The sequence below is a fragment of the Mesoplodon mirus genome, assembly GCF_964341445.2.
Source record: "Mesoplodon mirus genome assembly, contig: HAP1_SCAFFOLD_759, whole genome shotgun sequence".
Lineage (NCBI taxonomy): Eukaryota > Metazoa > Chordata > Mammalia > Artiodactyla > Ziphiidae > Mesoplodon > Mesoplodon mirus.
Genome location: NW_028295273.1, coordinates 37,718 through 181,896, shown reverse-complemented (window position 1 = coordinate 181,896; position 144,179 = coordinate 37,718). Strand labels below are relative to the sequence as shown.

General features: G+C 45.8%; 1 protein-coding gene and 1 long non-coding RNA gene across 2 annotated transcripts; both read left to right on the top strand.

Annotated features, from left to right (window-relative positions):
• Positions 1-10,342: 10,342 nt before the first annotated feature.
• LOC309797586 lies at positions 10,343-16,489 on the top strand. Its single transcript, XR_014292719.1, has 3 exons — positions 10,343-10,401; positions 14,034-14,164; positions 16,419-16,489. It is a non-coding gene; the product is annotated as an uncharacterized lncRNA (long non-coding RNA).
• A 31,455-nt stretch (positions 16,490-47,944) lies between these two features.
• Positions 47,945-135,903, top strand: LOC309797585 (forkhead-associated domain-containing protein 1-like; the record flags this gene model as incomplete). Its single annotated transcript, XM_082646078.1, has 16 exons — positions 47,945-48,037; positions 67,645-67,851; positions 83,967-84,237; positions 93,366-93,475; positions 96,558-96,794; positions 109,267-109,375; positions 113,040-113,170; positions 115,414-115,503; positions 116,531-116,635; positions 120,403-120,504; positions 122,392-122,515; positions 123,201-123,325; positions 126,250-126,345; positions 126,769-126,989; positions 127,526-127,691; positions 135,787-135,903. 16 exons carry the CDS (start codon positions 47,945-47,947, stop codon positions 135,901-135,903), a joined length of 2,304 nt encoding a protein of 767 aa, XP_082502204.1.
• Between the last annotated feature and the right edge of the window lie 8,276 nt (positions 135,904-144,179).

Below are 144,179 nucleotides of genomic sequence, written 5' to 3'. Positions count from 1 at the left end.
AGACCCACCCATCAGCAGACAAGCAGATTAAAGTTTTACTGAGCTCTGCCTACCAATGCCACAGCCAGCTCTACCCACCACCAGTCCCTCCTATCAGGAAACTTCCACAAGCCTCTTAGATAGCCTCATCCACCAGAGGGCAGACAGCAGCAACAAGAAGAACTACAATCCTGCAGCTTGTGGAACAAAAACAATATTCACAGAAAGACAGAAAAGATGAAAAGGCAGAGGGCTATGTAACAGATGAAAGAACAAGGTAAAACCCCAGAAAACAACTAAATGAAATGGAGATAGGCAACCTTCCAGAAAAAGAATTCAGAATAATGATAGTGAAGATGATGCTGGACCTCAGAAAAAGAATGGAGGCAAAGATCGAGAAGATGCAAGAAATGTTTAACAAAGATCTAGAAGAATTCAAGAACAAACAAACAGAGATGAACAATACAATAACTGAAAAAAAAAAAAACCACACTAGAAGGAATCAATAGAATAACTGAGGCAAAAGAACGGATAAGTGACCTGGAAGACAGAATGGTGGAATTCACTGCTGCGGAACAGAATAAAGATAAAAGAATGAAAAGAAATGAAGACAGCTTAAGAGACCTCTGGGACAACATTAAACACAACAACGTTCACATTATACGGGTCCCAGAAGGAGAAGAGAGAGAGAAAGGACCCGAGAAGATATTGAAGAGATTATAGTCAAAAACTTCCCTAACATCGGAAAGGAAATAGCCACCCAAGTCCAGGAAGCACAGAGAGTCCCATACAGGAGAAACCCAAGGAGAAACACACCGAGACACATAGTAATCAACTTGGCAAAAATTAAAGAAAAATTATTGACAGCAGCAAGGGAAAAATGACAAATAACATACAAGGGAACTCCCAGAAGGTTAACAGCTGATTTCTCAGCAGAAACTCTACCAACCAGAAGGGAGTGGCATGATATACTTAAAGTGATGAAAGGGAAGAACGTACAACCAAGATTACTCTACCCAGCAAGGATCTCATTGAGATTCGATGGAGAAATCAAAAGCTTGACAGACAAGCAAAAGCTAAGAGAATTGAGCACCACCAAACCAGCTCTACAACAAATGTTAAAGGAACTTCTCTAAGTGGGAAACACAAGAGAAGAAAAGGACCTACAAAAACAAACCCAAAACAATTAAGAAAATGGTCATAGAAACATACATATCGATAATTACCTTAAATGTGAATGGATCAAATGCTCTAACCAAAAGACACAGGGTTGCTGAAAGGATACAAAAACAAGACCCATCTATATGCTGTCTCCAGGCGACCCACTTCAGACCTAGGGACACATACAGACTGAAAGTGAGGGGATGGAAAAAGATATTCCATGCAAATGGAAATCAAAGGAAAGCTGGAGTAGCAATACTCATATCAGGTAAAATACACTTTAAAATAAAGAATGTTACAAGAGACAAGGAAGGACACTACGTAATGATCAAGGGATCAATCCAAGAGGAAGATATAACAATTATAAATATATATGCACCCAACATAGGAACACCTCAATACAAAAGGCAATTGCTAACAGCTCTAAAAGAGGAAATCAACAGTAACACAATAATAGTGGGGGACTTGAACACCTCACTTACACCAATGGACAGATCATCCAAAGAGAAAATTAATAAGGAAACACAAGCTTTAAATGACACAATAGACCAGATAGATTTAATTGATATTTGTAGGACATTCCATCCTAAAACAGCAGATTACACTTTCTTCTCAAGTGCGCATGGAACATTTTCCAGGATAGATCACGTTTTGGGTCACAAATCAAGCCTCAGGAAATTTAAGAAAATTAAAATCATATCAAGCATCTTTTCTGACCACAACGCTATGAGATTAGAAATGAATTACAGGGAAAAACCTGTAAAAAACACAAACACATAGAGGATAAACATTACGTTACTAAATAACCAAGAGATCACTGAAGAAATCAAAGAGGAAATCAAAAAATACCTTGAGACAAATGACAATGAAAACATGACGATCCAAAACCTATGGGATGCAGCAAAAGCATCCCATAGTTCTAAGAGGGAAGTTCATAGCTATACAAGCCTACCTCAAGAAACAAGAAAAATCTCAAATAAACAATCTAACGTTACACCTAAAGGAACTAGAGAAAGAAGAACAAACAAAACCCAAAGTTAGCAGAAGGCAAGAAATCATAAAGATCAGAGCAGAAATAAATGAAATAGAAACAAAGAAACCAATAGCAAAGATCAATAAAAGTAAAAGCTGGTTCTTTGAGAAGTTAAACAAAATTGATAAACCATTAGCCAGACTCATCAAGAAAAAGAGGGAGAGGACTCAAATCAATAAAATTAGAAAGGAAAAAGAAGTTACAACAGACACCGCAGAAATACAAAGCATCCTAAGAGACAACTACAAGCAACTCTATGCCAATAAAATGGACAACCTGGAAGACATGAACAAATTCTTAGAAAGTTATAACCTTTCAAGTCTGAACCAGGAAGAAATAGAAAATATGAACAGACCAATCACAAGTAATGAAATTGAAACTGTGATTAAAAATCTTCCAATAAACAGAAGTCCAGGACCAGATGGCTTCACAGGTGAATGCTATCAAACATTTAGAGACGAGCTAACACCCATCTTTCTCAAACTCTTCCAAAAAATTGCAGAGGAAGGAACACTCCCAAACTCATTCTCTGAGGCCACCATCACCCTGATACCAAAACCAGACAAAGATACTACAAAAAAAGAAAATTACAGACCAATATCACTGATGAATATAGATGCAAAAATCCTCAACAAAATACTAGCAAACAGAATCCAACAACACATGAAAAGGATCATACACCATGATCAAGTGGGATTTATCCCAAAGAGGCAAGGATTCTTCAATATATGCAAATCAATCAATGTGATACACCATATTAACAAATTGAAAAAGAAAAACCATATGATCATCTCAATGGATGCAGAAAAAGCTTTTGACAAAATTCAACTCTGATTTATGATAAAAACTCTCCAGAAAGTGGGCATAGAGGGAACCTACTTCACCATAGTAAAGGCCATATATGACAAAGGCACAGCAAACATCATTCTCAATGGTGAAAAACTGAAAGCATTTCCTCTAAGATCAGGAACAAGACAAGGATGTCCACTCTCACTACTATTCTTCAACATAGTTTTGGAAGTCCTAGCCACAGCAATCAGTGAAGAAAAAGCAATAAAAGGTATCCAAATTGAAAAAGAAGAAGTAAAACTGTCACTGTTTGCAGATGACAGGATACTCTACAGAGAGAATCCTAAAGATGCCACCAGAAATCTACTAGAGCTAATCAATGAACTTGGTCAAGTTGCAGGACACAAAATGAATGCACAGAAATCTCTTGCATTCCTATACACTAATGATGAAAAATCTGAAAGAGAAATTAAGGAAACACTCTCATGTACCACTGCAACCAAAAAATACAATACCTAGGAATAAACCTACCTAGGGAGACAAAGACCTGTATGCAGAAAACTGTAAGACACTGATGAAAGCAATTAAAGATGATAGCAACAGATGGAGAGATATACCATGTTCTTGGATTGGAAGCATCAATATTGTGAAAATGACTCTACTACCCAAAGCAATCTACAGATTCAATGCAATCCCTATCAAATTACCAATGGCATTTTTTAGAGAACTAGAATAGAAAAGCTTAAAATTTGTGTGGAGACACAAAAGACCCCGAATAGCCAAAGCAGTCTTGAGGGAAAAAAACGGAGCTGGAGGAATCAGACTCCCTAACTTCAGCCTATACTACAAAGCCACAGTAATCAAGACAATGTGGTACTGGCACAAAAACAGAAATATAGGTCAATGGAACAGAATAGAAAGCCCAGAGATAAACCCACACACCTATGGTCAACTAATCTATGACAAAGGAGTCAAGGATATACAGTGGAGAAAAGACAGTCTCTTCAATAAGTGGTGCTGGGAAAACTGGACAGCTACATGTAAAAGAATGAAATTAGAACACTCCCTAACGCCATACACAAAAATAAACTCAAAACGGATTAGAGACCTAAATGTAAGACCAGACACTCTAAAATTCTTAGAGGAAAACATAGGAAGAACACTCTTTGACATAAATCACAGCAAGATATTTTTTGATCCACTTCCTAGAGTAATGGAGATAAATACAAAAATAAACAAATGGGACCTAATGAAACTTCAAAGCTTTTGCACAGCAAAGGAAACCATAAACAGGATGAAAAGACAACCCTCAGACTGGGGGAAAATATTTGCAAAGGAAGCAACTGACAAATGATTAATATCCAAAATATATAAAGAGCTCATGCAGCTCAATATTAAAAAAACAAACAACCCAATCCAAAAATGTGCAGAATACCTAAATAGACGTTTCTCCAAAGAAGATATACCGCTGGCCAAGAAGCACATGAAAAGCTGCTCAACATCATTAATTATTAGAGAAATGCAAATCAAAACTGCAATGAGGTATCACCTCACACCAGTTAGAATGGGCATCATCAGAAAATCTACAAACAACAAATGCTGGAGAAGGTGTGGAGAAAAGGGGACCGTCTTGCACTGTTGGTGGGAATGTAAATTGATAGAGCCACTATGGAGAACAGTATGGAAGTTCCTTAAAAAACTAAAAATAGAATTACCATAGGACCCAGCAATCCCACTACTGGGCATATACCTAGAGAAAACCATAATTCAAAAAGCCACATGCACCCCAATGTTCATTGCAGTACTATTTACAATAGCCAGATCATGGAAGCAACCTAAATGCCCATCGACGGACGAATGGTTAAAGAGGAAGTGGTACATATATACAATGGAATATTACTCAGCCATAAAAAGGAACAAAATTGGGTCATTTGTAGAGACGTGGATGCATCTAGAGACTGCCATACAGAGTGAAGTAAGTCAGAAAGAGAAGAACAAATATCCTATATTAACGCATATATGTGGAACCTAGAAAAATGGTAAAGATGAACCAGTTTGCAGAGCAGAAATGGAGACACACATGTAGAGAACGAACGTATGGACACCAAGGGGGGAAAGCGGCAGGGGGTGGGGGTGGTGGTATGATGAATTGAGAGATTGGGATTTACATGTATACACTGATGTGTATAAAATGGGTGACTAATAAGAAAAATATAAATAAATAAATAAACATTTTTTAAAAAGAGAGAGAAAAAAAAAAACGTAGTCAGTGCTTGGGGGCCCTTGTTCTCTTGTTCTCTGTTTACTGTCTTTCCCTCTGTAACCGATTCTAGGTACACAGTTTCAATCCTAGAAATGGTGCTGTAGAAAGGACACAGATTGTGTATGGTGAACCTAGGAGATTCTAGCAGGAAACTGTAAGCTCCATGAAGGCAAAGGTTGGGCCCAGTAACCTTCTAGAACTCTGTTAGGACCGTGTCTGTTTGTCTGTTCTTTATTCATCCATCCACCCATCCGTCCATTAATCCAAAGAAATATTTTGGGGGGCCTATCCCGTGCCATGCTCTCTTCCAGGCTCTGAGAATTCAGCAGAGAACAAGACAGACATGATCCTTCCCCCTGTTATGCTCTAGTGAGGGAGACAGAAAAAACAAGTCAACAAATACATGCTCTAATATTTAAATGAACTCATGACTCTCCTTCAAACCTGGTTTTGAAAAAACAATGAAAGTAACAGGTCCTGTAGGAATTATTAGTGCAAACAGCTACCTTGACATGTAGCTGACACATTAATGAGCATCTTTTTCTTGAACTGAACCCAATTTTGCTGAAATATTCCTTTCAGTTATTCTCCCATTTCAGAGGTTTCCTGAGAAAATGACATGTCTTTTTCAGGTACATGGATGAGGCTGAATTATTCCCACATACCTTTTTTATTTTTGGCCATACCACGCGGCTTGCAGGATCTTAGTTCCCTGACCAGGGATCAAACCCAGGCCTCCAGCAGTGGAAGCACAGAGTCCTAACCACTGGACTGCCAGGGAATTCCCCACATACCATTTTTTAAATAATTGAAATATATTTGACATAGAATATTATATAATTTCCACATATCTTTGAATATCAGCCGGTCCCAATTTGAGTATTATTTAAAGTGGCTGCCGATATCTTGGGGAAAAAATGTTTTTTTACAAAGAAATTATCTAGAAATAATTACACTGATGAATCATGCTCTTGCCTCCCCTACCCCTGGAGCTTCACTTATAACTGAAGAAGAATATTTTATAGCAAGGCATATATGAACCAGAGGCTCCATCGGTTTGAACTCAAATCGAGTTTCAACCACTGACATTTTAGTTTCTTAACTATTCTACTGCCTGCAGAGCATTCCACCAGAAGTGTAAGCCACATGGCAGGTTGATTTATGGTTCTGATTACTTTATGTGTTTTCCCTGGTCCCCGAAGGTGTGTGCATAATGATTTGCTCTCAGAGATCTTCGATCTGCTACAGTATCACTAGAAAATTCTTACCTCCATGTGCTCTTATACGCCTGTGCTAATTAGAAACCAAATTATCATCCTGAAACAATCACTCCTCCTAGCACTCTTAACTTTCTTATGATTCAGTGCCCATTTTATTACACAGCTTAACAGACATTAAACATCTTGGAATTTATGCCATTACAAACAATATGGATATTTACTTTGATAGTAAAAGTATCAAAGAGGTTTGAAGACTCTTTGGAGTTTTCCAGCAATCCGAAATCCTAAAACTCTGACACTCAGATTGAAATATTTTCAATCTGTCAAAACCACTGGAGTCTTAGAGGGGAACGTATGTTTTCCCTTCTGGAAGTTTGTCTCTGTGTGTTCTATCTCTGGTATCATGCAAATAAAAGCATTAAGCTGAGAAGAGCTTACAAACACTTTCAGTGTTCCAAGGACCTTTTATGGAAAAGTTGTATTTACCCCCAACAGAGAAAAGTAAGATGTGAAAGAATTTTTTCACTCAAAGTTTCCAAAGCACAAACATGCAAAAGTATAGCCTTGGGGAGAGTGGGGGTCAGAGTGGCCTGTGTCCCCGCAACTTCTAGCATAGACCACCCCAATAATGTCTCAGGTGCCCCAGGGAAAAAGTAAGTGTAACTGCCCCAAATGTCCTAGACTCTGAACCATGATGGTGTATGAAACGAGTCAGAAAACTTGTGAGACATTGACGGTTCTGTTAATTCTACCAGAGTAATAATGACAAGATTTCCAAGGATACAAACCAAGACCAAAGGCTGTGAGCGCCATCTGGTGGCCATATCAGCACGCCCGAACTCCATTACCTGGGCATGCCCACCACCTCCCCCCAATCTTTTTTTTTTTTTTTTTTTTTTAGCGTGATGCCCGCAACCTGGTCTGATTGTAAACAGGGAATTTCCTGTATTTCTTCTTTTGGAGGGATTATTTTTATTTAAGACACTGAGTCTCTATTTACTCTTATAACAGTTATTTTTAATTTAATGCACGTTTTTAAGTTTAAAAAGGGAGCTGCTTCTACGAAAAACGCTAAGATATTATAGTGGGACTAGCCAAGAGACATGGGAAAAATAGTGAAAGTGGTATATGAATGACTGAAGTTTAGGAACTCTCTTCGGGTGGGGTTGCCAGATAAAGTAAGGACACCCAGTTAAATTTGAATTTTAGAATTTCGTTGTAGTGTGTGTCCCAAATATTGCATGGGACACATTTGCACTGAAATATTATTCATTATCTGAAATCCTATTTTAAGTGAACATCCTTTTTTCCTCCCCTAAATCTGGCAACCTTACCTTAGGAGAACAAAGAAATTGCACCCAGGACTTCCCTGGTGGCACAGGGGCTAGGGATCTGCCTGCCAGTGCAGGGGACACGGGCTCGAGCCCTGGTCCGGGAAGATCCCACCTGCCGTGGAGCATGTAAGCCTGTGCGCCACAACTACTGAGCGCTCGTGCCACAACTACTGAAGCCCGTGTGCTTAGAGCCCAGGCTCCGCAACAAGAGAAGGTGCCGCAATAAGCCTATGCACCGCAACAAAGACCCAACGCAGCCAAAAATAAATTAATAAATAAATAAAATTTATTTTTAAAAAAGGAAAAGAAATTGCATCCTTCTCCTTGTCACTTCCATTTTGATCTATCAAAACAAGCTAGTGGGGCTTCCCTGGTGGTGCAGTGGTTGACAGTCCGCCTGCCGATGCAGGGGACACAGGTTCGTGCCCCGGTCTGGGAAGATCCCACATGCTGCGGAGCGGCTGGGCCCGTGGGCCATGGCCACTGAGCCTGCGCATCCGGAGCCTGTGCTCCACAACGGGAGAGGCCACAACAGTGAGAAGCCCGCGTACAGCAAAAAAAAAAAAACAAAAAACAAAACAAGCTAGCTCTTGTCCTGTCTACGGATTGCTTGACATTTATGCCCCAATAAACGTGTCCCTGTGGGAGTACTGAGGCCTGACATCTGAAAAATCACAGGGCAAAGGCCCACAGTGCACCTTGAGGTGGGAATGTCCGGGCCACTCAGAACAAGCAGTCTGGCCACATCAGACCGAGAGGGAGGGGGTTCTGGGCCCAGCTCTCTTTCCCGGCCTCTCGGGTACCTGCTCTGTGGAGGCCGAGGCCTGGCAGCTACTTTCGGGCCCTTACCAACGTTGCATTTGATGGAGAGCCTTCCGCACCCCACGTGTAGACCTAGACTCCTGGAGGGGGGCCCGCCCTTGAGGGGGCTCTGAGCCATGGACTTAGAGGGTGCTCACAGCAGCCATAGATAGAGCCGGCCTGTGGTGCTCCCACCCACGATTCCTGTATTTCCTTTATTTTTTTATTGTTTTTTTTTTTTGCGGTACGCGGGCCTCTCACTGTTGTGGCCTCTCCCATTGCGGAGCACAGGCTCCGGATGCGCAGGCTCGGCGGCCATGGCCCACAGACCCAGCCGCACCGCGGCATGTGGGATCTTCCCGGACTGGGTCACGAACCCGCGTCACCTGCATCGGCAGGCGGACTGTCACCCACCTCGTCACCAGGGAAGCCCCTGTATTTCCTCTTAATAACAACCACACTGGCGTTTAAGTGAGCCTGGCAAGGCTTACAAATGCACACATAAAGATTACCAACTACCTTCCCCAGAGACGGACGAGGGAAGTTGAAGCTAAAACACACCGTGAGGGCTTCCCTGGTGGCGCAGTGGTCGAGAGTCCACCTGCCGATGCAGGGGACACGGGTTCGTGCCCCGGTCCGGAAAGATACCACATGCCGCGGAGTGGCTGGGCCCCTGAGCCATGGTCGCTGAGCCTGCGCGACCGGAGCCTGTGCTCTGCAATGGGAGAGGCCACAACTGTGAGAGGCCGGCATACAGCAAAAAAAAACCAAAATAAACCCAAAACAAAAGAAAGAAAACACCCCGTGGGTAGTCAGAGGAGAGGACCGTCATAGCTCATCCCCCTGTGCCGTGTGCCAGGCTTGATCTGAGCACCTGTACACATGTTAACTTATTAAAATACTTCTAACAATCCTATCAGGTTGGGACTACCATCACCCCGCGTGCAGACTGAACAAAAGGAAACAGAATATGGTGTCCTCCTTGTGTTCACAAAGCCCGTTAACTGGCAGAGACAGGACTTGAAGGCCACAGTCCGGCTCCCGAGTCCATGCCATGCTTTACAGCCTCCAACTTCTCACGCTCATTCCTAGAGCCACCTGGGAAGGAGGAACCAGGCAACTAAAGACTGGGTTTGAATCAGACTCCACGTCTGACCAGCCGCGTGATCCCGAGCAGGGGGCCTCGCCTCTCTGAGTCTCAACCTGGCTCCCTTGCAAAATGGGCACATTAATGGGAACGTCAGCCTTCAGCAACGCTGTGACGAGTATCAGTGTAGCATGTGTGAACGGGCTCTGTAAACTCTGGAGTGTTCTGTGAGGTATAAACTACCCTCTATTCTCATTAGAGGGAATTCCTTTCATAACCTGCTCCCGGCTCTTGAACTTTGCTGTGCATCCAGTCAGTGCTGGATGATCTGGAACCAACAGCTGGTCTATTTATGGCTGAAAACCCACAGGTCATAGGAAGACAGCAGCACCGGAGCCCCTGGGTGGCCACAAAGATAAGGTTCGTGTCTTGAGGACCGATGACATGGTGGTCACTGAAGGAACAGGCCCCTCCTGCCCCTTCCACTAGTGACAACTGAAAACCTTGGTTTCCCCAACACCCCGATCCAAGATCAGCCCGACTCTTTGCCCAACGTTGGAGAAGTACCGGCGTGTCCTGCAGGCCTGGCTGACCCCCTCTGACTGTGTGTTGCCTCCTTCCACAGATCAGTGCCCTACAGCAAGGCTACAACCAGGTGCTGAGCCAGACCCTGGAAATCACCTCCCTGAAGCACGAGGCCGAGAACTTAAGGAGGGAGACCGCCATCACGTCAGGTGAGGCCCTTCTGCATTCAGGCCCCAGAGCTTCTGCCCTCCCCCTGCAGACATCACCAGTCAACCAGCGCACCTGTGCCCGTGACATGGGTGCAGCCTCAGGGATCACCCGTGTCGGTGCATTAGAGTTCTCCCTCAGTGGAGGTTTCTTGCCACCCAGTTCCGAGGGCAGGGCCTGGTAAATATTTGAGAGAATGGTATCTCTTGGCTACAAGGTCTCCTGAGCACTGGCCCCACCAGGGAGAACACAGGTCGCCTTGTGGCTTGGGTGGTTCCACAAAGCAGCCTGAGTGCAAACTAGAGCATGGACAAAATGGGGTCACTCCTTTAAGGCACCCATAGTCTCACCCATTTCAGCCGAGTGCACTTGGGCCCAAAGGAAACCATTTTCTAATTTGATCAGAGGTGGTTCCCTGATAAAGGGCTTGGGTTGGGAGAGGGGCAGCCAATGCACAGCTGTGACTGAGCTTTGATTCCCTGGATTCCTTCATTGCTTCCACATGTTTCTTGAGCTCCTACTAGGTGTCAGGCCCCGTTCCAGGCTCCGGGGAGGGAGAGCCAAGCAAGACAGTCAGATTCCTGTACTCACAGATTTGGGAGGGGGTGACAGACAATAAAAGTAAACGGATGAATAAACAAGCCCACTTCAGAGAGCAGTGGTGCTGTGGAGAAAATAAACTGTGTCGTGGTGGCCAGCGCTTCAAGGGGGGAGGCCAAGGGGGACCAGCTTAGTGGGTGTGCAACCATGGAACTCAGGTGGGACTTGAACCCGTGGGCTGGGACTCGAACCCAGTCAGAACCCACTATCTTTTAATCGAGATCATGCATCTGGTCTCGGGACTTACTAAAGCTCAGGTTCTTTATGTCTCATCGCAGAAAGAATTCAGTGAGAGACAAAGTAAGAAGTGGATTTCTTTAGAGAGAAACACACTCCACAGACAGAGTGTGGGCCATCTCAGAAGGCTAGAGGCCCCCAAATATGGGGCGGTTAGTTTTTATGGGCTGGGTAATTTTATAGGCTAATATTTTGGGGAAGAGGCGGGGATTTCCAGGAATTGGGCCAACACCCACTTTTTTTTTTTTTTTTTCTGTACGCGGGCCTCTCGCTGTTGTGGTCTCTCCCGTTGCGGAGCACAGGCTCTGGACACGCAGGCTCAGTGGCCATGGCTCACGGGCCCATCCGCTCCACGGCATGTGGGATCTTCCCGGACCGGGGCACGAACCCATGTCCCCTGCATCGGCAGGCGGACTGTCAACCACCGCGCCACCAGGGAAGCCCCACCACCCACTTTTTGACCTTTATGGTCAGCCTCGGAACAGTCCTGGTGCTGGTGCGTGTGTCATTTTGCTCATGTATTACAATGAGCCTGTAATGGGGCTCCAGTTCCCCTGGAAGTCGAATCTTACGCCCCCTTGGACCTAGCCGATTCTAACCAGTTTATGCTGTATCCTCCACGGCTATGTCCTTCTTTTAGAGAGGACCTGTTTCAGGTGGGCAAGGACAAGCCAAGGGCAAGCGAGGCTGCGTGGAGTGAACAGAGGATTGTGGGGCTGGGCAGGGTCGGGGGGTCTGGGTTTTTATTCCAAGGGTGTTGGGAATCCAGTGGAGTTTTTTAAGCATAAACTGACATGCCTAGAGACCTGAAGAGGATGGGACCACTCACAGACGAGGGGAGGGAGAGAAGCAGGTGACAGGGAGGAGGCAGTGAGCCTCAGAGGGGCACATCACTCTGAAGGCAGCCAGCGCGTAGCAGGAAACATGCCCACAGCTGTAGAAGCCAGGCACAGCATTGAGTCGCACGTGAATCCCCATCTCTGTATGAATCTGTGCTTTTCTTCTGCCTCACTCTGCAACTTAATCACACCCAGCCCCACCCCCTGCTGCCCCCAGGTCTCTGCTTATTCTCCTCCCTCACTTGGGATGTCCTCAGATATTTTCTGAGCACCTCCCCCAGGCTAGGTGCTGTTCTGGGCACCAGGAATGGAAGGATGAACTCGCTGGTCCTCACCTTCCTCCCGTATGTCGGCCAGTGAAACCTCATCCAAGCATCAAGCCTGTCTCAGATCCCACCTTCTCCGATCAGGGAGTCGGACAGACCTGGGTTGGGATAATGCTTGAGATGGGCTGGACCCACTCAAAGTGTGGCAAGCCCCAGAGGGATTTCCAAGTAACTGAACTGTGTCCTGGAGGCAAAGCTCATTCTTAAAATGAAATTCTGGAGCATTTTGTGCTTTATTTCATAGACATTCTTGATTGAAACCTACCACTAAAACTGGGCCTGATGTTCTTTCAAGAAAAGAACCGTATGAGATAACCCAATACCACTGCATTTATGCACCCTTCTTCCCACTTTTATTCAAAATGATACTACAATGCAAGAGGGAAGAGATATGGGGAGATATGTATATGCATAACTGATTCACTTGGTTATAAAGCAGAAACTAACACACCATTGTAAAGCAATTATACTCCAATAAAGATGTTAAAAAAATGATACTACAGTAATGGAGTAGTTATCTATTGCTGCATAACAAGTTACCCCAAAATGTAATGGATAAAACCCCAACCAATATTTATTATCTCCCCCAGTTTCTGTAGTTCAGGAATTTGAGCGGGGGGTGACTTAGTTCTCATGAGTTGCAGTCAAGATGTCGGCTGGGGCATCAGTCATGTCATCTAAAGCCTCGGGGGGAGCTGGAGGATCCCCCTTCAGAATGGCTGCTCATGTGGCTATTGGCCGGAGACCTTAGTCCCTGAGCACACATGCTTCTCTCTAGGGCTGCTTGAGTTTCCTCAACACAGCAGTTGGCTTCCCCCAGAGTGAGTAATTCGAGAGAGAGCAAAGAGGAGGCCACAGTGTGTTTTATGACCCAGCCTGAGAGGAAACAGTCCGTCATTTCCAGAGTATCATATTGGTTACCCATGGCAGCCCTATTCAGGGTGGGAGGGGCTACACAAGGCATGAATTCTAGGTGGTAGGGATCATTGGGCCCATTTTGGAAGCTGGCTGCCGAGAAAAATCATAGGCGCCATGGAACAAACATAATTTAGCCACTTTGTGTTCTTGGGACATACCACATCATTTGACCCTTACAATAACTCTGTGTGGGACAGACAGTGGGAGGTGAAATAGCTTGTCCAAGACCACCAAGCTAATAAGTGGTAGAGAGGGGTCCAAACTCAGAGGAGTGTGAAACCAACCACCCACCCCATCAATAGTGTCCAGCAGTTCCCTCTGCCACACGCCCGTCTCCTGGCCTCTGGAGAAGAATTCCCGGACCTTCCCTGTGCTGGGCCTTTGTTCCCCAGGCCCATGGTGTGGCCTCTCCTCCCGGCTTTGCCTGGCCTGTGCCCACAAGGGGCCCCCAAAGGCTTCTCCTCTCGCTGGTGCTGACTGCCCCTCATTCTCACTGAAGCCTCAAACCCTGTTCCGTGGACTTTGCTCTCATTCCCATTCCTGCTCTGGGACCCTTGCAAAAAGCCCCCCAGTTCTAGGCGGGCACCGGTGGTGGCCCGGGTTTTGAACGTCTTGTCCGAACGTTGGCTGAGAGCCATGGTGTTGCCAAGAATCCTTCTTGCTTCTTTGACCTCCATGAGTCTTTTGTTTTGGTTTGGTTTGGTTCTTTTACAGAGATGGTGTCATCTTTGCAAAGAGACGTGTTAGTAAAGGATGGTCAAGTTCAACAACTACAACAGGAGGTGAATCAACTGAAAAGTGAGAACAAAGAAAAGGATCACCAGCTCGAAGCCCTCAGCTCCAGCGTGAGTGTCGGGTCATCAGCAAATTGTAGCTGCGAAAAGCAGACACAGTGGAGTCACATGACACACGGTGGTGAGATGAGGCCAGTGCCCAAGGACACAGGGAGGGTAGCTGCTGGGCAGGTGGCCAACTTCTCTGAAGCCTTTCAAAGGACAGCGTGTATGTGGCTCAGAAGAAGCATAATAGATTTTCAAATCCAGCAAACATTTTCTAACCCCTATTATAAATGAGTTTGTTTAATCCCAGCAACAAACACACCTATGAGCATATACTGCCAGTACAAAGTTTAACATTAAACAGAATACGATCTCTCTGTGAGCAAGGATGACCACACGGCTGCATCGTGGTCCCAGCACCGCTGGTTCTCATAACTGTCTTCAAAGCAGAACGTCTGAAGATCCAGATGCAAACACGCAGACGCTCATTTCTTCCTTAGACTCTAGTGTGTGGAATGTCTCTATGGAAGATGAACGTGGTAGGCAAGCAAAGAGCTTTTTACATGTAACTTTGACCCTTTGCAAATCTTGCCTTCAATGCTAACTTTAGAATCCTGCCCCTATAGGATAAGATTTCTCAGTATTTGCATGATGTGCCTGTTTCTGTGAGTCAAGGTAAAACCTCAAAGCTTTCATCTCAGGTGGCAACTCAGAGATTCCCAGAGGCTACCCGATAGCTAGGTCTGCATGGGGCTGGGGTGAGAACAGATCTTGAGGTTCCAAGGAAAAGGCACAGTAAGTAATACCTGGAACGTAGTACCATACCCAGTTTGGAGCTGGTGAAAGGCACTGCACGAGCTTTGGGATCAGACAGACCAGGGTCCCATCCCAGAGCTTTCTTTTATTGTAACTTATTTGGCCTCCATTTCCCCATGTGTGAAATGGGGATGACAAAATCGTTTTCCAAGAAGTGGGAGGCTGGTTTTCGTTGTGCTCTTCTGCCTCTGCCCTGGGTTGGCTGCCTGGCCAAGCCCTCTGCATTCGTTTCTCCCAAGCAGAGTGTCTTCCCAGGCATGTGCTATAGCTGTTTAATGTGGTGTGTGTGTGTGTGTGTGTGTGTGTGTGTGTGTGTGTGTTGGGGACGGGAAGGGGATGCAGAGCTGGTGCTAAGTAGAAGGAATCTGCAAAGACAGCACCTGCTTGGCTCTTCTACCTCCTGAAGTGCATTTGGATGATTTATGTCCCCGTTTCCCCTTCCTCGTTGACCTTGGAATGAGGTCCCTTCTCCTCTAGACTGTGCTGGCCAATAGCAGAAGGGCTCGTCATCACCAAGGGTACTGCTCTTGTGAACATTTGAGATGCCTTTTTTTTAATGACATACATCATGTGTGTTAATTTTAGAAAAATAAGTAGATGACATTGAGAACAAAAAATAAAAAGAGAGGAGAGGAAATGCTACCTTGAGAAATCAGTGTTAATATTTTCATGTATGTTCTTCCAGTCTTATTTCTATATACTGCCTAGAAATCAATCAATCAATCATTTTATAGTTAATTTATACTATGCACATTTTTTAAATTTTTAAATGCTTACTATTTTCCCGTGCTAATAAATCAACGCTCTTATCATTCGTCTTAAAAGCTACATACTTTCTCCTGGATGTATCCAGTGTTATAAAGTGGTCTGCTGTTATAAACAACACTTGGGTTGTTTCCTCTTTTTTTTTTTTCTTCCACTGTTACTGACAATTCTGTGAAGAGCGTCCTTGAAACTACAGATTTACTTATTTCTCCAGTCATTGTCCTTAAGGTACATTCCTAAAGTGGGAATTGCTGGGTCAAAAGAAGGCACATCCATCCTTATGCCCTTAATGCCTGTTGCCAAGCCGCCCTCGGGCAAGACAGCTCCGTTTACCCCTCCACACCAGTCGGGGCAGTTGTTTCTTTGAGATGCAACCTGCACAAAAGCCCTAAGATGGACCTGAGCTCACTGGCTCAGCCCCCTCCGCCCTCACTGGTCACAGCGTGAAAACATCCCAATTCCTGCACCCTAAGTCCCCAGACTCTACAAAGCTGGATTTCCCCTGCAGTGAAGTTTGCTGGCTTTTGAAGAGGAACTTAGATGCTCTATTCCTCAGAACTCAGGAGAGGGGTGAACTGGGAAGGACTGCAGGATCCCATGCTCCCATCACACAAATGGTCTCGCCTCTCAGAATTCAGAGGTGTGATTGGGTTATACAACAGGAAACACTCCTGGGCATGAACACAGGTACTTGGGACCCCCAGCCAAGCCCCCGTGGCCTTGTCCTTTTTCTCCACAGTGCTCAGTGCTGAAAGAAGAGTTACAGAAGGAAGATGCCCAGAAGGAGAAGTGGGAAGCCCAAGAGAAAGAGTTAAAACTCTGCAAAACCGTGCGTTGAACCTCCTGACCCCTAGGTGTCCACTGAAAGCCTAGATTGTGGCCTTGAGGGTTTTGGAGGGGTTCCTTGGCCCATTAGCTAGCACAAGCTCTGGGGCTTTCTGGGTGTTTGTCTGTTAATGTAGTCTCCTAATTCTTTGATTTGCTGGCCTCAAAGAGATGGGTGAAAAGACCATGGAAAACACACTCTCCCCAGATTTTCTGGGCAGTTGGCTCAAGGCCCCTCATCAGGTTTCCCCTGGGGAAAGGGATGGGAGGTGGCCACCATATGCTGCTAGAAATTCACCATGGTCCCTACCCCTGGACTTGTGATGCCCAGACTTTCATGATCCACTGTCACAAGTTTTATCACGGCCCTGAGCACTGTTATTAACACAACTCTTCTTGAAGTATTTTTACTTAAATACATTCAATTTTACAACAATTCATAAAAACAAAATAAAAAGCAAATGTATCACTGGCCTTGTATGGAAGGTGAACATAAAAATGAATACAATGAAAAGATGACCACTCAATGTAAATGTTCACCCCCTGTACCGGCCCGAACCTTCGTGCACATCACCAGGCATACGTTTTCCATCCGTTGGGAAGGACGGTGCCTGGGACGGGAGCAGGAGACGTGTGTTCTTCTCTCTGTCAGGAGCACACTTCTCTGCCTCAAATGAGAAAAAAGAAAAATGTCATTGTTCTTTTCTTCCAAACTGTGCCCATTGTGTCTTCCAAACAGCCCTTATTTAGATTGAACTCAAAAATGTGCCCCAAGGAAAGAGACTCTAATGAGTGGATAGGTATCTTGTACTGTTTAATCCAGGATCCATGCTGATCTTCAAAAGAAACTCAAATTTTCCCTCACCCAGCCCTTTCATTGCATCCGTTGAAAGAAAGTCTACTTTGCCTCAAATACGTGGAATTGTCCCCCAAGGGAAGGAGTTAAGCGAATCCCAGACTAGGTTTCTGCCTTAATGAACCGGATGAAATGAGTTGTGAAGTTGACTTCCCTGTTGTTGGAACTCTTTCAGCAAATCCATGACATGGAAAAAGAAATGAGGAAGCTCAGGGTGGAGCTGAAAATGAGCAGTACCGAGCAGAGCCTGATCTCTATGACGCTGTGGGAAAAGAGCAAGGTATGGCAGGGACAGGTCGGCCTGGGAACCACTCTGGGGCCAGCACTCCACCTGCATCATCTCTGTTCATCCTCACAATGACCCCATGCGGTCTATACTGGTATTAACCCCACTTTACAGTCGGGAAAACTGGGGCTCACAGAGGTGAAGGAAGTTATCCAAGTTCACTTGCATAAAGTAGTTGTGGCAGAACTTGAATCCAGGTCTGCCTGACTCCAAAGCTCCTGTGTGTAACCACAACCCTAGACTGCCTTCAGATCTTAATTGTGAAATTATCTAAGAAAGAATTGATCCATTAAATCAAGTTTGCCAATGATGTTGATCCAACTTAAATTCTCATATTGATTTTTTTTTGTCTTTTTGTTCCATCATTGAGAATGTTTTTAAAAATCTCAACATGTTTGTCATTTGTGTGTTTCTTCTTTTAATATGAACGATGTTTGCTTTATATATTTTGAGGCTGTGTTACTAGGTGCATATAAATTTAGAATCCTAATACTTCCTGTAGAGCAAAACTTTAGATCATCATGAAATATCCCTTTTCATCTCTAGTAGTGTTTCTCCCTTAATGTCTCCTTTGTCATTTAGCTTCACCACTGGCTTTCTGTTGGTTAGAGTTTTCATACCATATCTTTTTCATATGTTCTCTGTCAATTTTTGTCTTAAGGTTTAGACATATGCCTTCAGATAGCATATCATTTTTACAAAATCCAGTTTGACAATCTTTGACTTTTAGTCCATTTATATTATGTAATTACTCGTGTACTGGGGTTTAAATCTACCTTCTTGCTCAATACCAGATGTACCATCTGTGGTATGTTCCTTTTTCTCTCCTTTCTTGCCTCCTTCTGAGTGGATGGTTTTCTCTTATTCCACTTTCCCCCTCTATTAGCTTGGAAATATTTGACTTTTTTACTATTCTCTTAGTAATAGTAAGACAATAGCATTCATCCTTGACTCACCAAAATCACACATTAATTAAGTTTTTCACTCTTCTACTATTCTCTTAGTAGTCATCCTGAAGACTACAATATGCATTCTTTTTTTTTTTTTTTTTTTTGCGGTACACGGGCCTCTCACTGTTGTGGCCTCTCCCGTAGTGGAGCACAGGCTCCGGATGCACAGGCTCAGCGGCCATGGCTCACGGGCCCAGCCGCTCCGTGGCATGTGGGATCCTTTCGGACCGGAACACGAACCCATGTCCCCTGCATCGGCAGGCGGACTCTCCACCACTGCACCACCAGGGAAGCCCTGCATTCTTAACTTACCAAGAGGCAATAGTAGTTGATAATTATGCCCTTCTCCTTGACAGTGCAATGAGTTTCAAACACCTTAACTTCACTTACCCCCTCCAGATTTATAAGCCATTGCTGTCATTTTCTAAACTCCTCTTGATAGTTAAAACCCCACCAGACATTATTAGTGTTTTTATATAGTCAGTATCATATCCCCACATTACCCTTACTGTTGCTTGTCTTTTCTGCATCTCTGATCACCCACCTGGGTTCATTTTTCTTGTGTCTGAAGAATACCCTTTAATGTTTTCCCTCATTGTGGCTCTGCTGATGACAAATTCTCAAATGTGCCTGTGTGTCTGTCTGGAGATGTATATTTAACCTTCACTCTTAAAACACATTTGACTGCGTATTGAATTCTACAATGGCAATTCTTTTCTTTCAGCACATTAGATACAGCATTAGATATGTCACTATTGTCTTGTGGCTCCTATTATTTCTATTTAGAAGTCATCTGTAAGCCTAACTGTTGTACCTTTGCATAATCTGTCTTTTTCTCCAGTTGCTTTTAAGATTGTCTTTTCCCTTGATTTCCAGCAGTTTTATTATGGTTTATCTAGGTGTGGATTCAGTTTTATTTACCTCGTTGAGTTCGTAGGGGCTTCTTGAATCCCTGGCTTGGTGTTTTGCCTTAGTTCAGGTGCTTGAGCTCTGTACCACACAGGCAGTGGGGAGCTACTAAGGCTTCTGAACAAGTGACTGATGCAATGACTTTCGTGGACAGTAATCAGGGTGAAAATGGTAGTTACAATTTCTCACGTACTAGGAGTTACCTTGAACATTTCATCTCTTCATCTTCACAACAGCGCTGTGATCTAGAAATCATCCTCTCCATTTTACAGATGAGAAAGTCAAGGCTACTAGTTACTAGTAAAGTAACTAGCCCAATGGCACAGTCGGTTTTGTCTGACTCCAGGTTCGTCTGACTTCAGTGACCCTGGCGTAGCAAACAGCCACATGCTACTGTTTACACTGAAATTAATGAAAATTAACTAAAATTCTTAGTTCAGTTCCTCCGTCACACCATCCCCATTTCGAGTGCTCGATCCCCAGATGTGCCTGGTGGCTGCCATATTAGACAACACAGCCTCGCTCAGAGTACCTGTATCATTGCAGAAAGTTCTGTTGGACAGAGCTGCCTTACAGCTGGGTAACTCTCACAGTACCGTTAAGATTGCACTGGAAGAAACTAAACTCGAGGTGAGGAGGCCACTTGTCACAGTCCAGCTTGCATGTGAGAGGGGTTGGAGGACAGGCGTGAGACCCCCGAGTGTGAGAGAGGGAGCAGGGCGGCTGTTGAAGGTGACTCTGAGGCTTGGGGACAGGAACGGGGGCTGTTCATGCAGAGCACAGATAAGGGCAGAGTCCAAGGCTGGACTTGGCTTTTGCAGCATATGAAAAAGGCTGCTGACATAGAAGTCAGAGCATGTTTAGACCTGGGAGAAAACTAAGGCCCAGAGAGCTTAGATGACTTTTCCAAGGTAACGGAGCTGGGTAGAGGCTCTTCCACTGGACCACACTACTCAGAAGAAAGCTCTTAAGGGCTTTTCTGGGTCTTTTATTACATCCCTGTGATCCCCCTCTTCAGATCCCTAAAAAAACAGCCTGTGAATTTGTTTCAGCACAAAAACGTTCCATTTATTTACGAGAGTTTGCCTCATTTCCTGTTAGTGCCAGGGCCCAGGGCTCAGCAGGTGCATCCAAGAACTGAGCAGCTGCGAGGCCTACACTGGCCAGCCAAGGGTAGCGTGGAGCACGCCCAAGCTTACCGTGTGTTGACTGTTACCCAAGCAAGGGGGAAAAAGTAGGCAAGCTTCTCCACTTTAAAGGCCTTCCTTTGCAGGCTGCAATTCTTAATAGACATTGCTTTGGCAAGCCTCCAGAGAGGTTACCACCAGTGAGTGTGCTCAAAGTGGTAACGACAAACAGTTATGATAATAAACCCAATCATAACATTTCCAAGTACCCATCACGAGTTATTAGAACGAGACTGTATGGCGGACATTCCCGTCCACCTTTCATAGGTTACAACGGTACTTAACACACTCACAGAGCCCTTAAGCACTATTCCAAACATTGAATCCCCACAATAACTCTATGCAGTGATACTAGTATCATCATCCCCATTTGACGGATGAGGACACTGAGTCACGGAGCAGTGAAGTAACTTTCCGAGTGTCGTACGGCTGGTTAGGGACCGAGCTGGGATGGGAGTGTGCGGTAGAACATAGTTGAGCCCCGGGTGCAGAGCTCAGCCCTTTCCCATAGGGGGCAACTCCCTGTGAGTTTGCCTCCACCCTGTGCATGGCTGTGACCCCTGCTGCTGGGCTGCAGCTGTCCCTACCCCTCAGGGACTCCCCCACTGCCATTAGCCCCCCCAGAAGAGTTTCCCCAGAGGGCATGATGATCACATTAGCAGCAAGCCCTCGGTTTCATCATCCTTTCAGGTTGAAGAGAAGCTTCGGCAGGATTCCAGAAGGAAATTGCTTCAGCTGAAAGAAATGAGGAACAGAGCAAACCTCATTAAAGCCAATTTGGAAAGGGCAGTAGGTCAGGTAGGCGTGCTGCAGAGCCCCTTCACGGGCCCATGCTCTCCACGGAATCCCGCACCCAAGCGGCCGGCAGGGATGAATGAGGAGGAAGACGGCCTGCCTTAGTTCACCCACTTATTTTCTATACGAAGAAGTGTCTAGAAAGAACTAGAGCTGAGATTCTATCTAGATCTAGAGTCTGAGCTTTTAACCACGATGCTCTACTACTTCGCTATTAGTTACTAAGCTAAGCATCATTTTTCTGTGTTTTGAAGAAAGTTTCGTGAACCTTTGTCCCACCCCCAAAGGTAGTGGAAATGACTCCTGCGTTAGTCCTGTCCCCCATCAGCTGCAGTTCCCCTTCCCCTCATTTCAGATGAAGATCAACAGTTCTCGGGAAACTCAGCAGTATTTGCTGCAAGAAGAGTTACAGCAGCATCTGGCAGAGAAGGAGAAGCTGACCGAGGAAAGACCGCAGCAAGAGGAGAAGCTGAAAGCCAGAGTCAAGCGGCTAATGGCAGAGGACTCGGTAAGGTGGTCCCCGTCCTTCTCTTTACTACTGGAAACTGATGAAATGGGCTTTCCTATGAGAAACAGAGGGCATGTACTTAGATGGAGGAATCTCAGCAACTCCTTGTTGGGAACTAAATTAATTAAAGAGGGTGAATGATGTAGGAGGAATTAACATGAAGCTTGAATCCTAAAACTCAGAGATCAACTTGAAGATCAACTTGAAGAGGCAAGGTTATTGAAATGTCTAGAAATGGTACTTTGTTTATATACCGCAGCTGATTTTATTGATACAAATCCCAGTCGTTACTGCGGGTCCTGGTTTGTGTCTCAGTGAGTGCAAGACCAACCAATAGTATTTCAGTCTTTCTCTTCATGCATATCAGGGGAAACACATGGCCAAAACTGCTACTTACTTTTCCAGAAACCAGCCAATTAGAGGATACTTTACAGTGGCACCTCTCAACTCAAAGGTGTCCACGGATCATATGGGGATGTTGTTGAAATGCAGATTCTGACTCAGCAGGTCTCGGGTGGGGGGAGCCTGGGATTCTGCATTTCTGAACAGCTCCCAGCTGGTACCGATAGCACAGCTCTGCAGACTACATTTTCAGCCACAAAGTCTGAGAAGAAGGTTTTCCCCAAGTTGGCCGATAAGAACCACCTGGGGCTTCCCTGGTGGCGCAGTGCGTTGAGAGTCTGCCTGCCGATGCAGGGGACACCGGTTCATGCCTCGGTCCGGGAGGATCCCACATGCCGCGGAGCAGCTGGGCCCGTGAGCCATGGCCACTGAGCCTGCGTGTCCGGAGCCTGTGCTCCGCAACCGGAGAGGCCACAAGAGTGAGAGGCCCACGTAACGCAGAAAAAAAAAAAATAAATAAAAGCCCCTCCAGGGACTTCCCTGGTGTTCCAGTTATTAAGACTCTGTGCTTCCGCTGCAGGGGGCGCGGTTTCGATCCCCGGTCAGGGAACTAAGATCCCGCATGCCTCATGGTGCAGGCAAAAAAAAAAAGCCCCTCCAGGAGCAAATTTGATGTGATTGTTCAGAGATGAGACCAGAATGACAACAAGTGGAAACCCAAGCTTAGAAGAACATTAGAAGAAAAAAAGAAATAAAACATGGGGAGGGAACATAGGGGGGATCTCTTATTTATAATGATGCTAAGTAGGTAGGAAAGTTGGAAATCTTCCTAGATGTGACTTTGTATTCGAAATGAAATTTTTAAATTCCTTCTCTGCTGAAGCCCTGTAATGATATTTTCCAAGGTACTAAGTAAGTGACAGGGTTTCTGCTAATCCATGATTTGTTCATGTTTCTTCAAATACAAGAGAGTGAGATTGTGATCACTGATAAAGCTGCTGTCCTCACCATTCTGGCCACAGGAGCAGTCCTTCAGTGATCTAGGAGCCAAGTGCAAAGGGTCCCGACATGAGGAAGTCATTCAGTGTCAGAAAAAGGCCTTATCTGAGCTTCGTGCGCGAATTAAAGAACTTGAGAAGGCCAGCTTGTCAAGTAAGTTTCCTCCTGCTTAGTCATCCCTCTGTGCTGAGAACCATGGGCCCCAGACTTGAGGGTTCACTTTAGGGACTAACCAATTTGCCAGGACCACCATCTTCTATCCCCATCATTTCATAACTAAAAAAACATAGTTATAAAAAAAAGATGGGCAGGAAAAAAAATAGATGTGTAGGCATGAGCTCAGAGTCAAGAGCAGGCCTTGATATTAAATAAACAGGATTTCATGAAAAACTCAGAACCTTGTCCTTCTTTTTCTTATTTCACTGTGGCCCAGTGGAAACTTTTTCATAGACGCATGCTGTGCAAGGACCAACCTTGGGGAACTTCCCAGGATAAATACCCTGTTTAGAGGGAATAGGGCTTTCAAGAAACCAAGCTTGCTGCTGGGTGGAGCCCTGGGCTAGGACACAGAAGCCTGGGTTCAAGTCCATCCTCACACCTGTGGCCGAAGGTTCCCCCTCAGTGCCCCCGCCCTGGGAGGCTGCAGCCTCATATGAGCTGTGTGGCCTTGGACAAGTCATGTCACCTCTCTGGGCCTCGATGCCTCACCTGCCAAGGGAGGATGGTGAGCTAATTAGTACTGGCCTGTGGTAAGTGTCCAGTAAATAGCAGCTGTGACTTTTACATGCAGTAACTTCTTCCTGAGCCTTTCTTTTGAGTGTAAATTATTTCTTTTATAGATCACAAGGACCACATGGATGAATCATTTCTAGACTTAAAGACCCTCGGGATGGAAAAAAATGTTCGGAAAATATTGGATGCAAAACCTGACTTGCCAACTTTTTCAAGAGTAGAGATCCGAACGGTAACCAAAGAAACTTTGTCTCTGCATTGACTGACACGTGGGGAGGGTGGGCATGAGGACAGACACGAGCCGTGTGCCCTGGCACCACTGTATACATCATTGGTTCGAGGCCAGGTCCTCCCTGATGGGCTAACACCTGTATGGACTGGTTGGTGCCTGGCCGTACCAGTGATCCAATGTTTGAATAGAAAGGCGGCTTCCCATCGTGTACAGCATGATATAACATTGCACTGATGCTGGCCCGGACAATCTCTGGGCCCTCCTTTTCACATCACATGTTATATTCTGCAGAAAAGATTCAACAAGCTAATGTACAACATTATGCCATGAGCTTGCCTAACATTTGCTTTTTGCTATAAACTGAAAAACATGAACACATAAAGGGCAGCAGAAGGGAGCCATGATGATTAAGAAGACACAAGTTCTAGAATCAGAGACCTGTGTCCTAATCCCAGCTCTGCAAGCTCGGTGACCTTGGGCAGGCTCCTAACCTTTCTGGGACTTCAATTTCCCAGCTGTAAAATGATGATGGAAAAATTAAAGGAGATCATTATGTAAAGTGCTTATCCCAGTGCCTAGCTCATAGCGAGCACTTTAATAGATGATAGTTATTATTGTCAAACAGTATTTAAAGAGTATTATCCAAGAAAACCTTCCTTTCTTAGGGAGCATAGTTTGTGTTTTCCAGGATTTTCAGAAGTAATTTGATTGTTAGGTTGAAGGTGCCCTGTATCCTAAATGGATGTTTGATCGGGTGTTTGATTGACACATGACAATGGACAGCTCTGATCAGCGTGGCTTGCTGCGGCAGCTGGTCTAAACCAGCTTTTGGAAAACATAATAAAGCCATCCTCTCTGTACCAGCATTTTCTCCTACAATTTTTCTAGACATTTGCTCACACGTCTAGAGATGTGAGTCTTCAGAAATGTGTTGGTTTTCCTGATAAAATCGAACCTTCCTTCTCTGAGGCTGGGAGTGGAGGGACCGTCTCCAGGTGGGGAGCTCAGCTGGATCTCATGTCCTGATGGTCCTGCTTCCAAGATTGACCTTCCCCTTGGCAACAAGCCCTCATCCCACCACTGACACCACAGAGCAGGAAACCTCCTAACTCTCAATCCTCCAAGGTTGGCAGTAATTAAATGAAAGAGCAGGAGGAAGAATAGCTGACATCTGTGAACTGCTTACTGTGTGCCAGGCGTTGAGCTCAGCCGGCTCCATGCCTTATGTCATTGAACGATCGTAGCAGCCTTGTGTCATAGTTACTATTATTGTCCCCATTTAACAGATAAGAAAAAGTAAGGCTTCAGGAGGTCAAGTACCTCACCCAAGGTCACAGAATAATGATTGAAGACACACCAGGGATGTGTCCCTGGTGGTGTGTCTGCTAGCCTGCAGAGACCGGGTGGGGACTGTGTGCTTGGATCCTGTAGCCCAGGCTCTTCCTTAGTGACCCTCCCCTCAGGAAAAGAGGGGGCGTCTGGAGAGGTACAGAGGATGCAGCTCAGGGTAGCTGAAGACACTGAGCAGCATCTCAGGTTCTTTTTGCAGCAGATCTGCCCGGTTTATTGTCATTTTCAGATACCCTCTTTTATTCTCATCTCCATAGATACATAGACAAATATGTCCACTCTTGTCTATCACAGTCACTTGGGGGCCTTTATATTTTTGTAGTTGTTTTTTTTAAAATCTCAGAGGTTTTCAGGGTAGTGCCAACAAATGCTAGGGCTAAGAGAGGCTCATGGCAAGCATTAAAAGCCAATTTATTTTTTAAGGAGTCTTATTATGGTTATTTGTGGTCGTTCAGATCAGGTCCCCTATTCAGTCTGGTGGCCTTTCCATGCAGTCAGTTGGGTTTCCAACAGCCAGCTGGCTGGTTGGGGTCTTAGGGAGATGCAGCTGCAAACACTATCTGCATTGTCTCTGGAAAGGTTCTGAAGGGATGCCCACCCACGAGGTTCCAGAGCTAGGAGAAGGTTGGGCCAAATTTTGTGAGGGTATGGTTTCTGCTGCACAGAAATGAGATTCCTTTAATAAAAAGGAGGGAGGCTATTTTCCACTTAACCTTCATTCGTTCATTCAACAAACATGCCCACTATGCACCACTCGTTGCCAGGTGCCATGCTGGGCACAAGGAGGGAGATAGTGAGCAAAAGCCGCATGGTCCCCATTTTTCTGGAGCTTGTCTTCTCAACATCAGCGGTACTGATTTTTTGAGCCAGGTAACTCTTTGTTTGGGAGACTGCCCTATGCATCGTGGGGTGTTTAGCAGCATCCTTGTCCTCTACCCACTAGACGCCAGCAGCAATTATGACAACCACAAATGTGTCCAGGCATTGCTAAATGTCCTGGAGGGGGTATGGTGGACAGAGTCACCCCCGGTTGAGAACCACTGGCCTAAAGGGAAGACAGACGAGACGGTGGCCAAAGAATGGCACAAGTGATGCATCATTTCAAAGGCAGTCATGCTCTGAAGGGGTAGGAACACAGTCATAAAGAAAGCAGTTCACAGAGTCAGACTGGATTTAAAACCAACTCTCTTGGCATGGACATATATACACACACACGCTACCAAAGGTAAAATAGATAGCTCGTGGGAAGCAGCTGCATCGCACAGGGAGAGCAGGTCGGTGCTGTGTGTCTACCTAGAGGGGTGGGATAGGGAGGGTGGGAGGGAGACGCAAGAGGCAGGGGATATGGGGATATATGGATACGTATAGGTGATTCACTTTTTGATACAGCAGAAACGAACATACACCATTGTATAGCAATTATACTCCAATAAAGATGATATAAAAAATCAACTCTCTCAAATTATTCTTTCCAGTTCTTCCATTATTCTTTGGGTTATTCTTCTGGATGTAGAAAATCATAATGGAATGCCAAGTGAGTTTTTTTCTTTTGTTTTATTTCAGCCTCAAAATGGCCTTTCCAGCCCAGGGTCCATCATGGTCTCTGAGAAGTTAAGGAAAATGGATGTGGCTGACGCTTTAGATCTTAGTGAAAAGCTGGTAGGTATACCCAGCATCAGTCCCCTCCTGTCCAAACCTGCGTGCCCTGCAGGTAGTTTAAACATCAACTCCACATACATGTTTAGTTGTTACAGTAGCTCCACGAGACCCATCTCCTATCCCAGCATGGGCTGGAAATTGCAGAGCCCAATTCCTTGCAAGACTGGGTAGTAAGAATGAATGTTTATGTCTGTTGTCATTCCCCCTCCCCACTTCCCCCCAATTCTCAAAAAGGCATAGTGTAAATGGATGCGGGGGAAAATGAAAGTCCTACTAAAAGCCCCAAATGCACTCATTTGCAAAGCATGTGTTTCTTCTCTGCAACTGCAGAAAATGAATGAAACAGAATTAGACGTTTGCCTCCTCAAAGTGGCCACCAGCGGTCTTGGGCCAGGCCTCTTACCTGTGAAACGCTTTCTCGTAGTACTTGGACATGAGCAAAACCCTCGGGACTATGCTGAACATCAAAGATATGTCAGGTCACGTGTCCATGAAACACCTCTCCCCAAAAGAGAGGGAGAGAGTCCACCAGCTTCGACAAAGAGACCTGTACCTGGTGTTTGATAAGATCACCCTACTCAAGAACCAGCTGCAGAGGAAAGAGGAGCTTTTGAGACGATACGAGAAGGACATTGAACAGCTCAAGTATGGCCCGTGTCCCCGGCAAAAGGCCCAGGCCTCCATTCTCCAGGCTAAACCTCGGGGCAGCTGCAGACCCGTAGGGACCAGGACAAGAGGACAGAGGCCTGGGTGTGGAGTGGGGAGGCGGGATGGTGACTCAGGGCCTGATGGACCCAAGTCTCTGGGCAAGAAAGCAGCAGTTAAAGTACCCTACTGTTAAGGAATAAGGTGCACCTTTTATAAATGTGTCTGCTGTTTCACCATGTGTGTGCTTTTCGTAATTCCATCGTATTTTCAGTGGTATCCGTTCCCCCACCCTCTCTGGGAAATTGGGAGGGGCTGGTAGCATAACCGTTGCCCCCTTCATGCTGCACGTCCACAGCCAATGGGCTATTTATTCTGCCCTCTAGTCCCCACATCTTCAGCCTTCCCCCAACTTGTAAGGAAACCGCGAAGCCAAGCGTATATGGAAGTGTTCTGAGGATCTCCCAGGTCGGGAGCATTGGTGGTGAGTGAGAAAGCTGAGGAGAAAAGAGACTTTGTCTCTCCTGTGTGCTCAGGCAGAGCAAAGTGTCGGTTCAGATGTACCAGTCACAGGTGGCAAAGCTGAAGGACATCTTCAGAGAGGCCGAAGAAAAGGCGCCGCTGAAGGAGGCCCTGGCGCACATGGAAGAGCGGCTGCACCAGGAGAAGAGGGTCACCAGGGCGATCAGGCAGCAGAAGGTGAGAGGTCCCTGCTCGGAGCAGAGCCTCTGAGGCTGCCCCTCAGCTCCCTTTAGAAACAGCCAACTGAGGTCCCAGTGGGATCCAGGCAGCACAGAATGCATTCGCTCATTGCAAAGGAAGGTGGCAGAATAGCTTTAGCGTTAGGCAGACTTAGGTTTAGACTCTTGTTCTGCCATTTACTGTGTGGCTTCAGGCAGCTTTTTTTTTTAACATCTTTATTGGAGTATAATTGCTTTACAGTGTTGTGTTCGTTTCTGCTGTATAACAAAGTGAATCAGCTATATGCATACATATATCCTCACATCCCTCCCTCTTGTGTCTCCCTCACACCCTCCTTATCCCACCCCTCTAGATGGTCGCAAAGCACTGAGCTGATCCTGTGCCATGCAGCTGCTTCCCACTAGCTATCTGTTTTACATTTGGTAGTGTATATATGTCCATGCCACTCTCTCACTTCGTCCCAGCTTACCCTTCCCCCTCCCCATGTCCTCAAGTCCATTCTCTACATCTGTGTCTTTATTCCTGGCCTGCCCCTAGGTTCATCAGAACATTTTTTTTTTTTTTAGATTCTATATATATATGTCAGCTTAACCTCTCTGAGACTCATAGTCTAGCTTGCCTCTATTTTTTTAAACTTTCTTTTTTTTTAAGTTAATTTTTATTTTATATTGGAGTATAGTTGATTTACAGTGTTGTGTTAGTTTCAGGTGTACAGCAAAGTGATTCAGTTATACATACACATATATCTATTCTTTTTCAGATTCTTTTCCCATATAAGTTATTACAGAATATTGAGTAGAGTTCCCTGTGCTATACAGTAGGTCCTTGTTGATTACATATTTTATATATAATAGTGTGTATATGTTAATCCCAAACTCCTAATTTATCCCTCCCCACCACATTTCCGCTTTGGTAACCATAAGTTTGTTTTCAAAGTCTGTGAGTCTGTTTCTGTTTTGTAAATAAGCTCATTTGTATCATTTTTTTTTAGATTCCACATATAAGTGATATCATATGATACTTGTCTTTGTCTGACTTACTTCACATCGTATGATAGTCTCTAGGTCCATCCATGTTGCTGCAAATGGCATTACTTCATTCTTTTTTATGGCTGAGTAGTATTCCACTGTATATTTGTACCACATCTTCTTTATCCACTCCTCCATCGACATTTAGGCTGCTTCCATGTCCTGGCTGTTGTGAACAGTGCTTTCTGAGACTCATAGTCTAGCTCGTCTGTATTTTTTTAACTTTTGATAATTCGTGTATTTTATCTTGTTCTTTCTATCCAGATAACTGTTTTTTCTACCAGTTTTATTGAGACATAATTGACACACAGCACTGTACTGAGCTTAAGGGTGTCCAGCATCATGATCTGACTTCCCTGCCTCCTGAAAAGATGACCACAATTAGTTGAGTGAACAGCCCGAGTGTTTTTAAAGGCGGCGCTTCTGATTTTCATTGTTCTGCCAGGTGCCAGGGATACACCGAGGAATAAGCTCTCTGAGAATAAAGATTTGGGTTTCCTCTTCTGAGTAGCCAGAATAGTACGCCAGTCTTTCTGACTTGGGGCTGTGTATTTGTACACGCATGCTTGCGTGTATGTGTGTACATGTGAGTATGTGCTGTGGGTTGGCATGTGTGTGTATTTGTATGTGTGTGTTTGTTGCCTGCATGAGCTCTAAGGAGGCCAAGGTCATAGAAGGGTGCCCTTCTCCTCAACCAGGAGGTGATGGTCAGATAGTTCTTTGCAGAAGCCTGCCCTCCATCCTGCGAACCTTCCAGGCAATAGGTTTCCAGACAGCAGGCTCTCTGGCTTAGAGCCCCAGAAATGAAAAGTGGCTGTCCTGCTCTGAGGGAGCCTGGATGCAGTGTTTCCAGTGCTCACTGCTCTGAATTAAACATCACAGGCCTTAGTCTGTGTGTGACATGGGGCTGCCTCAGGCAGAGGACAGTTTCCTTTCACACCAAGCAATGCCATGGAGAGCTGGGCCAGTGACACAGTTGTGACTTTCCCTTTGATGTGCCCTCTGGAGAGCTCACCCCTCCCCAAGGTGCCCACCCCCGCCCCCAGGGCTTGGCAGACTAGGTCCCAAAGCAGAGACACCAGACCACAGAATGGGACAGAGAAGGGCCCCAAAAAAGCCATTGTCATGTACTGAAAACCTGAGGATTTACATAATGAGGTTTCACATGCATTATTCCTGGGCTGCATCATTCACACACAACGCAAGGGACATGCCAGCCTGTTTGGCGCTGGACATCCCTCAGCAGAGAAGGGTCTGAAATGGCCAAGCTGAACCTGTGTCAGGGTCCCCAGAAGAGCTACAGCTAGAAGCTTTCAAATTCGTGGTGTTCACAACTGGGGGAAAGACTTACCAAGGGACAGGCACCTGCTCCACACCGCACATGCTTCATCTCTCCCATCAACCCGCAAGGGATGCTGGCAAGTGTCAGCCCCTTAGAGAGGGGAAAGGTGAGTTGACAGAGGGTACCGTTCCCTGGCTACTAAGTGGCAGAAACAGGATTCCCTCCCCACCTGCTGCCCTCCCCCGCCCATGTTCACTTTTCCACACCCCCTCCTTCTGTGTCTCCCTTACCAGGGTGGCCCCCTTGGATACATCGCACCATTGCTCCTGGGGGTTTCACTCCAGGACTCAGGTTTGCATTTCAGGCTTGTTGTTAATATGTCGTCAGAAATCCCTGTTTGTCGGGAAGAAAACAATAATACATTTGAAAGTTTTGCTGGATCCTAAAGGGCACTTGTATACATCTGTCTTGGCATCCGTTCCTTCCAGGGAGTATATCTTCGTTGTCTTTAAGCAGAAAAGAACAGAAAGTAGAATTCCTCTTTCCTAAGTTTTACACTTAGTATTTTCACAAGGAGCCTTAGTTTTTTAGCCTCCTGTATAAAACTTTGAAACTCTTCACCCGTTCACAGAGGTGGCAAGGTTGAAGCACTGAGATGAAATTACACATCTTAAGCTTCAGAATTGCCCCCCCCCCAAAAAAAATGGAGTTTGTAGTTTAAATGTTTGACCATCTCTTCACCAAGCAGACCTTTCAAGAATCAAAAGTCCTATTTCCACACTAATATCTCTGGCTGTGAAAATGAGACTTGGTATAAGATGCTGGGCCTTCACAGCAAACTGGGTCTGTGGCTCTGTCCATGTGGCAGAGGGACGGGAACCGCGGCCCAGGCCGTGCTCACTCGAATCCACTTCCCACATCACTCGAGAAGCCGGCAGTGTCTCTCAGAGTTCAGAGGCCAGATTTGGAGTCAAACAAATAGGGGTCAAGCCCCACCACTGCCCCGAATGACCCTGAATAAGTGGCTTGACCTCTGTATCCCAGGTTCCTCAACAAAAGCAACCAAAACTGTTAGCAAGGGGCCTACTCCGTGGGGCAGCGGGAGGGTTAAATGGCAAAATGCCTGCAGTGCCTGGCATATCACAAGCCCCGTTTCTAAGGGTGAAGAATAGGCAGCTCATGGATGGGTGGGGATTCCTCTATTTCTTTCAGGGAGCTTCCTGCCAGCTGACGCCTTCCCCGGTCCTCCCAAAGCCGCCAGCTCTTATGGGACGCGCTCTTCTCTTTGGTGAATACGACTAGGCCACGGCCAAGAAAGGACCCAGATACCTTTTGTGAATGGGCTAAGGCTGGGATTTTCAAGAGGAAATTTTTAAATACACAGAAGTTGCCACTTGGGAAGCACGCAAGCCCTTTCTCAGGGCTTGAAGTGGAAGAAAGGCTGAAGGGCAGCGGCTGCTTCTGGCAGGAGAAGCCGCTCAGCTCTCCTGCCAATCAAATCTCCAGCCAATCAAGTCCTGGCTAGGACGCGTGACCACCGCTTTGTCTTGTGGTCTCAACCAGGAAAAGCCCCTAACCTTCCCTCTGCTTAATTAGCTCAGATCCCTCTTCTTTAAGATGAGAATAAAAATGGCACCTAGCTCGTAGCCTTCCCAATGGGAGCTTGTATACAAAACCCTTAGTACATAGGCCCACAAAGCATACATGCTCTCCTACCATCGTCATTATCCTCACTATTCTCTTTAACTCACTATCTTCCAAGATTTCCTTGGGCCCAGGTATTCTCAAGATTCTGGCTTCCTCTGTGCCACTTGTGTGTTTTGTTTGTTTGTTTGTTTTTGCGGTACGCAGGCCTCTCACTGTTGTGGCCTCTCCCATTGTGGAGCACAGGCCCTGGACGCGCAGGCTCAGCGGCCATGTCTCACGGGCCCAGCCGCTCTGCGGCATGTGGCATCTTCCCGGACCGGGGCACGAACACGCGTCCCCTGCATCGGCAAGCGGACTCTTAACCACTGTGCCACCAGGGAAGCCCGAACTGTATATTTTTAAATGGTTAAGATGGTAAATGTTATATTATGTATATTTTACCATAATGAATAATTAAAAATGTTAATTATTGGGGGAAAAAAAGCCGTTGGGGACTTTGTAATGGATGGCTCAGTCTGTTAGCACTGGACCTACCATTCAATCTCAATATCGTTAAAAACAGGATGACCAGACATTATGTGCTCACTGTGTGATGCAGGATGGATCACACAGTACCGCCTATGAAGGCGTCTGGACAACAAAAAGACTTTGATCTCCTCAGACCTCTAGATCTAACTATTTGTTTACAGGAAACATGGGGAAAAGAGGAACAAGTTAACTGAAACCAAGAAGAAGTGATCAGCCAAATCCAGGATGTGAATGTTCTCCAGGACAAAAGACCCAGTTTCTCCAACAAATCAGTGGCTGGGGGATAACAAAGGTCAGGGGCGGGGTGTTGCTGTTACAGAATTAAAGACATTTCAGAGACATAACAACCAAGTGTAATGTGTGGACCTTGTCTGGATCCTGATTCTAACAAAGATAAAAGTAAAAAAGATATCTCTGAGAGAATCAAGGAAATGTGAGCATGGACTGAATATTAGATGATATTCAGGAATGATTATAAGTATTTTTAGCTGTGATCATGTCAAGGCGGGGATAATATAAAGGAAAAAAAAGTCCTTTCAGTTAGGATGTCTTTATGGGTGAAATGACACAACTTGCTTTAAATTAACCTAGAAAAAAACTCAAAAAGGGAGAAAAAAGAATGAGAGAACACTGGGAAAATGTTGAAGCTGGATGATGAATACATGGAGTTAATCGCAGGCTTCTCTAGTTTTGTGTGTGTTTCCAAAATCCCAGAATAAAAAACAATTTTTATGTAGGCAATCTCAAAGGAACATACAGACACACACACAAACAGAGTGAGCTACAACCAAAGCATAAGCAAATGAGGAAGCCATTTGCCTTTAGTAAGTGCAGGAAAAGGGAGATTAAGCCTTGGGCCTTTGCAAGATGAGCTAACCAAGTCTAAGATGCCTGTATTAAGCTGGCACCCTCAAAGATGCTCCACACCCTGGCAAGAGGAGGGCTTAAAAATTTTTTTTTTCTGGACTTTCAGAAAGGAGAGCCTATGAAAACCTGTAGTTTTCAATGTGGCTCTGGAGGGGAAAACTAATAATGGCCACAATACTGATGATGATGATGATCACCCTGAAGGTTTGTAACCACGTGGGTCTGGGGCTCAAGTTTATACTCCATGTATTCAGTGGGAAAACTCCAAGTTGAGGAAATAAATGTCAGTGTTCAGAGGTTATTAGCATCCCCGGCATCCAGCTGAAACAAACAAAAAAGACTTCCGAGAGCAAAGCAGCCAGGAATCAGACCCCTCAGGATTCCCACAGATTAAGTTCAATCAAGAATGAGATCACAGTCAAATTACTAAACATCCAAGCAATAAGTCAGTATGAGCCAGAGTAAGCAGACACAACAAACAAGACATTGAGACACCACCCCTCTGCCACTCCCACCCAAAGACTTCAGATGTTGGAATTATCAGATAACAGATTCTAAAATCACTATGTATTCAATATTTTTTTTTAAAGAAGGCTTTTAAAATGAGCAAGGAATGAGACTATTAAAAATGGCCAGGCATTTGTCCTCAGGAGTTTGTGGGAGCACAGGAGAGCTATTTGACCCCTGTACATTTGGCTCTTCCATTCTGGTGGGAAAAACAGATTTCTTTACAGAATCAAATTATGCTGGCAATAAAAATTCAAGTGCTTCCAGGAGCCAGAGAGGAAATATGAGCAGTGCATTGGGCAGGCAGAACATAGGCTGTATCTAAAGAGGGAGCCTCTACTCATCCCCAGCAGATTGCTGATCTATATACAAGAAGAGAGTCCAGGTATTGCCAGATATTCCCATTTTCGCAAAAAAAGGCATAAATCCAGATGTTAATGATCTGTACATGTTGGCTACTGTGGTAGACATCTGGTTTTCGTCACCTAATAACAATTCACCTCTTCTAAAATATTATGGCGTTATGATCCTCCTTTGGGGACAACACCTTTCTCCTAGTCTCAGTCCAGTTTCTCAGAGACGCTGTTGATTCCACCTCTGGCTGCAGGGATGGGCATGTTGGCTCAAGCTCAGCCAATCAGAGCAGTCTCCTGGGCCACAATAATTGGCTCAGCAATGGGCTTGTGACCCACCCAGAGAAAATGAGAAGCAGTGAGGCCATTGGGGGAAGCTTAGGAAAAAGACTCCTATACTTCCCTATGGAGTTTAAAGCTGAGAAGATGTAAGGGTTGGAGCTTCGGCCGCCTTTTTGTGACCATTATACAGAGATTCTGTCTAAGGTTGGGTCCACATGGTACAAAGAATCCCTGAGAGCTGGAGAGAGGCCAAGGCCTCATGAAATCATCTGAGCCTGAACCCAGAGGTTCCCTCTAGAATTTTCATTTTTGGTAACCAGTGAATTTGCATTCATGCTAAAGACAATTTGAATAGGTTTCTCTGTCACTCCACAGAAGGAGGCCTATTCCTTCAGCAACTAATTAAAAGTCTTTTAACACGTTGGGAAAGCCAGACAAACATATCTGAAGGCTGACCATGGACCTTCAGTGTGCGGTCTCAGCACCTGGCCACCCCTCTCCTTCTGTACTCCTGTCCCTAGCATCTCTGATGACTCATCTTCTAGCCTCCATTCCCACTGCTCCTTCCCTGGACTATCCTCTGCTCTCCCTGCTCTACCTCCGGAAATCCTACTCTTCCTTCAGAACTCAAGTCAAATGGGTCCTTTTTTCTTAGCGCTTTCCTGACAACCCCACCCTAAGCCCTACCCGAGGCAGAAGAAGATACCTCTCCCTCCATCCCCAGGCCCCTCTGACCCCCCGATGAACACTCAGCCCTTCTGCTGAGGATCCTAATTACCCAGCCACATTCCTGTCTCGCCTGCTTCTTGACCGTGATCCAAATTCAGACGCAGATTAGAAGGGATGATATTTGAGGCTTAAGTTTCAAAAAACAATCAGTTCTTAGGAGAAGTCAGATAACATGGTGAAAGATGAGGATTTGGGTCAGGGATTTGAAAGAAAAGAACAGTTATTCCGGGGAAAAGAGAGGGTCTATGTGGAGTGCAGTGAGGAAGGAGGAAACACTGGACATATTTAGACCGAACGAAATGATTCAGAGGAAACCTGAGAAGAAATGTCTAGAGAGGCATGAGGTTGATCTGACTGGAAAGGAATACAAAAAATGTGTGATGGGAATGACCCAAAACACCAACGACAAAATGCCCAAAATAGGTGTACTGTTCACGTGAGAAAAGAATGCAGAGAGCAGCAAGACGCTGAGCAACCTCCAGAAAACAAGAGAGAAGGTGACAAAGGATGAGGTCATCTCAAACCAGATAAACTGGGAGGCTTTCTATGGATTGAAAGGGGTTTTTCAAAAGCTAGGGCTCATGTTGGCTTGCCCCTGATGGAAACTCAGGGCACCGAGGCCTTCTGGAATTTTCTGTTCAACAGACAGACACAGGGAGGGTCCCAAGAGGCCAGGCAGTGGCTAGATGTACCAAAAGAGCTACCATGGGTCAAAGGTCAAAACAAGCAAGGTCTCAGTTTATGAGCCACCCCAGGCAAGCACTGTCTCGCTTTTTACTTCTAAGGACCATGGGACCTTGTCCACAGTTCCCATGCCACCTACCCCGGGACCAATTCTTTCTTCATGTGATAAAATACCTAAGCCGGACAGTATCCAATCACAGCGGCCTTTAACCTTTGTTGGGGACATACCTGGTTGAGGTTCTGAGCCCTCTTCCCAGAAAAATGAACACAGCCTCAGTCACAACAAAGTTTCCTTCCCGTTTAAGCAGCTTATACCCGCCCTGGGGCCCATCTCTTGAACAATAGTTCCTAAACTCATTCACTTAATCAAAAAAACATTTATTGAGTGCCAGCTCCCTGGTACCTGCCAGGTACTGCTGCCAGGTACTGCTCCGGGCACCAAGGGTACAGGGATCCTCGCCTCATGGAGTGGACCTTCCAGTTTGTATCTGAGCCCTCAAATGATCAGAATGTCTGGCGAAGCGGCCCGGGAATTCAGTGATTCTGACATGGTGCCAGAATTAGGACCTGTCGTCCCAAAGAGCCCCAGCTCAAACACCCCTTCTGTAAGGAGAGAGGGGAGGAGTGTATTGAAAGCATGTGCTCTAACTGGGAAGCTCATAGCCTGCTGAGGGAGTGTAGAGGGTACCTGCACTTTGGAAAAATGTTTGGCAGAATCTCGTAAAGCTGGACGTATGTGTGACCCAGAAATTCTATTCCTAGATATATACCCAAGAGATATGTGCACATGTGCAGACCAAAAGGCATACACAACGGCCCCCAATTATCCCTGGTGTTCACACCTCTGTGTCCCCTCCCCTTGCGAGTAGGCAGGACTGTACCTTATTTCTAATCAGTAGATGCTGCAAAGGTGATGGGCATGTCATTTCTGTGATTATGTTACAGAAGATTGTAACTTCCATCTTGCCTGGAGACTCTCTCTAAGGACTCTCACTGGCTTTGATGAAGCAAGCCACCTTATGGAGAGGCCCACATGGCAAGAAACAGTGCAGGATCTCTGGCTAACAGCCAGCAAGGAGGTGAGGCCCTCAGACTAACAACCCTCAGGAAACTGTATCCTGCCAACCACCACATGAACTGGAAAGAGGGTCCTTCCCCAGCTGAGCCTCAGATGAGACCCCAGCCCTGGCCACCTCCCTCATTGCAGCCTGGGAGAGACCCTGAGCAGAGAACCCAGCTAAGCAGTGCCCGGATTCCTGACCCACACAAACTGTGACATAAGTGTGTGTTTTTTGGATCCGTTAAGTTTGCCATAATTTGTTCTGCAGGAATAGATAACAGAGTGTAAAGCAATGCAGCAGTGAGAATGAATGAACCACAGCTACATCAGACAACATGGTCGAACCTCACATAGTTGAGTGAAAGAAACCAGGCAGCGAATGGAATCTGTAAGATTCCATTTCCATGAAGTTCAAAAACAAGCAGAACTAATCTATGATTGGAAGTCAGACAAGCGGGAGGGGCTAACCAGAAGTGAACACAGGGAGTCTTCTCGGAGGGGTGGGGGCGGGTGGTAATGTTCTGCTTCTTGTTCTGGGTTCTGGTTAGGGTGGGTGCATACACTTTGTGAAAATTCTTCAAGCGTACACTTATCAGTTGTGCTCTTTTCGAGATGTAGATTATGTTTTGAAAACAAAAGTTTACAAAAATGACAATATGCTGGAGTCAAACAGCCAGGGTTCGAATCTTGGACCTATCACTTACAAGATTTGTAACTGCGCAAGTTACTTGACTTTTCTGAGCCCGCTTCTGTAAAATGGGTTGGGCTAAGAATTAAATAAAACAGTGCATGGCATAGCAGCTGGTACCTAACAAGCCTCAATAAATATTAGCTAGTTTGGTTCACCTCATTCATAATGGTTCATTGTTAATCTCAAAAAAAAAGAAGTAGTGGAGGTTGATTTGCCTGGATGCCTGCAAGTCGAATTTATGGAGTTGTCCTGCAGGGGCCACCCCACAGAGACCAGCTGGATTCTCAGAATCCCTCTAGCAGCGATCAGGGGAGCTCAGCCTGCCTCTGACACCCACACCCAGAAAGGTCCCTGGGCAACAAGCAAGATGATATGCGAGTGTTCTGAGGTCAAGTTTGCTCTGGGTTGGGACTGAGACGATGCAAATCAAAGCTCTCCCCAGGATGGCTGTGATCGGGTTGAGATGGTGCTGTCCTCCCACATCATCAAGAAAGCAACAAAAACAAGCAAAGAGACAGACAGCAACGCGGACATTCACAGAAGGAGTCTGTGGTACCGGGCACAGTTTACTACTTCACACATATTAACCCATTTGGTCTTTACAGTCAATGCTGTTATTACCTCCATTTTACAGGTGAGAGAAGTGAGGTACAGACAGAATAAAACAAACAAACAAACGAAACCAGGCCGATCAGAGGTGGGATCAGCACCCTTCATCTGCAGTTTTCAAACAGAACATACAGACTGACCTCCCTGGCAAAGCTTTTTTTCTGTGTTGTTGTTTTTTTTTAGAGAGAGTAGTTTTTTGTTTTTGTTTTAATTTTTTAAAATTAATTAATTTATTTATTTTTGGCTGTGTTGGGTCTTCGTTTCTGTGCGAGGGCTTTCTCCAGTTGTGGCAAGCGGGGGTCACTCTTCATCACGGTGCACAGGCCTCTCACTATCGTGGCCTCTCTTGTTGCAGAGCACAAGCTCCAGACGCGCAGGCTCAGTAGTTGTGGCTCACGGGCCTAGATGCTCCGCGGCATGTGGGATCCTCCCGGACAAGGGCTCGAACCCACGTCCCCTGCACTGGCAGGCAGATTCTCAACCACTGCGCCACCAGGGAAGCCCCTGGCAAAGCTCTGATTTGCAAGAGATGAATGTCCCAACCAGCCTTGTCTCTATCTGAGAAAACACCTGGGTGATTTCTCATTTTCTGACAGGGGAAGGGGGTGAGCACGGCTGCAGAAGGCCTCAGTGACCAGCTGTGATTTTGTGGTTTGAATTTATTTTTGTGAACCTGTGTGTGTGTGTGTGTATAAAAACCTGCATTTCCTTAGCCCATAGCGTCAGGTTATGAATGGACTGTGGAGCCTCCAATGGCCCTTTGCTCTCCCATCTGACACCTACTCAACAGCTTAGCTACTTCCTGATCTTCGAGTGCTCTCTCTCTCTTTTACACTCCCTTTCTCCTGTTCCAGCTCTTTCCCTGGCTCTCTCTTACCCCTTAAAGGCTGGGCAAGCTCCCTACCTCTTCCAGGCGGGAGGCCAGCATTCATTTCTTGTTGGAATGCAGGGGACAACAAGCAGATCTCGGGAGGGGGCACAGTGGATGGGCTCTCCCAGTCAAGGACAGCCCAGGGAAGGTAACTGTGGCCCAATGAGATTTTATGGGGCAGAGGTCCTGCAGGAAAGAAGCCCAGTGGGTGGCAGGAGAGGTCCCTGGCAAGCCCCAGCTACGCCCTCTTGGCCTCAGCTCCCTCCCCCTCTTGCTGCAGGCACTGCCCAAACTTCAGGACAGCCAGAAGCCCAGATTGTTCAGGGCTGAGGGAAAGCAGGTGGTGAGCATGGGTGTCTCGTGGCTGTGACACCTGTCACCTGTGGTCCCCGGGGAAAATACCTTCCCAGCACAGTCATCTAGATTCAAATCCTTTTCTGGCTGTGTCACCTTGGTCACATACCTCCATGTCTCTTGAGCCTTATTTTCCTGTTCAAGTGGGAGTGATGTGATAGAAATAATACCCATCACGACATTTTTGAGCATTTCTCTGCAGAGCTCCCTGTTCCAGGTGTTTCATACACACCTACTGCCCCAGGTTATGGTGAGGATTAAATGAGATGATCCACAGGAAGGACTGGGACAGTGCCCTGCGGGTGGAAAGCCCGGAGTTAACATCACTCGCTCCAGTATTAGGAGGACAGCTGGGAATGACAAAGCTGGGACATGGACCCAGGCCTTTCAGACACCAGCATCCTGATGTTGATTGAGATACAGTACAGCCTTGGTAGCCACCCAGAGCTCAATAAGATTGATTGATTACAGGCATCACCAAGGAGCCCATATAAGCTAGAAACCTCTTTTTTTTTTTTGGCCATGCCGTGTGGCTTGCGGGATCTTAATTTCCCCACCAGGGATTGAACCCGGGCCATGGCAGTGAAAGCACCAAGTCCGAACCAGTGGACCGCCAGGGAATTCCCCAGGTGCAGTATTTTGATCACCCTATCATTGCAAAGTACAACTCTCACTCAGCCCAGGACATGCTATGATAAAGCCATGAGTTATTGGGGTATTTTAGTTTCTGTTTTTGAAATTTAAGTGGATGACATGGAACTGGGTTTTTAGACTTTCACACACCCTTTGAGATGACTGTGGCATCCTGTGGGGAGCGGCAGGATCCAATCAAGATTTGGCAATTTCTGCTCCAGTGAGCCTGAATGTCAGCTTTGTTCTGCGTTTAGTATTTCCTCATCGAGAGATGGACTAATGGCAACATATGCTCTCCCAAGCCTATCAGGGGGCCATGAGCGGCTCCGGCTCCAGGCTGGCCTGAATGGGCTCCATAGGGTCTGGCTGGCAGTGAGCAGGGTTGCTGTTCTGTGCTCATGTTGATGAGACTGAAGACAAGCATGGAGATGGGGGTGGGGCTGGGGAGGGCCAAGGCTACAGAAGCCTAGGTCCTGGGGTAAGGACAGTTCAGCTCAGCAGCTCAAGAGTAGGAGGCAAGGCTGTGGGCGGGTGGCAAGGGCTGCCCCTGTTCATTCACTCATTCGTTCATTCAGGCACTGTTCTAGGTACTGGTGATACAGCAGTGAACAAAAGAGAAAGAAATCCCTGCCCTCATGGAGCTTAAGTTGGGGGCAGGGGGGAGTTGGGAGTGGGGAGACTGACAACAAATAAGAGAAGAAAACTAAATAAATAGCATGTTAGAGGAGTGGTAAGATGAAGGGAAGAGCAATAGAGTGAGGTGTTTGTTTTGTTATTCATGTTTTTGGGGGGGTGTTTTTTGTTTTGTTTTGTTTTTTTGGGTGGCATCATGGGGCTTGCAGGATCGACCAGGGATCGAACCGGGCAGTGAAAGCACTGAGTCCTAAACACTGGATCGCCAGGGAATTCCAAGACCCTTTTAAATAGGGTGATACTTGAGTAAAAATCTAAAGGAGCTGAAGGAGATCCCTGGGGGAAGTGCCTGGTAGGGAGAAGAAACAGTAACTGCAAAGGCCCTGAGGCAGAAATGTGCCTGGAGAGTTGAGCCTGACCCTCTCTGTTCCTCTGAAGTTACCACTCAGGGCCCCGGCCTCTGTGGTCACTCCTCATACATTCCTAAGGTCTTTCTGGTCGAATGGCAGAACCTTCCAGGCTGACTGAGGGCCTGGAAGAGATTTCTAGGGAAAAGTTCTGGGAGGGCTCTGCCATTCAACTGCAGGGTTGAATAAGTCCTGAGGTTTTGCCAAGCTTTTAACAAATGCACAAGGAATTTGCAAGAATGCAACAAATTCATTCCTGGACCATGCTCCAGAGCTGCTTAATCAGAATCTCTGAGGTCTGTGCCAGGGAATGTGCATTTCTAAGAGCCTCTAGGCATGTGGGAGCATCTTTACCATATATTCCATCCCATATCGATTTCCATGATTTTTCTCTCGTATATCTTCTTCTAATTGACTAGAGTGGAGTCTGCCATCTTTCATCTTTCTCAGATGAATATTTTGAGTTTGTCTTGGGGCACCTTGTCAGTCATTTCCTGGCAGGGAAATGAGGCATTCTGTAGGTAGTCAGCAGGTCTGTTCTGCTCCCAGACAGAAGGGGCTGATCTGAAAAGAGGTGACATGGGGTGAGGGGAGATAGTTGGCATTTGCATGTCTTCTCCACACGCTCCATCCCCCCAGCCCCGTGCCCATGGGGGGTGCGGGGGGATTTCTTAAGGATCTGATCCAGGTCAACACTGGGGCCACCGTCTGACCTTGTAGGGACTCAGGTGATGTTTGTAGAAGTAAAGAACACATGAATGAATAAACGCGAGTTTTGACAGGGAAGGACAGGAACAGTAAGGCTGTGGGCTTGTAAATACCCCTTCCCTAGCACGTGGGAGAATCTTCCATTCTTTCAGAAGCGTTCCCTCCACCGCACCCATCTCCCATCTCCACCCCCATCCCCAGAAGTGATGGTCCCCCAGCTTACTCTGTTTTCTCCTCCACAACAGAGAGAACTAGAGATTCGGGTGGGACGGGGGGGACCAACCTCCAGGCTTCTCGTGGTTCAGCTCCATTACCCTCCCACGCCTGACCACCCCCTCCTCAACGCACCGAGCCTAGAGCTAAGGTCAGTAGGAAGGATTCTCGAGTCTGCTCCTTCCCCGCTGTAAGACTTGGAGCTACTTCTGTGAACACTGAGCCTGTTTCCCCATCCTGGAAACGGGGCTGGGGACCTCTAGGGGGCAGGTCGGGGAGGGCTCGCAGCGCTGCAGCGGGCTGTAATTGGCCGGGTGCTGCCAGCGCACCTCCCCCTCATCCTCGGGCGCCGCGCACGCCACGCCCCTCCCCAGCTCGGCCGTCAGAATGGCGTTGCCGTGGCGACGTTCGTACAAAGGCCGGGCGGGCGCACGGGCTGCGGGCTGTCGCCTGGAGACTCCGCGGGAGGGCGGCAGGGCGGAGGTCAGGGCTTCTTGGCAGAGGACGAGGCGTGGGCTTCTTCCTCAGGCCAGGTGAGAGCGGCGCGCGAGGAGGCGGCGGGAGGAAACCTGGGCCGGAGGAGGCCAGCCCTGCGAGGTCAAGGGTGTTGGGATAGGCAGGGGACCCGGCGCCAGCCGAGTCCGAACTCTCTGATCCAGGCTCGGGTCGCCAGGAGCACCCCAGAAAAGGTGCCCCAACACCAGCCGTTCCTTCCTAAGTGCAGCCCCTACCTCGCCCCCCAAGGGAGGCGGCACGGGAGCTTTAAGCCTCTCCTGGGCACCAGCTCTTGGATGTCCTGTGGGTATAGCTGGGATTAAGAGAGGAACCCCTGTTTCCCCTGATTTATGGACAACACCCACCCAATGGTCAGACACACACACACACACACCCGCCCCTTACCTGAACTCCCCTTCTTTAAGGAACTTTGAGGCCACTGTAAACCTCAAAAGAAAGTTTGCTCCTATAGCCCAATTCTGAGCCATCCAAAGTGGTCGGGGGAACGCAGATGACTGAAGCCCTTTTGCTCTTTCCTGTGGCTGGTGCTCCATGGCACTGAGTAAGAACGAATTCACAGAGCTCCACACATTCAAATTACTTTGACAGTGTTTTCACGCAAGGAAGTGATGCACAGGGCAAAATGAAGGTGGAGAAATATTGTCCAATCCAAAAGCTAAAGAGATAGAATTTAGGTTTTCCAAGGAGTCATCTAAGCTAGATACTGACAGGAAAAATGAAAGGTAGTTACTATCAAAGCTTCCTAGCCAGCTCGCTGTACTGACTTGCTTTGAGGTGCCCTTTGTATTTTCATTCACTCAGCAAGTGTTTCCCAAGCACCTACTATGTGTCAGGTTCTGCCCCCCCGCCGCCCCCTACCCTGGAGAAGGGGTAATGCACAGAACTGGCAGGAACTGCAAAGGGTCTGACATTTGACCCTGTTTGAAAGTTAGTAAGTTAGCCTGCCCAGCTTATAGTTCCTGGCAGAAGACAAGAGACTCCTGGGCCAGAAACAAAGAACTTGATTACTCACAGCACAGCCGACATAACAGGCAGCAGAGCTGCATATGCACATTGGTTCCTGTTGCCCTGAAAGTCCCTCGGGGTGGTGCAGAGCAGCCAGTGTGGATGCTGTGCGCACAGTGGGTCTGTGTCCCAGGTAAGGAACTCCAAACTCAGGAAACTGCAATCTTTGAAAGGGGCTGCTAGCAAACCTGCCCAACTTTTGCCCCAGAAGGAGCCGTTATCTTTATTAGAAACATTACCTCTATCCTCCCAGGCTGTTTGCCATACAAGCATCCTCGGAAAGTGAGTGCAGGACAAAATCTTTCAATGCCTTTGCTCTGAAGATGGGTACAAACACAAAATACCCATGAAGAATTGCTTCTGAACAAAATGAACACAGTCCTGGTTTTCCAGGAACATATATGTTAGTGAAAGAGAAACCAACAGCAAGCATAACTAAAGAAAGGAACAAGAACATGTCAGAGAATGATAAGTACAAGGAAGGAAACACAGCAGGGGAAAACTAGCAGGGGAATAATATGACTGAGGGTGCCTTTAGCCAGAGTGGTCAGGTGGTTGCCCCGAAGAGGGACGTCTGAGCAGAGAGAAGACCCCAGCCTTGGGGACGTCTGGGGTGAGAGCTAAACAACAAATATGTGCATAATCCAAGTTTAAGTTTTAGATTAGTGGCTTTTCCTGTGGTTTTCCTGCAGAAGAGACATTTCTTGGAAGTTTCCATTTTAGCTTAATTAGACTTGAATGTGTTGCGTGCTAACATGGTCCTCTGCAATTGAAGATTAATAACTGAAGGCAGCAGAGCATGGTTCTTTGGGAAGAGGAAATGTCTTTTCCCCTGTATACATGACAGCGAACTTAATCAAATGTATTTCTCATTATCTGAAAGCATCAATATTTGTGGGACATCCACAGGCCTCAAAGTTTACAAATATAAACTATCCAGCTTATTTTTATTTCTCTTACCCCCAGGTAGGGTCTCGTCTTCCTTTCAGAGGATAGAATGCTGGTTTCAAGGACTTTCTTTTATTACATGTGCCAAGTGTCAGCAGACAGTGCAATTCCCCCACCCCTACTCTGCCCCACCAGCAGCAATGGAGGTTTGTACACTGGTAACATGCAAAGGCCCAGAGTTGTCACACACTTACTACTGTGTGACCTTAACTTCTCTGAGTCTCAGTTTCCTCATTTGTAAAGCGGGACAATACTGACACCTGCCTCGCAGGGTGGTTCTGAGGATGAAAAGAGGCCATGTGTGTAAAAGGATAGCCCAGTGCCTGGCACTTAGTAGGGATTCAGTGATGGAATGATGATGGAGATGTTGATGGAAAGCAGAGCCAGACAGGAGACCCTCTACGGTCAGACCTAGAGATTTTTGTTTTTATCCACAGTTTAACAGCTTCACACTTCAGTGACCTTTCAGTTGAAAAGAGACTTTGGGGACTTTCTTGGTGGCTCAGCGGTTAAGAATCCGCCTGCCAATGCAGGGGACACGGGTTCGAGCCCTGGTCCAGGAAGATCCCACATGCCTCGGAGCAACTAAGCCAGTGCACCACAACTACTGAGCCTGCACTCTAGAGCCTGCGAGCCACAGCTAGGGCCCGCGTGCCGCAACTACTGAGCCCACGTGCTCCAACTACTGAAGCCTGCACACCAGGAGCCCATGCTCCACAACAGGAGAAGCCACCGCAGTGAGAAGCCTGCGCACCGTGAGGAAGAGTAGCCTCCGCTCGCCGCAACTAGAGAAAGCCCGCATGCAGCAACGAAGACCCAACACAGCCAAAAAAAAAAAAAAAGGAAAAAAAAGAAAAGAGACTATCTGTGACATGGCACTGAGATGGATCAGAATTCAAATATCATGTGAATTATCATCAACATCTTGGAACCAGCTGAAGTCACTGAAATTTTTATGTTTTAAAAAACATGTGGGCTTCCCTGGTGGCGCAGTGGTTGGGAGTCCGCCTGCCGATGCAGGGGACACAGGTTCATGCCCCGGTCCGGGAGGATCCCACATGCCGCAGAGCGGCTGGGCCCGTGGGCCATGGCCGCTGAGCCTGCGCGTCCGGAGCCTGTGCTCCGCGGCGGGAGAGGCCACAACAGTGAGAGGCCCACGTACCGCAATAAAAAAAAAAAAAAAACATGTATATATGGGCTTCCCTGGTGGCACAGTGGTTGAGAGTCTGCCTGCCGATGCAGGGGACACAGGTTCGTGCCCCGGTCTTGGAGGATCCCACATGCTGCGGAGCGGCTGGGCCCGTGAGCCATGGCCTCTGAGCCTGTGCGTCCGGAGCCTGTGCTCCGCAACGGGAGAGGCCACAACAGTGAGAGGCCCGCGTAACGCAAAAAAAAAAAAAAATTTTAAAATAAATAAATAAATAAATAAATAAATAATAAAAAACATGTATAGGGCTTCCCTGGTGGCGCAGTGGTTGAGAATCTGCCTGCTAATACAGGGCACATGGGTTCGAGCCCTGGTCTGGGAAGATCCCACGTGCCGCGGAGCAACTAGGCCCGCGAGCCACAACTACTGAGCTTGCGCATGTGGAGCCTGTGCTCCACAACAAGAGAGGCCGCGATAGTGAGAGGCCCGTGCACCGCGATGAAGAGTGGCCCCCGCTTGCCACAACTAGAGAAAGCCCTCGCGCAGAAACGAAGACCCAACACAGCCAAAAATTAATAAATAAATTTTAAAACCATGTATAGGATTTACTTTGAAATGCATTAAAATATAAAATGTATAGATGGGTAGATATGTGATAAAGCAAATAGAACAAAATGTTGATTGTAGAATCTGGGTGGTGGTTCTATAGAAGTTCACCATCCACTTCTTTCAACTTTTCTGTGTGTTTGACATTTTCATAATAAAATGCCAGCAAAAGATACGTACAGAGTCTTGACCGTACAGCCAAGCTATAATCTTGATATTTTGTCTTTGGAAATCATTTTTTTTCAACCTAAATATATGAAGGAATGCGGTGACTTAAAAAGAAAGTATCTTCTAATGCCCATTTCCTTGATGACTGACTCTTCCACACTTTAAGAAGCTCTGTAGAAGTTGGGGTTTCTTGAGTCAAAGTTCAGAAGCCCAAGATTAATAACAGTCACAATCACAGTAGGACAAATGGGTGTTTAGTGTAGCAATCACCATTCTAGATGCTTCACATTTAATCCTCACAAAACTCTTTGGGATACAGAGTATTATTAGCCCCATTTTACAGATGAGGAAACAGAGGCATAGAGAGAGAATAAGTAAATCACCCAGAGTCACAGAGCTAGTAAGTGGTGGGTTAGTAACACTGAGTACTTGATTCTGGCAGATAACTAACCCCAAACTAAGCTTAATGGGAGGTGGAGAGCAGTTATCAGTGGAATTCGGATTTGTTTTTTTTTTTTTTTTTTTTTGCTATTGCTTGTTTGTGCTCTGAATTACATAAAGGATGTCCTCTTGTGATCAGAAGCAAGCTCATCTATGCCGGCTATCACTGTTAAAAGGACAGTCTTAAAAATGTGTGGAATTATCATTGTGATCATTGTTAAATCCAGCTATCCACTCCTACCTCTGCTGACTTCTCCTGTGGACATTATGGTGTATTCCATTCATTCTAAATATGACATTGAATAATTAGAGGACTGTATTTTTCTAACAAAATTGTTTTCTGAAAACCTTTTATAGGGAAAGCAGAGAATATGAAAGCCTATCTAAAGAGTGCAGAAGGCTATTTTGTCCTGAATAAAAGCACTACGATTGGAAGGCATGAAAATTCAGACCTTGTTTTAGAGGTAAGACCTCTTCCTAGCCAGTCCCCGACCCTCCCTACCCCTCACACCACCAAAAGTCCTTACTGTTCTGTGGACTCCAGTCTCTTGTAAAGCACAGCCTCTGGCTAACAGTCCCAGCCTTCCTCGGTGTGCCACCAATAACCATTTCCCCACATGTGCTGGGTCTCCCTGGCACATGTGGTAAGAATGAGCACAGTGCAAAGTGCGATGGGCCCTGTGTCCTTTGCTGACTGTGTGTGCAGTGTCCCACCCTGATGGCGCGGTTTGGAAGGTGGGCGTAGAGCTGATGCTTGACCTTCACCTGCTCCGCGTGTGGCAGCCACGGCCACCTGAAGTGCCCAGCTTGAGCAATGGCCTCTCGCCCTTTCCAGAGCTTCTGGAGACTACGGGCCCCTCAGAGCCCTCCCCCGCCCCCGTACCTCCAAGTAGTAAATCAGGGTAAGCCCTGGGCATGGCCTCAGTGCTCTCTCACTTCATTTCATTCCATTCTCTGAATTAGCTGTGGCTTGGTCCACAGTCCCAGCTCATTGACAGCCAAGGAAGTTGGAAGAAATTGTAAGTAAGGAATTATAAAAACAGTGGCTTTGAGCCTTTTAACATTTTGAAAGGGATTAAAATATTGAAGCAGAAAGAGAAATGCAATGGAATCCCTTTAGGACTGTGAAAGGCAGACCACTGTCAGACTTCACTCAACAGAGTTTTTTAAACTTTATTTTGAAATAATTATAGATGCACAAATGGTAGAGAGAATGGCACAAAGCATGTGTGGAGTCCTGTGCCATTTTACCACGTGTGGATTTGGGTGTGGCCCTCAGGATATAGGAGTATTCCATCATCAGAGATGTCCCTTGTGATGCTCCTTTTATAGTCACAATTCCTCCTCCCACCATCGTCCCCACGCTCCGAAAAGCACTAATCTGTTCTCCGTCTCTATAATTTTCATCATTTATCTATGACCTTTGCGATTGTTTTTTTTTTTTTTTTTTTAGTCATTGTAATGCCCTTGACATCCATTTAGGTTATTAGCTTGTTCTTTTATTGCTGAGTAATAGTCCACGGTATGGACGTATCACCTATGTTTAACCATTCACTTTTTGAAGGACATTTTGTTTCCATTTGGGGCTATTACAAATAAATGTACTATAAACATTTGTATACAGGTTTTTGTGTGAACATAAGTTTTTATTTCTCTGTGATAAATGCTCAGGAGTATGATTGCATGGATTAACATATGTGTTTATATAGATTCGGTTTGTAAAGAAACTGCCAGACTTATCCAGCATGGCTGTACCATTTTTCATTTCCACCAGCAATGTATGAGACACATCCTCACCAGCAATTAGCATAAACACTGTTTTTCATTTTAGCTGTTTTAGTAAGTGTGTAGTGGTATCTCATCATAGTCTTAACTTGCATTTCCCAAATCGATAGTGATGTTAAATGTCTTTTCATGTACGTGTTTGCCTTCTGCATATCCTCTTCAGTGAAATATCTCTTCATATCTTTTAAGTGTCTCTAATCGAATTGTTAATTTTTTTACCATTGAGTTTTGAGAATTCTTTATGTATTTTAGATATGAGTCCCTTGTCAGATAGATGGTTTGCAAATATTTTCTCCCATCCGTAGCTTGTCTTTTCATTCTCTTAGCAGAGTATTTCACAGAGCAAAAGCTTTAACTTTTGATGAAGTCCAGGTAGTTATTTTTTCTTTTATAGATCATGCTTTTAGTGTCATGTCTAAGAACATGCCACCAGGTCCCTGACCCTGAGGATTTTCTCTTATGTTTTCTTCTAAGTGTTTTATACTTTTATGTTTAAATCTATGAACCATTTTGGGTTCACTGTCGTTTATGATGTGAGATTTAGGTCAAAGTTCATTTTTCTTGCATGTGGATATTTAGTTGTTCCAGAACCATTTGTTGAAAAGACTATCCTTTCTCCATTGAATTGCTTTTGCAAGTTTGTCAAAAATAATCTGGCCATACTTTCTATGGGGGCTACTTCTTAGTTCCCTATTATGTTTCATGGATCTATTTGTCATAATGGATCTACCATTATGAGATAGCCTTGATTACTGTCGCTATGTAAGTCTTAAATCAGGTAGAGTGATTCCTCCCACTTTTCTTTAAAAAAAATTTTTAACCTATTCTAGTTCCTTTGCCTTTCCATTTACATTTTAGTGTAAGCCTGTCTGTATATACAAAATATCATGCTGTAATTTTGATTGGAATTGTGTTTAATCCTATATAACAATGTGAGAATAATTGATATACTCCTACATTGTCTTCCAATTCATGATCGTGGTATATTTCTCCATTTATTCAGTGTCTCTCATGAGTGTTTTGTAGTTTTCAGCATACGAGTCCTGAACATGTTTTGTTAGATTTACACTTAAGTATATCTCTCTCTTTTTTTTTTTGAGTGATTGTAAATGGTATTATATTTTTAATTTTGGTGTCCACATGTTCATTGACAGTATATAGATATACAGTTGATTTTTGTATGCTTCTTGGTATCTTGGAACCTTAACTGTACTTTCTTATATAAGGGCTTTTGTAGATTTCTTGGGATTTTATACATAAACAATCATGTCATCTGCAAATAAGAACAATTTTATTTCTCCTTTCAGAAAAGGAGATGTGAATGCCTTGAATCTTCTTTTCCTTGCTTTATTTCCCTGGTTAAGACTTCCAGGACTCTGCTGAACAAGAGCAGTGTATAAATCCTTATATTCACTTGTTCCTGACCTTAGGGGAAAAAAGTCAGTCTTTAACCGTTAAGTACGAGGTTAGCTGTAGGGTATTTATACATGTTCTTACCAAGTGAGAAATTTCCCCCTTTATTCCTAGTTTTCTGAGAATGTTTATTGTAAACGCAACAGATTTAAAGATAACTCCATGAACGTCCCCGTGAGATTCTCCTCCATGATATGGTCTCCCTTCAAGGACACAGAACATCTGTTCAGTGTGCAAAGTGGGAGGAAAAAGAAGAAGAAGAAGAACTGTAGTTTCTTCTTTATCCTAACAAGGCATAGATTTGGGGTAGTTTTATTTCCTGTCTGGCTAAAGTAGAGACAGAGATCTGTGTTTTGAACTGGACTATGATATTAGAAAACTGTAGTAATTTTTAAAAGCACAGGCTTTGGAGATAGACAGAGCTGGGTTTGAATCTCATTAGGCTACTTTGTGGCTGAGTGACTTCAACCAAATTACTTAATCACTCTGAGCTCCTTTTCCCTGTCTGTAAACCTCTTACCTCACAGGTTTATTCTGAGGATTAAGTGAGAAATGCATATAAAGAGCCTGGCATGTGGTGGTCAGTGAATGACACAATGATCATTATTATGGTCTCCTAAAACAGAGACTGAGAAGAATCCTCAGAGGTGCACAGGGTTGAGATGAGGATCCACTGACATTAATAAGCCATTTGGAAAAGGGAACTAATGAGGACAGTTATTAACTAGACAGAAATTGAGTTGCATTCATTGTATATAAATAATTGACTGCTTACTGCTCCTCGGACTTAGCTTAAGAAATACGTCACTAGGCTTCCCTGGTGGCGAAGTGGTTGAGAGTCCGCCTGCCGATGCAAGGGACACGGGTTCGTGCCCGGTCCGGGAATATCCCACATGCCGCGGAGCGGCTGGGCCCGTGAGCCATGGCCGCTGAGCCAGCGTGTCTGGAGCCTGAGCTCTGCAACGGGAGAGGCCACAACAGTGAGAGGCCCGCGTATCGCAAAAAAAAAAAAAAAAAAAAAAAATTCAGGGATTTATATTACTAAAAAGTCATCATTGCATTTACCCAGAGGTTACATCTAGCAAATAAAAAAGATTGTTTATTTGCTTGGATCAATCCTAAAGAATAGGCAGTCATGCTTCTAAAGATTTCTACTCATCAGCAAGGCTGACATGTTGTTTTGACTATTGGTATCGTAGTATTTCGACATCATTTACTCTTTCCGATAATGGAAGGTAGTTACATGCTTCTTGTTTTTAAAAATTGGGAGAAAGGAAAATATAAGGAAGAAAATAAAGGTCACTTGTAATCATTTGGCTCAAGGAAATATCAATATTGATATTTGCAGGGTTTTACCCTCCAGACTTTTTTCTATATCCTGTAAGGAGTTTGGTTCCCTAAGGCAATAGGAAGCCTGTTTATAGCCAGGCTAGTGAGAACTGTTTATAGTCAACAGTGATAACTGTTGCTATCACTCATTCATTGCACAGTATTTACCCAGAGCCTCAGCACCGAGCCAAGTGTAGGGGTACAGTGATGGCAGAACTGGACATGGTCCCTGCCATCAGGAAGCTGCCAGGAGAGAGAGAAATAAGTCAAATGATCCCACAAAGGTGTGACTAATTCCATTCCAACATTGGGGCTGTAAAGGAAAGGAATATGGAAGACAAGGAGGACTTAACTAGACAATAGGAGAAGGGAATGGCATGTGCAAGGGCCCTGGGGTGGAAGAGCATATTGTGAACCCAAGGGACTGAGAGAAAACCAGGGCGTCCAGAAGTCAGAGTGGGAAGGAGGAGGGCTAAGGGACAAGTCGGCCTCCTTCATGTCACCATAAGGGTTTTGATCTTTATCTGAAAAGCAGTGGGAAGAAGGCTTGAAGGATTGTAAACAAGGGGGAGACCTGCCAGTGAACATCCCAGCTGCTGTGTGCAGGCGAGCCATCAGGAGCTCTATTCACAATCTCCCCTCTCCCATTTTACATGGCTCAAAAGCCTCAGCCTTGCTCATTTCACAGCTAAACCTTGCAAGTTATAATTTATATGATTTGATGTGCCTTGTAAACTGTAATCTTTAGAGTTGGATGTGGCTGTTATTTAAACTCTGCTGAGAAAGGGACTCAGTTCTTCCAGAATGAAGAAACACCAAAGCCAGTGGTTGTTGGATTTTCCGCATGTTTAAGAGTGGTTGTTCAACATGAACTCCTAGGCATTCTGACCCAGTGGGTTTGGGGTAAGGCCCAGGAATCTTCACATTTATATGCTCCCCAGGTTCAGGTGGGGGGAATGGAGTCCCCTGGAGTTGGCTCCAGGACCACACTTTGAGAACCCCACCATCAGTGCTCCCTCCCTCTCCGTTCTTGATCAGCAGAACTCCTGCTTGTGTGTGTGTGTGTGTGTGTGTGTGTGTGTGTGTGTGTGTATTCTTTCAATAAACTTTGTTTTGAGGAAAAGAGAAGCGAAGGGTAAACAATGAAGGGCTGACTGACCCTACCCCTCCCCAGGGACTCCCCCAGTCCCACCCTGGGGAAGTCCTAGGATCCCTAGAAGACTGAGCTCTAGGACAGCCCAAGTCAGCGCAGGGCTGCAGCTACGAGGGTGGAGATGGAAGAGAAAAAGAAAGAACAGACATGACAGGGGGATGAAATGCTGGTGTCCACCCCTCACCCTCGGTGATCAGTGTCCTGCCAGCCATCTCCTTTCTCATGGGTGGAGCCATCTCTCCAGCCTGTGTCAGCCCTTCTAGCGTGGGATCTGAGGGTCGTGAAGCCAGACTGATCTCATACACACACCCCAGATCCCATCCAGCCGGACGACTCTCGTCCCTTTTCCTGGCCCCTGCCAGTTCTGGGCTCCCTCTCAGAAAAGAACCAGAGCCTACACCATAATCTTGTTTATTATTATTAAACAAGGCTGCTGGGATTCTCCTATTATTTGCATCATTTCACGGACGTGCAGGTATGTCTGCTCTGTCAAAGGACACATACAGCTGTAACTCTGATGGGCATGGCCAAATTGCCCACCAGAGGTTTCCGGATGTGGTGTCCTGCCAGCAGTGGACGCCCGTCTCCCACTCCCTCCCCAGCCTAGGGTGCTGACCCCCCATTGGATCTTCACTGATCTACGGGGTGAAGTATGGTACCTGTGTAATTCACATTTCTGTTATTCTAAGCAAACACCTGCATTTTGGGACATAAGGTGACAGGTGGACTCTCTGTGGGGAAATCCACGGAATGAAACAGGCCTGGGAGGGTGCACTTGCTGGCTCCCCATCTGCATCACGCTTGTCTTCCTGCCTGGGTCGTGCTCCCATCCTCCCCCCTCACCCCCACCTCACCCCTGGCTTCTCCCCAAGTGCTCCTTGCTCTGGGGGTTCACCTGTTTGGTCTCACCAGTCCTCAGGGAATGTTTTGTCCCCTGTTTGGGAACTGGCGGCTGATTTCATTGGTCAGTACCCACCACAGCAATTGATGGGACTAGTTTCTCACCAGCAGATGGAGGGCTTCCAAGAGGAAACGTTCAGAGGAAAGGGCTAGATCGTGATCTCATTTTTCTTTTTTTTTTTATTGTGGTAAGATATGCATAACATAAAATTTACCATCTTAACCACTTTTATTAAGTGTGCAGTTCAGTGGCATTAAATATATTCACACTGTTGTGCAGCCATCACCCCCATCCATCTCCAGAACTGTTTGAATCTTGCAGAACTGAAACTGTACCCATGAAACAACAACTCCCCTTATCCCCCAATCCCAGCCCCCAGCAACCACCGTTCTGCTTTCTGTCTCTATGACCTTGGCTACTCTGGGTATCTCATATAAGTAGAATCATAACAGTATTTGTCTTTTCATGACTGGCTTCTTTCACTGAGTATAATATCCTTTCACTGAGTATAATGTCCATGTTCATCCAGGCTGTAGCATGTGTCCGAATTTCCTTCCTTTTTTAAGGCTGAATAATATTCCATTGTGTGGATTCACCACATTTTGTTAATTCATTCATCTACTGATGGACACTTGGGTTGTTTCCACCTTTTGGCTGTTGCAAACAATGCTATGAACATGGGTGTATAAATATCTCTTCAAGGCCCTGCTTTCAGTTCTTTGGGATATATACCCAAAAGTAGACTTGCTGGATCATATGATAATTTTATTTTTAATTGTTTCAGGAACTGCCATGCTGTTTTCCATAGTGGCTGCACCAAGTTACATTCTCACAACAGGGCACAAGGGTTCCACTTTCCCTGCGTCCTCACCAACACTTGTTATTTCCCTTTTTTTTTTAATAGTAGCCATTCTGATGGATGTGATATGAAAGAAAGATCATAATCTTTTGAATAGCATACATAATACAAACAGCTACAGCATACATTTATGGACTACTTACTGTATCTCACATGGCTTTATACATCATCTATGTATGTTCTGTATATATATTTATAGAATTATATCCACAAAACAAATCCTGTGAAGGTGAGAACTACTATTATCATTATTATCCTCATTTGATGACATGGACATGGGACTCAGAAAGGTTAAGGAACTGGCCCAAATCACACAGCTAGACGGGGGAGGTGGGGCTGAGTTTCAGACTGAGCTGACTCAAGCTTCTAAAAACAGAAGCTTCACTTTTTGAGTGTAAATTTAGCTTTGGGAACATCTAATATCTAAATTGGAAATTCTCAGTTAACTGAGATAACAAGATAATTGACTAAGCTAGGGAAATTCCACTCTGTGGAATCGAGAATGGGGGTTGTCAGTGAAATGTGAGATGAATGTTCTTGTGATCCTCATTCATGCAACAGACTGAGGTGTTGCCATCTAGGGGGGGATTTGGGTAAAGAGGAAACGTTGACCTGGTGCTTTCCCAGGAAGAGGAGCATTGGGGCTGTTAAATGGGGGCCCAGCAAGAAACACCACTTATCTCTCCAATACAGCCAGAGTAAGTCCTCTGCTTATAAGGACTGGTGGAGTTCAATTAGTCCCACCTGGATAACCCAGGATAGTCTCCCACTTTTTAAAAAATTTTTTAAAAGTTTTTGGCTGGGTTTGGTCTTCGTTGCTGAGCACAGGCTTTCTCTAGTTGCAGCGAGCGAGGGTTACTCTTTGTTGCGGTGCACGGGCTTCTCATTGCAGTGGCTTCTCTTGTTGTGGAGCACGGGCTCTAGGCACGCAGATTCAGTAGTTGTGGCTCGTGGGCTCTGGAGCGCAGGCTCGGTAGTTGTGGCACACGGGCTTTGTTGCTCCGTGGCATGTGGGATCTTCCCGGACCAGGGCTCGAACCCGTGTCTCTTGCATTGGCAGGCGGATTCTTAACCACTGCAACACCAGGAAAGTCCTTAGTCTCCCTCTTTTAAGAGCACTGATTAGTAACCTTGACATCATCACAGTCCCTTTGGCCACGTCATGGAGCATATTCCCAGGTTCTGGGGATCAGGGCATGGGCATCTTTGGGAGACCATTCTGCCCAGCACATTAATACTACCACTTGACTGGACCGTTGCTTTGGGACTGGTCTGAGAGCTTTCTGGAAGAATCAGTAGGATCAATGCCACAGGCCACGGAGAAAGATGGCTGGATGAGCTGGCAGGTGATAATCCCGTTACCAAGAGGGCAGGAAGCAGGACTGGTTGAGTGAGCACCTGAACATCCCGGAAGCGGCCAGGCAGTTTGGGGCCTGGAGATGAACCAGGGGTTGGAAATACACACCTGCGAATCGAGGGGGTGGCACAGTGGCCCCAGCCCATGGACAGAGTGAGGAGGAAACGGACATCTGAGGGGAGAGGAGCCCGGCGTGGAGACCTGGAAGCAGTCAGAGAGGTGAGGGAGCCAGAGAGCTGCTGCCAGGCTGAGGGTATTCATCACAGAGACAGCTTGCTTTGTGCCAGGTACTGTTCTGGGCACTTTCGAGTGTATTAACTCATTTCATCCTTAGGAGGTTAGTGTTGTTTGCCCCACTTTACAGATGAGGGCGTTGAGGCACAGATAGGCTGATTATCCTGCCTGAGGTCACAGAGGGAGGCTGGGGCACTGGGCACCACGCTCGGGCAGTCTGATTTCAGGACCAGCCTCTCCTGAGGCCTTGCCGGTCCACAGGGCTCTCCCGGGGAGACCGGGGAGGAAGGATCCAGCTGACGGGGAAGCAGAGAAGCTTCTTCTTTCCTTCCAATCCCAGACCCGTCGTCTCACCAGCGCCTGGCCGTTTCCTCATATCCTTATTCTTTTGAAAACCCCATTTTTTTTTTTTTTACTATTTCTGCACTACATCCCTTTCTGGAGGCAGTGGGGGGCTGGGGCTGGGGGATGGGATAGCCTAGAACCAAAAGGTTAAAAGAAATAGATAAAACACACACACACACACACAAACACACACACACAAGTTAATTTCAAAAATGTTATCCCACTCCTTTGAACATGTCACCAAGCAGTACCTTTTGTCAATCCTACGAAGCCCAGCTTATCAAACTCATTTTTGCTGCTCAGGGAGCAACCAAAGAGAAGCAAAGAACCGTGCCCCAGGCTGCACAGCTGGAAGGTAGCAGAGGTGGGACTTGAACTCAAGGCTTTCTAACTCCAGAGCCCATCCTCTTGCTCATAAGAGAGAACATTTCCCATTTGCCCTATGTTCTCTTCTAAGTGCTTTTGTATGTATTATATCATTTATACATCACCAGTAGCTTATAAGACTGTCCTTTTGTTACCTTACAGATGAGGAAGCTGAGGTATCACTTGCCCAAGGTCACCCTGCTAGGAAGTAGGAGAGCTGGACTCGAGCCCAGTCTAATAACCACCACGTTGCCCTGCTCCCCCAACCCCTGAACCACCAGGCCACGTGCCTCTCTCTGACAACTGTGTCACATGTCACAGGGAGGCCGAGAGCCCGAGGAGGCCCCCGAGGGCAATGGCAGTGGGTTGAGGACCCAGCGGGAGAGGAACCTCTTGAAGCCATTTGACAATAAAGGAAAGGAAGGGGGAAGGGGCGGTGTTTCCAGGCCGAGGGGGTGGTGAGCACGTTCACAGGTTAGACGGAAGTTACACTGTCAAGGTGAGGATGCAGAAGAGGAGATGGTTGAGGAGAGGGACAAGACCAGGGTGGGATGAAGGCAGGACCACCCGGAGGCCCTTGGCAGCTAGGAGAAGCCTTGAGGTTCCCATCAAGGAGCTGGTTGAGGAGAGGGACCAGACCAGGGTGGGATGAAGGCAGGACCACCCGGAGGCCCTTGGCAGCTAGGAGAAGCCTTGAGGTTCCCATCTAGGAGCTTCTCCATGCCTGGGAAGTCCAGGTCCTGGCAGGGAGCTGAAGGCACATTCACAGGGGTGTGGAGTGATGGAGGGGAGTTTCCTGAAGGGACTCCATAGGGAGTGGGCAGGGCTCAGAGAAACCACAAAGGATAGTGCAGGGCCCAGAGCTAGTATGAGTGAGGACTGTTCCCACCCCCAGAGCTGAGGGGTGAGGGGCAGGGGCATTTCCTGGGACCCGGAGACCCCGAGGGCTGGGTAGAGTCCTCTGAGGGAAGCTGTGTGGCCCCAGAGAATGGAAGCCAGGGGAGTAAGTACCCCAAGCTCTCTCCTCCCTGCTCTGATCTCTAACCCCCCCATTGGCCAAACCCAACCAGAAACCAGACACAAGGAGCCCATCAGCCCATGGATGTAGCCGCACAGGTGGGCCTGCTGGGCAGAGGGCGCCGTGTAAAGGGATGGAGGAGGGTCGGGAGAAGCAGACGGAGGATGCAGGCAGGTGCAGGAGGTGAAGACCTAGGAGGCTGTTGTCAAAGTAGAATGAAAAGCCTGAGAGCAGGGACCTGCTGGCTGGGGGGCCCAAAGGGCACTGGGCCAGCCTCAGGACAGAAGTGTGAGGGTGGCAGGAGGGTTTGGGGGCCAGGATGGACTTGAAGGAGCTGGTGAGCTTGAGCAGGGCCCAGGCTGGGTGAGCATAGGGCATTACCCATAGGGAGCAAACAGGGAGCAAAGGCTACGTGACTCAAGGAGAGGACGAGACAGAGGATAAGGAAGGCCGGGAGTGGGAGGTTATGGTCTGAGATGGGGCTTCCCAGTGCCAGGTGATGCAAGGTTGAAACCTAGCTCCAAAGGACGGTTCCAGGTACACGTCGAACCTCAGCGACAATGTCAGTGAACCTCAGGGCAATGTCATAACTAAGTCAGCTTCCCGAGGAGGCTTCCTTAAAGCACAGGGGTCGTCAGAGCAGATGGTCATTGTTAATAGAAGTTTAAACGTCTCAATATTTTATGGACTCACTATATACTTTTTAAAGACATTTTCAATGCAGGAGCCTTAAAAAATGCACTTGTTTTCTATATTAGGTCCTGCCTGTCTCCTCTCTCATTATTAAATCACTCTCTACTTTGGGCTTCCCTGGTGGCGCAGTGGTTGAGAGTCCACCCGCCGATGCAGGGGACACGGGTTCGTGCCCCGATCCCGGAAGATCCCACATGCCGCGGAGCGGCTGGGCCCGCGAGCCATGGCCACGGAGCCTGTGTGTCCGGAGCCTGTGCTCCGCAACGGGAGAGGCCACAGCAGTGAGAGGCCCGCGTACAGCAAAAAAAAAAAAAAAAAAAAAAAAAAAAAAAAATCACTCTCTACTCTGAAAATCACAGGGTACAAATCAAAGGTACAAGTTTTGGAATTAGACTTGGGTTCAAACCCTGACATTGCCCTGGGCCAGCATCCTGATGTTGAGTGAGTCCCTTCATCTTAGCCATTTTTTAAATCGTGGTAAAATACCTATAAAGTTTACCGTCTTAACCACTTTTAAGTGTACAGATCAGTAGTTGTAAGTTATTCACATTGTTGTGCAACCAGCCTCAGAATTTTTCATCTTGCAAAACTGAAACTGTACCCATTAAACAGCAATTCCCCGTTTCCCCTTCCCCAGCTCCTGGCAACCCCCGTTCTATTTTGTTTCTATGAGCTTGACTACTTTATGTACCTCACACAGTGGAATCATACAAAATTTGCTTTTTTGTGACACTTACTTCACATAATGTCCTCACGGTTCATCCATGTTGTAGCATGTGTCAGAATTTCCTTCCTCCTACACTGAATAATATTCCACTGTATGGATGGACCACATTTTGCTTATCCAATCATCGGTCAGTGGGCACTTGGGTGGCTTCCACCTTTTGGCAATTGTGAATAATGCTACTATAAACATGAGTGTACAAATAACTCTTTAAGTTCCTGCTTTCAATTCTTTGGGGTATATACCCAGAAGTGGACTTGCTGGATCATATGATAATTTTATTCTAAATTGTTTGAGAAGCCGCTCTACTGTTTTCCATATCAGCTGCACCATTTTACATTCTCAGCGGTGCATAAGTGTTCCCCTACTCTACATCCTTGCCAACACTTGTTATTTTCTGTTGCTGTTTGTTTGTTTTTGATAGTAGCCATCCTAATGGGTATGAGGTGGTATCTCACTGTGGTTTGGATTTGAATTTCCCTAATGACTAGTAATGTTGAGCATCTTTTTATATGCTTGTTGGACATTTATATATCTTCTTTGGAGAAATGTCTATTCCAGTTCTTTGCCCATATTTGATCAGGTTATTTGGGGGTTCTTTTTTGTTGTTGTTGTTGAGTTATAGTTCTCTATATATTCTTCATATTAACCCTTTTTCAGATTTGTGTTTTGCAACTATTTTCTCCCATTCTCTAGATGGCCTTTCACCCTGTTTATTGTGTCCTTTGATTCACTGAAGTTTTAATTTTTGATATAGTTGAATTTATCTATTTTTACTTTTGCTGCCTATGCTTTTGGTATCATATCCAATAATGCATTGCCAAATCCAATGTCATAAAGCTTTCCTCCTGTGCTTTCCTCTAAAAGTTTTATAGTTTTAGACTCTGTTTAAGTCTTTGATCCACTTTGAGTTAATTTTTATACATGGTGTAAGGTAAGAGTTCAACTTAATTCTTTTGCAGTCTTTCCCAGCATCATTTGTTGAAAATACTGTTCTTTCCCCATTGAATAATCTTGGCACCCTTGTCAAAAATCATTGGACCATATATGCAAAGTTTTATTTCTGTGCTCTCTATTCTATTCTATTGGCCTATGTGCCTGACCTTATGTCAGTATCACACTGTTTTGATTACTGTACCTTTGTATGCAGTAAGTTTTGAAATCAGGAAGTGTGAGACCTCCAACTTTGCTTTTCTTTCTCAAGAGTATTTTGGCTATTTGGGGTCCACTGAGATTCCATATGAATTTTAGGATGGATTTTTCTATTTCTGCCAAAACTGCTGTTGGGATTTTGAATCTGTAGATCCTGCTGTGTAGTAATGACATCTTAACAATATTAAGTCTTCCAACCCACGAATACAGGGTGTCTTTCCATTTATTTGTGTCTTTAATTTCTTTCAGCAGCACTTTGTAGTTTTCAGTGTACACATCTTTTACCACCTTGGTTAAATTTATCCCAAAATATGTTATTCATTTTGATGCTATTGTAAATGAAATTATTTTCTTAACTTCCTTTTCAGATTGTTCATTGTGAGCATATAGAAACACAGCTGATGTTTGTGTGTTGATTTTGTGTCCTATGATTTTGCTAGTGAATGTTATTTTTTAGTTCTAAGAGGGTTGTGGTTTTTCATGGACTCTTTAGGATTTTGTACATGTAAGATCATGTTGCCTGTGAACAGAGATAATTTTACTTCTTCCTTTCGAATTTGGATGCCTTTATTTCTTTTTCTTGCCTAATTGCTCTGGCTAGGACTTCCAGCACTTTGTTGAATAGAAGTGGCAAAAGCAGGTATCCTTATCTTATTCTTGAAATTAGAGGAAAAGCTTTCAGTCTTTCACCTTTGAGTATGATGCTACCTGTGGGCCTTTCATATTTGACCTTTATTATGTTGAGGTAATTTCCCTCTATTCCCTATTTGTTGAGTGCTTTTATCATGAAAGAGTGTTGCATTATGTCAAATGCTTTTTGTACATCAATCGAGATGATCATTTTTTTCCTTCTTTCTGTTAATGTGATGTATTACATGGATAAATTTTCATATGTTGAACCATCAAGTCTGCATTCCAAGAGTAAATCCCACTTGGTCATAGTGTATGATCCTTTTAATGTGCTGTTGAATTTGGTTTCCTCCTATTTTGTTGAGGATTGTGGTATCAGTGTTCATAAGAGATATTGGTCTGTAGTTTTCTTGTAGTGTCTTTGTCTGGGTTTGGTATCAAGGTAATGCTGTCCTCTCACTTCGCCTTTTGAGTCTCAGCTTCTTCATCTCTAAGATGGAGATAATAATAGAGTCCCTGTTTAGGGCTGTCATGCAGATTAAATGATAAAAATGCACACAAAATGCTTCAGCAGGGCCCAGTTCACAGGAAGCCCTCAAAATATGTTAGAGGATGATAAGGATAATAATAAAAATAATAATAAATAAATAACAGTTCATCTCATAGTTGGACAGCTCAGTAGGCTGGGGCTTATAGAGTCAGTCTGTATTAGCAGCAGGGCGTCTGTACAGTAGCAGCATTTAGCAATTTTCCAAGTAAAGGGAGCGAGTGATATTATAGGGCCAAACTAGGAAGCTGTCTCCTGGCCTAACATGTGGTAGAGGCTCACCCGAATTTGTGGAGTCATTTAAAACTTCCTGCTTGCTTTGATTTCTTAATAATGGCTTGACAGTTTTTGAGGAACTGAAAGCAGTGAAGCCTGGCAAGAGACAAACAAAATGTAACACAGAATTTCTCTCATTCATGGGTTATCAAAGGTTCAAAGGACACAAAGATCAATGGCAATGATGATGAAGATGATGTGGGTGACATTTTCCAAAGAACTAATGTGTTTTCATTTTTTTAAATACTTTATTTTTTGAACAGTTTTAGGTTTACAGGAAATTGAGCAGAGAATACAGAGAGTTCCCATATATCCACCCCTCCAATACACACAGTTTCCCCTATTATTAACATCATGCATTAGTGCGGTACATTTGTTACAACTGATGAACCAATATTGATATGCTATTATTAACTAAGTCCATAGTTTACATTAGGGTTCACTCTTTGCGTTGTACGTTCTTTCCTTTTGACAAATGTATAGTGACAAGTATCCACCATTACAGTATCATAAAAAATATTTTCACTGCCCTGAAATCCCCTGTGCCCCTCCTCTTCATTCTGAGCCCCAGAGCCCCTGTGCCCCTGGCAAGCACTGATCTTTTACTCTCCTTATAGTTTTACTTTTTCCAGAATTTCATACAGTTGGAATCATACGGTATGTAACCTTTTCAGACTAGGTTCTTTCACTAAGCAATATGCATTTAAGATTCCTCCATGTCTTTTTTGTTATTTGATAACTCATTTATTTTTATCACTAGTATTTCATTGTATGGATGTACCACAATTTGTCTATCCATTTACCTTTTAAAGGACATCTTGGTTGCTTCCAGTTTTTGGCAGTTATGAAGAAAGATGCTGTAAGCATGTATCCAAAATAAATGAGTCTTCATGGATATAGAGAACAGACTGTGGTTGCCAAGGGGGAGGGGGTTGAGGGAGAGATGGAGTGGGGGGTTGAGGTTAGCAGATGTGAGCTGTTACATCCAGGATGGAGAAACAACAAGGTCCTACTGTAGAGCACAGGGAACTATATTCAATATCCTGTGATAAAGCATAATGGAAAACAATATTTTAAAAAGAATGTATATATATGTATAACTGAATCACTTTGCTGTACAGCAGAAATTAATACAACATTGTAAATCGACTACATTTCAATAAAATAAATAAATAAACAATATAAATGAGTCTTAAAAATCAACAATAAGAAACCAAACAACCCAACTTAAAAATGGGCAAAAGAGCTCAACAGACACCTCACCAAAGAAAATCTACAGATGTCAAATAAGCATATGAAAAGATGTTAAACATCATATATCATTAAGGAATTTCAAATAAACATGAAATATCTCTTCATTTATTTAGACTACTTTGATTTCTTTCATCAACATTTTGTAGTTTTCTTCAGATACCTCTTCATATAGCTAAGTATTTTGTTAGATTTATTCCTAAGTACTTCATTTTTTTTTTTTTTGCTGCTAATGTAAATGGTGTTGTGTTTTTAATTTCATATTCCACTTGTTCATTGTTGGTATATAGGAAAGCAATTGACTTTTGTATATTAATCATGTATTCTGCAACCTGGGTACAATTGCTCATTAGTTCCAGGAGGGCTTTCTGTCGGTTCTTTGGGATTTTCTGCATAGACAATCATGCCATCTGCAAAATGGGCAAAAGATCTGAACAAACACCTCACCAAAGAAGATTTCTTTTTCCTTCCCAATCTATCTTTTATTCTCTTTTCTTGCCTTGTTGCATTAGCTAGGACATACAGTACAATGTTGAAAATGAGTGGTGAAAGGGGACATCTTCACCTTATTCCTGATCTTAATTGGAAAGTTTCTAGTTTCTCACCATTAAATATGACGTTAGCTTTAGGGTTTTTATAGATGTACTTTATCAGGTTGAGGAAGTTCCCCTCCATCCCTAATTTGCCAAGAGTTGTTGTGGTGGTTCGGTGGTTTGTTAGTTTATCATGGATGGTGTTTAATTTTGTCAAATGCTCTTTTTGCATCTACTGTTATGATAATGCGATTTCTCTTCTCTACGCTGTTGATGTGATGGATTACATTAATTGATTTCCAAATGTTGAACCAGCCTTGCATACCTGGAATAAATCCCACTTGACTGTGGTGTAGAAGTCTTTTTATACATCACTGGATTCAATTTGCTAATATTTTGTTGAGGATTTTGCATCTATGTTCATGGGAGGTATTGGTCTGCAATTTTCCTGTTTTGCAATATCTTTATCTGGTTTTGCTATTAGAATAAGCTTGGCCTCACAGAATGAGCTGGGAAGTGTTCTCTCTTCTTCTATTTTCTGGAAGAGATTATTTAGAACTGATATCATTCTTTCCTTAATGTTTGATAGAATTGACCAGTGAACCCATCCAGGCCTGGTGCTTTCCATTTTGGAAGGTTATTCATTATTGATTCAAATTCTTTACTAGATATGAGTCTATTCAGAGTATTTATTTCTCCATGTGTGACTTTCAGTAGATTGTGTCTTTCAAGGAAATGGTCCACTTCATTAAGTTATAAAATCTGTGGGCATAGAATTATTCATAATATTCCTTTATTATCCCTTCAGTGTCCATGAGATCAGTAGTGATGCCATCGCTTTCATTTCTGATTTGAGTAATTTGTATCTTCTCTCTTTTTTTCTTGGTTATCCTGCTAGAGGTTTGTCAATTTTATTGATCTTTACAAAAAAAAAAAAAAAAAAAACCAAACAGCTCTTTATTTTGCTGACTTTTCTCTATTGTTTTCCTGCTTTTTATTTCATTCATTGCTTCTTTTCTTCTGCTTGTGGTAGGCTTATATTGCTCTTCTTTCTCTAGTTTCATAAGGTGGAAGCTTAGATCTTTTCAAATGTATGCCTTCAATGCCATAAACTTCCCTCCAAGCACTGCTTTCACTGCATCTTGCAAATTTTCATAGGTTGTATTTTCATTTTCATTTAGCTCAAGATAAATTTTTATTTCCCATGAGACTTCCTCCTTGACCCATCTGTTATTTAGAGGTGTGTTGTTTAATCTCCAAATATTTGGGGATTTTCCAGCTGTCTTTCCGGTATTGGTTTCTAGCCTAATTCCATTGTGTTCTGAAAACGTACTTTGCATAATTTCTATTCTTTTACATTTGTTGAGGTATATTTCGTGGCCTGGAATGTGGTCTGCTTGGTGAATGTTCCATGGGAGCTTGAGAAGGATGTGTGTTTTGTTGCTGTGGGATGAAGCTGTGTGGTTGCCAGTTAGATCCAGATGATGGTAGTGCTGTTCAGTTCAACTCCATTCTTCCTAATTTTCTGCCTGGTGGGTCTGCCCGTCACTGACAGAGGGCTGTTGAGGTCTCCAGCTACCATGATGGATTCATCTGCTTCTCCTTGCAGTTCTATCAGTTTTTGCCTTCCATACTTTGATGCTTTATTGTTGGGTACATACAATGAAGGACTGTTATGTCTGCTTGGAGAATCGACCCCTTTATCACTATGTATCGCCTCTCTTTATCCCTGATAACTTTCCTTCCTCTGAAGTTGGCTCTGCCTGAAATTAATAGAGCTACTCCTGCTTTCTTCTTGTGTTCCAGTATTTTAAGTGTCAAAGTGTTTGGTAGGAATTTGAAAAGTGGGTAAAGGCACAGTCATTTGAATCAGGCAAACCTGGGAACAAGCCAGGCGAGTCAAAGTGGCTGACTGTGGGCACACGTAATCGTTCTATGCCTCAGTTTCCTCGTCTAAAAAATGAGTAATTATCAGACCTACTGTACAGCACAGGGAACTATATTCAATATCTTGCAGTAACCTGTGATGGAAAAGAATCTGAAAAAGAATAGATATTATATATATGTATAACTGAATCACTTTGCTGTACACCTGAAAATAACACAACATTGTAAATCAACTAGACTTCAATAAAAAATTAAATTTTTTTGAAATGAGGAAGTATCCCTTTGAATTATTGTGAAGATGCAATGGGATAATGCAGTAAAGCACTTAGCAAATTTCCTGGCATTTGTGTAATTACACATAATGTGTCATTAATATATTCTACTAATATATGCAGTTATATTATTATCTATTCATATACTATAAGCTATTATTAATAAAAGCTATTGGTTATAATTATATTGTGGGACATTAGTATAGATTTCTAAGTCCAAGTACTCTCTATGAAAGTTGGATGAGGCGCTCTGAGAAGAGTGACTTAGAAAATAGTTGCAAAGTCTCAGGCTGGAGTGGATGGCTCATAGGCAGTGTCCTGAGAAGACAGAAGACTTCGCACGTGCCCTGCAGCCCATAGTCCAGGGCGCCAGGGCCAGGGGGGATGTGATATTTCCTCCTTGGTGCTGAGTTTTGCTCATTCTTCTTATTAAAGTGGTTACACAGGAGGTTTCTGACCCCACTGACAATTCACTGTCTGGGGTCTCTCTCTTTTGTGGGAAATGTGGTCACACCAGGGCCCCTATTGAAAAATAGATCATCTTTGGTTAGATAAATTCTGATTAGCTTTAAGAAGCAACACTAATAATTAATCACATGGGAAAAACCTTCATTGTACACCAAGGCTTTTAAAAGGTAGTTATAAAACTATGTTTTGTGGTGTGAGCTCAATTGTGTTTAAACTTTTTAAAAAGATTGTAAGCATAGAGAAAAGACTGGAATGATGTGAACCACCATGTTCTCAGTGCCTGCCTCTGGGGGACGGGAGTCTAAGTGATTTTAATGTCTTCTTTGTGTTTCTCTCTAGTTCTCATTTTCTGCATTATTAGAAAACACTTGTTATTTTTGAAATGAATAGAACAAACAAATGAAAACAACAATTATGACAAAACCTCCCCTTAACTTTAACACTTGCAGTAAATGGACAGTTGTCACTTGCCAACTGACCTTTCTGGTTTGTGTTGGGCCATTTCTGCTGTCTTGCCACTCGGGACAACCAAAAGGATACTTGCATGGGATCAGAGAACTATCAAGTGGCCAATTCCTGGCCAATTCCCCCCGAGTTCCCTCTTGCCTCTGTGTTGCCTGACGCCCTACCCCAAAACTGGGCATCTATTCTGGGTCTGCTGTCAGGGTCTGGTGACCCTCCACTCACTAGCTGTGTGGCCTTAGGCAAGTCACTTAACCTCTCTGACCCTCAGCATCCTCCTCTTAAAATGAGGATTGCAGTGACTGTCCAGCCAGATGAAGTGATTAGCACATTGGGGCCCCCAGTGTCAGTGGCACTAGTTATTCCTTGTTATTCCTGTTATTCCTGGCTCTGACTGTCCCCCTTCTGCATTTCAGTCTGCAGACGTCGACAACCATCACGCACTCATTGAATATAATGAGGCCGAAAGCAGCTTTGTTCTCCACGACTTCAATTCCTGCAACGGCACGTTCGTCAATGAGTGCCACATTCAGAACGTGGCTGTGAAGCTCCTACCGGGAGACATCCTGAGGTTTGGGTCCGGAGGGCTGACCTATGAACTGGTCATCGAAAACCCAGCCTCGGTGAGTCCAGGCCCCTGCGGAGGGGGGGGGCGGGGGGAGGGCGGGGTGCAGAGGTGCCGTGTTGTGTCACCTTCCGTGCAGCCTAGGGCTCGGGTACGGCCACAGGTGGAGTTCGTCTGGAGCGCGTCACTCTTCCTTTCGCGATTCTGCGAAGTTCAGCCCCATCGCGTGGGTGCCCGGGGAGAGCGAGTCCTCGCGCCCTCTTCTGGGCATTTCGTGGAATTACATGCAAGGGTTGCCTAGCGACCAGCCCAGAGCGAGAGCATTTTCCTGAAAAGTGAAGCTTGGCGAGGGGAGGTGGAAAGCAGGTGTGTGCTTTTGAAGATGCAGAGATGGATGCTTCCTTTTTAGGCAGATCAGTGCTCTGCAACTTCCTAGCTTTGCGACCTCGGCCAGGCTTCTCTGCGTGCCTGGGTCTGGGTCTTCTCAGCGGTGCAGGGCGTTGAGAGAGTATCTATGTATAAAAAGTCAAAGTCTCTGGCCGGAGTAGACACTCAAGGCCTGCCAGCTGTTATCACACCGGATCAGAAATGTTCCCGGGATCAGGACCTAAAGTATGGCCCCAGGTTAAGCGGAACGTAACCCAAAATTCGCCCAGCAAAGCTAAGTGACCAGAAGTATCTGGTTCAGTAGGGAGGCGGGATGGGGGCTGGTTAGCAACACAGTCCTGGGTCAGAACCCCAGCTCTGCCACTGGCCTACTCGGTGCACTCTTGCACAAGCCATTGGACCCCTCTGAACCTCGGTTTCCTCATCTACAAAATGGGGCCAACGACAGCAATGACCTTGCAGGCTTATCTCGAGGGCTAAATGAGATGGTTCTAATTGTAAAACTCCCAGAATAATGCCCATTCGTGGTGAGCACACAATACCTGTCGTGTGTGTCCCAGAGAGACGGCGTGTTAACCTCACTCCCCAGCACCAAGAACGCTGCATGGACTGAGACTTCTGAGGCTTAAAGTCCTTTCTGGGACGAGGCTGGTTATAAATAAATAAAGTTTAGAGAATCTAGACAGAATCCTGTGGTGTCGGTCCCCTAGGCAGCCCTAAATACTCACTCAGAGAAGATCAGCACCGTCCCTCCGGCTGCAGGGCCCATGACACCGCATCCACCACGTTTGGCTTTGAAAATCTGGGGCAGTTTTCTCCTGCTGCTTCTCAGCCCCCTTTTCCTCCTTGGACCAACATTAAAGTGTGCTCACTTGTGGGATGCACTGGGATCCACTGGCCGCCCTGAGGAGGGGCTCCTGACCCAGAAGGTGTTGACCTGATCAGGGGTTCTCAACATGAGTTCTAAGGATCCTCCTCGTGAGAAGCACGTGGGGAGCAGACCAACAGTGCAGATCTGGGCTTCACCCCAGGCCTGAGGACTCATACTTAGGATTCCCAGATGAAATACAGGACACCCAGTGAAATCTGAATTTCAGAGAAGCAACAAATAATTGTTATGTACAGGTGTGGCCCAACTATTGCAAGGAACCACTTATGCTAAAAAAATTATTTGGTGTTTATCTGAAATTCAGATTTAACGGACACCCTATAGTTTATTATATATTGATTTATTCATTTCTTTATTTATGCGAAATCTGGCAACCATACACATCCTCCCTGGGAGTAGGGCCTGGGAATTTAGAATCATTTGTATGGAACACTTACAGAATTTTTTAGGGATCAAAGAAAAGGGGATTTCACACTCCCAAGCCTGAAAATCCAAGTTCATGAAGTTTGATTCAATGTGCCCCAACATGTCTGATTCCAAGAATTTTTCAGGAATGTTCAGTAAAATTACAGGTTCCCAGACCCCCTCCCTGGGAAATTCTGACTCTGTGGCTTGCCCGTGGGGAGAAGAAGAGGGGGAGCAGCAAACAATATCTGCATTTTTTTCTTCTTTTTTCCTACAAAGATATTTACTGAAATATTATTTATAGGGGCATAAAATTTGAAAACTATTTCCATCCAAAGGGGGCATTGTTTAATATATTATATTGTTTAATATATTATAAGGAGTTTAATATATTATAAGGAGTTCGTTTATATATGGAATACTGTTCTGCCTTTTTAAAACACAGCTTTCTTGAGATATAATTGACATGCCATAAACGTCACATGTTTAAAGTCTGTAAGTGGATGGGCTTTGACATATGGGTACACCTGTGAAACCATAGCCACAATCAAGACAGTGAACAGCTCCTTCATCCTCCAAAGTTTCCTCCGGATCACAGCATGTGTTTGTTTGCTTGCTTGCTCTTAACAGCTTCACTGAAGTACAATTTACATAACAGAAACTTCACCCATTTGAAGTGTCCAATTCAATCAATTTGAATATATTGATGGAGTTGTGCAGCCATCACCACAACCTGCTCTCAGAACATTTTCCTCCATTTCTATCACCCCAAACCTCAGAGAAACCTTGGAGGTATTTCATTTTGGGGTTTGTTTTTAACTTTTAATTTTCAAAATTATGGTAAAATACACATAAAATTTACCATCTTAACCATGTTTCAGTGTACAGTTCACAGTGGCATTAAATCTATTCACACTGTTGTGCAGCCATCACCCCCATCCATCTTCAGAACTTTGTTCATCTTCCCAAACTGAAACTCTAAGCCCAACACATCAAACCCCCTGCTTCCTTCCTCCCCTCCCACCATGCTTTCTGTGTCTGTGAATTGGACTATTCTAGGTTCCTCATCCATCCATGGCCACTTGGGTTGCTTCCACCTTTTGGCCATTTTGAGTAAGTTTGTTATGAACACGGGTGTACAACTATGGAATGGGGACTTTATTTTACAAGGTGCTTCTTATATAATTGTGGGAAAAAGTGATGACGACCTCTAACCTTGAGTAGATAAGACGGAAGAAGATGCTTTGTAAGAAGAGAAACCAGGAGAGCAGCAGGAGGAATCACTGACGTGAACAGCACTGTGCTAAGCAATTCACCTGCTCTCCCTTATTTCACGCTCATAGCAACCTATGAGATGGGTTCTCCCGTGATCCCCATTTTACAGACAAGGAATCCGAAACTCAGAGAGGTTAAGTAATCTCCCCAGGGCCACACAGCTTGTCAGTGCAAATTAAACACTATCCCCACTTGTGGAAAAAGGAGGGGAGAAAACCATTTAGTCTGATGCTAGCTGGAGCAGTAGCCTTGACTGGTTTTCACACCGAGGAAAGCATACTCTCACGGTCACTCGAATATGCACGGATTTTTTCAATTCTTATTCCTACACGCACTTGCACCTTGCTTCATTCCTCGGTTGACTGCAGGCAGCTGCACAAGTGTTCCCCTGGCCTGTGCCCAGGGCACTTTGCAGGACTCTCCACAGCCCCATCTTCTCAAAAGTGCTCTCTGCCAGGGCGCCCCCAGCTTGAGAAGCTTCCATCCATGACGCTCATATTCATGGAGGGGTCCTTTGCAGCGTCCGTGTGAGGGCGGCCTGTGGACTGACTGACACATTCCTACAAATTCCACTTCCTGATGACCCCAACCTGCTGGCTATTTAAAAGAAGAGAAAGGAAGAGGGGGAAAAGGGAGAGGTATTGAAGAGCATCTGTCATCAAATATTTTGAAGCCCAGTTTTTCTAAAAAATTCGTGGCCGTCTTGCTTCCGGCATATTCTTGTTTCCAATTGATTTTGGGGTCCCTGGTGAGGGCGCTGTGTTTCCTCCTTGGATGGAGTTTCCACGGAGGACTGCCCTGATATCATACAGATTAAGTATGATGAGAACTGTTCTTCTCCCGACAAAGAGTTCCCAAATGAAAGCATTTAGTTCAGGTTTTGTGGTGACCCTAACCAATAGAGGAGGCTGTGACAGCATTTTACTGGGGGAGGCGGGTGAGGTGCGGGGCGGTTAGGAATCCAGATGTGTTTGCAGATGTCACAGTGGTTAGAGCACGTGCCCTGAGGTCAGGCTGACTCCAGCGCCGTCCCAGCCCTGCTCTTGACCGGCTTTTATACTGGACGTGCACAAATCATCTACCTCTCAGGGCCTCGGTCCCCACTCCTGTAACAATAGTTCCTACCACCTTGAGTGACTGTGGTATTAAGTGGGCAAAGTGCGTAAATTGCTTAGTCCAGCGTCTGGCACCTAATAAGCACATGATAACCCTCAGCTTTAGAGTCAAGCAAACCAGCATGGAGCAGCCAAGATGCTGTAAGTGTCCTTTTGGACAGGGGAGCCTCCCAAGACCTGCCCCCGCTTGCAGATAAATATATTTGCAGATAAATTACCCATAGAATAACATACAAGATGGAAAAATATAAAGAAAAACTCTTGTTTGACAAAGTGCATTGGCAGCCAGGTTGTGCCCAGGACCATCCTTTTTTTTTTTTTTTTTTTTGCAGTCGCGGGCCTCTCACTGTTGTGGCCTCTCCCGTTGCAGAGCACAGGCTCCGGACGTGCAGTCTCAGCGGCCATGGCTCACAGGCCCAGCCGCTCCGCGGCATGTGGGATCTTCCCGGACCGGGGCACAAACCCGTGTCCCCTGCATCGGCAGGTGGACTCTCAACCACTGCGCCACCAGGGAAGCCCCCAGGACCATACTTTGTAAATTATACCTCTCTCATCAAAGTATTACCTAGGGCTGCCATATTGCACAACTCCAGGGTCACCATTCACAACGTAGTCCATGTGGATGGCGCCCACTGAAGCTGTGCAGGACATAACCCGCAGGGCCACCTGCAATGCCCTGAAGCAACCGTTAATTAATCCCATAGAGTCTTGGCACCAGGCGTGGGAAATTGAAGTCCCAGAGTCAGGTGTGCTGCCGTGTTGTGGGTTTTGTTTGTTGTTGCCTTTACTCGTGCTTTCTGAGCTCTGGGAAAGGAGGTGTGGAAACAAGCTGTGCTAGTCACAGTGGCGCCGTTCTTACAAGGCAGCTGAGTAAGGAAACCCACGTCACCCGTATGTATCCATCATGTCTTTCTCTGTTCTGAAATACGGCAAAACGGATGGAAATGGCCAGAATGAAAAAGGAAGCCAGGCGCCACAAATGACGTGCCGAGTTGTTCCATGAGGGGGTTGACAGCTCCTTGGCGGCAGCCCCCATCCCCATGACTGCCTGTGTCTGGCCTTCCCTGTAGCCTGCTCTGCCCTGTTCCCAGTCCAGCCAGACTCTCCCCCGTGGCTCCTGGATACTGTCTTCTGTCCCTGCAATGTCATGACGTCCTGTCTTGCGAGAAGAGCGCCCTCTGTCGGCCAATATTCCTTGCTGCTTTAATGGGGAAGCTCTGCAGAACACAATCGAGAAAGCAAGGGCTTTAGAGTTGGATGGACCCAAGTTGAAATGCCAGCTGCAACTGACTTTACCTTTCTGAGCTTCAATTTCCAATTTCTGCCAAGGAGCTACTCATTAATCCCAGGTCCCCTTTCCCCCTTCAGTTGTTTTTATAGAGGTACCTGGGACCACCCCTATCATGGCATAAACTGAGGCTCAGAGAGTTTCAGTGACTTCCCCAAGGTTAGGCATCAGTCATATAGATCCAGAGACAGGATTAAAAGCCGGCTCTCCTGAGTCCCTTGGAACCTTTTCCTAATAGCACGAAGCATCGTGGGGCCGTGAGAGCCCAGGCAGGTCCTTCACTGCCCAGCGGTTAAGGAAGGTCTTGCAATTCCCAGTCCAACCTGCAATTTCACACGCTGACAGGGGATGATTCATTATGTGGGTAAAAACGAAAGCCACTGATAATAGAAGAAAATGCATTTTCAGTTATCTGGCTTCCTTGCTTGTTTGGCTCCACTAACTTATTTTTTGGCTGCACCAATGCAGGATCTTAGTTCCTTAACCGGGGATCAAACCTGCACCCCCTGCATTGGAAGCATGGAGTCTTAACCACTGGACGGCCAGGGAAGTCCCTGGCTCCACTAACTTTTTTTCTTTAATTATTTTATTTATTTTATTTATTTATTTTTGGCTGCGTTGGGTCTTCGTTGATGCGCGCGGGCTTTCTTTAGTTGCGGCGAGCGGGGGCTAACCTTCGTTGCAGTGCGTGGGTTTCTCATTGCGGTGGCTTCTCTTGTTGCGGAGCATGGGCTCTAGGTGCGTGGGCTTCAGTAGTTGTGGCACGCGGGCTCAGTAGTTGTGGCTCGTGGGCTCTAGAGCACAGGCTCAGTAGTTGTGGCCCATGGGCTTAGTTGCTCAGCGGCATGTGGGATGTTCCTGGACCAGGGCTCGAATCCCTGTCCCCTGCATTGGCAGGTGGATTCTTAACCACTGTGCGCCCAGGGAAGTCCACCCACTAACTGTTTACCAGGGATATTGCTGCCGTTCCTGGACGAATTCAGTTGCCCCCTTTCTTCTTCTTTTTTGACGATGGTGATCACACCTGATGGCTAATGTTTTATGCTCATTTATTATGGACCAGGAAGTGTTCCCAGCATTTCATGTGCACTATCTCACGCACTTCTCACAGACTAAGAAATGGCTGTTAGTATCCCTGTGTCTTACAGACAAGGCACAGAAATGACACACTCGTCAGGGTCCCAGAGAAGGAGCAGAGCCGGGAGCCGGACCAGAGTCTGTGTGACGCCGGATCCCAAGGTCTTAACCCGAGGTCGGCACGTTATGGCCCAGGGTCAAGTGTGGGCCATCACCTGTCTTTGTAAAGTTTCCTGGGAACACAGCCATCCCATTCATTTCAGTATTGCCTGTGTTGTCGGCTACAAGGGCAGAGTAAGCAGTGCAGATCCTATGGCCCACAGGGCTGGAAATGCTTACTGTCTGGCTCTACAGAAAACGTTTACCAGCCTCTGCTTGGAACACTATGCAGTACTGCCTCTTTCATTTGACTTGGTTTCTGAAAGAAGAACTTAAAATAGACGGGGGAGCTGGGGAGAAAGAACTCACTCAGATTGAGCCTTACTGTGTGCCAGGAAATGTGCTGGTTAATTGCTTAAGTTTACTGAGGAATAAGAAAAAACAGACAAGCTGGAAAAATAAACTTTGAACAGTCTTTTCAATACCTCTTTAAAAAAGAGCTGGAAATATGTGGTTCTAAATATACATACACATATATATGCATTTGCAAATATAGTAATAATATAATTACATTGACATGGATCTGATAAATGTACTAGACATTAACATATTATATATACAACAGATGCATATTATAAATTTTACCTGTTTCTTCAACTGGAAAGTTTTCTTTTAAAACTGTGGACTGTTGGGAATTCCCTGGTGGTCCAGTGGTTAGGACTCAGTGCTCTCACTGCTGAGGGCCTGGGTTCAATTCCTGGTCACGTAACTAAGATCCCACAAGTGCACGGCGAGGCCAAAAAACGAAATAAATGAAACTATGGAATGTCTTCCCTGAGTCCCTTTTGAAGCAGAAATTTGGGATTTGTAGTCTGAAGCCTGCTGTAGCTAGAGAACTATTTATCTATCAAAATTTCTCTAAGCAGCGTTTTACTACTTGTCTTATGATTGGTTCCTTGGTCTTAAATCATTCTTCTCTGGAGATGCTGCTTTACTTTTATAAGTTAAAATGTAAATTTGGTGCATGATGACAGTCTGGTGGGTTTTATTTGAGCATGTCATAACCTTTAAAACAACTTTCACTCTGAGTACATAGTGATGCTTATGCTAAAGTCTCAGTAAGCATACTGTCCAGGAAATTTGATTGTTTGCAAGTGTCAGAAAACCAACTAAAACTAGCCTAGGCAAAAAAAAAAAAAAAAGCTCATGGAACTGAAAAGGCCAAAAGCTGCAGCTTAGGCCCAGCTGGATCCAGGCGCCCAAATCATGGTCAGGAATCTGACTCTTTCTTCCCTGTTAGCTTCCCAATCTCAGACAGACTCTTGCCTCACCTGTAGGAAAGTGGCCAGCAGCAGCCCCAGCACCCTACAAAGTAGCAGTTCCAGGGAAAGAGCCAGCATCTTCATTGACAGTGGCTTGGATCACGTGGCTTCCCCTGAACCAATCCCTGAGGCCAGGGGCAAGGAATGCTCTGATTGGCCAGGCCTGGGTTATGGTCTCACCCCTGGGGTGGAAGGGTCAGAGTTCTATGGACTCAGGATTGTCAGGGAAAGGGTGTCTTCCCTGCAAAAAAATTAAGGTGCCCATCCAGAAGATGGAAGAAATGGATGCGGCGGAGGCAAAAACAACGATGTCCATGACATTAGGAAGCATTCCTATTGCCTAAGTGGAGCCTTCCGAACGGGATTTGCCACTAGGGATCTGGGGGGGGGGGGAAATGACGAATAATCCACTTTTCCATTGGAAAAGTCCCAGGCCAGTCTCCAAGGAAGCAGAGTTGCTCATTTCTCTCCTGTGGTGAACAGGTGTGATGAGAAGCTCAGAGTCAGGGCCTTAGTTGTCCATCCCCAAGAAGGGTGGCGTTTCCACGTTTCTGGGACCTCTGAATAGGGCCCGTTCTTGAGGAGGATGTGGCTTTACTGTACCAGGGGTTGAGGAGCCGGCAACTGAGTGAATGACCAGAGAGCATGGGGCCCTTCAGAACAAAGCCTCTTTCTGGTCAAGCTTTGTCATCTACCTGACCTCGTAGGATTTCCTCTACCTTGTGCTTTTACAGGTCCCGTGGGGACCTACTGATGTGATGAGAAATCCTGAGGCTGGGTGTTTTATATCAAATGCGATTTCCCAAGATCAGTGAAGTGGAGGGCACGGGGCAGCAGACAGCCTCAGACTAGGCCTCCGCAGCAAAAACTCACACACAAGGACCCCTGAGGCTGTGTTGTCACCAGATGTCTACAGGCAATGCAGATGACATCGGGGGAGGTGGAGACGGGAGCGCGGGCTGAACCCTTAGCATCCTGCTGAGACAGAACCCAGACTCGGTCAGGAACCAGGCCGCTTCCTGCTTCCTCTGGCAGACCACACCCTTTGTTACCAAACCAGAACCACGTTGCTCCTTCTCTGAACTTAGTTGATGATCATTCATTCATTCATTCATTCATTCCATCTCTCAATCTGGCAAGACCGAATTGAAGCAGGCCAAGTCTAGGGGTAGCAAAAGCTATTTGCAAAAATCCGGCTGTTTTCTCATTAGATTCTATTTCACATTTTATGGACTGACCAGGAAGCTGATTAGAACTTGAAAGGAAAGGAAAAATCGTAAGGTTGAAGATTTACAAGAAAATGGGAAAATTAGATGGGCCAGATCTCCTTTAACACAGCTGGGAAAAACCCAAACGAATGGCTTTTCTGAACAGCTCAAAGGGACTTAATTCTTTTAAGTTCCAAAACCTAAAAATAATGTATAACTTGGCGGTTCTGTGTTCTAAATGTATAATCCTGATTTCTCACACTGAAACCCCGTACATAACTTACCCTTTTCTTGGGGACATAGAATTATTACCCATCTCTGAGTTACAGTGACACCCCGGTAGCTGTTGAGATAAAGGCCATTTGTCCTGGCACCAAGTAGCCCCCTCTCCTGGCTTCTGAGATCTACTGGCCATGTTTTCTAGTCTCCATTCTGTCTTTCCAGGTCCATGGCTCCTCCATGCTGTGGTCAGTGTGCCTGCTCGCCACCATCACCCCTATCCCCCAGGCCCTTCCAGACTGTGGGAATTAAGCTCCACATCTATGTATGTTAAATTCTTCTGTAAGGAAGACGATCTCTTCTCCCTCCTTTATGTATTTACTCACTAATGTATCTAGGCCAGTATGGACTCATGCATACTGATTTTACAGTTTGAGTTTATAATCCAATACTCATTAAGTATTTCTTTGCTCAAATTCTTCCAGCCTTGGCCACTGGGAGCTCTTTCAGGTTGCTTGCTGTGTCCTTGAGCATCTCCCCACCTTTTCGTTTTGGGCACTTCCTTACTCTCTGCTGTTACAAGATGCGCCAGGCATAGCATGTATTTTCCCCATCCCAGCCCCAGAATCAAAGTGCTTTTTATTTACACTCCGTTTGCCAACTGTTCAGCTCAGTCAGCGAACACCTACCATAGCAGGCACTCTGCTGGGTGCCAGCACAGCCAGCAATTGGCTGGTAAATATTTAATGACCAGCTCTCTGGAAAAAGTAAATACATGGATGCATAGCATAAGGTTTACTGATATAAAGAATGTGTATCACAGTCTTTCCATGTAACAAGAAATACATTACCCTTTCTTGTAAATTCTATATAGCCAGCTGAGTCTCACAGAATGCTTTCATTGACTTTAGCTGAAGTCTTGTATCCATAGCCAATTTCTCATTGCAGTTGACGAATGAGAGAGTTCCCAACCTGAGCACTCGTGGGTATTTTTGGATATTTTGGATTTATGAATAATACAAGTGAAAAAAGAAAGACGTTAGAACTCCACATGTTCATCAGTGACATGAGTGAGTTTGTTGCTGCATCAGATAATAATTTTCAAATACTGGAAGAACGTTTCCCCATTTTTTTGCTCTATTCATAACATAATGGCTAAGACACAACATGCTTTTGTATAATCTGCATTGTTAACATTTTCTCCATTACTGTCTTAAGTCTAGGCAATCAACAAAACAAACAAACAAACAAAATCAAGCTCTACATGAACCACCATTATTAAACCTATTTATAAAAGTTTTTAAAAATCAAGCCCTCATTTATAACATTTCCTGATTTCTATGTTGTAATACGCCCTCCACGGTCAATTTCAAACTCCCAATCACACATCCCTGAATACAGAGAAGGAAAGAGAGGTGTGGTAACACATTACTATGTAACATTTCCAACAGAAACATATAGTAGAGTGAAATAACCTCAAGAGCATAGGTAATAATAAAATAGAGTAAAATAATTAGGAAGGGGTGACTTTTAAGTTTGTATCACCTTTGTTTCTAATATAATTTAATTGTAAATTTATGTAAGTTAATTCTTATTAATGGCTGTGTTTATCAACCAGTTGGCAAAATTCCTGGACATTTAACAATCGGTTCTCGTGAGCGGGTACCAGCTGGCCCCAGCACTCCTCTGGTACAGCAGTAAACATACCACAGGTCTTCCCAGATGGAGGCTGGGGTCCTCTGAGCTGCTTCCAGGGCGTGGCATGTACCAGATGAATAACACTTCCATAAGACAGTTGTCAGTGTTCCTAGAAAATCCCATTTCTAAGTAGCCCATGCGATGTCTTGTGGTTTTTCACACAATCTAATGTTCATTTCCTTTTTTTAACTCGGAAAATATCCTATCATTCACTAACCGATCGTCTAAGATCCGTTTGTGAGTATGGAAAGCAGGTAATAAATCATGACTTCGAGTAACCTAGAAGTCCTAAGAGCACAGGTATTGGAGTCAAATAGTGTCACCGCTTCCTGGGTGTGAGACCTTGGGCAAGTCATTTAACCTCTCTGAGCTTCAGTTTCTTAATCCACACAATGAGGGGTAAAATGCCTCCTGCAAGATTATTCTGGAGATCAGATGAGACCACATGCATTAAGTGCCCAGCACAGTCTGTGGCACATCTGTGGCTTCTCTACACAGTGGCTCATAGTCGTTGTATTGTCCACAATTACTTACAAATGGCAGAGCACATAGCAAGCTCTCCAAGGGCAAGGTCTAAGTTTCCACCTTCTCTGCAGGCTCCAGGGCTTCCTGGCAGAATTCATGTGTACTGTAGGCACTCGATGTGCAAACTACTTCGAATTTTTTTTAGGGTCTCCCGTTCAACTTACACTCTTTTCAGGGTTAGAAGCAGATATTGGAGAAATAACACATAGAACAAGGAGAGAATTTGAAAAAAAATATATAGTGATTTCTTGAGTAAATCATTGACCTTTGTTTATTAAAGCTAATATAAATTCAGCCGTGGATGTGGTCATGGTTAATCCAGGTGGTTGACAACAAGCTTTTTTTTTTTTTTTTTCGGTACACGGGCCACTCACTGTTGTGGCCTCTCCCGTTGCGGAGCACAGGCTCCGGACGCGCAGGCTCAGCGGCCATGTGTCACGGGCCTAGCTGCTCTGTGGCATGTGGGGTCTTCCCAGACTGGGGCACGAACCCGTGTCCCCTGCATCGGCAGGCGGACTCTCAACCACTGCACCACCAGGGAAGCCCCAACCTGCTATTTTAAAGGTAGTATGGAAAAGAAATGAGGAGTATAACATACGCTACATCAAAAACAAAACAAAAAACCCAACCATGGCAACATACCATATGGTCAGAGAACAGACACAAAGAAAGAGAAAAGGCATTAGCGTGTATTTTTAAACTAAAGTGTCTAAAAACAGACTTGAAGACTTCCCTGGTGACACAGTGGATAAGAATCCACCTGCCAGTGCAGGGGACACAGGTTCGAGCCCTGGTCTGGGAAGATCCCATATGTCGTGGAGGAACTAAGCCCATGCGCCACAACTACTGAGCCTGCGCTCTAGAGCCCACGTGCCACAACTGCTGAGCCCATGTGCCCCAGCTACTGCAGCCCATGCGCCTAGAGCCCACACTCCGAAACAAGAGAAGCCACCACAAGGAGAAGCCTGCGCACCACAACAAGAGTAGCCCCCCGCTCGCCGCAACTAAAGAAAGCCTGCACATAGCAACGAAAACCCAACACAGACAAAAATAAATAGAATTAAATCTAAAATAAATAAATAATAAAAACAAACTTGTTGATAACTGACCTTGACCCCATGCTTCCTGTACAGCCCAGAGCTAGCTTTTAATGTGTCTTCTTCTTATGTTTGCTTTTCTCCCTGCCTGTATCGTTGTAGTTGCCAGCAGCAATTTCTGAGAAAACCTTGAACTTCCCTTTGATAAAGCAAGCCGGGAAACTAGAGAAAACCAACTTTAACCATCCAACTAAAGCTACCCTCAACCAACATGCTTCAGAGGAAAAAAAAAAAAAAACCTTTATTTTTAAATTTTTAAACCCGAAGAGCTTGGAGTCTCTGCTGCGTTTATACATCTTTGGCTCCTTCCCACTAGGGGCCCTATCGTTCGGGCTCTGTGTGCTGCAAGCAACAGAAACCAGCTCTAGCCAGCCTCAGGGATGGAGCACTTCAGGGTAGCACCCCAGCCAGTGCTCAAAACCAGCTTCCTTATTTTCCCCACCATGTTCACAGCAGCATAGTTATAATAGCCATGAGGTAGAAACCACCCAAGTGCCCATGACGCTTAATGGATAAAAAAAATACACTCTAAACTGTATGGTGGAATATTATTTAGCCTTAAAAATGAAGGAAGGGCTTCCCTGGTGGCGCAGTGGTTGAGAGTCCGCCTGCCGATGCAGGGGACACGGGTTCATGCCCCAGTCCGGGAGGATCCCGCATGCCGCGCAGCGGCCGGGCCCGTGAGCCATGGCCGCTGAGCCTGCGCGTCCGGAGCCTGTGCTCCACAACGAGAGAGGCCACAGCAGTGAGAGGCCCGCCTACCACACACACACAAAAATAATAAAATAAAAGAAGGAAATTCTGACATGTTACAACATGGATGAACCTTGAGGGCATTGTGCTAAGTGAAATACGCCAGTCACAAAAAGACAGGTACCATGTGATTTCACTTATTTGAGGTACTTGGTACTTAGAGTAGTCCAATTCATAGAGACAGAATGTTGGTCACCACGGGCTGGGTGGCGGAGGGAATGGGGAGTTGTTGTCTAATGGTTAATAGAGTTTACGTTTTGCAAGACGAAAAAGTTCTGGAGATCCATCTCACAGAAATGTGACTATACTTAACACCACTGAACTGTATGCTTTAAAATGGCTAAGATGATAAATTTTATGTTGCAGGTTATTTACCACAATCTGAAAAATAAATAAACAGCTTCCCTCTCTCCATGTCTGGGCTCCACTCCCTCATGCTGGCTGCATTCTGAAGTCCCACCAGGTCACTCCAGATCCTGGTGTCCAGCCAAGTCTTCTCGGGTCTCCTTGGCTCTGATTGGATCACTTGTCCCACCACTGAACCAATCAGTATGTCCAGGGAGTGTGATTGGTTGATTGCTTAGCCCCACCCACAGCAATGGGCCGACAGATTGGGAGGGAGATTCCTGGAATTTCCAGAAGAGCCAGGTGGGTTGCGGCCTGTCCACTACGGCAGTGAACCACTTGAGGCATGAGATATGAGCACTCCCTTTAGCACCCTGGCAGTTAGTGGGCAGTGAGGCACATCTACCTGAGCATCCCAGCACAAAAGGGAATTCCTCCACACTACCCGTGGTCTCTCGATTTGTTTTCTATCAGGCGGGGGTAAAACATATTCAAATTTCCCCCTTCCCACCTTCAGCCCTTTCATTCGATAAATCTTTATTAAATCGATGAGGAAAGGTTGTAGGAATGATTGAGGCAAGACAGCCCCAGAGGAGAGGACGGGAAGGGATCGGATGGATGGAGAAGTGAGTGCAAGGCAGGAGCAGGACACCTCAGCTTCTGAAAGGAGAGAAAGGAAGAAAGCTTAGGTGGAGACCGAGGTGCCCACAGTGGAGAGAAATTCGGATCTTCATATAAGGTAACAGAGTTCTGGAACACTGCCAAGTCCGTTCCTGAAACAGGTTTCAACGGGGCCAGTGTCATCATAAATGCTGGGCCAGGTGTCGCCAGGCAATTGGAGTTTGATTTTCCCGAACAGTGTTCTCCCTGACTCCAAAAAAGTCTTCAGGGGAATTCACCAGATTCTTGACTTGGCTGGGAAAGACTGTAGCTAAAAGACTGGTTTGGGAACCTGAGTGAGTGGAGAACCTTCCTCTTGAATACAATCCAGCTGGAGCTATAGGAAGTTCTGTCTGCCAGTGCTCCTATTTCGGAAGCATTCTGTCCTGTTTCTCATTCTGTGTCTGCAGTCTGCAGAAAGAGAAACGTGACCGCCACAGGCGGCAAACCTTTGAACTTAGCTTCTTCCTTGAAAAGTGTGTTTTTTTCTGCCAAGCGACTGGGGGTGGGGTTGGGGCAGAGAAGGGAGAGAGAGACAGAGAGGGAAAGAGCTTTCCAGAACCCCAGTCCCACCACCCTCTCCACCACCACCTGAGCTTGGTGAAGTCCTTAACCTCTCCAAGCCTCATTTGTAAGCTAGGAATAAGGAGAGCTCCTCCCCTTCAGGGCTATCGCGAGAAATCGGTGAGTAATTACAATAAATGGTAGCATTCACGATGTCACGGTTTAACCACTAGGCTCGGGGAGGGATGGCCACAACAGCATTAACCAAGAAAAAGCCAGGTGTCAGCACCTCTCAGCATTTGCTTCTCCCGGTGTAGATGGATTTTGATGTGCTCTCTAATGAAAGTAGATACAGACATCTTCCGCCGGGTCAGATGAAAAAAGGTTCCCTCGATAGATATTTATGGAGCGTCTGGCAAGAATCAGATGTGGCAGATGTTGAGGATCACAGGCTAATGAGCCAGCTGGGTTTCGAGCCAGTTGGGGTGCCTGCCACCCCAGAGCTCTCGGCTTCGGGGAACAGGTGGAATGGGAGTGCCAGGGAGACACACAGTGTGGATGTGTGTGTCCTGGAGAGCTGGGCTTGAATCTCGGAGATGTGTTCATTCATTCTTTCAACCAATATTTAAGGACCTACTGTGTATGTGCCAAGGGTTTATTCTAGGAGCTGAGGATACGGTGCTGAGCAAGGTAGACAAAAAGCTGTCAGCCTCTCAGAGCTCAGAGGTGGCGTTGTACCAGCTCAGATGCTCACTGCCAAATCTGTGGTCCTGGGAAAGTCACTAGGTCTTGCTCAGCCTCGGGCTCATCACAGAGCATCAGGGGTATTAAATGAGGTAATGCATGTGAATCTCTTTTTTTTTTTTTTTTTTTTTCCGTACGCGGGCCTCTCACTGTTGTGGCCTCTCCCGTTGCGGAGCACAGGCTCCGGATGCGCAGGCTCAGCGGCCATGGCCCACGGGCCCAGCCGCTCCGCGGCATATGGGATCCTCCCAGACCGGGGCACGAACCCGTATCCCCTGCATCGGCAGGCGGACTCTCAACCACTGCGCCACCAGGGAGGCCCTGAATCTCTTGACTGGGTGCCTGGCACGAAGGCTGCACCCAATAAATGGTGGTGTGATAGTGTGCAAGGTGACCCATGGTGGGGACCGCCATCCCAAATTTGGGGAGAGTGTGGGAGGGATTCTTGGGAGAAGTGACTTACACGCCGAAATCTAGGGCAGCAATTATGTCGCCGGGACAGAAAGGTGAAGACCACCCCAGCTGCTCGTAACCTCCCCTGACCCTCTTGTCTGCCCCTGCAGGTCTCCTTCCCATGGGTGAGGGGCCCAGCACCTTGGCCAAGGCCACAGCCACCTTGGGCCACCCAGCAACTGAACCAGTCACCCTCACCAACACAGACCCCCTTCTACCCGGGCATCTGGCCAGCGCCAGTGCAGAGGAGCTGGTCGCAGGGGTCCCCCGAGCCCCCCACGGTCCCACCAGCCTCCCACAGGCGGCCCGTGAGTGCCAGCGAGAAGATGTTCTCCTTCGGGGTGGACAGAGCCGCCCACAGCGTTCCCATCATCAGGCAAGGTACTCATGGGTGCTTCCTTGGCGGCTTAGGGGAGGGGCTTTTGCTAGGAGGATGGGTCTCAGTTTCTGCTTTCCCCTTTTTTAAAAAATTTTTATTGAGGTGCAGTTGATTTACAGTGTTGTGTTAGTTTCAGGTATGCAGCGCACTGAATCTGTTAAACATATACATGTATCCACTCTTTTTTAGATTCTTTTCCCATATAGACCATTACAGAGTATTGAGGAGAGTTCCCTGTGCTATCCAGTAGGTCCTTCTTAGTTATCTCTTTTATGTATAGTATTGTGTATGTCAATCCCTCTCTTCCAATTTATCCCTCCCCCCTCTTATTCCCGGTAACCATAAGTTTATTTTCTACATCTGTAACTCTATCTCTGTTTTGTAGATAAGTTCATTTGTACCTTTTTTTAGATTCCACATATAAGCAATATGGTATGATATTTGTCTTTCTCTGGCTTTTGCTTATGTTCTCTGGTTCTGAAGTAGAACATAATCAAATGTGAAAAAATTGGGATAAGCAGAAAGTTAGAAAACAGTAAAAGATAAGCTGTCACCCTTATCACCAGAATTCTCCCTGTTGACTTTTTGGTACAAACTCCTCCAAGACTGTGCTCTGTCCATCTGCACACATCAGTACCTCTGTGGTGAGTGTGTGTGTGTGTGTTTGTACATATATATGAATATATATGAATCTGTATCAGAATCTAAATTTATATACTTCGACTCAGATGTACAGACATATTGGTAACTGAAATCCCTCTTGCCTTAAGAGGTTTTTAAATATTTTATTACCATTTTACAGGTAAGAGGAGACTGAGGCTTATGGAGAAAATTACTTCTCCGGAGGTTATGTATTCAATCTAATCTAAAATAACGCTTTTCAGTCAAATTTAAGGCTGGTTATCTCAGTGACTGTCACTCACAGCCTGGTCACTTTGGGGACACACAGCCATCAGGGTTTCCTTCTCTCCCCTCCCCCCCAGAAGGCCTCATGGCATTTGGGGAGGAGACTTCCTGTCTGTCACCATCCTCTTGGCCTTGCCAGGCTTACTGGCAGAGTAGCTGGGTCGACTTAGTCCCTGGCATGATTCCCAGGTTTCTTCTGTGGCCACTGGTGTGAAGGTCCCATTCTCTGTTTTCTGTGTCCCAGCCCCAGACCCCTCTGAGTCCCCAGGTCTCTCGATGCCTCCACACCCTTCCCTGGTCTCACTCAGGACCACTCACCTAGTCACTTCCCTCAGCCATTCAAATAATAGTTATTATTCTGAAATAAACAGACTAAGGAGCAAATGAAAGGTATCTCTGCAGTTTACATCATCATCATCATCATCTAAGGAACGCTCATGTACCAACCACCCAAGTTAAGAAATTACTCAGCCATTTCCCCCCAGCATTTTTTTTAAATTTAATTTTATTTATTTCTTTATTTATGGCTGTGTTGGGTCTTCACTTCTGTGCGAGGGCTTTCTCCAGCTGCGGCGAGCAGGGGCCACTCTTCATCGTGGTGCACGGGCCTCTAACCATCGCGGCCTCTCTTGTTGCGGAGCACAAGTTCCAGCCGCGCAGGCTCAGTAGTTGTGGCTCACGGGTCCAGCTGCTCCGTGGCATGTGGGATCTTCCCAGACCAGGGTTCGAACCAGTGTCCCCTGCATTGGCAGGCAGACTCTCAAACACTGCGCCACCAGGGAAGCCCCCCCCCCCAGCATTTTAATGTGAAAACGTTCAAACATACAGCAAAGCAAAAAGAATTTTACAGAGACAGCTCTCCTCCTAATTCTACCGCTAACACTTTGCTGTACTCTTTATTACATTTCTGTCTACCCATCCTTCTTGTCCTGCATTAATCCATCTTATTTTTTGGATGCATTTCAAAATAAATAGCACACATCTGTAGTCCTCCCCCTAAATGTTTTAGCACATATACCATTAACTAGAACTCAACATTTTTTGTCTCCTTCATGTAAAATGAACACAGAATGTGTATTAGTTATCATGATTGCATAACGAATTCTCCCCAAACGTAGTAGCCTAAAGCAAAATCAAACATGTGTTATCATCTATACGGTTTCTGTGGGGTCAGGAATTTGGCAGCAGCTTAGCAGGACGGCTGTGGCTCAGGGTCCCTCGTAAGGCTGCAGTCATCTGAAGGCTTGACCTGGGCCGCAGGATCCACTTCGAACACGGCTGCTCACATGGGTGTCAGCAGGAGGCCCCGGTTCCTCACCACGTGGGCCTCCCCAGAGAGTGGCTCGAGCGTTCTCATGACACGGCAGCTGCTCCTCCTGAGCAAGTGATCCTGGAGGACAAGATGGAAATGGCGACATCTCTTGTGACTAAGCCTCAGAAGTCATGCTCTGTCATTGCTGCAATATCCTGATGGTTACCCAGGGCGTCACCCTCCAGTGTGGGAGAAGACTACACACAGGCCTGAAGACCAGGAGGCGGGGATTATCAGCAGTCATCTTGGAGGCCGGCTACCACAGCCTGCCCTCGGGTCCTCAATGATTCACACTCCTCCTCCTCTCTCCCGAGGCCCCCCAAAATCTCACCCCAGTAACAGCATCGGCTCAAATTCCAGAATCTCGTCTAAATCAAGTCCAGGTACAGATGGGGCTCATGGGTGTAGTACCTTACATTCAGCTCATCAAGCACTACTTCCAGAAATCTGAAGACCTCTGAACAAAGGGTCTGTCCCTCACACACCCAGCACATATTGGTGGGACAGACATAGCATCACTGCTACATACACTCCTCTTGTTCCAAAAGAAGAAAAACAGGAAACACACAGGAGTCCCTGGCCCAAAGCAGTTCTGAAGTCCAGCTGGGAAAATATCGGCAGTTCCTTGACTGGGCTTCAGTCCAACTCTTGCCCAGAAATGACTTTCCAGGGCTCTTGGCTCTGCCCCTGGTCCGTGAGTTCCGCCTTCTGAGTCGTCCTCCCTTTCCTATGAAAGGTGTCCCATGGATGTGGCTGCATAGTTTTATAGCCTGCTTCCTGCCTGTAGAAGCTTGGGGGTCCAGACGCTTCTTTGACTTTTGTGGGTCTCTGTCAGTCTGAGTTGGCAGTGCTTCTTATTGGGGTTCATCCTATCAGGCAAAAACCACGCCCACAGACTTTTTTGTCACAAGCCCTTCCACCATGGGCTTCTACAAAGACTGACAAAGGACAGAAGCTTCTTAAAAGCCCAGTTCTTTGACCGAAGGGTTCTCTTGGACACTGCCCTGGATCTGTATTCTTAACAAAGGATTTTACAACCACACCCTCAGCTTCTTCTCTGGACTGTGTTTTCTTGAGAGTGCCCTTGATTTGATCTTTGCCCAGAACCTGTTTCTTACATTTCATTTGCCACCTGGAGAGGCAGGGAATTTTCAAGCCCAGAACATTGCCCTGATTTAACAGCCCTTCCTTTAACTGTCTCTCCCCCTCACATTTCACTATAAGTAGCAAGAAGTAACCAGGCAGCACCTTCCAAGACTCTGTCTGGGACTCTCTTTAGCTTGACCACTCAGCCTCATCACAAACATTTTCTACCTTCCTCATGACCACAGGCAACGTGTTAGGAAACCTTCTGCCACCACCTAACAAGGATCCCTTAACCCCAGTAACATTTTCCTCACTTTCCTGGAACCCTTCCCTCACGGCCTCCTCAAAGACCATCGGACTTCTACTAAGACTATTGAGGCTTTCTCAAAGACTCTTGGCCAAAGTCCTCCAGCTTCTGGCCACTGTTCCATCCCAAACCACTCCACATTTTAGGGTTTTTGTTAAATCTTGCACCACTCCTGGTGCCCAAACCTGTATTTGCTACTTATTGTTGCATAACAAATTACTGCAGGATGTAATGGCCTAAAACAACAGTAAACATTTATTATCTCCTAGTTTCTCTGAGTCAGGAAGTTGGGAATGGCTTAGCTGGGGGATTCTTGCTCAGGCTTGTCCATGAGGTGGTAGTAATGGTGGTGGCTGGGCTGTGGTCCTCTGGGGGCTTGTCTGGGGCTGGAGGACCCACCTCTAGGATGGTTCACTCCCATGGCTTTTGGTAAGAGGCCTCAGTTCTTCACTAAGTGCACCTCTCCATACGTTGCTTGAGCATCCTCAAGCTGCCAGCTCCTCCAGACAAGTGGTCCTAGCGAGTGAGGCAGAAGCTGCAATGTCTTTTATGATCTAACCTCAGGAATCAAACTGTGTCATTTCTGCAATATCCTTGGTTACATAGAGAAGCTTTGTTACGGACTGAATTGCATTCCCCCAAAATGCATATGCTGAGGCCTCAATCCCAATATCGCAGAATGTGACCATATTTGGAGATAGTGTATTGAAATAGATGAGTAAGTTCAAATGAGATGATTGGGTGGGCCCTAATCCAAGGGCTGGTGTCCTTGTAAGAAGAGAGAGAGAGACGCCAGGGATGCACGTGCACAGAGAAAAGGGCATGTGAGGACACAGCAGGAAGGTGGCCGTCTGCAAGCCAAGGAGAGAGGCCTAACCCTGCCCACACCTTCATCTTGGACTTCCAGCCTCCAGAACTGTGAGAAAATGAATTTCTTTTGTTAAGACCTCCTGTGGTGTTTTGTTATGGCAGCCCCAGCTAACTAATATAAAGTCCATCCAGTATTGGAGAGGATGATGCAAGGGTCTGAATACCAGGAGACAAGAATCAGTGGGGCCATCTTGGAGACTGGCTACCACACCCTGAAAGGTGTAGATCTTGAATGTGCTCACTGAGTTTTGCCAGTCGTGCACAACTATGTAACCCAAATTCCTATCAAGATATAGAACATTACCATCACCCCAGAAAGTTCCCTCATGTCCCTCCCCAGTCAATTCCCAGCCCCAGGCCCCAGAGGCACCCACTCTTCTGAATTCTCTTCCCGCCATGGATTAGATATTCCTGTTCTAGAATCTCAAGTACACAGAACCATGTAGTACATGTTCCTTTGTGGAAGGCTTTTTTCACTCAGCATAGTATTTCTGAGATTCATTCATTTTGTTGTATGCATCATGTTCTGTCTTATGAACATATATACAGGGTTTTTGGGGGTTTTTTTTAATGTGTCCTTTGGACACATGGCACATGGGCTGTTTCTTTTCTTTTTTTCACTCCGCCATTTAAATTTTTCCACTGTAATCACCGGTTTCTCCAGTGCCATGCTGAACTTGGGGCTTCTCTGAAGGACTTGGATTCCCCCTGGAGAAATGAAGGATGAGTCGTATGACTTAGAGTCCCTCACATCTACCTGGGCTCTATCTCCTCAGCCTCTCAGCCAGGTCTCATGTTTCCAAACGTTTGCCCTCGTTCCCCTGACACACTCGCCATCCTCAGAAAAGGACTTTCATCTTCCCGTGTCATGGGGAGTTCCTTTGTGTCTGGGCCTCTCTACTCCACGCTTTAGAGAAAACTCTGTGCTCCAGTCCTCCATGCTGTCTCTTGACAGAAAACACCTCTTTTTAAGGGTTCCAAGAAAGCTCTTTCCTCTCTTAGCAAAGCTGGGCTCTTCCAATTAAATTGGTTTACTGTTAGACTGTCACCTTGCTTTAGACTTGAAAAATTCTATTTGAAAACCCAAAGCCAAGGATTTATTTACTGCAGATCAGGTCAGGGTTTCTCAATCTTGGCACAGTGACAGGTGGGTCGCCTAACGCCTTGTTGAAGGATCTGTCCTGTCCACTCTAGAGTGTTTAGCAGCATCCCTGACTCCTACCCACCAGAGATACCAGTAGCAACACCACCACCACCCCCCCTAACTGTGGTTCTCAAAAATGTCTCCAGACATTGTCAAAAGTCAAAACGTCATTTTGCCTGGGGAAAACTCACCCTGTTCTAGTTAATACTCATCCTTCCTGTACCACAAGGCAATAAAACGTCAGCTCCAAGGCCAAATCTTAATGGCAAGAGCTCATGGGAGGTGGGGAAGAATTACTGAGAAAAGAAAATATGTGGAGTGACTTATTAAAATAGCATCTTGATTCATATATATATATATATATTCCCAGTAATGGGATCATATGAACCTAACATAGGTAACCTTCTTTTTTTTTCTTTTTTTGGCCGTGCTGCTCAGCTTGCAGGATCTTTGTTCCCCAGCCAGGGATGGAACCTGTGCCCCCTGCAGTGGAAGCACAGAATCCTAATCACTGGACTGCCAAGGAATTCCCTACCTGATTTTTAAAATTCAATAATATATCATAAACATCTTCCCACTTCAATACATTGACTGCATAGTGGTTAAAAGCATAGGCTCTGAATCCAACAAACTTAGGTTCATCCCCTGACTCTACCACTTACCAGCTGTGTGTCCTTGAGCAGATGACTTGACGTCTCTGTGCCTCATACCTCTCACGTATAAAATGGAGATGGGAATAATAATGCCTATCTCACTGGGTTGTTATGAAGACGAAATCGTATCCTGAGTGTAAGTGCTGAGCACAGCGCCAGGTGCATAGCGAACATTCAGTAAATATTAAAATATTTAATATTTTAATATTTAAATTTTAATATTTTAATAATTTTAATATTTAAATTTTAAATATTAAAATTTAAAAATTAAGTTATTACCTAACCATGATTGTTATTTAACTTTTATTTACAACTTACAATGTCTGAAAGACACAGTTAAGGTGCACACATACTGCCCCTGCTGCAGACTGGTGATTATTGGAGCGCACCAGGACAGCTGGGGGTTGTTAAAATATTAAAGTAACTCCCCTGCCTTTTGGCCAACAGCTCATGCCCGAAAATTCTTAAAGTGCCTGCGTCCCCATATCCGCCTTCCCACCGCCCCAGCCCTCCCGACTCTCCCTGGGGCTTCTCCCCACTGGGACCTCCGAAGGATCCAGCATCTAGAGTTAAGCCGGTTTGGTCATACATGGCCCTTAGGTTCTTTTTGATAAATAACAGTAGCCAGTAAAGAAGTTTGGGGCAGGTGAGGGGTAACTGCTCCCGCACCTCCCTGCCTGGGTGTAAGGAAAGCAAGTCTCAGAGCAAATTCTAGCCCCACAAAGACTTTGAGTAAACACACCTTCCCCAGTAAAGTGACCCCATCGATCAGCCTGTTCTGTAAGTTTGATGAAGTCCCCCCTCCGGCCATCATCTTGCAGGGAAGCGTCCCTCAAGACAGCCACGACAGGGTCGTAGAGGCAGCCGGAGTCACCCCTTGAGATGGCATCAGACGCCAGAACTCTAAGCTGAGACTGGACAGGGGCCCAGTTAGGGTCAGACCCCGAGGCCCTCCCTGGGGACACAGGCCAGGCAGTACCTTCCTCCAGTGTGAGCCGATTTCTTGAGGAATCTGAGAACAGATGAAATCTTCCTCCTGAAAACTCAGTTTCCAAATTGAGATACACAATCAGTGTCAAATAAACCCCAGATTTCAAAGGCTTCATGCCTCGAAGAAAAAGAATATAAAATATCTCCATATTTTTTGTCGATCACGTGTTGAAATGATGCTTTTTAATGTATTGGGTTAAATAAAATTGATCATTGAAAATTCCTCTCTTCTTTTTACCTTTTTAATGCGACTACGAGAAAATTGAAAATTGCATTCTGTAGCTCCCGTTATTTCTCTATCAGGCACTGCTGCTATAGTCAGTTAGGACTTTGCTGCTCAGGATCCAAGAGAGTCAGATGGGGGCAGTGAGCTTCAAATAAAAGTTTTCTAATCATGGACCTAGTTGGGGAGGTGGAGGGAGAGAAAATGGGCAGCTGCTGAAGTTCCAGGCCCTTGTGTTCCTCGTGCCCCAGGAAACACTGTGGCCAGGGCTGCTCATTCAACACGCAAGGCTGTGCATTCTCCGGGCACCACAGGCCATCAGCTATGTCCACTAGAGGTTCTGGGGTCCACAAACAGGTTTGAGACCTGGCTGGGGGGCAGGGATCTTTGATTCTAAAATGCATAAATAAAAAAGGCAGAAGCAAAATGAATAAATGATGAATGTCCACAAACATGACAGTGCGTGCTTCATTCATCATTAATGTTAATACTCATTAAAGTCTCATCACCACTGAAAACAATTTGTTCAGTTTCTCACTTCACAAGAAGATAAGAATGTGCAGTGACTGTCCAAAAACCATAGTCACTTGGAAATTTAAAATATGCTGCTTGGGCCCAAGTGATCTCACACGTAGAATTATAGAAATCTTTACAAACGTTTCTACACCAATAAAAAGAAATGTATTCAGTGTTGATGTGAGTGAATTGCGAGATGTCTGATGTGATACAGAGTGGGGTCCCCAAACACAATGCCATAATCCCTGAAAGTCATATAAAAAGGCCTTGTAATACTAGGGTAAATAAGAAAAAATATAGGAAAGCTTAAATGGCTATCAAGTGGATCCTAGTTAAACACGTTTGGCACACTTGGACAATGGACCACAATGCTACCCTGGAAAAGAACCAAGTACAGCCTCAAATACTGACATGGGAAGATGTTTTTGATATTGTTAGCTGAAAAGTAAGCTGGATAAGAATCTCTGTCATGTAAATGCATTTTTGTTTTTTGAAAAGATATGACTGCAATAAAAAATATATAGCTAATGTTTAGTGCTAAATGCTCTACTTGAGGGGTCAGCAAACTTTTCCTGTAAAGAGCCAGATAGTAAATACTTTAGGATTTGTGGGTCACATGGTCTCTGCTGCAACTACTCAGCTCTGCCTTTGTAGCTGGGAAGCAGCCATAAATAATATGTAAATGATCACTGTGGCTATGTTGCAATAAAACTTTATTTACAAACATAGGTAGAATTCCAGATTTGGCCGCAGGGCCATAGTTTGCCAACCCCTGCTCTATATCATTATTCTATTTAATCTCCAGATAGCCCTTTATAGCCGAGACTATCAGTGATCCTAAATTATGTATGTGGAAACGAAGGCTTAGAAAGAGCAAATGACTTGCCCAAGGTCATCAGCTCTTATGCGGCATAGAAAAAAGTCTGGAAAGAGACACACCACAGTGCATCAGTGCAGTTAACTCTGGGGAAGAGAAATGAGGAAGCTCTTACCCTTTCCAGTCCTACTGTAATGCTTTCAGTGCATAAGTCTCATGAATGTGAAGGTTAATCTGAAAATATTTTTTAAGACTTTGGGGAAACTCACAGTCTCCTCTGCATTCTCTGTTGATCTCGTGTGTTAGTGTGGACCAACGCGGCAGAACTGTCGGAACAATCAGTGGCCGAGGAAATTCCTGGGGCAGAGCCCTACAGAGAAATTTTTGTGGACCAGGACCTGGCCCAGTACGATAAGGTGAGGGGTCTCAGGGAAGCACAGAGCTACAGCAGCAAGAGGGACCATGGAGAGATTGCCACTGCCTCTTGTTCTCTGTGTCTCAAGGACTGTCCCTTTTTCCTACTTCCAAGAAACCACCTCTTCCTCCCAAGACATTCAGCCAGTGGCCACTGCTCATTTTATCCCAAATAACATCTACAACTACAAGGTACTGAGCACCTACTGTGTGCTGGGCCATGTCCTGTGCACTTGACATTTATTAGCTCGTTAATCTTCACCATCTTCAAACTAGATTTTATCAGCCTCACTTTGCAGATGAGGAAACTGAAGCTCAGAGAGGTTCAGTGATGTGTTCACGGCTGCCCAGTGCAAGGAGCAGTGTTAGGATTCAAAGCGAGGTCTGGTTAGCTTCTCAGCGGGTACTTCTAACTCCCACACAGTAATCACTTGGTCAACCTTCAGTGATGGAACAGTGATGCAAAAACACGTTCCTTGCAGGAGGACGTGAGCCCTGAAGTCAGGGAGGCGTGGGCCGAGAGACTCGTTAAAGAACCAGAGAGGTTTAAAGCAGGGATGCGAGCAGAACAGGAGGATTCAAGCCATCCTGGGAAGGGCCCAGGTCAATTTCTCCCCACTTAGACACGACATGAAAGTTACTCTAAAACAAGCAGTCTATAATATCTCGCTTTCCTTCAGGGCCAGGGCCTGCTCCTGCAGCAATTCTCAGAGTTTGTGAGGAGCAGACCTACCTGGGGTTCTTGTCAGACACGGAAATCCAAACCTTCAGAAGGCAGGGGTTCCAACCCAGGCATCCTGGACCAGACTCTGAAAAATGTTGCAGAAAGGCGAGAAGCCACACTCAGATTCTGTATTTATCGCTGTGTAACAAGCCATCCCAAAACTTAGCGGCTTCCAACAGCAATTCATTATTCCCCAGAATCTATGGGTTGACCTGGAAGGTTCCTTTGCTCGTGTCCCCTGGCCTCACTCATGCGGCCTCAGTCAGCCGCTGGCTTGGCCAGGCTGGTGGTCGGTCTCCATTGGCCTCCTTCCCACATCTAGGGCCTCAGCCAGGATGCCTGGACTGGTGCGCCCCTTTGTGCATGTGGTTTTTCATCACAGCACGGTGGTCTCGGGGTTCCCAGGGGGCCAGAGCAGAAGCTGCACAGCCTGTAAGAACTTGCCTGGAGATCATGCAGCATCACTTCCATTCCATTCCGTTGGTTAAAGCTAGTCACGGGGCCAGCCCAGACTAGAGGGTGGGGAAATAGACTGGATGGCAAAACTGCAAAGTATTTGTAGCCATTTTTCAACCTGCCTCAATTTTAACTTGGAAATATAGTGCAACCACTATAATTTTTTCTATTTATAGAAAATTTTTATAAGCCATTTATCATTTTTTCTATTTATAATAGAAAGAATTCTTTCTCTTTATAAGTCGTTTATACCCTGACTTGCCAGGACTCCTTCAAGTGACAATAAACAAATTAGCTTGAGGGGGAGCATCGATTAGCTCATCTTATTGGAAAATTTAAAGGGCCACTAGCTTCAGGTATGGCTAGATCCAGGAGCTTGAATAATGTCATCAGAACACCTCCCCACTACCAACTTCTCCCCTCTGTTTCCCTCAGTGTCTGGCTTTCTTCATAAGGCTGGCTTTGTGTGTTAGAAAAGACAAACTCAGGCAAACAAGCCTACATGATCCAAAAGGAGGCAAGATCCTCTCCCTCTGTAATCGATGTGTGAAATCTCTGATTGACCAGCTTGGGCCACATGCACATGGGGAGGTGGGACAGGAAGGAGCAGGGCACATGACTGACAGTCCTACCCAGACCAAATGGAAGGAGGAACACTCCCTCCAAGAAGGGCAAGGGGACCCTCAGCAGGAAAGCAGAACCCACAGCTGTCCACTGCCCTCTGCAAACTTCTTATATTCCAGCACTGGCACGGGGCCTGGCACTTAGTTGCTGCCCGATGAATGTTTGTTGCATGAGAAATGAATAAGCACCTGGCTGATCATAACAGGGTGAAACAGGGGAAACTGCCCAGGAGTAGGGAATATGTCTGATGCTCTCTCTTGAAGTTTTGCCACCAACTTTCACAAGGACCCAAAGGAAGGCCCCTGGCAGCAGCTGGCAATGTCAGACAGGCTTTCTCATGAGCAAGACCCTGTCCTTCCCCAGGTCACGGAGCTAGCAGGTTGTGAGGCTGACTGGACGGCTCTCCTGGGAATGAGCTGGCCCAGAAATTGCCCGTTTACCTCCTCCCGTGACTGCTTTGGAAAAGGCCTCTGGGGAATTTTTTCTTCTTCTTCTTTTTCTTCAGTTTTTCTGACATTTTATTGATAACGTCTGGTGAGAAGTTTGGGGGAATTTTTTTTTCCTTTTTTGGAAAACCTAACCAATTCTTTGGCTGCAGAGCTTTATCACTGGAGAGATGGAGGACAGGGTTAATTATACCTGTGGGTACAGTCTACCAGCAATTTTGTTTTTCCAGCCGAAAGTTGACATGAGCCCATGCAAATAAATCAGTATTCCTGTCTCATTTACTTTCCAGATTGAGTTACCTGGAAAAAATTCATACATGAATAGCCAAAAGAGGCAGGAAATATTAGAAGAGAGGAAAGGGAAAACAAATAGTTCAGAATGTTTTAAGTTAAAACAAATAACCCTCATTATAGGCAGAATGTGGTCAAACAGAATGTTGTTTTCCTAACTACCTTTCCTAGGTCCCCAGTGTGCTAGGCTGAATATTATAAATGAAAACACTCTAAGTAAACTTTCTAGCAACAAAAGTTCCCAAGTGGGATGGTTGTTCTTAATATGAAAGTCTAATTCTCGGGGAGAGGAAAGTTTCCGTACCTGTGAGGTATAGACATCCATTACAGGAGTCTATATACAATTACCTCATTTTAACCCAATTCTTGTCTCTATGAGATTTTCGAAGTGACAGAGATAGCCTTGAAAGTCTGCTTTTTCCCTCCCTGCCTGCCCTCACCTTCCCAAAGAATGATACCATATTTTTCCTGTCTTTCTTTAAATGGGCTCAGCCTTACACCCAGACCCACACCTAGTAAATTTCCCATTTGGCCTCCAACCAGGATGAAATAATTTGGCTGCTGGGAAAAGAAGTCAGCCGTCTCTCCGATTTTGAACTTGAATCTAAATACAAAGACACCGTGATAGCAAGCCTGCAGAACCAAGTGGCCAACCTGAGGCAGAAGCTGTTGGAAACAGCTGCCTCCAGGCAGAAGGAGAGGGTGATCCCGCCCAAGTTTCAGGTTCTGCATGAAGAGGACGATGCCCAACAGAGAGAGATCCAGAGCTTGAAAAACCAGGTAGGGCTCAGAGACAAGTGGGTCGGGGCCTTGGGGTCACAACACAGGGTGACAGCTCTCAGGTAGAGCCTGGGGGGAGCCACCCGGGTAGTTAGAAATGGGCAGTGAGCACAGCATGGTGAGGAGTACAGTTCCAGGGAGTGGAGGGTTGGCAAGTTTCTAGCCTTGTAAGAACAATATTAGATTTGATTAAGTGCCTACCATGTTCAGGCCCCGGTGCAGGTGCTTTGGGTGCATTAGCTTATTTATTTATTTACTTACTTATTTAATTTATTTATTTAATTTATTTATTTATGGCTGCATTGGGTCTTCGTTGCTGTGCACGGGCTTTCTCTAGTTGCAGTGAGCAGGGTCTACTCTTCACTGTGGTGCATGGGCTTCTCATTGCAGTGGCTTCTCTTGCTGCAGACCATGGGCTCTAGGCACGTGGGCTTCAGTAGTTGCAGCATGAGGGCTTCAGTAGCTGTGGCTCGCGGACTCTAGAGTGTAGGCTCAGTAGTTGTGGCCCACGGGCATAGTTTCTCCACAGCATGTGGGATCTTCCTGGACCAGGGCTCGAACTCCTGTCCCCTGCATTGGCAGGGGGATTCTTAACCACTGCACCATGAGGGAAGTCCCCTCATTAGCTATTTAAACCTCAGTCTTCTGACACATGCCATTCTACAGATGAGGAGACTGAGGCACGCTCAGAGATGCCCAGAAGCTTGTTACAGCTTGCACAGCAAGTGAGAGACAGTGATGTGATTTGGGCTCAGCTCTGCCACCTTGTACACCTCATGCTTTCACATCCACTTTGCATTTCCACCCAACTCCTGTCGCTTCAGTGACCACTTCTCACACCCACCCGGACCCAGCCAGAAAGAGCTGGAGATGGGGAGAAGGAACCCCACAGTGTTCCAAACACTGAGGCCTTTATCAAACCCTGAAGGCAGCTGCTGGTTCATTTATAGGGAATTTCACCAAAAAATCTCCACCCAGAATGTCTGGGTTTACCAGTCAACTTCTTTCCTCCTGAAACTAAATCCAAAAGAAAAAAAAATTTTTTTTTAAGTTTTAAAGAACTACTTTAAAATTGGCCACTGATCTTGTACATAAATTATATCTCAACAACGTTGATAAAAAAGCAATTGGTCATTGATGAATTTTGGCCTCAGTGCATAATTCTGCTTAAAACCGTAGTCAGATTTGGTTCAACATGACGGAGTAGAAGGACATGCTGTCACTCCCTCTTTCGAGAACACTGGAATCACAACTAACTGCTGAACAATCATCGACAGGAAGACACTGGAACTCACCAAAAAAGATACCCCACATGCAAAGACAAAGGAGAAGGCGCAAAGAGACAGTAGGAGGGGCGCAAACCCAATAAAATCAAATCCCATCACTGCTGGGTGGGTGACTCACAAACTGGAGAACACTTATACCACAGAAGTCCACCCACTGGAGTGAAGGTTCTGAGCCCCACGTCAGGCTTCCCAACCTGGAGGTCCAGCAATGGGAGGAGGAATTCCTAGAGACTCAGACTTTGAAGGCTAGTGGGATTTGATTGCAGGACTTTGGCAGGACTGGGGGAAAGAGCGATTACACTCCTGGAGGGCACACACAAAGTAGTATGTGCATTGGGACCCAGGGGAAGGAGCAGTGACCCCTATAGGAGACTGAACCAGACCTACCTGCTAGTGTTGGAGGGTCTCCTGCAGAGGCGGGAGGCAGCTGTGGCTCACCAAGGGACAAGGACACTGGCAGCAGAAGTTCTGGGAAGTATTCCTTGGCATGAGCCCTCCCAGAGTCTGCCATTAGCCCCAACATAGAGCCCAGGTAGGCTCCAGTGTTGGGTCACTTCAGGCCAAACAACTAACAGGGAGGGAACCCAGACCCACCCATCAGCAGACAAGCAGATTAAAGTTTTACTGAGCTCTGCCTACCAATGCCACAGCCAGCTCTACCCACCACCAGTCCCTCCTATCAGGAAACTTCCACAAGCCTCTTAGATAGCCTCATCCACCAGAGGGCAGACAGCAGCAACAAGAAGAACTACAATCCTGCAGCTTGTGGAACAAAAACAATATTCACAGAAAGACAGAAAAGATGAAAAGGCAGAGGGCCATGTAACAGATGAAGGAACAAGGTAAAACCCCAGAAAACAACTAAATGAAATGGAGATAGGCAACCTTCCAGAAAAAGAATTCAGAATAATGATAGTGAAGATGATGCTGGACCTCAGAAAAAGAATGGAGGCAAAGATCGAGAAGATGCAAGAAATGTTTAACAAAGATCTAGAAGAATTCAAGAATAAACAAACAGAGATGAACAATACAATAACTGAAAAAAAAACACACTAGAAGGAATCAATAGAATAACTGAGGCAAAAGAACGGATAAGTGACCTGGAAGACAGAATGGTGGAATTCACTGCTGCGGAACAGAATAAAGAAAAAAGAATGAAAAGAAATGAAGACAGCTTAAGAGACCTCTGGGACAACATTAAACACAACAACGTTCACATTATACGGGTCCCAGAAGGAGAAGAGAGAGAGAAAGGACCCGAGAAGATATTGAAGAGATTATAGTCAAAAACTTCCCGGGGCTTCCCTGGTGGCGCAGTGGTTGGGAGTCTGCCTGCCAATGCAGGGGACACGGGTTCGAGCCCTGGTCTGGGAAGATCCCGCATGCCGCGGAGCAACTAGGCCCGTGAGCCACAACTACTGAGCCTGCGCGTCTGGAGCCTGTGCTCCGCAACAAGAGAGGCCGCGATACTGAGAGGCCCACGCACCGCGATGAAGAGTGGTCCCCGCTTGCCACAACTAGGAGAAGCCCTCGCACAGAAACGAAGACCCAACACAGCAAAAATAAATTAAAAAAAAAAAACAAAAAAAACAAAAAAAAAACTTCCCTAACATCGGAAAGGAAATAGCCACCCAAGTCCAGGAAGCACAGAGAGTCCCATACAGGAGAAACCCAAGGAGAAACACACCGAGACACATCGTAATCAACTTGGCAAAAATTAAAGAAAAATTATTGACAGCAGCAAGGGAAAAATGACAAATAACATACAAGGGAACTCCCAGAAGGTTAACAGCTGATTTCTCAGCAGAAACTCTACCAACCAGAAGGGAGTGGCATGATATACTTAAAGTGATGAAAGGGAAGAACCTACAACCAAGATTACTCTACCCAGCAAGGATCTCATTGAGATTCGATGGAGAAATCAAAAGCTTGACAGACAAGCAAAAGCTAAGAGAATTGAGCACCACCAAACCAGCTCTACAACAAATGTTAAAGGAACTTCTCTAAGTGGGAAACACAAGAGAAGAAAAGGACCTACAGAAACAAACCCAAAACAATTAAGAAAATGGTCATAGAAACATACATATCGATAATTACCTTAAACGTGAATGGATCAAATGCTCCAACCAAAAGACACAGGGTTGCTGAAAGGATACAAAAACAAGACCCATCTATATGCTGTCTCCAGGCGACCCACTTCAGACCTAGGGACACATACAGACTGAAAGTGAGGGGATGGAAAAAGATATTCCATGCAAATGGAAATCAAAGGAAAGCTGGAGTAGCAATACTCATATCAGGTAAAATACACTTTAAAATAAAGAATGTTACAAGAGACAAGGAAGGACACTACGTAATGATCAAGGCATCAATCCAAGAGGAAGATATAACAATTATAAATATATATGCACCCAACATAGGAACACCTCAATACAAAAGGCAATCGCTAACAGCTCTAAAAGAGGAAATCAACAGTAACACAATAATAGTGGGGGACTTGAACACCTCACTTACACCAATGGACAGATCATCCAAAGAGAAAATTAATAAGGAAACACAAGCTTTAAATGACACAATAGACCAGATAGATTTAATTGGTATTTGTAGGACATTCCGTCCAAAAACAGCAGATTGCACTTTCTTCTCAAGTGCGCACGGAACATTTTCCAGGATAGGTCACGTTTTGGGTCACAAATCAAGCCTCAGGAAATTTAAGAAAATTAAAATCATATCAAGCATCTTTTCTGACCACAACGCTATGAGATTAGAAATGAATTACAGGGAAAAACCTGTAAAAAAAACAAACACATAGAGGCTAAACAGTATGTTACTAAATAACCAAGAGATCACTGAAGAAATCAAAGAGGAAATCAAAAAATACCTTGAGATAAATGACAATGAAAACACGACTATCCAAAACCTATGGGATGCAGCAAAAGCATCCCATAGTTCTAAGAGGGAAGTTCATAGCTATACAAGCCTACCTCAAGAAACAAGAAAAATCTCAAATAAACAATCTAACGTTACACCTAAAGGAACTAGAGAAAGAAGAACAAACAAAACCCAAAGTGAGCAGAAGGCAAGAAATCATAAAGATCAGAGCAGAAATAAATGAAATAGAAACAAAGAAAACAATAGCAAAGATCAATAAAACTAAAAGATGGTTCTTTGAGGAGTTAAACAAAATTGATAAACCATTAGCCAGACTCATCAAGAAAAAGAGGGAGAGGACTCAAATCAATAAAATTAGAAAGGAAAAAGAAGTTACAACAGACACTGCAGAAATACAAAGCATCCTAAGAGACAACTACAAGCAACTCTCTGCCAATAAAATGGACAACCTGGAAGACATGAACAAATTCTTAGAAAGTTATAACCTTTCAAGTCTGAACCAGGAAGAAATAGAAAATATGAACAGACCAATCACAAGTAATGAAATTGAAACTGTGATTAAAAATCTTCCAACAAACAGAAGTCCAGGACCAGAAGGCTTCACAGGTGAATTCTATCAAACATTTAGAGACGAGCTAACACCCATCCTTCTCAAACTCTTCCAAAAAATTGCAGAGGAAGGAACACTCCCAAACTCATTCTCTGAGGCCACCATCACCCTGATACCAAAACCAGACAAAGATACTACAAAAAAAGAAAATTACAGACCAATATCACTGATGAATATAGATGCAAAAATCCTCAACAAAATACTAGCAAACAGAATCCAGCAACACATTAAAAGGATCATACACCATGATCAAGTGGGATTTATCCCAGAGAGGCAAGGATTCTTCAATATATGCAAATCAATCAATGTGATACACCATATTAACAAATTGAAAAAGAAAAACCATATGATCATCTCAATGGATGCAGAAAAAGCTTTTGACAAAATTCAACTCTGATTTATGATAAAAACTCTCGAGAAAGTGGGCATAGAGGGAACCTACTTCAACATAGTAAAGGCCATATATGACAAAGGCACAGCAAACATCATTCTCAATGGTGAAAAACTGAAAGCATTTCCTCTAAGATCAGGAACAAGACAAGGATGTCCACTCTCACTACTATTCTTCAACATAGTTTTGGAAGTCCTAGCCACAGCAATCAGTGAAGAAAAAGCAATAAAAGGTATCCAAATTGAAAAAGAAGAAGTAAAACTGTCACTGTTTGCAGATGACAGGATACTCTACAGAGAGAATCCTAAAGATGCCACCAGAAATCTACTAGAGCTAATCAATGAACTTGGTAAAGTTGCAGGACACAAAATGAATGCACAGAAATCTCTTGCATTCCTATACACTAATGATGAAAAATCTGAAAGAGAAATTAAGGAAACACTCTCATGTACCACTGCAACCAAAAAATACAATAGCTAGGAATAAACCTACCTAGGGAGACAAAGACCTGTATGCAGAAAACTGTAAGACACTGATGAAAGCAATTAAAGATGATAGCAACAGATGGAGAGATATACCATGTTCTTGGATTGGAAGCATCAATATTGTGAAAATGACTCTACTACCCAAAGCAATCTACAGATTCAATGCAATCCCTATCAAATTACCAATGGCATTTTTTAGAGAACTAGAACAGAAAAGCTTAAAATTTGTGTGGAGAGAAAAAAGGCCCCGAATAGCCAAAGCAGTCTTGAGGGAAAAAAATGGAGATGGAGGAATCAGACTCCCTAACTTCAGCCTATACTACAAAGCCACACTAATCAAGACAATATGGTACTGGCACAAAAACAGAAATATAGGTCAGTGGAACAGAATAGAAAGCCCAGAGATAAACCCACACACCTATGGTCAACTAATCTATGACAAAGGAGTCAAGGATATACAGTGGAGAAAAGACAGTCTCTTCAATAAGTGGTGCTGGGAAAACTGGACAGCTACATGTAAAAGAATGAAATTAGAACACTCCCTAACGCCATACACAAAAATAAACTCAAAACGGATTAGAGACCTAAATGTAAGACCAGACACTCTAAAATTCTTAGAGGAAAACATAGGAAGAACACTCTTTGACATAAATCACAGCAAGATATTTTTTGATCCACTTCCTAGAGTAATGGAAATAAATACCAAAATAAACAAATGGGACCTAATGAAAATTCAAAGCTTTTGCACAGCAAAGGAAACCATAAACAGGATGAAAAGACAACCCTCAGACTGGGGGAAAATATTTGCAAAGGAAGCAACTGACAAATGATTAATATCCAAAATATATAAAGAGCTCATGCAGCTCAATATTAAAAAAACAAACAACCCAATCCAAAAATGGGCAGAAGACCTAAATAGACGTTTCTCCAAAGAAGATATACCGCTGGCCAAGAAGCACATGAAAAGCTGCTCAACATCATTAATTATTAGAGAAATGCAAATCAAAACTGCAATGAGGTATCACCTCACACCAGTTAGAATGGGCATCATCAGAAAATCTACAAACAACAAATTCTGGAGAAGGTGTGGAGAAAAGGGGACCGTCTTGCACTGTTGGTGGGAATGTAAATTGATAGAGCCACTATGGAGAACAGTATGGAAGTTCCTTAAAAAACTAAAAATAGAATTACCATAGGACCCAGCAATCCCACTACTGGGCATATACCTAGAGAAAACCATAATTCAAAAAGCCACATGCACCCCAATGTTCATTGCAGTACTATTTACAATAGCCAGATCATGGAAGCAACCTAAATGCCCATCGACGGACGAATGGTTAAAGAGGAAGTGGTACATATATACAATGGAATATTACTCAGCCATAAAAAGGAACAAAATTGGGTCATTTGTAGAGACGTGGATGCATCTAGAGACTGCCATACAGAGTGAAGTAAGTCAGAAAGAGAAGAACAAATATCCTATATTAACGCATATATGTGGAACCTAGAAAAATGGTAAAGATGAACCAGTTTGCAGAGCAGAAATGGAGACACACATGTAGAGAACGAACGTATGGACACCAAGGGGGGAAAGCGGCAGGGGGTGGGGGTGGTGGTATGATGAATTGAGAGATTGGGATTTACATGTATACACTGATGTGTATAAAATGGGTGACTAATAAGAAAAATATAAATAAATAAATAAACATTTTTTAAAAAGAGAGAGAAAAAAAAAAACGTAGTCAGTGCTTGGGGGCCCTTGTTCTCTTGTTCTCTGTTTACTGTCTTTCCCTCTGTAACCGATTCTAGGTACACAGTTTCAATCCTAGAAATGGTGCTGTAGAAAGGACACAGATTGTGTATGGTGAACCTAGGAGATTCTAGCAGGAAACTGTAAGCTCCATGAAGGCAAAGGTTGGGCCCAGTAACCTTCTAGAACTCTGTTAGGACCGTGTCTGTTTGTTTGTTCTTTATTCATCCATCCATCCATCCGTCCATTAATCCAAAGAAATATTTTGGGGGGCCTATCCCATGCCATGCCCTCTTCCAGGCTCTGAGAATTCAGCAGAGAACAAGACAGACATGATCCTTCCCCCTGTTATGCTCTAGTGAGGGAGACAGAAAAAACAAGTCAACAAATACATGCTCTAATATTTAAATGAACTAATGACTCTCCTTCAAACCTGGTTTTGAAAAAACAATGAAAGTAACAGGTCCTGTAGGAATTATTAGTGCAAACAGCTACCTTGACAGGTAGCTGACACATTAATGAGCATCTTTTTCTTGAACTGAACCCAATTTTGCTGAAATATTCCTTTCAGTTATTCTCCCATTTCAGAGCTTTCCTGAGAAAATGACATGTCTTTTTCAGCTACATGGATGAGGCTGAATTATTCCCACATACCTTTTTTATTTTTGGCCATACCACGCGGCTTGCAGGATCTTAGTTCCCTGACCAGGGATCAAATCCAGGCCTCCAGCAGTGGAAGCACAGAGCCCTAACCACTGGACTGCCAGGGAATTCCCCACATACCTTTTTTTAAATAATTGAAATATATTTGACATAGAATATTATATAATTTCCACATATCTTTGAATATCAGCTGGTCCCAATTTGAGTTTTATTTAAAGTGGCTGCCGATATCTGGGGGAAAAATGTTTTTTTACAAAGAAATTATCTAGAAATAATTACACTGATGCATCATGCTCTTGCCTCCCCTACCACTGGAGCCTCACTTATAACTGAAGAAGAATATTTTATAGCAAGGCATATATGAACCAGAGGCTCCATCGGTTTGAACTCAAATCGAGTTTCATCCACTGACATTTTAGTTTCTTAACTATTCTACTGCCTGCAGAGCATTCCTCCAGAAGTATAAGCCACATGGCAGGTTGATTTATGGTTCTGATTACTTTATGTGTTTTCCCTGGTCCCCGAAGGTGTATGCATAATGATTTGCTCTCAGAGATCTTCGATCCGCTACAATATCACTAGAAAATTCTTACCTCCATGTGCTCTTATACGCCTGTGCTAATTAGAAGCCAAATTATCATCCTGAAACAATCACTCCTCCTAGCACTCTTAACTTTCTTATGATTCAGTGCCCATTTTATTACACAGCTTAACAGACATTAAACATCTTGGAATTTATGCCATTACAAACAATATGGATATTTACTTTGATAGTAAAAGTATCAAAGAGGTTTGAAGACTCTTTGGAGTTTTCCAGCAATCCGAAATCCTAAAACTCTGACACTCAGATTGAAATATTTTCAATCTGTCAAAACCACTGGAGTCTTAGAGGGGAACGTATGTTTTCCCTTCTGGAAGTTTGTCTCTGTGTGTTCTATCTCTGGTATCATGCAAATAAAAGCATTAAGCTGAGAAGAGCTTACAAACACTTTCAGTGTTCCAAGGACCTTTTATGGAAAAGTTGTATTTCCCCCCAACAGAGAAAAGTAAGATGTGAAAGAATTTTTTCACTGAAAGTTTCCAAAGCACAAACATGCAAAAGTATAGCCTTGGGGAGAGTGGGGGTCAGAGTGGCCTGTGTCCCCGCAACTTCTAGCATAGACCCCCCCCAATAATGTCTCAGGTGCCCCAGGGAAAAAGTAAGTGTAACTGCCCCAAATGTCCTAGACTCTGAACCATGATGGTGTATGAAACGAGTCAGAAAACTTGTGAGACCTTGACGTATCTGTTAATTCTACCAGAGTAATAATGACAAGATTTCCAAGGACACAAACCAAGACCAAAGGCTGTGAGCGCCATCTGGTGGCCATATCAGCACGCCCGAACTCCATTACCTGGGCATGCCCACCACCACCCCCCAATCTTTTTTTTTTTTTTTTTTTTAGCATGATGCCCGAAACCTGGTCTGATGGTAAACAGGGAAATTCCTGTATTTCTTCTTTTGGAGGGATTATTTTTATTTAAGACACTGAGTCTCTATTTACTCTTATAACAGTTATTTTTAATTTAATGCACGTTTTTAAGTTTAAAAAGGGAGCTGCTTCTACGAAAAACGCTAAGAAATTATAGTGGGGCTAGCCAAGAGACATGGGAAAAATGGTGAAAGTGGTATATGAATGACTGAAGTTTAGGAACTCTCTTCGGGTGGGGTTGCCAGATAAAGTAAGGACACCCAGTTAAATTTGAATTTTAGAATTTCGTTTTAGCGTGTGTCCCAAATATTGCATGGGACACATTTGCACTAAAATATTATTCGTTATCTGAAATCCTATTTTAAGTGAACATCCTTTTTTCCTCCCCTAAATCTGGCAACCTTACCTTAGGAGAACAAAGAAATTGCACCCAGGACTTCCCTGGTGGGACAGTGGTTAGGAATCCACCTGCCAGTGCAGGGGACACGGGCTCGAGCCCTGGTCCGGGAAGATCCCACATGCCGTGGAGCATGTAAGCCTGTGCGCCACAGCTACTGAGCCCTCGTGCCACAACTACTGAAGCCTGTGTGCTTAGAGCCCAGGCTCTGCAACAAGAGAAGGCGCCACAATAAGCCTATGCACCGCAACAAAGACCCAACGCAGCCAAAAATAAATAAATAAATAAATAAAATTTATTTTTAAAAAAAGAAAAGAAATTGCATCCTTCTCCTTGTCACTTCCGTTTTGATCTATCAAAACAAGCTAGTGGGGCTTCCCTGGTGGTGCAGTGGTTGACAGTCCGCCTGCCGATGCAGGGGACACAGGTTCGTGCCCCGGTTCGGGAAGATCCCACATGCCGCAGAGTGGCTGGGCCCGTGGGCCATGGCCACTGAGCCTGCGCATCCGGAGCCTGTGCTCCACAACGGGAGAGGCCACAACAGTGAGAAGCCCGCGTACAGCGAAAAAAAAAAAAAGAAAAGCAAAACAAGCTAGCTCTTGTCCTGTCTACGGATTGCTTGACATTTATGCCCCAATAAACGTGTCCCTGTGGGAGTACTGAGGCCTGACATCTGAAAAATCACAGGGCAAAGGCCCACAGTGCACCTTGAGGTGGGAATGTCCGGGCCACTCAGAACAAGCAGTCTGGCCACATCAGACCGAGAGGGAGGGGGTTCTGGGCCCAGCTCTCTTTCCCGGCCTCTCGGGTACCTGCTCTGTGGAGGCTGAGGCCTGGCAGCTACTTTCAGGCCCTTACCAACGTTGCATTTGATTGAGAGCCTTCCGCACCCCACGTGTAGACCTAGACCCCTGGAGGGGGGCCCGCCCTTGAGGGGGCTCTGAGCCATGGACTTAGAGGGTGCTCACAGCAGCCATAGATAGAGCCAGCCTGTGATGCTCCCACCCATGATTCCTGTATTTCCTTTATTTTTTTATTATTATTTTTTTTTGTGGTACACATGCCTCTCACTGTTGTGGCCTCTCCCGTTGCGGAGCACAGGCTCCGGATGCGCAGGCTCGGCGGCCATGGCCCACAGACCCAGCCGCACCGCGGCATGTGGGATCTTCCCGGACTGGGTCACGAACCCGCGTCCCCTGCATCGGCAGGCGGACTGTCACCCACCTCGTCACCAGGGAAGCCCCTGTATTTCCTCTTAATAACAACCACACTGGCGTTTAAGTGAGCCTGGCAAGGCTTACAAATGCACACATAAAGATTACCAACTACCTTCCCCAGAGACGGACGAGGGAAGTTGAAGCTAAAACACACCGTGAGGGCTTCCCTGGTGGCGCAGTGGTTGAGAGTCCACCTGCCGATGCAGGGGACACGGGTTCGTGCCCCGGTCCGGAAAGATACCACATGCTGCGGAGTGGCTGGGCCCCTGAGCCATGGTCGCTGAGCCTGCGTGACCGGAGCCTGTGCTCCACAATGAGAGAGGTCACAACAGTGAGAGGCCCGCGTACCGCAAAAAAAAAAACCAAAATAAACCCAAAACAAAAGAAAAAAAACACCCAGTGGGTAGTCAGAGGAGAGGACCGTCAATAGCTCTTCCCCCTGTGCCGTGTGCCAGGCTTGATCTGAGCACTTGTACACATGTTAACTTATTAAAATACTTCTAACAATCCTATCAGGTTGGGACCACCATCACCCCGTGTGCAGACTGAACAAAAGGAAACAGAATATGGTGTCCTCCTTGTGTTCACAAAGCCCGTTAACTGGCAGAGGCAGGACTTGAAGGCCACAGTCCGGCTCCCAAGTCCATGCCATGCTTTACAGCCTCCAACTTCTCACGCTCATTCCTAGAGCCACCTGGGAAGGAGGAACCAGGCAACTAAAGACTGGGTTTGAATCAGACTCCATGTCTGACCAGCCGCGTGATCCCGAGCAGGGGGCCTCGCCTCTCTGAGTCTCAACCTGGCTCCCTTGCAAAATGGGCACATTAATGGGAACGTCAGCCTTCAGCAACGCTGTGACGAGTATCAGTGTAGCACGTGTGAACGGGCTTTGTAAACTCTGGAGTGTTCTGTGAGGTATAAACTACCCTCTATTCTCATTAGAGGGAATTCATTTCATAACCTGCTCCTGGCTTTTGAACTTTGCTGTGCATCCAGTCAGTGCTGGATGATCTGGAACCAACAGCTGGTCTATTTATGGCTGAAAACCCACAGGTCATAGGAAGACAGCAGCACCGGAGCCCCTGGGTGGCCACAAAGATAAGGTTCGTGTCTTGAGGACCGATGACATGGTGGTCACTGAAGGAACAGGCCCCCTCCTGCCCCTTCCACTAGTGACAACGGAAAACCTTGATATCCCCAACACCCCGATCCAAGATCAGCCCGACTCTTTGCCCAACGTTGGAGAAGTACCGGCGTGTCCTGCAGGCCTGGCTGGCCCCCTCTGACTGTGTGTTGCCTCCTTCCACAGATCAGTGCCCTACAGCAAGGCTACAACCAGGTGCTGAGCCAGACCCTGGAAATCACCTCCCTGAAGCACGAGGCCGAGAACTTAAGGAGGGACGCCGCAATCACGTCAGGTGAGGCCCTTCTGCATTCAGGCCCCAGAGCTTCTGCCCTCCCCCTGCAGACATCACCAGTCAACCAGCGCACCTGTGCCCGTGACATGGGTGCAGCCTCAGGGATCACCCGTGTCGGTGCATTAGAGTTCTGCCTCAGTGGAGGTTTCTTGCCACCCAGTTCCAAGGGCAGGGCCTGGTAAATATTTGAGAGAATGGTATCTCTTGGCTACAAGGTCTCCTGAGCACTGGCCCCACCAGGGAGAACACAGGTCGCCTTGTGGCTTGGGTGGTTCCACAAAGCAGCCTGAGTGCAAACTAGAGCGTGGACAAAATGGGGTCACTCCTTTAAGGCACCCATAGTCTCACCCATTTCAGCCGAGTGCACTTGGGCCCAAAGGAAACCATTTTCTATTTTGATCAGAGGTTGTTGCCTGATAAAGGGCTTGGGTTGGGAGAGGGGCAGCCAACGCACAGCTGTGACTGAGCTTTGATTCCCTGGATTCCTTCATTGCTTCCACATGTTTCTTGAGCTCCTTCTAGGTGTCAGGCCCCGTTCCAGGCTCCGGGGAGGGAGAGCCAAGCAAGACAGTCAGATTCCTGTACTCACAGATTTGGGAGGGGGTGACAGACAATAAAAGTAAACGGATGAATAAACAAGCCCACTTCAGAGAGCAGTGGTGCTGTGGAGAAAATAAACTGTGTGTCGTGGTGGCCAGCGCTTCAAGGGGGGAGGCCAAGGGGGACCAGCTTAGTGGGTGTGCAACCATGGAACTCAGGTGGGACTTGAACCCGTGGGCTGGGACTCGAACCCACTCAGAACCCACTATCTTTTAATCGAGATCACGCATCTGGTCTCGGGACTTAATAAAGCTCAGGTTCTTTATGTCTCATCGCAGAAAGAATTCAGTGAGAGACAAAGTAAGAAGTGGATTTCTTTAGAGAGAAACACACTCCACAGACAGAGTGTGGGCCATCTCAGAAGGCTAGAGGCCCCCAAATATGGGGCAGTTAGTTTTTATGGGCTGGGTAATTTTATAGGCTAATGAGTGGGAGGATTGGGACAACTCTAATATTTTGGGGAAGGGGCGGGGATTTCGAAGCATTGGGCCACCACCCACTTTTTTTTTTTTTTTTTTTTCTGTACGCGGGCCTCTCGCTGTTGTGGTCTCTCCCGTTGCAGAGCACAGGCTCTGGACACGCAGGCTCAGTGGCCATGGCTCACGGGCCCATCCGCTCCACGGCATGTGGGATCTTCCCGGACCGGGGCACGAACCCATGTCCCCTGCATCGGCAGGCGGACTCTCAACCACCGCGCCACCAGGGAAGCCCCACCACCCACTTTTTGACCTTTATGGTCAGCCTCGGAACAGTCCTGGTGCTGGTGCGTGTGTCATTTCGCTCATGTGTTACAATGAGCCTGTAATGAGGCTCCAGTTCCCCTGGAAGTCGAATCTTATGCCCCCTTGGACCTAGCCGATTCTAACCAGTTTATGCTGTATCCTCCACGGCTATGTCCTTCTTTTAGAGAGGACCTGATTCAGGTGGGCAAGGACAAGCCAAGGGCAAGCGAGGCTGCGTGGAGTGAACAGGGGATTGTGGGGCTGGGCAGGGTCGGGGGGTCTGGGTTTTTATTCCAAGGGTGTTGGGAATCCAGTGGAGTTTTTTAAGCCGAAACTGACATGCCTAGAGACCTGAAGAGGATGGGACCACTCACAGACGAGGGGAGGGAGAGAAGCAGGTGACAGGGAGGAGGCAGTGAGCCTCGGAGGGGCACATCACTCTGAAGGCAGCCAGCGCGTAGCAGGAAACATGCCCACAGCTGTAGAAGCCAGGCACAGCACTGAGTCACACGTGAATCCCCATCTCTGTATGAATCTGTGCTTTTCTTCTGCCTCACTCTGCAACTTAATCACACCCAGCCCCACCCCCTGCTGCCCCCAGGTCTCTGCTTATTCTCCTCCCTCACTTGGGATGTCCTCAGATATTTTCTGAGCACCTCCCCCAGGCTAGGTGCTGTTCTGGGCACCAGGAATGGAAGGATGAACTCGCTGGTCCTCACCTTCCTCCCGTATGTCGGCCAGTGAAACCTCATCCAAGCATCAAGCCTGTCTCAGATCCCACCTTCTCCAATCAGGGAGTCGGACAGACCTGGGTTGGGATAACGCTTGAGATGGGCTGGACCCACTCAAAGTGTGGCAAGCCCCAGAGGGATTTCCAAGTAACTGAACTGTGTCCTGGAGGCAAAGCTCATTCTTAAAATGAAATTCTGGAGCATTTTGTGCTTTATTTCATAGACATTCTTGATTGAAACCTACCACTAAAACTGGGCCTGATGTTCTTTTAAGAAAAGAACCGTAGGAGATAACCCAATACCACTGCATTTATGCACCCTTCTTCCCACTTTTATTCAAAATGATACTACAATGCAAGAGGGAAGAGATATGGGGAGATATGTATATGCATAACTGATTCACTTGGTTATAAAGCAGAAACTAACACACCATTGTAAAGCAATTATACTCCAATAAAGATGTTTTAAAAAAAATGATACTACAGTAATGGAGTAGTTATCTATTGCTGCATAACAAGTTACCCCAAAATGTAATGGATAAATCCCCAACTAATATTTATGATCTCACCCAGTATCTGTAGTTCAGGAATTTGAGCGGGGGGTGACTTAGTTCTCATGAGTTGCAGTCAAGATGTCGGCTGGGGCATCAGTCATGTCATCTAAAGCCTCGGGGGGAGCCGGAGGATCCCCCTTCAGAATGGCTGCTCATATGGCTATTGGCTGGAGGCCTTAGTCCCTGAGCACACATGCTTCTCTCTAGGGCTGCTTGAGTTTCCTCAACACAGCAGTTGGCTTCCCCCAGAGTGAGTAATTCGAGAGAGAGCAAAGAGGAGGCCACAGTGTGTTTTATGACCCAGCCTGAGAGGAAACAGTCCGTCATTTCCACAGTATCATATTGGTTACCCATGGCAGCCCTATTCAGGTTGGGAGGGGCTACACAAGGCATGAATTCTAGGTGGTAGTGATCATTGGGCCCATTTTGGAAGCTGGCTGCCGAGAAAAACAATACGCGCCCTGTAACAAACATAATTTAGCTACTTTGTGTTCTTGGGACATATCGCATCATTTGACCCTTACAATAACTCTGTGTGGGACAGACAGTGGGAGGTGAAATAGCTTGTCCAAGACCACCAAGCTAATAAGTGGTAGAGAGGGTTCCAAACTCAGAGGACTGTGAAACCAACCACCCCATCAATAGTGTCCAGCAGTGCCCTCTGGCACACGCCCGTCTCCTGGCCTCTGGAGCAGAATTCCTAGAACTTCCCTGTGCTGGGACTTTGTTCCCCAGGCCCATGGTGTGGCCTCTCCTCCCAGGTGTGCCTGGCCTGTGCCCACAAGGGGCCCCCAACGGCTTCTCCTCTCGCTGGTGCTGACTGCCCCTCATTCTCACTGAAGCCTCAAACCCTGTTCCGTGGACTTTGCTCTCATTCCCATTCCTGCTCTGTGACCCTTGGAAAAAGCCTCCCCAGTCCTAGGAGGGCACCGGTGGTGGCCCGGGCTTGGAAAGTCTTGTCCAAACGTTGGCTGACAGCCATGGTGTTGCCAATAATCCTTCCTGCCTCTTTCACCTCCATGAGTCTTTTGTTTTGGTTTGGTTTGGTTCTTTTACAGAGATGGTGTCATCTTTGCAAAGAGACGTGTTAGTAAAGGATGGTCAAGTTCAACAATTACAACAGGAGGTGAATCAACTGAAAAGTGAGAACAAAGAAAAGGATCACCAGCTCGAAGCCCTCAGCTCCAGAGTGAGTGTCGGGTCATCAGCAAATTGTAGCTGCGAAAAGCAGACACAGTGGAGTCACATGACACACGGTGGTGAGATGAGGCCAGTGCCCAAGGACACAGGGAGGGTAGCTGCTGGGCAGGTGGCCAACTTCTCTGAAGCCTTTCAAAGGAGAGTGTGTATGTGGCTCAGAAGAAGCATAATAGATTTTCAAGTCCAGCAAACATTTTCTAACCCCTATTATAAATGAGTTTGTTTAATCCCAGCAACAAACACACCTATGAGCATATACTGCCAGTACAAAGTTTAACATTAAACAGAATACGATCTCCCTGTGAGCACGGATGACCACACGGCTGCATCGTGGTCCCAGCACCGCTGGTTCTCATAACTGTCTTCACAGCAGAACGTCTGAAGATCCAGATGCAAACACGCAGACGCTCATTTCTTCCTTAGACTTTAGTGTGTAGAATGTCTCTATGGAAGATGGACGTGGTAGGCAAGCAAAGAGCTTTTTACATGTAACTTTGACTATTTGCAAATCTTGCCTTCAATGCTAACTTTAGAATCCTGACTCTATAGGATAAGATTTCTCAGTATTTGCATGATGTGCCTGTTTCTGTGAGTCAAGGTAAAACCTCAAAGCTTTCATCTCATGTGGCAACTCAGAGATTCCCAGAGGCTACCCGATAGCTAGGTCTGCATGGGGCTGGGGTGAGAACAGATCTTGAGGTTCCAAGGAAAAGGCACAGTAAATAATACCTGGTACGTAGTACCATACCCAGTTTGGAGCTGGTGAAAGGCACTGCACGAGCTTTGGGATCAGACAGACCAGGGTCCCATCCCAGAGCTTTCTTTTATTGTAACTTATTTGGCCTCCATTTCCCCATCTGTGAAATGGGGATGACAAAATCGTTTTGCGAGAAGTGGGAGGCTGGTTTTCGTTGTGCTCTTCTGCCTCTGCCCGAGGTCGGCTGCCTGGCCAAGCCCTCTGCATTCGTTTCTCCCAAGCAGAGTGTCTTCCCAGGCATGTGCTATAGCTGTTTAATGTGGTGTGTGTGTGTGTGTGTGTGTGTGTGTGTTGGGGACGGGAAGGGCATGCAGAGCTGGTGCTAAGTACAAGGAATCTGCAAAGACAGCACCTGCTTGGCTCTTCTACCTCCTGAAGTGCATTTGGATGATTTATGTCCCCGTTTCCCCTTCCTCGTTGACCTTGGAATGAGGTCCCTTCTCCTCTAGACTGTGCTGCCCAATAGCACAAGGGCTCGTCACCACCAAGGGTACTGCTCTTGTGAACATTTGAGATGCCTTTTTTTTAATGACATATATCATGTGTGTTAATTTTAGAAAAATAAGTAGATGACATTGAGAACAAAAAATAAAAAGAGAGGAGAGGAAATGCTACCTTCAGAAATAAGTGTTAATATTTTCATGTATGTTCTTCCAGTCTTATTTCTATATATTGCCTAGAAATCAATCAATCAATCATTTTATAGTGAATTTATACTATGCACATTTTTTAAATTTTTAAATGCTTACTATTTTCCCGTGCTAATAAATCAACGCTCTTATCATTTGTCTTAAAAGCTACATACTTTCTCCTGGATGTATCCAGTGTTATAAAGTGGTCTGCTGTTCTAAACAACACTTGGGTTGTTTCCTCTTTTTTTTTTTCTTCCACTGTTACTGACAATTCTGTGAAGAGCATCCTTGAAACTACAGATTTACTTATTTGTCCAGTCATTGTCCTTAAGGTACATTCCTAAAGTGGGAATTGCTGGGTCAAAAGAAGGCACATCCATCCTTATGCCCTTAATGCCTGTTGCCAAGCCGCCCTCGGGCAAGACAGCTCCGTTTACCCCTCCACACCAGTCGGGGCAGTTGTTTCTTTGAGATGCAACCTGCACAAAAGCCCTAAGATGGACCTGAGCTCACTGGCTCAGCCCCCTCCGCCCTCACTGGTCACAGCGTGAAAACATCCCAATTCCTGCACCCTAAGTCCCCAGACTCTACAAAGCTGGATTTCCCCTGCAGTGAAGTTTGCTGGCTTTTGAAGAGGAACTTAGATGCTCTATTCCTCAGAACTCAGGAGAGGGGTGAACTGGGAACGACTGCAGGATCCCGTGCTCCCATCACACAAATGGTCTCGCCTCTCAGAATTCAGAGGTGTGATTGGGTTATACAGCAGGAAACACTCCTGGGCATGAACACAGGTACTTGGGACCCCCAGCCAAGCCCCCGTGGCCTTGTCCTTTTTCTCCACAGTGCTCAGTGCTGAAAGAAGAGTTACAGAAGGAAGATGCCCAGAAGGAGAAGTGGGAAGCCCAAGAGAAAGAGTTAAAACTCTGCAAAACCGTGCGTTGAACCTCCTGACCCCTAGGTGTCCACTGAAAGCCTAGATTGTGGCCTTGAGGGTTTTGGAGGGGTTCCTTGGCCCATTAGCTAGCACAAGCTCTGGGGCTTTCTGGGTGTTTGTCTGTTAATGTAGTCTCCTAATTCTTTGATTTGCTGGCCTCAAAGAGATGGGTGAAAAGACCATGGAAAACACACTCTCCCCAGATTTTCTGGGCAGTTGGCTCAAGGCCCCTCATCAGGTTTCCCCTGGGGAAAGGGACGGGAGGTGGCCACCGTATGCTGCTAGAAATTCACCGTGGTCCCTACCCCTGGACTTGTGATGCCCAGACTTTCATGATCCACTGTCACAAGTTTTATCACAACCCTGAACACTGTTATTAACACAACTCTTCTTGAAGTATTTTTGCTTAAATACATTCAATTTTACAACAATTCATAAAAACAAAATAAAAAGCAAATGTATCACTGGCCTTGTATGGAAGGTGAACATAAAAATTAACACAATGAAAAGATGACCACTAAATGTAAATGTTCACCCCCTGTACTGGCCCGAACCCTCGTGCACATCACCAGGCATACGTTTTCCATCCGTTGGGAAGGACGGTGCCTGTGACGGGGGCAGGAGACATGTGTTCTTCTCTCTGTCAGGAGCACACTTTTCTGCCTCAAATGAGAAAAAAGAAAAATGTCATTGTTCTTTTCTTCCAAACTGTGCCCATTGTGTCTTCCAAACAGCCCTTATTTAGATTGAACTCAAAAATGTGCCCCAAGGAAAGAGACTCTAATGAGTGGATAGGTATCTTGTACTGTTTAATCCAGGATCCATGCTTATCTTCAAAAGAAACTGAAATTTTCCCTCACCCAGCACTTTCATTGCATCCGTTGAAAGAAAGTCTACTTTGCCTCAAATACGTGGAATTGTCCCCCAAGGGAAGGAGTTAAGCGAATCCCAGACTAGGTTTCTGCCTTAATGAACCGGATGAAATGAGTTGTGAAGTTGACTTCCCTGTTGTTGGAACTCTTTCAGCAAATCCATGACATGGAAAAAGAAATGAGGAAGCTCAGGGTGGAGCTGAAAAGGAGCAGTACCGAGCAGAGCCTGATCTCTATGACGCTGCGGGAAAAGAGCAAGGTATGGCAGGGACAGGTCGGCCTGGGAACCACTCTGGGGCCAGCACTCCACCTGCATCATCTCTGTTCATCCTCACAATGACCCCATGCGGTCTATACTGGTATTAACCCCACTTTACAGTCGGGAAAACTGGGGCTCACAGAGGTGAAGGAAGTTATCCAAGTTCACTTGCATAAAGTAGTTGTGGCAGAACTTGAATCCAGGTCTGCCTGACTCCAAAGCTCCTGTGTGTAACCACAACCCTAGACTGCCTTCAGATCTTAATTGTGAAATTATCTAAGAAAGAATTGATCCATTAAATCAAGTTTGCCAATGATGTTGATCCAACTTAAATTCTCATATTGATTTTTTTTGTCTTTTTGTTCCATCATTGAGAATGTTTTTAAAAATCTCAACATGTTTGTCATTTGTGTGTTTCTTCTTTTAATATGAACGATGTTTGCTTTATATATTTTGAGGCTGTGTTACTAGGTGCATATAAATTTAGAATCCTAATACTTCCTGTAGAGCAAAACTTTAGATCATCATGAAATGTCCCTTTTCATCTCTAGTAGTGTTTCTCCCTTAACGTCTCCTTTGTCATTCAGATTCACCACTGGCTTTCTGTTGGTTAGAGTTTTCATACCATATCTTTTTCATATGTTCTCTGTCAATTTTTGTCTTAAGGTTTAGACATATGCCTTCAAATAGCGTATCATTTTTACAAAATCCAGTTTGACAATTTTGACTTTTAGTCCATTTATATTATGTAATTACTCGTGTCCTGGGGTTTAAATCTACCTTCGTGCTCAATACCAGTTGTACCATCTGTGGTATATTCCTTTTTCTCTCCTTTCTTGCCTCCTTCTGAGTGGATGGTTTTCTCTTATTCCACTTTCCCCCTCTATTAGCTTTGAAATATTTCACTTTTTTACTATTCTCTTAGTAATAGTAAGACAATAGCATTCGTCCTTGACTCACCAAAATCACACATTAATTAAGTTTTTCACTCTTCTACTATTCTCTTAGTAGTCATCCTGAAGACTACAATATGCATTCTTTTTTTTTTTTTTTTTTTTTTTTTTTTCAGTACACGGGCCTCTCACTGTTGTGGCCTCTCCTGTAGTGGAGCACAGGCTCCGGATGCACAGGCTCAGCGGCCATGGCTCACGGGCCCAGCCGCTCCGTGGCATGTGGGATCCTCCCGGACCGGAACACGAACCGATGTCCCCTGCATCGGCAGGCGGACTCTCAACCACTGCGCCACCAGGGAAGCCCTGCATTCTTAACTTACCAAGAGGCAATAGTAGTTGATAATTATGCCCTTCTCCTTGACAGTGCAATGAGTTTCAAACACCTTAACTTCACTTACCCCCTCCAGATTTATAAGCCATTGCTGTCATTTTCTAAACTCCTCTTGATACTTAAAACCCCGCAAGACATTATTAGTGTTTTTCTATAGTCAGTATCATATCCACACATTACCCTTACTGTTGCTTGTCTTTTCTGCATCTCTGATCACCCACCTGGGTTCATTTTTCTTGTGTCTGAAGAATACCCTTTAATGTTTTCCCTCATTGTGGCTCTGCTGATGACAAATTCTCAAATGTGCCTGTGTGTCTGTCTGGAGATGTATATTTAACCTTCATTCTTAAAACACATTTGACTGCGTATTGAATTCTACAAGGGCAACTCTTTTCTTTCAGCACATTAGATACAGCATTAGATATGTCACTATTGTCTTGTGGCTCCTATTATTCCTATTTAGAAGTCATCTGTAAGCCTAACTGTTGTACCTTTGCATAATCTGTCTTTTTCTCCGGTTGCTTTTAAGATTGTCTTTTCCCTTGATTTCCAGCAGTTTTATTATTGTTATTATTGTTTTATTATTGTTTATCTAGGTGTGGATTCAGTTTTATTTACCTCGTTGAGTTCGTAGGGGCTTCTTGAATCCCTGGCTTGGTGTTTTGCCTTAGTTCAGGCGCTTGGGCTCTGTACCACACAGGCAGTGGGGAGCTACTAAGGCTTCTGAACAAGTGACTGATGCAATGACATTCGTGGACAGTAATCAGGGTGAAAATGATAGTTACAATTTCTCACGTACTAGGAGTTACCTTGAACATTTCATCTCTTCATCTTCACAACAGCGCTGTGATCTAGAAATCATCCTCTCCATTTTACAGATGAGAAAGTCAAGGCTACCAGTTACTAGTAAAGTAACTAGCCCAATGGCACAGTCAGTTTTGTCTGACTCCAGGTTCGTCTGACTTCAGTTACCCTGGCATAGCAAACAGCCACATGCTACTGTTTACACTGAAATTAATGAAAATTAACTAAAATTTTTAGTTCAGTTCCTCCGTCACACCATCCCCATTTCGAGTGCTCGATCCCCAGATGTGCCTGGTGGCTGCCGTACTAGACAACACAGCCTCGCTCAGAGTACCTGTACCGTTGCAGAAAGTTCTGTTGGACAGAGCTGCCTTACAGCTGGGTAACTCTCACAGTACCTTTAAGATTGCACTGGAAGAAACTAAACTCGAGGCGAGGAGGCCACTTGTCACAGTCCAGCTTGCATGTGAGAGGGGTTGGAGGACAGGCATGAGACCCCCGAGTGTGAGAGAGGGAGCAGGGCGGCTGTTGAAGGTGACTCTGAGGCTTGGGGACGGGAACGGGGGCTGTTCATGCAGAGCACAGATAAGGGCAGAGTCCAAGGCTGGACTTGGCTTTTGCAGCATATGAAAAAGGCTGCTGACATAGAAGTCAGAGCATGTTTAGACCTGGGAGAAAACTAAGGCCCAGAGAGCTTAGATGACTTTTCCAAGGTAACGGAGCTGGGTAGAGGCTCTTCCACTGGACCACACTACTCAGAAGAAAGCTCTTAAGGGCTTTTCTGGGTCTTTTATTACATCCCTGTGATCCCCCTCTTCAGATCCGTAAAAACACAGCCTGTGAATTTGTTTCAGCACAAAAACGTTCCATTTATTTATGAGAGTTTGCCTCATTTCCTGTTAGTGCCAGGGCCCAGGGCTCAGCAGGTGCATCCAAGAATTGAGCAGCTGCGAGGCCTACACTGGCCAGCCAAGGGTAGCGTGGAGCACGCCCAAGCTTACCGTGCGTTGACTGTTACCCAAGCAAGGGGGGAAAAGTAGGCAAGCTTCTCCACTTTAAAGGCCTTCCTTTTCAGGCTGCAATTCTTAATAGACATTGCTTTGGCAAGCCTCCAGAGAGGTTACCACCAGTGAGTGTGCTCAAAGTGGTGACGACAAACAGTTATGATAATAAACCCAATCATAACATTTCCAAGTACCCATCACGAGTTATTAGAACGAGACTGTACGGCGGACATTCCCGTCCACCTTTCATAGGTTACAACAGTACATAACACTCTCACAGAGCCCTTAAGCACTACTCCAAACATCGAATCCCCACAATAACTCTATGCAGTGATACTAGTATCATCATCCCCATTTGACAGATGAGGACACTGAGTCACAGAGCAGTGAAATAACTTTCCGAGTGTTGTAAGGCTTGTTAGGGACCGAGCTGGGATGGGAGTGTGCGGTAGAACATAGTTGAGCCCCGGGTGCAGAGCTCGGCCCTTTCCCGTAGGGGGCAACTCCCTGTGAGTTTGCCTCCACCCTGTGCATGCCTGTGACCCCTGCTGCTGGGCTGCAGCTGTCCCTACCCCTCAGGGACTCCCCCACTGCCATTAGCCCCCCCAGAAGGGTTTCCCCAGAGGGCATGATGATCACATTAGCAGCAAGCCCTCGGTTTCATCATCCTTTCAGGTTGAAGAGAAGCTTCGGGAGGATTCCAGAAGGAAATTGCTTCAGCTGCAAGAAATGAGGAACAGAGCAAACCTCATTAAAGCCAATTTGGAAAGGGCAGTAGGTCAGGTAGGCATGCTGCAGAGCCCCTTCACGGGCCCGTGCTCTCCACGGAATCCCGCACCCAAGCGGCCGGCAGGGATGAATGAGGAGGAAGACGGCCTGCCTTAGTTCACCCGCTTATTTTCTATACGAAGAAGTGTCTAGAAAGAACTAGAGCTGAGATTCTATCTAGAACTAGAGCCTGAGCTTTTAACCACGATGCTCTACTACTTCGCTATTAGTTACTAAGCTAAGCATCATTTTTCTGTGTTTTGAAGAAAGTTTCGTGAACCTTTGTCCCGCCCCCAAAGGTAGTGGAAATGACTCCTGTGTTAGTCCTGTCCCCCATCAGCTGCAGTTCCCCTTCCCCTCATTTCAGATGAAGATCAACAGTTCTCGGGAAACTCAGCAGTATTTGCTGCAAGAAGAGTTACCCCAGCATCTGGCAGAGAAGGAGAAGCTGACCGAGGAAAGGCTACAGCAAGAGGAGAAGCTGAAAGCCAGAGTCAAGCGGCTAATGGCAGAGAAATCGGTAAGGTGGTCCCCGTCCTTCTCTTTACTACTGGAAACTGATGAAATGGGCTTTCCTATGAGAAACAGAGGGCACGTACTTAGATGGAGGAATCTCAGCAACTCCTTGTTGGGAACTAAATTAATTAAAGAGGGTGAATGATGTAGGAGGAATTAACATGAAGCTTGAATCCTAAAACTCAGAGATCAACTTGAAGATCAACTTGAAGAGGCAAGGTTATTGAAATGTCTAGAAATGGTACTTTGTTTATATACCGCAGCTGATTTTACTGATACAAATCCCAGTCGTTACTGCGGGTCCTGGTTTGTGTCTAAGTGTGTGCAAGACCAACCAATAGTATTTCAGTCTTTTGCTTTCTCTTCATGCATATCAGGGGAAACACATGGCCAAAACGGCTACTTACTTTTCCAGAAACCAGCCAATTAGAGGATACTTTACAGTGGCACCTCTCAACTCAAAGGTGTCCACGGATCATATGGGGATGTTGTTGAAATGCAGATTGTGACTCAGCAGGTCTCGGGTGGGGGGAGCCTGGGATTCTGCATTTCTGAACAGCTCCCAGCTGGTACCGATAGCACAGCTCTGCAGACTACATTTTCAGCCACAAAGTCTTAGAAGAAGGTTTTCCCCAAGTTGGCCGATAAGAACCGCCTGGGGCTTCCCTGGTGGCGCAGTGGTTGAGAGTCTGCCTGCCGATGCAGGGGACACCGGTTCATACCTCGGTCCGGGAGGATCCCACATGCCGCGGAGCGGCTGGGCCCGTGAGCCATGGCCACTGAGCCTGCGTGTCCGGAGCCTGTGCTCCGCAACCGGAGAGGCCACAAGAGTGAGAGGCACGCGTAACGCAGAAAATAAATAAATAAATAAAGCCCCTCCAGGGACTTCCCTGGTGTTCCAGTTGTTAAGACTCTGTGCTTCCGCTGCAGGGGGCGCGGTTTCGATCCCCGGTCAGGGAACTAAGATCCCGCATGCCGCATGGTGCAGGCAAAAAAAAAAAAAAGCCCCTCCAGGAGCAAATTTGGTGTGATTGTTCAGAGATGAGACCAGAATGACAACAAGTGGAAATCCAAGCTTAGAAGAACATTAGAAGAAAAAAAGAAATAAAACATGGGGAGGGAGCATGGGGGGATCTCTTATTTATAATGATGCTAAGTAGGTAGGAAAGTTGGAAATCTTCCTAGATGTGACTTTGTATTCGAAATGAAATTTTTAAATTCCTTCTCTGCTGAAGCCCTGTAATGATATTTTCCAAGGTACTAAGTAAGTGACAGGGTTTCTGCTAATCCATGATTTGTTCATGTTTCTTCAAATACAAGAGAGGGAGATTGTGATCACTGATAAAGCTGCTGTCCTCACCATTCTGGCCACAGGAGCAGTCCTTCAGTGATCTAGGAGCCAAGTGCAAAGGGTCCCGACATGAGGAAGTCATTCAGTGTCAGAAAAAGGCCTTATCTGAGCTTCGTGCACGAATTAAAGAACTTGAGAAGGCCAGCTTGTCAAGTAAGTTTCCTCCTGCCTAGTCACCCCTCTGTGCTGAGAACCATGGGCCCCAGACTTGAGGGTTCACTTTAGGGACTAACCAATTTGCCAGGGCCACCATCTTCTATCCCCATCATTTCATAACTAAAAAAACATAGTTATAAAAAAAAGATGGGCAGGAAAAAAATAGATGTGTAGGCATGAGCTCAGAGTCAAGAGCAGGCCTTGATATTAAATAAACAGGATTTCATGAAAAACTCAGAACCTTGTCCTTCTTTTTCTTATTTCACTGTGGCCCAGTGGAAACTTTTTCATAGACGCATGCTGTGCAAGGACCAACCTTGGGGAACTTCCCAGGATAAATACCCTGTTTAGAGGGAATAGGGCTTTCAAGAAACCAAGCTTGCTGCTGGGTGGAGCCCTGGGCTAGGACACAGAAGCCTGGGTTCAAGTCCATCCTCACACCTGTGGCCGAAGGTTCCCCCTCAGTGCCCCCGCCCTGGGAGGCTGCAGCCTCATATGAGCTGTGTGGCCTTGGACAAGTCATTTCACCTCTCTGGGCCTCGATGCCTCACCTGCCAAGGGAGGATGGTGAGCTAATTAGTACTGGCCTGTTGTAAGTGTCCAGTAAATAGCAGCTGTGACTTTTACATGCAGTAACTTCTTCCTGAGCCTTTCTTTTGAGTGTAAATTATTTCTTTTATAGATCACAAGGACCACATGGATGAATCATTTCTAGACTTAAAGACCCTCGGGATGGAAAAAAATGTTCGGAAAATATTGGATGCAAAACCTGACTTGCCAACTTTTTCAAGAGTAGAGATCCGAACGGTAACCAAAGAAACTTTGTCTCTGCATTGACTGACACGTGGGGAGGGTGGGCATGAGGACAGACACGAGCCGTGTGCCCTGGCACCACTGTATACATCATTGGTTCGAGGCCAGGTCCTCCCTGATGGGCTAACACCTGTATGGACTGGTTGGTGCCTGGCCGTACCAGTGATCCAATGTTTGAATAGAAAGGCGGCTTCCCATCGTGTACAGCATGATATAACATTGCACTGATGCTGGCCCGGACAATCTCTGGGCCCTCCTTTTCACATCACATGTTGTATTCTGCAGAAAAGATTCAACAAGCTAATGTACAACAGTATGTCATGAGCTTGCCTAACATTTGCTTTTTGCTATAAACTGAAAAACATGAACACATAAAGGGCAGCCAAAGGGAGCCATGATGATTAAGAAGACACAAGTTCTAGAATCAGAGACCTGTGTCCTAATCCCAGCTCTGCAAGCTCTGTGACCTTGGGCAGGCTCCTAACCTTTCTGGGACTTCAATTTCCCAGCTGTAAAATGATGATGGAAAAATTAAAGGAGATCATTATGTAAAGTGCTTATCCCAGTGCCTAGCTCATAGCGAGCACTTTAATAGATGATAGTTATTATTGTCAAACAGTATTTAAAGAGTATTATCCAAGAAAACCTTCCTTTCTTAGGGAGCATAGTTTGTGTTTTCCAGGATTTTCAGAAGTAATTTGATTGTTAGGTTGAAGGTGCCCTGTATCCTAAATGGATGTTTGATCGGGTGTTTGACTGAAACATGACAATGGACAGCTCAGGTCAGCGTGGCTTGCTGTGGCAGCTGGTCTAAACCAGGTTTGGGAAAACATAATAAAGCCATCCTATCTGTACCAGCATTTTCTCCTACAATTTTTCTAGACATTTGCTCACACGTCTAGAGGTGTGAGTCTTCAGAAACGTGTTGGTCTTCCTGATAAAATCGAACCTTCCTTCTCTGAGGTTGGGAGTAGAGGGACCGTCTCCAGGTGGGGAGCTCAGCTGGATCTCACGTCCTGATGGTCCTGCTTCCAAGATTGACCTTCCCCTTGGCAACAAGCCCTCATCCCACCACTGACACCACAGAGCAGGAAACCTCCCAACTCTCAATCCTCCAAGGTTGGCAGTAATTAAAGGAAAGAGCAGGAGGAAGAATAGCTGACATCTGTGAACTGCTTACTGTGTGCCAGGCGTTGAGCTCAGCCGGCTCCATGCCTTATGTCATTGAACGATCGTAGCAGCCTTGTGTCATAGTTACTATTATTGTCCCCATTTAACAGATAAGAAAAAGCAAGGCTTCAGGAGGTCAAGTACCTCACCCAAGGTCACAGAATAATGATTGAAGACACACCAGGGGTGTGTCCCTGGTGGTGTGTCTGCTAGCCTGCAGAGACTGGGTGGGGACTGTGTGCTTGGATCCTGTAGCCCAGGCTCTTCCTTAGTGACCCTCCCCTCAGGAAAAGAGGGGGCGTCTGGAGAGGTACAGAGGAAGCAGCTCAGGGTAGCTGAAGACACTGAGCAGCATCTCAGGTTCTTTTTGCAGCAGATCTGCCCGGTTTATTGTCATCTTCAGATACCCTCTTTTATTCTCATCTCCATAGATACATAGACAAATATGTCCACTCTTATCTATCACAGTCACTTTGGGGGCCATTATAGTTTTTTAGTTGTTTTGTTTTTAAGCTCAGAGGTTTTCAGGGTAGTGCCAACAAATGCTAGGGCTAAGAGATGCTCATGGCAAGCATTAAAAGCCAATTTATTTTTTAAGGAGGCTTATTAGGGTTATTTGTAGTCGTTCAGATCGGGTAACCTATTCAGACTGGTGGCCATTCCATGCAGTCATTTGGGCTTCCAGCAGCCAGCTGGCTGGTTGGGGTCTTAGGGAGATGCAGCTGCAAACACTATCTGCATTGTCTCTGGAAAGGGTCTGAAGTGATGCCCACCCACCAGGTTCCAGAGCTAGGAGAAGGTTGGGCCAAATTTTGTGAGGGTATGGTTTCTGCTGCACAGAAATGAGATTCCTTTAATAAAAAGGAGGGAGGCTATTTTCCACTTAACCTTCATTCGTTCATTCCACAAACATGCCCACTATGCACCACTCGGTGCCAGGTGCCATGCTGGGCACAAGGAGGGAGATAGTGAGCAAAAGCCGCATGGTCCCCATTTTTCTGGAGCTTGTCTTCTCAACATCAGCGGTACTGATTTTTTGAGCCAGGTAACTCTTTGTTTGGGAGACTGCCCTATGCATCGTGGGGTGTTTAGCAGCATCCTTGTCCTCTACCCACTAGACGCCAGCAGCAATTATGACAACCACAAATGTGTCCAGGCATTGCTAAATGTCCTGGAGGGGGTAGGGTGGCCAGAGTCACCCCCGGTTGAGAACCACTGGCCTAAAGGGAAGACAGGCGAGACGGTGGCCAAAGAACGGCACAAGTGATGCATCATTTCAAAGGCAGTCGTGCTCTGAAGGGGTAGGAACACAGTCATAAAGAAAGCAGTTCACAGAGTCAGAATGGATTTAAAACCAACTCTCTTGGCGTGGACATATATACACACACACGCTACCAAAGGTAAAATAGATAGCTCGTGGGAAGCAGCTGCATCACACAGGGAGAGCAGGTCGGTGCTGTGTGTCTACCTAGAGGGGTGGGATAGGGAGGGTGGGAGGGAGACGCAAGAGGCAGGGGATATGGGGATATATGGATACGTATAGCTGATTCACTTTTTGATACAGCAGAAACGAACATACACCATTGTATAGCAATTATACTCCAATAAAGATGATATAAAAAATCAACTCTCTCAAATTATTCTTTAGTATCTTTCCAGTTCTTCCATTATTCTTTGGGTTATTCTTCTGGATGTAGAAAATCATAATGGAATGCCAAGAGAGTTTTTCTTCTTTTTTTTTATTTCAGCCTCAAAATGGCCTTTCCAGCCCAGGGTCCATCATGGTCTCTGAGAAGTTAAGGAAAATGGATGTGGCTGAGGCTTTAGATCTTAGTGAAAAGCTGGTAGGTATACCCAGCATCAGTCCCCTCCTGTCCAAACCTGCGTGCCCTGCAGATAGTTTAAACATCAACTCCACATACATTTTAGTTGTTACAGTAGCTCCACGAGACCCATCTCCTATCCCAGCATGGGCTGGAAATTGCAGAGCCCAATTCCTTGGGAGACTGGGTAGTAAGAATGAATGTTTATGTCTGTTGTCATTCCCCCTCCCCACTTCCCCCCAATTCTCAAAAAGGCATAGTGTAAATGGATGCGGGGGAAAATGAAAGTCGTACTAGAAACCCCAAATGCACTCATTTGCAAAGCATGTGTTTCTTCTCTGCAACTGCAGAAAATGAATGAAACAGAATTAGACGTTTGCCTCCTCAAAGGGGCCACCAGCGGTCTTGGGCCAGGCCTCTTACCTGCGAAATGCTTTCTCGTAGTACATGGACATGAGCAACACCCTCGGGACTTTGATGAACATCAAAGGTATGTCAGGTCACGTGTCCATGAAACACCTCTCCCCAAAAGAGAGGGAGAGAGTCTACCAGCTTCGACAAAGAGACCTGTACCTGGTGTTTGATAAGATCACCCTACTCAAGAACCAGCTGCAGAGGAAAGAGGAGCTTTTGAGACGATACGAGAAGGACATTGAACAGCTCAAATATGGCCCATGTCTCCGGCAAAAGGCCCAGGCCTCCATTCTCCAGGCTAAACCTCGGTGCAGCTGCAGACCCGTAGGGACCAGGACAAGAGGACAGAGGCCTGGGTGTGGAGGGGGGAGGCGGGATGGTGACTCAGGGCCTGATGGACCCAAGTCTCTGGGCAAGAAAGCAGCAGTTAGAGTACCCTACTGTTAAGGAATAAGGTGCACCTTTTATAAATGTGTCTGATGTTTCACCATGTGTGTGCTTTTCATAATTCCATCCTATTTTCAGTAGTATCCGTTCCCCCACCCTCTCTGGAAAATTGGGAGGGGCTGGTAGCATAACCTGTGCCCCCTTCATGCTGCACATCCACAGCCAATGGGCTATTTATTCTGCCCTCTAGTCCCCACATCTTCAGCCTTCCCCCCACTTGTAAGGAAACCGCGAAGCCAGGCATATATGGAAGTGTTCTGAGGATCTCCCAGGTCAGGAGCATTGGTGGTGAGTGAGAAAGATGAGGAGAAAAGAGACTTTGTCTCTCCTGTGTGCTCAGGCAGAGCAAAGTGTCGGTTCAGATGTACCAGTCACAGGTGGCAAAGCTGAAGGACGACATCTGCAAAGAGGCCAAAGAAAAGGCGCTGCTGAAGGAGGCCCTGGCGCACATGGAAGAGCGGCTGCACCAGGAGAAGAGGGTCACCAGGGCGATCAGGCAGCAGAAGGTGAGAGGTCCCTGCTCGGAGCAGAGCCTCTGAGGCTGCCCCTCAGCTCCCTTTAGAAACAGCCAACTGAGGTCCCAGTGGGATCCAGGCAGCACAGAATGCATTCGCTCATTGCAAAGGAAGGTGGCAGAATAGCTTTAGCGTTAGGCAGACTTAGGTTTAGACTCTTGTTCTGCCATTTACTGTGTGACTTCAGGCAGCTTTTTTTTTTAACATCTTTATTGGAGTATAATTGCTTTACAGTGTGGTGTTCGTTTCTGCTGTATAACAAAGTGAATCAGCTATATGCATACGTATATCCTCACATCCCTCCCTCTTGTGTCTCCCTCCCACCCTCCTTATCCCACCCCTCTAGATGGTCGCAAAGCACTGAGCTGATCTCCCTGTGCCATGCGGCTGCTATCTGTTTTACCTTTGGTAGTGTATATATGTCCATGCCACTCTCTCACTTCGTCCCAGCTTGCCCTTCCCCCTCCCCATGTCCTCAAGTCCATTCTCTACATCTGTGTCTTTATTCCTGGCTGCCCCTAGGTTCATCAGAACATTCTTTTTTTTTTTTTTTTTAGATTCCATATATATGTGTTAGCTTAACCTCTCTGAGACTCATAGTCTAGCTTGCCTCTATTTTTTTTAACTTTCTTTTTTTAAATTTAATTTTTATTTTATATTGGAGTATAGTTGATTTACAGTGTTGTGTTAGTTTCACGTGTACAGCAAAGTGACTCAGTTATACATATACATATATCTATTCTTTTTCAGATTCTTTTCCCATATAAGTTATTACAGAATATTGAGTAGGGTTCCCTGTGCTATACAGTAGGGCCTTGTTGATTACATATTTTATATATAATACTGTGTATATGTTAAACCCAAACTCCTAATTTATCCCTCCCCACCACATTTCCACTTTGGTAACCATAAGTTTGTTTTCAAAGTCTGTGAGTCTGTTTCTGTTTTGTAAATAAGCTCATTTGTATCATTTTTTTTAGATTCCACATATAAGTGATATCATATGATATTTGTCTTTGTCTGACCTACTTCACATAGTATAGTCTTTAGGTCCATCCATGTTGCTGCAAATGGCATTACTTCACTCTTTTTTATGGCTGAGTAGTATTCCACTGTATATTTGTACCACATCTTCTTTATCCACTCCTCCATCGACATTTACGCTGCTTCCATGTCCTGGCTGTTGTGAACAGTGCTTTCTGAGACTCATAGTCTAGCTCATCTGTATTTTTTTAACTTTTGATAATTCGTGTATTTTATCTTGTTTTTTCTATCCAGATAACTATTTTTTCTACCAGTTTTATTGAGACATAAGTGACACACAGCACTGTACTGAGCTTAAGGGTGTCCAGCATCATGATCTGACTTCCCTGCCTCCTGAAATGATGACCACAATCAGTTGAGTGAACAGCCCGAGTGTTTTTAAAGGCGGCGCTTCTGATTTTCATTGTTCTGCCAGGTGCCAGGGATACACCGAGGAATAAGCTCTCTGAGAATAAAGATTTGGGTTTGCTCTTCTGAGTAGCCAGAATAGTACTCCAGTCTTTCTGACTTGGGGCTGTGTATTTGTACACGCATGCTTGCGTGTATGTGTGTACATGTGAGTATGTGCTGTGTGTTTGCATGTGTGTGTATTTGCATGTGTGTGTTTGTTGCCTGCATGGGCTCTAAGGAGGCCAAGGTCATAGAAGGGTGCCCTTCTCCTCAACCAGGAGGTGATGGCCAGATAGTTCCTTGCAGAAGCCTGCCCTCCATCCTGCGAACCTTCCAGGCAACAGGTTTCCAGACAGCAGGCTCTCTGACTTAGAGCCCTAGAAATGAAAAGTGGCTGTCCTGCTCTGAGGGAGCCTGGATGCGGTGTTTCCAGTGCTCACCACTGTGAATTAAACATCACAGGCCTTAGTCTGCATGTGTCATGGGGCTGCCTCAGGCAGAGGACAGTTTCCTTTCACACCAAGCAATGCCAGGGAGAGCTGGGCCAGTGACAGAGTTGTGACTTTCCCTTTGATGTGCCCTCTGGAGAGCTCACCCCTCCCCGAAATGCCCCCCCCCCGCCCACAGAGCTTGGCAGACTAGGCCCCAAAGCAGAGACACCAGACCACAGAATGGGACAGAGAAGGGCCCAAAAAAAGCCATTGTCATGTACTGAAAACCTGAGGATTTACATAATCAGGCTTCACATGCATTATTCATGGGCTGCCTCATTCATACACAATGCAAGGGACATGCCAGCCTGTTTGTCAGGAAGAAAACAATAATACATTTTAAAGTTTTGCTGGATCCTAAAGGGCACTTGTATACATCTGTCTTGGCATCCATTCCTTCCAGGGAGTAGATCTTCGTTGTCTTTAAGCAGAAATGAACAGAAAGTAGAATTCCTCTTTCTAAGTTTTACACTTAGTATTTTCACAAGGAGCCTTAGTTTTTTAGCCTCCTGTATAAAACTTTGAAACTCTTCACCCGTTCACAGAGGTGGCAAGGTTGAAGCACTGAGATGAAATTACACATCTTAAGCTTCAGAATTGCCCCCCCCCAAAAAAAATGGAGTTTGTAGTTTTAATGTTTGATCATCTCTTCACCAAGCAGACCTTTCAAGAATCAAAAGTCCTATATCCACACTAATATCTCTGGCTGTGAAAATGAGACTTGGTATAAGATGCTGGGCCTTCACAGCGAACTGGGCCTGTGGCTCTGTCCATGTGGCAGAGGGACGGGAACCGCTGCCCAGGCCGTGCTCACTCGAATCCACTTCCCACATCACCCAAGAAGCCGGCAGTGTCTCTCAGAGTTCAGAGGCCAGATTTGGAGTCAAACAAATAGGGGTCAAGCCCCACCACTGCCCCGAATGACCCTGAGTAAGTGGCTTGACCTCTGTATCGCAGGTTCCTCAACAAAAGCAACCAAAACTGTTAGCAAGGGGCCTACTCCGTGGGGCAGTGGGAGGGTTAAATGGCAAAATGCCTGCAGTGCCTGGCACATCACAAGCCCCGTTTCTAAGGGTGAAGAATAGGCAGCTCATGGATGGGTGGGGATTCCTCTATTTCTTTCAGGGAGCTTCCTGCCAGCTGACGCCTTCCCCGGTCCTCCCAAAGCCGCCAGCTCTTATGGGACGCGCTCTTCTCTTTGGTGAATACGACTAGGCCACGGCCAAGAAAGGACCCAGATACCTTTTGTGAATGGGCTAAGGCTGGGATTTTCAAGAGGAAATTTTTAAATACACAGAAGTTGCCACTTGGGAAGCACGCAAGCCCTTTCTTAGGGCTTGAAGTGGAAGAAAGGCTGAAGGGCACCGGCTGCTTCTGGCAGGAGAAGCCGCTCAGCTCTCCTGCCAATCAAATCTCCAGCCAATCAAGTCCTGGCTAGGGGGCGTGACCACCGCTTTGCCTTGTGGTCTCAGCCAGGAAAAGCCCCTAACCTTCCCTCTGCTTAATTAGCTCAGATCCCTCTTCTTTAAGATGAGAATAAAAATGGCACCTAGCTCGTAGCCTTCCCAATGGGAGCTTGTATACAAAAGCCTTAGCACATAGGACCACAAAGCATTCACCCTCTCCTACCATCGTCATTATCCTCACTATTCTCTTTAACTCACTATCTTCCAAGATTTCCTTGGGCCCAGGTATTCTCAAGATTCTGGCTTCCTCCGTGCCACTTCTGTGTTTTGTTTGTTTGTTTGTTTGTTTTTGCGGTACGCAGGCCTCTCACTGTTGTGGCCTCTCCCGTTGTGGAGCACAGGCTCCAGACGCGCAGGCTCAGCGGCCATGGCTCACGGGCCCAGCCGCTCTGCGGCATGTGGCATCCTCCTGGACCGGGACACGAACCCTGCGTCGGCAGGCGGACTCTCAACCTCTGCTCCACCAGGGAAGCCCCACAATTGGTAGATGTTGTGTAGGAGGAGCGTGGGATGGGAGGGGCTTGGGGTGGTGCTCTTCCGCCCACAATGATGAAGTAGAACCATGTGGCCAGGCCTATGCAGCATACGGATAGAAGAAGGCTAAAGAAAAAGACCCTCCCGCACCCCCTTCATCACATCCCAGTGTGTTCAGTAAAGTTCAGGAAAAGCAGGTGCACAGGGGCCAGGCTCTGCCCTTCAGTGCCCAGTTGCCCACTGACGGAACTTAATCCAGGAAGGAATTTTGCAGCAATGTTCAAACTGGGGTTCCCTGGAGCCTTTGGGTGCCATGGAAAGGTGTGACTCTCAAAGCACACACACCTTTCTCCCGCCAGAGAAGCTCTCCATTATCTTATACCCCAAGTTCCTCATGGGATTTTGCTTGGATATACGGTTCTGCCAAAAAAAAGGCGGGGGATGGGGTGGGAGAGAAGAAGGCTGTTGGTTTAAAACTAACCCCTGCTTTATAATGTCTGGGAATTTGGATAGTGATTGTCTCAACTGAGTTTGTGATAAATACTGAGTGGCTGCAGGCTCGAGGCCTTCTCCACGGAAAATGCCTGGAGGGCAACTGTCAGTTCAATACGGGCCCATCAGCCTTCACAGACAGTCCTCTGAGGGTAGAGTTAGCATCCTTCTGGGAGAATGGAAGAGTCTTGTAAGCACCTATGCCCTGTCCCAAAAGACAGCCTTATTTCCTCCCTGAGTTTTGTGACTACCCGGTAGGGTTGCCAGATTTAGGGGAAAACAAACAAACCAAAAACACGATGCCCAGTTAAATTTTAATTTCAGATAAACAACAAAAGCTATTCAGTATAAATGTCCTAAATATTACACGGGGCATATTCACACTCACAAATTTGTTGGCTTCATTCTGGAATTCAGATTTAACTGGGCATCTTGTATTTTATCTGGCAACCCCTCCAACATTTACTGAGCACCAACTAGACACCAAGCAGGGAGGTTCTGAAGCAGGTGTCGCAAGATGGCAGCCCACAGATATGTTCCATTTGGCTCATGGGATTTTTTTTTGAAGTTACATTTCAAAATAGGGCAGTTTCCTGGAATACTCTGGATTTCCAGCTTCTCTGGGAAACTTGGAAGATCTGGCGACCCTAGGCCCACAGACCCACAAGCCACCATCACAAGCCTCCATCTTCCAGGCCCCTTAGAAAGGCGCTGGGCTCGTGTGTTTGCTGCTGTCCACCACCACCCCAGCTCACTTCACCCACTTCTTTTACTTTCCTGGCCGCTGTAGGAATCAGGTTGGTGACCCCAGTGGATGCTCAGGGCTCTAGGAGAATGTCTCCTTCCTGACACCACTGCACATTCACCTGCGGAGTGTCAGTCTGCAAGGGAGACCCCAGTTCCCTCTCACTTTTGTGTCTCCAGTGCCTAGGGGATGCTCTTTCTTTGACGAGCTGCCCCTGAGGTGCAGGGTCTTGAGCAGATCAGGGTCAGCAATAGTAATCAAACCCCAGGGGAGCGGCAAGCTCCAGGTTTTCAGTGATGCTGGCTTCCCAACAGGCCCCTGTAGTCCCTGCCAGGGAGGTTAGCCACTGGGGCTTTCAACATTTCCACTGGGTGGAAAGCCACTGGACATCTACAGCCTCTTCCACTGATCTAGGAGGCTCTGCTTCCAGCTAAAGCAGATCTGTCCTCCAAGAAGAATACAGTATCCTTCGTAGCCTTCTTGGTTGACCACCTCCTTCTCTGCTGGAATCTGGAACAGAGATTCCCTAAAAGGTGCAGCAGGACAGTGTAGCGTTGCCCCAAAGCCACACCCCCTTCTGCAGACCTCTATCCTCACCTCCTCACCTAGGAAGGCTCAACATTCCATCCAAATGGGTAGCATCTGAAAGTTGAGAAAAATCCATTTTTCTCTGATGCAAAAGGCAAAGAAGAACATACGCTAAATTTTGTCAATATTCTTTCTGTGTTAAAGAGACAAATGTTTGGAGAGCTGATGAAGAACTCAAAGATGCAGAACTCACATTTCCAGGTGAGCCAGAAGAGAGAAGAGAGAAAACCCTAGAACGTCAACAGGAAGCCCAGTTGACAGTTATCCCACATCTATTATGTACTGAGCATTTGGCATGTGCCGGGCACAGAGCCAAACTCTCGACGTGCAGTATCTCTTTTAAGCTTCACAACAACCCTATGGGGTGGGTGTTGTTATTATACCCAATTTACAGATGAGGTGTCTGAGGCTCAGAGACTTTCTTTGTCCAGAGCCACACAGCTCAGTAGGAGAGCTGGGAATCAGTGCAGATCTGACACCCAGGTGAGTGCTAGCTTTTCTTCCTTTAGGTTATAAACCTCCAGGTAATAAACCTGATACACTTCCAATGGCATTTCTCTTAAATTTCAAGGAAGCATCCTCTAGAATTCTCTTCAAAGTTGAGAATTAAGACTATGAAATCTTGAACATGTTGAAACATTGCCATTGACAAATCAGCCCTGGAACTGGAATTAAGCCAGTCCACGTTCCCACTTTGCAGACAGTAGAGGCGAGCTCTCAGGAAGCTAGAAAGCCAAACACATTTTGGTTGAATATGAGAGAGGAGACATTCAAGTTTGATAAAAGGCCACAGTCATGCTGAGGCAACCAAATTATCATGGGAAGAAACGAAGATATTCTAGGTGAGGGATATATTTGAAAAATAGAAGCTTCTCAACCAGCATCCTTGTGCAAAGACCAGAAGGTGGTTACTCCCCAGAGCAGGATGTTAAGAGGATAGAGAGCATCCTGAGGGCCCCACTTGATCTGAGACGTTTGCCACCCTGCAAAGTGGAAACGACTGGAAGTTTGTTACTTATTCACTCACATATATGACTGAGCTGGGAGGAGGCAGAAACTGCCCTACATCTAGGTTTTGTCTGAGGACCACCTGCGGATGTGAAATGGCAGAGGAGATATTGGGATGGGCCCCGGATGTTGTGGGAACATTGTGCTTCTCTGAGATGTGAGACGCCCTGGAACTTCACGCTGCCTCTGGCTTTAACAGAAGCGGGGCAGATGGTGCTTCGGCTAAGAGCAAAGAGCCAGCTTCCCATTCTCCCTGCCCTCCAGCCTGAGCTTAGAAGTTTGGTGTCTAGGATCTCCTCAGTACAGAAAGGTTTCCTCCAGGTTCCTTGCCAAGTGTACCTTGGGCGACTCCTTCCCCAAGAGTGGGCCTTGGGCTTCCCTGGTGGCGCAGTGGTTGAGAGTCCGCCTGCCGATGCAGGGGACACGGGTTCTTGCCCCGGTCTGGGAAGATCCCACATGCCGCGGAGCGGCTGGGCCTGTGAGCCATGGCCACTGAGCCTGCGCGTCCGGAGCCTGTGCTCCGCAACGGGAGAGGCCACAACACTGAGAGGCCCGCGTACCGCAAAAAATTAAAAAGGGGGGGAGGGGGCTTTTTTAAGGATATAGGGGTGAGTGCCTCATAAAAACTGGGAGCTGAAAGAGAGCCTGGCCTCGAAATAGAACTGGTAAGCCATCAGATCTCAGGCATCATCTCTTTTACACACACACAAGCATGCGCACACGCACACACAGGCCGTATCTCCTCTCTGTGTCTCTGTGTGGCTCCCCTGATCTCTGCTCTCTCCAGTCATGTGACAGGAAGGAATGACCTCATGGTCCCCCAGTTCAAAAGACCAGCCCAGGAAGCAAGTGGCATCTTAGAGCCCATAACCCCAAATCCTGGGATTGACCATCTTAAAAGCCCAGCCCGTGCCAAGTGCCCGATCAGCTATGACCAGGGACAGAGTTACACACATGGCTGCCTGGATCCAGGAGTAGTGCTCAGAAAAGGGTGAGACAGACCCCCTAGAGTATGCTGCATTTTACCCTCCTAAGACATCAGAGACATAAGGCATTCAATTCAGTAACAGCTTTTCGAGAGAAAGTCCATCCCAATGAAATTGCCTATAATCAGAAACTGCTGGTTCAAAAAGAGATGCAAATGTCAGAAGAAAACATTATCTGTGTATCTGGAAGAGTGTACACCAAAATGTGAATAAGGTTACCTGTGGGTAGTGTGATAATGGTGGATCATTTTTCCTTCATTTTGCTCACGTCTATGTGTGTATATAAATATTTTTTACAACAAAGATTTTATTTTGAGTAAAAAAAAAATGCCATTTGAGAAATATTTGGGGATCTCCCTACAATTATAGAGTTTGGGCATTTGTTGCTCTTGCTTGTTGTAGGTTGGAGCCAGAAAAGGCACCCCAAAGATGGACCAAGGAAGGGAGATGCTGAAGAGAGAAATGTCCAGCAAATCCAGCCAGAGCCTTCTGTTTTCTAAACCTGGTGGAAGGAACTAGAAACGTCGTCCCGCTGGGCCTCGCGTGATCCTCCGTGAGTCAGTGTAACTCTTCTGCGTCAAACTACTAAGATGCTTTGTTAGGACATTAAAGGTTGCTACCCTAGTGTGTTGCTTCCTAGACTGGTATTTTGCACAATACTGTATTTTGGAGTGTGTGAGGAGAGGGGTTCTTTTCACAGATATTATGAATGTAAATATACGCAGGCATATGAAGAATAAGTTTGAAATTCAGACTCCTAGGCCTGGTAGATGCAATTATGTGTTTGGGTAGTGACAAACCCAAATGTCACACCTCCAAGGAGCTCTGAGAAGCCCGCAGTGGAGAAAACCCAGGGCGTGTACTGGGGCCACAGGACAGAATGGTAACCTCAGGGCTGTTGGGGCCATGGTATAGTGCATTTATATCTGAATTTATTATAATAAGTGTGAACAGCAACCAGTTTTATCGCTTCCATAACAGTGAGTCATGTTTATAGGGCGCTCTGCGGTGTTCAAAACACTTCTCGTCTAATCCTCTCTCAAGCCCTGGGAGGTAAATAGCATTATGTTCCCCATTTTACAAATGAGGAAGCTGAGGCCCAGAGAGGTTAAATGGCCCGCCTAAAGTCACACAGCTAGTAAATTCAAGAATTGGGTCTGGAACCCAGGTTTCTAACTCCGTCTCACGCTGCCCATTCTGCCGCACCAAGACAGCCCAGTAGGTCAAGTCCCAGGCCATCAGGACAGACCAAGTACCCAGTCATCAAAGAACACACACTGCCCAGGTGGACACACCCCTTTCCCGTGGTGTTTGAAGAGACCCTCATTTTTGCCTTCTCTCCAGCCATCTGTTCTCTCCCTGCCTTTCTTGTATGGCCAGAGACCACCAAACAAAACAGGAGGAAGAGCCAGAAGCCATGAATATCATTTATTTTTTATTTTTAAAAAGGCACAATAAAAGTATTTTGATATTTTAAAACCAAATGCATTCTTTATACTGATTAAAACTAGAAGGAAATGGGAAAAATGATTGGCATGATCTTCCACTAAAGGTACTTCTTACACAGTGAGAAGGGGGAGCATCACCTGACCTTAAAAATAATCTTGAAAATCCCAGCAGTTTTCCATAAAGAACATATTACTTATACTGTACCATATCCCCAAAATCCAAAACAGCAATCTCCAGCACCAGAAAAGATCACTTGGTCAGGCAGTAGTTAAGTAGCTGGCTCATGTTTGGAAGCCAAATTGTGTGGGGAAAAAAATACTTTGGTTGAATACAAATATTTGAATTTGCATAAGTTAAATGTAATGCCTATGTGACTCCACTGTATTTGAGGTCTTTCAAAGGACGTGTTAATCTTTATCATATCAACATTGCAACCCACAATGGCAATGTCCTTTCTTCACTCCTTGAACTAGATGGTTCTTTAGGTGTCTCCTCAGCCACACACCCCTTTCTCTGAGAATGCACATTCCCCAACCAGGTTTACCCTACCTACTGCTGCTCTCTTGGCCACACCTGACTGGCTGATCAGTAGATAGTCTACCCAAGCCAGACCAATCAGGTTTCTCTTCTAACCCAAGCTGGGCCAATCAGCACCTGTGCCCTTGATATTTGGAAGTGGGACACGGAGTTACCACACAGGTCATTAATGGCCCGGAGCTGAAAGTCTTGATGCAGTTCCCAGCTGGGGTGGCCATTTCTCCCACTGTGTTTGGAGAAACAAAGCCAGTCTTAGAAAGAGATGGCCAGGATAGATAAGCAACAGGTAGAGACAAGAAACCAAGCCCCAGGGAATTCCCTGGCAGTCCACCCTGCGCTTTCACTGCCAAGGACCTGGACTCAATCCCTGATCAGGGAGCTAGGATCCCACAAGCCACACCGTGTGGCAAAAAAAAAAAGAAGAAGAAACCAAGACGACCCCCAGAGAGACAGTGCAGCAGACACTACAAGCCCCTTAGTCATTGCCTCCCTCTACTGTATAAGCAGCACGCGAAATGCCCTCATTTCCCAGCCTCCCTTGCAGCTAGACCTGGCTGTGTTGTTCAGTTCTGGCCAGTGACATGCAGGTGAAGGCCCTGGGCAGGGCTTCCCTTCTGGAATTAAAGGCAAGGCTTTGCTAGGAGAAAGTTTTTCTCTTTGTCCCCTTGCCTTGTCTCCTTTTCCTCTCCTGGAGCTCGGTCTTGGAGCTGGAACAGCCATGTTGGGGATCACCAGGTAACAAGCCAGAGACCAAAGCCCACCTCAAAGGACAGTGGAGTGGAAAGACATGAAAAGCCTGGGTGGGAGCCTAGTGGCATCACTGTGCTCTGCACTGTACCTGAACTGCCTACCTCTGTACATCCTGTTGTAGAAATACATAAATCTTTTCAGTTTCAGCCACTGTAGTCAGATGTACCTGTTTGTGCTGTGGAGGAGACCACTCAAACGTTAGTGACTTAAAATGGCAACTATTATTTCTCATGATTCCATGAGTCAAGCTGGCCACTTGTACTGGTCTGGTTGGTTTGGCTGGGGCTAGTTTAGGGTGGCTTCGTGTACATGCCTGCCTGGTCATTGCCAGGCAAGCTGGGTTAGGACAGTGGTTCTCAACTGGGGGCGATTTTGCCACCCAGGGGGCATTTGGCAATGTCTGGACACACTTTGGTTGTTAAACTGGGGTGGGGGTGATCCTATCATCTAGGGGTAGAGGCCAGGGATGCTGCTAAACACCCTGCAGTGCACAGAACAGCTGCCCACAACCAAGACTTATTTGATCCAATATGTCAATAGTACCGAGAATGAGAAACCCTGGTCTAGAAAGGCCTCAGCTGGGACGTCGGATTCTGCCTGGTGTGGTCCCTCATCACCCAGCAGGCCAGACCAGGCCACGTGTGGTGGGTACAGGTTTCCAAGAGCAAGAGGAGAGAGAAAGCCCCAAAGCACACTTTTCAAGTCTCCACCTGCCATGTGTTTGCCAACATCTCATCAGACAAAGCAAGCCACATGGCTAGAGTTCATTTGGGAGGGGCTCCAAATTTTTACCATCTACCCACATCCAGGTTTCTGTTATTTAAAGCTGAAGGCAGCGCGCGCCCAGAGCGTTAACGGGCGGGGGCGGGGGTGTGGAGTTGGGAGGTCAACTGGGCCTCCTGGTAGCCTCCCTGAGTTCAACCAATCCAGTGAGGAGAAGCCGTGGGCGGGGCGAGCTCCGCTGCCAGAGTGGTGTGAAAAATTTCCCAAGGCAGAGCGAAAACCTTTCCTGAGCGACTGAGCATGCCCGGTGGTGAAAGGTCCAGCCCAGCTTTCACCACATCCCAGACTCCAGAGAGACTTTTCTGAAACCCAGAGAATTGACCATGTCCTCAAACAGCTTAAAAATCTTCCATGGCTCCCCCATGCCTCCTCAGGAAAAAAAGATCACACTTCAGTGGGGTTTTTATGCTTCATCCTCAACCAATTTCTTCAGCCACGTCTCCCACTACTTTTGCAAGAACTCTTTTGCTCCACGGATGTTGAAAACTTGCAGCTTCTCATACATACCATGTTCTCTGTGCACACAGGTTCACCTACCTGCGATTCTCTGCCCAGGCCCTCTCTACCAGGATAATTGCATCTGGGCTTTCTAGGTCTATGAAGACAGTCATGCTTCATCCCTCTGGCATAGCTCTTGTTTTTTTTTGTTTGTTCGTCTTTTTTGCATCTTTGTTGGAGTGTAGTTGCTTTACAATGGTGTGTTGGTTTCTGCTTTGTGGCAGGGTGAATCAGTTATGCATGTGCATGTGTTCCCATGTCTCTTCCCTCTTACGTCTCCCTCCCTCCCGCCCTCCCTGTCCCACCCCTCTAGGTGGTCGCGGGGCGCCAAGCTGATCTCCCTGTGCTGTGCGGCTGCTTCCCACTAGCTATCTATTTTATGTTTGCTGGTGTATATGTGTCCATGGCATAGCTCTTCTTATTCTGTGTTGTGAATATACTCTATGTGCTCCATGTCTTATATTCACTAGAATGTGAGCTACTTGAGAGCAGGGGTCCTGGCATATTTTATACCTGTATGGAACTCTAAGACCTACCATGGTGCCTGGCACAGGATAGATACTCAATAATTGTTTATTGAATAAATGAATGGATTATGAGCTCCATGAAGGAAAAAAAAAAGCTGAAGGCATTCCAACTGATGCAGAAAGTTGCCCTGATTCCTGATGACTTTCTGGTTCCTGGTTTCTTTCCTTGGAAAGGCCCATTCCAATGCCTGCCCTTGGGTTCCACTAGGACTTTTTGTATCACTCAAGATTCTCTGGTTGCAACCAACAGAAATCTCCTGTGCCTAACTTAAACAGAAAAGGAGTTTACTGAAAGGAAATGCGGAAGGTTAGAGAATCAAAGGGCAAGCAAAGCTGAGGAGTCTGGACAGGCAGGAGCCATCTTTTCTTCCCCGTAGATGTCCCCTTTTTTGCTTCAGCCGGTTTGAGTTTCTGTTATTTGCAACCAAAATGGCATTTACTAAGACGCTCTGCACAGCCCCAACTGGTAGCTCTGAGAAGCTACCAGCGACCTTTCTTTCCCCTGACGTTGTACCAAGGGACAGCAAGGTACCTGCAGTCCCCCCCCCAGAACTCCCAATCTTCTGATCCCCCAAGAAGCTAAGCCAAACAACTTCCTTCCACCCTTGCCAGTGGGGGCCCATTTGGATTCGTGACTTTGCAGATAAGGTGCCCTTCTCCAGCAACTTGGCAGAGCCAGCAGTGCCTGCTGTTGTGGAAACCGGGGTCATGAAGTGTCTACGGAAGAAAACAGCTTCCCCTGGATCCGTGTTGCAAAGTGTGTTCCTGGTAAGTGGAGTGGTTTCCAATTTTTTAGGGTCTTAGGAATGAAAGCAATACACTAACGATGAGAGGAAACACAAAATCTGCTAATGCATCTATTTTTTTATTATTATTATTTTTAAATTTATGGCTGCATTGGGTCTTCGTTGCTGCGCCCGGGCTTTCTCTAGTTGTGGCGAGCAGGGGTTACTCTTTGTTGTGTTGTGCGGGCTTCTCATTCCATGGCCTTCTCTTGTTGCGGAGCACAGGCTCTAGGCATGGAGGCTTCAGTAGTTGTGGCTCGCAGGCTCAAGAACGCAGACTCAGTAGTTGTGGGGCACGGGCTTAGTTGCTCCGCGGCATGTGGGATCTTCCTGGACTAGGGCTTGAGCCCGTGTCCCCTGCATTGGCAGGCGGATTCTTAACCACTGCTCCATCAGGGAAGCCCCTCATGTACTCTTAATGCTTCCCCCTGTTGAGGACAAACAGGAGGAAAAAAGAAAGGGCAGGGCTTCCTTGGTGGCGCAGTGGTTGAGAGTCTGCCTGCCAGTGCAGGGGACACGGGTTCGTGCTCCGGTCCGGGAGGATCCCACATGCCACCGAGCGGCTGGGCCCGTGAGCCATGGCTGCTGAGCCTGTGCGTCCAGAGCCTGTGCTCCGCAGCGGTAGAGGCCGCAACAGTGAGAGACCCACGTACCGAAAAGAAAAGAAAAAAAAAAAAGGGCAATAGCAAGGTTCCAAATGAGCTGAGAATTGACCTTCTAAAAGGGCTCTCAATCTGGCCTCTGGTAGATGTCTGTCGGGGTTTCTGCCCAGCCTAGACCCTCCTCAGGAGAGAAGACGTTTAGGGCTTACAGTGGGCTGACTGGTGGCCCCAAAGATCTCAGGCTCTAATCCCTGGGACCTGAGAATGTTACCTTACAAGGTAAAGTTTTGCGGATATAAGGATTTTGAGTTGAGACTATCCTCGCCCTAAGTGCCATCTGTAAGTGTACTTATAAGTGAGAGACAGGAGGAGATTATATACAAAGAAGAGGTGGAGGCAGTGACCACAGAGGCAGGACTAGAGTGCTGCACCTACAAGTCAAGGGATGCCAGCAGCTTCTGTGGTTAGAGTCTTTTGAACTCCTTGGCTTTTCAGCTCCTAGGCTGTTAGATTTGAATCCGCAAATGCCCCAAGGAGAAAAGCTGCACCAAATGTCAAGCTTGTGTCTGTGTTTCCCTTCTCTCCAGAACTTGGCCCACATGTCTTGGTGTCTCTCTAACATTCAGATGCCAGCGAACAGATGTTTTCTTACTTTATCCAGGTTTTCTAAAATTTCTTTAGACTTCACCTGATCTTATGTTATTATTGAACTACCATCTCAATTACCCCTAGGAAGAAAATTTACAATTTTTAGAGAAAATGGAACCCTGGTACAGTGTTGGTAGGAATGTAAACTGGCACAGCCACTGTGGAAAACAGTATGGAGGGTTCTCAGAAAACTAAAAATAGAACTACCATATGACCTCGAAACTCAACTCCTGGGTATAAATCCGAAAAAAACAAAAACACGTGTTTTCAAAAACATGTATTTGAAAAGATACATGCACCCCAATGTTCAGAGCATCATTATTTACAATTACCAAGATATGGAAGCAACCTAAGTGTCATCAAGAGATGAATGGATAGGGGCTTCCCTGGTGGTGCAGTGGTTGAGAGTCTGCCTGCCGATGCAGGGGACACGGGTTTGTGCCCCAGTCCAGGAAGATCCCACATGCCGCGGTGAGGCTGGGCCCGTGAGCCATGGCCGTTGAGCCTGTGCATCTGGAGCCTGTGCTCTGCAACGGGGGAGGCCACAACAGGGAGAGGCCCGCGTACCGCAAAAAAAAAAAAAAAATTTAAAAGAGATGAATGGATAAAGAAGATGTGGTACATATAACCAATGGAACACTACTCAGCCTTAAAAAAGAATGAAATTTTGCCATTTGCAGCAACATGGGTGGACTTGGAGGGCATTGTGGTAAGTGAAATAAGTCAAACAAAAACAAATACTGTAGGATATCACCTATATATGGAATGTAAAAAATACAACAAACTACCGAATATACCAAAAAAGAAGGAGAGTCACAGATACAGAGAACAAACTAATGGTTGCCAGCGCGGAGGGGGAGGAGGGTACAATACAGGGTGGGGAGGTGAGAGATGTAAACTTCTGGGTGTACGATAGGCTCAAGGATGTATTGTACAACACAGGGAATATAGCCAATATTTTGTAATAACTGTAAATGTAAAGTAACCTTGAAAAAGTATATAATTTTTTTTAAAAGAAATCATATTGAAAATTGGAAACAATTTAAATGTCCATCAACAGGAAAATGCACATATAAATTATTGTATTTCCCTAGATGGGAATCCTACATAGCAAGAAAAAAAAGAAAAAGAAAAAAGGGATGCCAGCAGCCACCAGAGCTGGAAGAGGCAAGGGATGGACTCCTCCCTAGAACATCCAAGGGAGTTTGGTCCTTCTGAAAAACCTTGATTGCAGCCCAGCTGATGCTGATTTGGCGCTTCCAGCCCCCAGACCCATGAGAGAATACGTTTGTTGTTTTAGGCCACTAAGCTTGTGGGAATTCATCACTGTGTTTAGCAAACCAACACGGGGCTCAATCTTCAACTCATTAGAGACCAGCCCCCCACTTTGATCTGAACACTTCTGGACTCTTCCTATACGGCAGGAGTGCTGTGGGAATTGCACAAAGGACCTTAGTTGTTTTGTATGTGTGGAAACAATCAAGTAGAAAATTATTCACGTTGTTCAGAGACTAGCTCATGGATGTTTAGTACGTAAAATATGGAGCATGGATGCACCTCCGTCTAAAAGGAAGGCAGGGAGAATGTTAGCTGGGAATGCTGGAGCCCTGAATAGTGCCTAGGAAGACAAGGAAGTTATCTGCAAGAGTAAATTAAAACCAAAGCAGGAGGTCACTTTCACCTCAAAATTCCCGAAGGCACACTCGTCCTGCTTGTTCACTGGTTCAGACTTCTCAGAGCTCTCTATCTTTTCACTACAGAAAAAGCTAAAAAGGTAAAAACCAGAAGACCCTGGCCCTTCCTTTCCTCTCCGCCGTGTTTTTGTTCTTAGACTAAATATAAGAAAGGCAGAGACAGGGGAGAAAAATCAAAAGCCACCCACCTCACCTGTTCTTGGGCCCTAACTGGCCCCAGGGCTATGAAAGAGCAAAGAAAATTCCCCCCAGCACTCCCACCCCACCCAAAAGGAGGAATCTCAGCAGCCATATTGGTGCCATGTGACCTCCACCCTCTCAAGTCACAGCTGATAGGTATGTGTTCACCTGACCAGGAGAACCAATCAGAAGCTGGGCTGTGCTAGGCTCATCTCTCCCAGGTCCTGGGTTGGGCAATGTGGTATCAGGGATTAAGGGGCCACAGGTGAGTGAAGCAGGGGACGTACCTCAGCACAGAGAGAAGCTGATTGCTGAAAGAGGCCGACATGAGGATGAGACCTC